Source organism: Pleurodeles waltl, chromosome 3_2, assembly GCF_031143425.1.
Source record: "Pleurodeles waltl isolate 20211129_DDA chromosome 3_2, aPleWal1.hap1.20221129, whole genome shotgun sequence".
Lineage (NCBI taxonomy): Eukaryota > Metazoa > Chordata > Amphibia > Caudata > Salamandridae > Pleurodeles > Pleurodeles waltl.
In genome coordinates, this window is record NC_090441.1 from 14,052,348 (window position 1) to 14,196,526 (window position 144,179).

The window sequence follows — 144,179 nt, forward strand, 5'->3', positions numbered from 1 at the left end:
TGCGTCATATCTACTAGGTGTGATCTATATCCTTTCTGTGGCTTGACACCATCTTATCGTCCTCAACCCTCCCTATGCATACATTTGCATGGTGAGGTCTCGCAATGGGTGTTGCAGTGCTCAAGCCACAGCACCACACGTCAATATGCCGCTGTCCCAGTCTTACATGTTTCACTTACACCCATGCGGTACTGTAACCTTGCACCACCCCAGGGTTGCCATTGCCAGGGCACTATGCGCTTGCTACCATTGATAGCTCCTTATGTTGATGTATGTGTATGTGTGCTACATTACAGAGCACATATGGGCCTAGCTGAGTTCAATTTCATCTTGTCTGTGCAGGTAGATGCACCTTCCTACACACCTATTATCTCTCCCTCAATGCAGCCATCCGTGCACCATAATCCATAAAATGCAGTATGGTGGAATTACAGCTAATTTTACACAGGCGCAGGGGTGGACCCAGGGATGGCCAGCATGGGTATACGATTTTAGCTGTGTACATCATTATGTATGTGACAGTGCCTGATGGTAAATTAGTTTATCGACATGGTCAGTTAACTGGAGTTGAACTTAGGTCAGGGCCTCAAGCTAGTTTGATGGTAATTCTGCAGGTAGCCATACTGGCCCCTCATTTCAAGTGCGTCAGTCCTATGACCACCGGACGGTCATTGTCTATATGACCACCCCCAACAGTGCAGGTGGTAGTGACAACTCTTGTCAATGGGGAATGCTCCATGGGCCAATGGCCTATCACTGGCAGGTTTCCAGCATCTCGCAGACCGGCAATGGCACCTGTCTTGTGACACCAAACCAGTATTACGTTCAACACTACACACCAGGTCTGTTCCCAAATTTCCACCAGCCTTTGCATGGGGGTTAAACCCCCATGCAAAGGTTGGTGGTGATGTGATGTGCCCCTGCACAGCCCATGCACCTGGCATGGGCAGTGTAAGGGGGTCCAATGCCCTGCCCCTTTGCCCATCCCACTGCCTTATTTGCAGAGATAAGTGCAGCGTGTCCTGTCACACCCAATGCACCCCAAGACTGACTGAATTTGATCCATCAACAATGTTGTGCTAAGTGCCCCAGACAGCTACCATGGGCAGACAGATTTCCACTTGCCATTTCAATGTGTGACTAATCATGCCAAACACAAAGGGTACACTGCACTGGCAGTCTTACCAACACCAGACTTTGCCATGGACCATCCCACGTATCTGTGACAGTTGCATCTCACAGCCCACAATTCATTGCAGCACATATGTTTGGGCAAGAAGGCAAAGCAGTTGCAAGGTGTTACTGCAAAGGACACCACCATGACATGACCCCAGGTATGGCATTGACTAAATACCTAGTCTCTGAAGTCTTGGTCATGTTGGTAGGGTTAATATGACTATATGCAAGGGATGTTGTGATGAGACAACCCGCGGCACAGTCATTATATATATGCCATCCATCCCATGTGCTGCATTTGTACATGTAGGTATTTATGCCTGGTTATTGACCTGTGTCCAGGTTGTGTATGTGTTTTGGTGCCTGGCACTAACAAGGCATAGGTACATGTGTAGCTTACGTCAGCATGGTGCAACTTGCTAAATGTGCAATGTGTCCATCCGCGCTCCTTTGACATACATTGTGTGAGTCCTATGTGCCTCCCCCTTCTAGCACTTGAAAATGCAGCATTCATTTCCCCCATGCAACTTACCCGGCATTTGTGGTGTTTCCTGGTAGTCTGCGCTGTCCTGCGATTCCAGTGACCAGTTCCTCCGGGATGACCGCTGCAACCATCTCCTCCATGTCCTCCAAGTCCTCTTGTGGTACTGGACTCCCACCTCCAGTTTGCAGTGCTGCCTTACTGTTCCTTGCCATTTTTTCCTTTGTCCTCCGCTTACAATCATGCCAGCGTTTCTTGCACTCTGTTACAGTTCTCCTGACCTCTGCCACACTGTTAATCTTGTCTGCTATCTGCTGCCAAATTGCCTCTCTCCTGCCAATCGGCAATTTGGAGGTGACGAAGAGGTGATGTTGTTGCTCTGTCACCTCTCTCACCAGTATCTCATGCTCCTCCACACTGAAACAACACTTTCTTTTTTTCTTCTCCCTCTCCTGGGTCTTGTCTGTGTCCTCCTAACTTGTTCCTGGTTGACTGGGGTCCCCCTGGGGTCTCTCCTGGCTTTCTGGGTCCATTTTGCCTCTCCTTTGCACTGTTTTCGCCGTTAGCGTCTGTATTTGCTGCTAATGTGGGTAAAAAATGGTGCATTTCCGTTTTGTAACATGTTTACGTGTCATAAGATGGGTTAGAGTCATTTTTCCGGCATTAACATCATTTTGCCTTACGACAAGGCGCAATAGTTAACGTCAATAGTTAACGTCTAACCTATTTTTAGCACCACCCAGCATCATAGTATAAATATGACGCCCGGGTGACGTTAAAAAATGGCACTATTCAGTGCTGAACTTTTTGATGCAAAACTGCTTCAAAAAGTATAAATCTGGGTCTTAGTTTGGGTGAAAGAGGGCAGGCGTCCTCCCAGAAGCACGTAAGTCAATTTACCTTCCTGTATATTAGGTATTGTAAGTCCTGCTTCCTCTATATATCTGCCCTCTGCCCAACTTGTTGCCCAATGAATTTATGCAGTAAGGCAATAAAGCTCAAAATTAAGGGCACATAAGCACCCTTCTTCTTTGGGTAGGTTCCTTAATTTACTTCTGTCTGAGCTCCATATTAATTGTGCCAAGTGTGCGTCTAATTCCCGGAAATAAGCTTTTGGGATCCAGATTGGGTGTACACTAAAATAATAGAGAAAGCGGGGGAGAGTTGTCAATTTGGCTAGAGCAATTCGACCCATTATTGGGATACGTACCGTCCTACCGAAGTCAATACAGCTCCTGACTGATGCAAGTGACCTATCCACGTTACCTTCCTTCATGTTGAAATCACAGTGGTAAATGTGTACTCTAAATGTATAAACAATCTACATTTCTAGGTCATCCCCCTTATTGCTATTGTAGGCGCAGCTGGTAGATTCAGCGCACTGACTGGGAATACACATCATTTATCTCACCCTCAGCCCAGATAAGTGTCAAAAGTGTCTATTGCTTGAGCTAGAGTGTCTATTTTGTGGCCTCTGTCTTGTACAAAAAATCATAATTAAACTGCATAAAGTGAGATTTTGTGTACTCTATCAGCAGAAGTAATGGCTGATATATTCATATTCTGTTATTTGCTCAGCTAGTGACTCTATTGCAAGAGCAAAAATCATGGAAGACAGTGGACATCCTTTTTTAGTACATCTCTGCACTTAAGGAGTATTTAATGTTAAATGTCCTGTGCATATCCTAGCTGTAGGGGAGGTATATAGGAGGTGGACCCACGGCATTATGTACTAGCCCAGTGCCAGTCTATTTAAGACCGCTAGGTAGGGTGTCGATGGCCTTGTCTAGGTGTATTGGTATAATCATGGGATTATATGGAGTGCAATAAGAATTCTACATAGACGTCGTATATTGAGGGCAATATTTCATCCTGGGATAATCCTGTTTTGGTCAGAAAGGCCATAGTTGGTAACAGGCCACACAGTGTTCTAGCTAACAGCCTACTAAACATTTTGCAATCCGAGTTTAGCATAGAAAACGGCTTTAATGACCTGTCGGGTCATGACCAGGCTTGGTGATGGGAACGAATAGAACTTCTGCAGTCGAATTGGGTAAATGTTTTTCTCCTAGGCACATTGTGTACATCTTCAGTAAGCTGGTGGCTAACCAGTCTTCATGTCTAAAACCGCGTCTTTTATTTCAGCCTCTGTTATGACGAAATTTAGAGAGTATAACTGCTCTTATCTAAGTGTGGGTAAGGTGATATTATCTAAGTAATCATTTGTGTTTTTTTGTGACTTGTGCTAGGGTTTTCATAAAGTTCTTTGTAGTATGTTGTGAATGTCTCATTTATTTCTTTTTGGATATGTATAGGTTGTTTCAGGTCATTCTTCAATTCTCAATGGGCAAACCTCTTAGTTCGGGTCTAGATGTTTGGACTCAAAACCGATCTGTCTTGTGCTCTTCTGTGTTGGCTTTCCTCTAATTATGGCAGCACAGTTGTTCCTGTTCCAGAAACGTTACTTATTTCTCTTTCTCCACTAGTATTTGTTCTGTTTCTATCAGTAACCAGTTTCCACTCTAGTTTCTTAGTGCTAGTGTCAAATGTATTCAGTTCTCTGTCAAGCACTTTTCTTACCCCGGCTGTTGTCCTGATGCAGAACCCCACACTGTAACCTTAAAAGCTTCCCACTCTATGAGTGGGTTGGATGCAGTATTTTTGTTGTCTTTGAAATTATGTTGAATTGCTTCTCTAATTGTTTCACTGAATACTCTGTTTGTTAACATGCTGCCTTCAAGTCGCCACGTAGCTATAACGGTGTGTAGCTTGATCGCCTCAGCGTTTGTCCTAGGGGTTTAAGAACGGAGATAGTCCTTCCTAAGTACTCTGTACCTATGATGATCGAACGCTATAAGTGCGTGTTCGGCCAAAGATGGAGAAAGGACTAATGTCGCAGGGGCTAATGAAAAATTGAAAAATTGGAAAGAGAAAAGTGGAGCGTGCCATATAGTAGTGGAACCAGTAAGCGGAAGCTACTGGCGCCCCAAACTGAAAAATTACGCTGCTTTGATTACCGAGAATAGCTCACCAATGTACATGCGGAGTGTGATTAATGTGGAAACATTATTAGCATGGCTTACTAACCCCACAGCTAAGACCTCCATGACCCTAGAAGTGGCATGGGAGACTGGGACTCCCCTATAGCCAATCTTGTTATCAACGCCAGATTCCAGGAGTACTACATGACTATTTATGTCCCATTGCTGGCAGTACCGCAGAGTGCATTCGAGGACTTCCTCAATCCTGTTACCTTCCTGGTGCTTGCCCAGAACATTACAAATAACGTGGGTGGCACCATTACAATTCAAGAAATTAGAGCGGCTATCAAGACCATGGTGCCTGGCTCAGATGGGCTGCCAGTAGATTTTTTTGCAGCATATGGGGATCTTCTGCCGCCAAGATTGGAGAAACTTTATGCAGCAGCACTGAATGCAGGCCACCTACTGACATCTACTTGTGAAGCATTGGCTGTACCTCTTCTAAAAATTAGGCACCCCCCCAGCGATATCTGTGCTTACAGTTCTCTATCCATGCTTAAAAGAGACTATAAAATACTCATTCGCATCCTGGCGTCTCGCTTCCTTCCACATATGGCCACACTGATCCATATCGATCAAACTGGTTTTATCCTAGGACGTAACACAGCAACTAATATTCAAAGGACTCTCACTGTCCTGACAGAGGATGGTGCTGATAAGCGAACTGCAGCTGACATGGCTCTGGACATAAGAAAGTTTTCATCATTCTAAGCTGGGATTTCCTCTATCTGGTCATACAAAAAGCCGCCCAGGGCCCTGGGTTTACTAAGTGGACCAAACTCCTCTATGCTGGTCTCATTGCTAGTTGCAATAGCGGTGGAATTGCTGGCCTGCAGAGCGCGTATGGGTAGACACTATAATGGCCAGAATGTAAGGGGGCGAACGCACCACATAGCATTATATGCCGATGATATGTTATTTTTCCTCTGCAGTGCTGAATTAGACATCTCAGGGGCGATAGAAATGTTGAAGAGCTTTGGAGAGGTATCCGCTCTTTTATCAAATGGCAAAGTCCTTGTTTCTGATTGATAGGGACGCCATCCCACCACGAGATCTTCATGGCCTCTTCTGGAATAATACCTGTCTGAGATATCTAGGAGTGAAAATATCTCCCAATCCCCAGGATCTATTGGATGGCAGTATATGAGCGGCGATTAGAACACTCCGTTTGAATATGACCTTCTGGAACTCGTTGCCTCTCTCCATTGCGGGCAAAATTGCAGTGGCCAAATGGTGGCGCTCTCATGTTTACTTTACTTTTTTGCTACACTACCACTAATCATCCCTCGCCGCATGTTCTGATAAATGGACACCCTACTAATTGAACTGTTCTGGGAAACGGGTAGACATAGCATAGCCCTGACAAAGTTGCAAAGAAGGGGGGTTGGCGGTGCCAGAACTTGAGGCATACTACCTTGCTGCACAGTTGCAATGACTCAGTTTGTGGATCTATGATAATCTACATCCGGTGGAAGGTGCTGCTATTACTATTCCCAACAGTCAGGAACTCGCCTCCATCCTCCTGCTCCACAAACAACAACTCCTTGACGCATCCCTTGAGGTACAGGTGATCCAGAAATGCTGGCGCCGTTGCCTTCAGAAGACCCACATGCCTATTCCCTATTTGCCCGACGTGCACTTGAGATAGCTAGAGCAGTTGACTCCTGGTGGCGGGTCAGGTGGACTGGTAGGATGGACGGCTTATGGGATCACCTGTGTTGGAGATCAGTACAGAGATGGGGTATTTCTCCCATTTGAGGACATAGTGGAATTTTATATACTGGAAGGTCATTTTCTCTTACACCGCTCCCTGGTTGTGTGGTGCATACTCACTGGAAAATGGGGAATCAGAACCTGCATCACACCAGAGCAGCCAGCACCTATGGACGGCAACAGGTCGCTCCAAGGCAGTAACAGGTATATACAGGGCCATAAAAGTAGATGTTTTCATACCGTTACACGAATTAAAAACAAAATGGGAAGCTGACATGACTCACAAAATCACGGATACCAACTGGGATGAAATCCTAGCGAACACCTCCACTTTATCTCGCAATGCCAGCTTTAAACTAATTCACGTTTACTTTCTTGACAGGGCTTCCCTGACCTCACAGGGTAAATAGATTTTACCCCTAACCTGTTGCGACCTGCACTGGATATGGTGAACTAGGGACGAGATTTACCATATGATCTGGGCGTGCCCTTCCATAGCTGGGTTTTGGGAATCAATAATGCGCTGTATCAATGCTGTAACTCTCTGGGTGATACCATGTAACCCTATTAACTGCCTCTAGGGAGGATTTCCATGGTTCACAGTACGCTATTGCGTAAGGAGCTGACGAAAGGGAGGGGAATGATAGACAGTGAACGTGCTTGGGATAACCTTGTTGACACTCTGAAAGCCCCGGACATGGGCTCTGACTCAGACGCAGACTCAACCTCGGATACCCTTTTTTCAGCAGAAGAATTGGGAGACAACAGTAAATGACGGACAGCATCTCAGACAGATTGCATAGACCATATCTACTACAATAAAGGATAAGCATATCTGAAGAGACTAGCAAATTGAGTTGTGATATATAATACTAGGAAGCATGAGTAGTCAGGGATGGGGAGGGTATTTACCAGTTTGTTGGATGAATGTTGCCAAAATGGTTAATGTTATTTACTATACGAAATGTCCTGCTGAAATCTTCTTAAACGTGCTTGCACATTAAATAAAGTGGTATTCTCATAAATGGTTGACATGATGACTGGGAAACAGTCAGCTCCGATAACGAATTGCCATTGTATCATGTGGTGTTATTATAAAATGTCAATAAAATGTGTTTTAAAAAACAGTCTGGCGATCCCTATGTATGTGTTTCACACCAGCTATGGCTTCTGTGCCCCTGCTCAGGGTCCCCCTGACCCTATGTTTATGACCCTTGATCTTCTCCCCTGTAGGCCTGTTACTTGTGCTCTGTTTTGTTTAGTTGTTACTCTTTTAGGGCAGCGATGCAAAAAATTCCTGCCCAATAATCAATAAACAACATGTGTTATGGATGTTCATTGCACCTGTGCTGCAAGGTTGTGAGAATGCAAGGAGGCTTCTTTGTGCATGTCATGTCCGTATTCCCTCTCCACCTAGTTTGAGCATTTTTTGCAGCAACTTAGTTACCACCAAAAAACATTCAAGTTAATCCATTCAAGTTCATCCAGTCTCTATAAGTAGGATTCCATTTTTATCATCCTCTGAGATGCAGAGCCATTGGTTACTTTTAATGCATTAAGGGTTCTCATAGGTTGTCTGCCATTCTCTGCACGAGTATTGGTAGGTCCTCTCCTTTGCTCTGCAAATGTTTCATGCTCATGTCAGTTCCAGAGGTTTCGGATACCAGGACTTCAGTAATTCAGTGTTGCTGCTCTCGGGCATGGGTGAAGCAATTGATGTCTCTTTTGCTCTCACTCGTTAATGCCTGTAGGGGTGGGTAAACCATGGCCAATGTTGCTTTTGTTGTTTCCTTTGTAGTACAACAGTAGAATCTTCAATTTTTCTCTTTTTAGAATCCTGACCGGTTTTGTCTAATCAGTCTCTTACTTCTGCCAGCTCCAGAAGGAATAAAAATTAGCTGTCTTTGATTACCTTCAGTTTTGCTGGAAAGAGGAATATGTCCTGCAAATTCTGAGCTCTGAGACGCCTTTTGATTTCAATGAAGGATGCCTTTCTGCAGTATGGCTGTGGTGTGAAGTCTGGATATACACTAACAGTTCTGTGTTCAGTCTTAAAAGGTTGTGTGTTTTTTGGAGGAAAAGTACATTGTGCTTGGAGTGCAGTAGTTTTACTACTGGCCTAGATGGAGCTCCAGACCCACTCCTTGCTGGGACTTTATGCACCCTGAGTAACAGGTAACACATTTTCAGTGCTGGTGGCACCACCTCTCTTTCTTGCCAAGAATCCAAGACATCCGCCATGTCTCTGCCCTCCACCCCACCAGGATACCAATTATTTTGATATTAATACTCCAAAATCTCCCTTCAGTATCCTCTGCTTGGCCCTCCAGGTATCTCACATGATGAGATCTTCTATTATGCTTTACAGTTTTGTGGCACTTGGTTGAAGTTGAGTTTGGGTAGATTTGGTGTTTTTAACCCTGTCTGCAAGTTTTCTACGTTTATCTCTTAATAAATCATGTCTATAATTGTTGCATCAATGTACATTTCAAGTGCCTCTCAGGTGGATGATATTGCCTCTAATATAATATCCAGTTTGCTGTTTTGTGTATCCCTCACAGCATTTTCAGAGCAGTTATTCTTGCACTATGGCAGGCTTCATCCTTGTCAATCTGTCCTCTATGCTCAATGGCATTGTCCACCTAATCCGTCTTTGTTAGGTTTCTGTCTCCCTGTGAGTTAGGGGAGGTTGGGATATACTGAGGATCTTTGTTAGCAGCTATGTGTCTTGAAGAGTCCCCCCAGTTAGACACTAATGTTCTTGGCCAGTTGTCTATGGTAGGTGCCTTACCTTTCCTGGTTGTCCAAGGTGTAAGGAGTGTGATTCCCTCATGCTGTATGTGAGGCACTTCTTGAGGATTACCAAACTGTGTTGTATTATGAAGCCTTGCAAGGAGCACGTGTGTAGTTGTTTTCAGCAGGACTGTCTATGTTCAGTGATTGCTTTTCCACCATGTGTGAGGCTATCCGGGGGCTCACCTGACCCACTTGCCACCCTGCCCCCAACAGAAGTCTCTATTACTTAAACTGTGAGTCTACTGAATTGGTCTCGACAGGACCATTGCTTTATGCCCCCCCTATCAAGTTGAAAGTCCCCATCTACCTATTGTTAGCAGCTACAGGGAAAAGCAGGATCCCTGGGCTCACCAGGAATAGAGAGGGATCAGCCCCCTCATTCACCCTCAGAAGGCTTGATCCTTCCAGGTGCCTGGCCGTCTAGCTCCTTCTGTTCCCAGCCTCATGGCCTTCGCTATACTTCACCCCTCATTAGTGCTCGCCGTTTCTCTGTGTTAGGTTCTCTAACCCGCTGCCTGCAATGAGAGTTTACGATATGACTCCATTTTCATGCACCCTTGAAAGGCGTTCTGCACTCTGTGTTCAATGGAAAGTTTGGTTCCTGCATACCGATGAAGGTTTGCATCCGGTGCCACAAGCCTCCAAAGATGCCAGGGGGCAGATCCTCTCCCAGGGTCATAGTACCGCAGTGGCCATGCAGGTGGGTCTCATGCGCTGGCCATGTCTTTCTTTCCTTTGCTCCCTCCGGGCCCTGTTCTACCATACATAGTACTGCACCTTGATCCTCTGCCACCCTTTGCAGTTCTTCCAGACAGGACCCTTTCAGCAGTTACTCTGCCCGCTACATCCCTGTTTTTGGCCCTCCATCACTGCTGCTGCTGTGCATCAGTGGGCGCCATCTTGTATTCCTACCCAGTCAGAGCAGCCCACCTCTATCTGCTGAAATCTTGCTCCAGGCTGTGATCAGGGTGGCTTTTCTCCTCCTTTTGTACATATGGTTGGCTTAGTGATACCTGTAGCTCCCTTCTGTACTGAAACTAATCAGGAATAAAATGTTTTAAGGGCCAGGGGCTGGTGTCCTCCCTGGGGTTACTGCTCATGATATATTCCACCAATCCACGTCAAGTTTGTATTTTAGGTTTGCACCAGAACACTCAGCCTGCAATGGCAGTGCTGGGTGTATCTGGATGCATGGCCCTCGAGGGTGGCACAATCAGTGCTGCTGCCCTCAGGGGCCTACCCATAATACCCCATGCCCTGAGCACATAGGTGCCCTCTTACTAGGGACTTATAGTGGTAGCTAAGGGTGCATCTAATTGTGCCAGTGCATCACAACAGATTTAGGGAAAGAGCTCTGGCCTAGGGAGCCTGGTTAGCAGGGGCCCTCGGCACTACAATTTCTAGGACACCTCAACACCATGTCAAAAAGAAGCCCTCTCTTACAGGGGTGCAAGGGAATAAAGCATCCTGCCACCCACCATCCTAGCGAGTTTCCTGTAGGCCAAACTAGTGGTGGATAAGGGCTGGATATTATTCCATTCAAGGGGAGGCCCGCCATTAGCAGGGCCTGCAGCGGCGCCAGGCCACCATGTCTTGTTCGTGTTGGCATAAGGGAGGCGGGTATCAGGGTGGTACGAATGTTGAGGGTACTGACATTACACTGCCAGATAATATCATTGAAAATGTGGAACTCCAAACCCCCATGGTCATATGGGAGTGTCAAAGTGTCTCAGCCAATTCTGGGTTGTTTTCCCGCCAGATGAGTCTCCGCTTTATACTTCTCAAGGAAGCAAAAATGGAATTGGTGAGTGGGATAGGGATATTCTGAAAAAGGTATAAGAAATGGGGCAGTATCACCATTTTTATAATGGTGATGCAACCAGCCACTGACAGCGGCTGTTGGATCCACTGATTTACCTGCACATTCAGCTTATCCATCGCTTGCACATAATTGAGGTGTATAACTTGTTACTTATCCCGATGTATATGAATGCCTAGATAGTGGACGTAGTCAGAGGGAACTCACAGTGTACCAAGACAGTTGCATCTGTAAGCTGAAATAGTTCGGATTTGGCCCAATTAATGTGTAAACCTGAGAAGGTACTGGAACAGGCTACTTTGTTGAGGATCGGTACCAAATTATCCTCAGGGTGGCATTAGAATAACAATATGTCATCTGCATATAAACAGATTAGAAGCGGGCCTGGTTTAAACTGCAGACCCCTGTGTAGATGTCTCTCCTGTAAGTGACAGACTAGGGGTTCCATTACAATTATAAAAAGCAACGGCGATAGAGGGCACCCTGCCGCATTCCCCTAGAAATTACAAAGTGGGGAGACAGTGCACCATTCACTCTGAGCCGGGCTGCCAGTTGCATGTTGAGGAATTTAATCAGAGATGTGAAGTTATGTCGAATGCCCAATTTGTTAAACGTAGCATGGAGAAGCGGCCATTCTAGTGAATCAAATGCATTCCCTGCATCTAACAAGGCCACAGTAGCTGGTAGCGATGGGGAGATTCTATTGAGAACCGCAAACACCATGCGCAAGTTAAGTGATATCGATCTGTGTGGGACTATGCCCGCCTAAGCTGGGGAGATAATTTGGTCCACAGTTTGCTTCAGGTTGTCTACATGCACCCCTATCTCAGAGACATCACTATTAATGTCCTGAATGCAGGTTTTGAAGTCTGGCTCAAGCAATCAGATTTCGGAGTGGATCTCTTGCAAGAAGTGGTCCATATAGTCCTGTAAGATAGGCATCGTATTTGGGTTTCCCACTGCTGGTGCCTGAGAGGAATTCATCTTCTCAGAGCCTGCAGGGGGAGAGCTTGCTCCATGGGGAGGTCACCAGTGCTTCCTTAGTAAATTTAGGCCACAGCATGGCAGCTGAGAGCACCAGGCCAAGTACAAGGAAGTCAGGTCTGCCCAGTGCCCTACCCCTGCCCCACCACCAGCGAGACCTGGTACCAGTCCGGCAAAACGTCAATCTCCTCAATGGAGCCCAGTTGGAGCAGTAAGTTGGAATACGGTGTGTGTCCCCAAACTAGGAGTGACTTTCCCACTATTGTGCGTCAGGAGTGATGGGGGGCAGTTGGGAGGACCACATTTTGGCCTGCATTTTATTGTTGAAATTCAGCAATAATGGTGGTCAATGTGACCCACATTGCTGGGGGGTCCTTGCCTGCTTTAAAAAGTACTATAATTACCTCTTCGCACACTGTGGGTGGGAGTATGCCTGTTTCAAAGACTTCTGAATACATAGCCAGTAAATGGGGAGCTAGGAGGTGCTTAAATGTTTTGTTGAACATACTGGTGTAGCCATCAAGGCCTGGTGCTAATGGAGCCATTCATAGACTCAATGGCCAGTATAATTTCCTCAGTGATAAAGGATTCACTTAAGAACTGCTGATGTGCAGTACCAAGCCACACCATGGCAACTTCTTGGTATGCCACCAACTTAGTGTTGCCAGCGCCCAGGTGGGATGTTCAAAGTTGGGCATAGTATTGGAGCAGGACGCTCTGTACACCTACGGCATCTGTGACATGGGTACCATCTGAGCGCTGCAATTCCAAGATATAGGATGTGTCTCTGGGGGGTCTCAACAATCTGGCCAGTGTCCTGTCATGCCTCTCCCCTTCTCCATACCTGTATGACTTGGCATACTTTTCCAAATGGTGTTTCACGGTCTGCTAAGTCTTGGATATCGGCCAGTAGAGTAGCGCATTTATGTAAAGAGATCTCATCTGGCAATTGTGCATACCTCTGCTCTGATTCCTTTAGTTTAGTCTCTAACCATGCTAAACGTCTGTGCTGGTCTCGCAGTACCCCGGACAGTTTGTCTATGCATATGCCTCTAATGTGAGCATTAAAGGCCTCCCACAGGATGAGCTGATATTGAACCGAATCCTTATTGAGCTAAAAATATTCAAGGATTGGAGAGCGGATTTCGGTGTGGTACAGTTTATCATGCAGTGCCATATTGGGGCAGCACCGTTGGCATTTTAGACCCCTCTTATAGGGATATGCAGTGTAACTACTACAGGCAAGTGGTGAGAAAATGTGAGTGAGAGGTGCTTTATGGACTTAATCCATTAGGTAAGTGTGACTGATAGGAGCCAATAATCGATACGTGTCCAAATGTTGTGACAAGCAGAATGGAGTAGGTAGGCTGGAGCTGCCTCATGTCAGAAGGGCCACAGGTCCTTGAGTGTATGTTCTGCGCAGATGCTCTACAGGATTCTGAGCGAGTGGGGCTTTCCCACTGGGGTCTGGGCCGTGGTGTCTAGGATAGGATCCCTGGGCATGTTAAAATCACCTCCCATATGAATATGGTCTGCCTCCAAACAGTCAATTAAGAATGGTAGTGTTTGGAAAAACTCTGGTATGTCCGAATTATATTGATCAGCAGCACACACTGCCCCGCTATGGGTCCAGTTACCAAGACATATCTGCTCTCATCATCGGCGCAGGTGGTATGGTGATGGAAGGGTAGGTTTTTATTAATCATCGTGCACACTCCCCGAGAATAAGTGCTATAACTGGAAAAGTAGCGATGGGGACCCCAGAAAGCTGCACATATGTGTGTATGTGGTGGAGGAAGATGAGTCTCCTGCAAGAAGGCTATTACGTGGGTTATTAAGACTGCAGATGTTCCAGTGTTGTAATATCAGCAGTTGGGCTTGAGGCGTTTCGTACTATTGTCATCCGAGAGTTGAGGTTAATGGTGGTGCATCATAAATGGAATGACAGTAGTGGTTTGTACAAATGTGGCATAATAAGACATTTCAACAAACATAATCCCCCTCCTCCCCACAAGAGCATACCAAGCAAATCCCATTATACCAAAAGATAAAGCAACAACAAAAAAAACCACTAGGATGATGTGGTGTACACCGCAAGGTAATGGCAATGGCTGGTGGCCCTATATAAGGAGTATGTAACGTTGCTCAAAGATCATAGATGGGCCCGTCGATCATTGCATCAACCAAGATAATGGTTAGGCAATAAGGAGGCATCTAGTAGCAATGTAAAGTAGAACATAGTCTCTGGGCATTATCAACACAATAGGACAGGGAGACTTTTCAATCTGGTGGAAAATGTTCCATACTGGCAGCGAGTTGGGAGCCTTGTGGGGAGTGGGCTGATGTTTCATGCTCTGGGGAAGTACGGTGTTTGGCCCGTTGCTTACAGAACGTCAATGTGTCAGCTGGGGTGTCAAAATAGCGGGGCTTGCAATCCACATCTACTCTAAGATGGGTGGGATAGAGCATGCCGTATCAAAGCCCCAATTTGACAGAGAAAACTTAGTGTTGGCAAATTTGCGTCAGGCCTCCTGAACTGTGACAGTGAAGTCATTGAAGAGCGATACGGTAGTCCCTTGGTACTGCAGAGGGCCCAATTTGCCCGCCAGGCATAGTGCCGTGTCTGGGTCATTGAGGAGCCGCTGGGCGATGATAGGCCACTGCAGCACGCCTGGGACAGGGTGTGGGCTGAGGGATCTGTGGGTGCGTTCAACTACAAAGGTAGAGGTAAACTTCTGGGGCCCCAGCAGTTCAGGAAGTAGATGCTCCACGAGTAGGTCAAGGCTGTCTGTATCTGTTGATTCTGCATTACAGTGTATACGAAGATTATTGCGTTGCCCTCTGCCTTCCAATTCTTCTTTTATGGCCACTGTTCTGAGTCATGACTCCAGCTTGTCTAGCTGTTTTACTGCTATGGTTGTGGCATCTTCCAGCGCAGAGATTCGTTCTTCCGCACCTTCCATTATGCTCTCCCATGTGGTCCAGTCGAGATGTGAGGGTGTTGAATCGCGCATATATGGCTCGAAAGCCTGCACGTAGTTTAGCCATAATTGCATCCATTCCAGGGGTTGGTTCAGGCTCAGGCCCCCTGTCGTGCCTCCTTCCATATCTGGCCCTGCTCCCGGGTCGTCAGTCACCTTGTGTCTTTCAAACTGCAGTTTCCGTTGTTTTGGGTCACTTTGGACCATTGTGGATGCAAGTGCAACTTAGTGACTCGAGCAGTCGCTGAATGCTTACGTTGGTCGTGTGGTACCATTGAGCCCCACTGTCCTAAATTGTGACGAGGTAGTAGGGTCTCAGAATGTGATATTCCAAGTGATTGACCTTCAAGCAATGGCAGGGTGATGCAGGCTATTTGGTTTTGAGTTGCCCCCATCCCGACCAGTTAGAAAGTACACCACGGTCCCTCTCGATGATCGCAGGGAGGCCACAATCTACCTCGGGGGCTACCGAATAATGCACACTGATCTCATCCTGAAGTCCACTCTTCCCCCGGGAGGGGTGCCCCCCCCAGTAATCTGTAGGAAGGGGGTCAATCATAACAGTAGTTTCAAGGACCTTTTAAAGGTGAGCCCTGCCATTGTAGCCTCAGAAGTTTGAAGCAGGATTTACAGTGCTACATGTGGTGCCCAGTAAATAAATGTGTCCTACAGGTTCTTCAGTTTTTGCGCCCAGGCCGCAGTTCGCAGCTCCTCCAACATCCAAGTCAACGTGGGCTTCCGACCATGCAGCAGAAGGGTGTAGACTGTGGATGACGCGTGTGCAGGCAGCGGGGGTATTGCATCGGCGAGCCACCCACTGCCTCTCCTCCAGGTACGGTGCTGCAGGAAACAAGGCGCACAGGCACACCGCACAAAGCATGGGCCACATCATGCGGCCTACCTGCCTCATGTTTCAGGTGCGTCCATGGCCCCTGATGCCACATGGCCTCTGATGCATGAGGCAGTTGTTACGCACGTGCCCACACCGGGGCCGAGGCAGCTTTAGGATCAAGTTTTGGCATAGCCCCTGCTGCCCCTCGACATCCCCAGGTCAAGTCCGTTTCCCATGGGCACTATCGGCATTTCAGGGACCCATCTGATTGAAAACTAGGGCCGTGTCCATCGGGCCTTCATCACAACGTGGCCATTTTGGTTGCCAGTGTGGCCACACCTTCAAAAGGGTGATTTTTTCAGTATTAACTCCAATAAAGGATTACTTAAGTGCCAGATGTCAGGTTTTTAAGATGTCCGCATAAGGTAATTTACATGCAATATGTCTAATTTATGTCAGTGGCTGTGCAGAATATCTGGAATGTATTAGGCCCTAATGGACACATTGACCCAGACTATGAGTTGGTTGGAGGGAAGGTGCAACTTATCAAACAGCCCTAAAATCCAACTCCCAGTGTTCAGAATTTATTACGTGTGATAGAGCACACCTTTCCGAGTTTTTAGGAATAATATGCTTGTCATGGTAAATACAGTACACTTTCTCATTTTAAATCCTAGCAAGTTTGACCTGCTAAAATTTAATGAAGGCTGAGGACTTAATGGCACCCAGTAATTACCGTGTGTGCTAAATTTAACAGAACTCAGAATTCCAACCCGCGCTGGTGGTCATGCGCTGAATTTTGGTGGGTCACCAAAGTCCAGGGAATAAATAAAGGTAACTTAAAATTTTGTATTTATCATGCCACAGGTCAAATGTCAGTCTAAGTCTTCTGCGGCTTATTTTTAACATGGAGACTGGTGTTTACGAACTCTCACTTTGCAGTCAGAGAAAGAAAAATAAAGTGAATTATGTGACAATCTTGCTAGGGTACATGAAGTGTAAAAGGAAAGCTAAAGGATTTCATCTTTTTCTAACACACAGGAAGATGTAAATACCTGTAAATTAACTGTACACATTCAGCAGCTCGGAAAGCAAAGTGAAGCACTTTTTTTTGTAATTCTGAAGTGTGATGGAAACAAAGATTTTAGTAGGATCAGAACAAATCAAGCGATGCACAAATAAATATTCCTTGAAACCTTATTTTCACACATTATGATTTGTGTGCAATGCAGTTATATCTATAAAACTGTATGTCTTTGCAAACTTAGTGACCATTTCAACTGAAAATGTGCTGTCTGCAAATACCAATGTGCTACCACACAATGATTTATTACATTACAACATAGCCCACCTCGTGTCCATTAAAGCTAGGCGGGTTGTGAAAGTTTGGGGTACAAAGTGGGTTGCAGTTCTAAAGAGTGTATCCCGCAGTATCCAATGCAGCATCTTTCAGCTAGTACACAGAATGTTAGTTCCTTGGTTCCAAAATATTTCTGTCCAGACAGGTGACTTTGTTTAAGGGCTATCTTCTTCTCAGATCCTGTAATTGCCGCCTTTCTGAAGTTCCTAGAAGACTATCTCTAGTCACTTACATTTAGATCCATCATCTCTAATACACGCCAACCCCCGCCAGCTTTATCATTCTTGGGTCACCTCCAAGTGGAAGCGGCTTCTGATCTTGTGGTTTGCTCGGCAGAGGGAGGAATACAACATTTTTTATCCAAGTCTTTCATATGGAAATGCTTGCTGTCTCTGGCGCGTGCACACACCTTGCACAGGGCAATGGAGTACTTTTCCACCTCTTGGAGGCTGTGGTCTGTGAGCTAAGTGCCATAATGAATGTGTTGCTATTTATGTGTGGATTAAGCATTTTACCAGAATCCTTGGATATAATACCAGGGCATCACACTAGGTCACTGACAGCAGATCGGTTACATGGGGACCAACTTAACCATAATGCATAAACTCATTGCAAACATACCTCCAAATTATATATGAATGTATGCAAAGGAGCATGCCGTCGTAATCTTGCGGATCATAGATTTCCAGGATAACTTTTGCTCCACTATGTGTACTATATGCATTGTCTGCTTGGGACTTTCTGCTGGTGTATGTATGGCACAACCATGCAGAGGTATTTTTTTTTTCGTCTTGAGAGAAAAATATTTCCTCTGTGAAGAAACCTCTTTCCCTATACTCCTTTGAAATATGTGGCTTTATATATCCATTTATGGGTGTATGGGGCCAGTCGCGAAACCACTCAAGCTACCCTGCAATTCCATGGCTCCTGGAAGTGGACATATTTTAATGATTCCCCTCAAAACCAGGGGAGAGGCATAGAAAGAGCTGTAACACCCTAAGCTATAATGGGAGCTCATCAGATTGGCCATTCACTCCCTAAAGCATTATCTTTCGGACCGGTGCTTTACCCCGACCATGCAGTATTGCACCGGCTTTGGCTCTTCTGACCCTTGTGCTTGCTGTCAAGCAACAAAGACGCTTTATTAGGACATTAGGAGCTTTGCTGGAACACTTGCTGCAGCTGGTTGGTTTCTGTCCAGAGGCAGGGAATGCTACTTCGGGAAAGCGTATGAGAGCTATTAGATGCTGTTGTCTGTACCACAGCGACATGCAGTTCCCCTGGGTTCTCACTGAAGGTAGGCTGTGATGCTCTCTCCCAGAATCCTCCACTCCTGCAGCTTCCAGCTGTTCTGTAGCACACTGGAGACTCCTGGGTCCTGGCAACAACTTACCAAGACATCCAGGTACCCTGACTATTCGCCCCATATATGCTCTTCATCGTCAAGCACAGTCTCCTGCAGCAGCCATTGCCTGTAGCTTGGCTGGTTCCTCCTATGTGTCTCCTGTATCTTCAGGATCCAGCTAGTACCTTCCTGCCCAGTGACGTGGTACCCCTGGGTTACGAGCTCCGTAACTCCTCTGCAGGTGATAGGGACTCTAGCCTAGTAGGTAGGTAAAGGCAGTAGAGGTAGGTAGGAAGGGTGCCTAGCTAAACAGTGTGAGGGACCCATAGTAAAAAAAAACTCCAGACATGAAAGATTTGAATTCAGAGAAGGTCAGAAAAGGGGGTAAAAGACCAATCACATCTCCCCATACAAGTAAGGCAGTTTCAGGGCATAAAATGTGGAGGGGCACTAATGGTTTGGTCTTCTCGATGTACACATATCAGTGGCCAACTCAGATAGACACCAAGGGGGAATATAAAGAAGTCTGACATAGAAGCCCTAAACTAATGTGAAGTACCAACCCCAGAGGTACTAAGTACTGGTTGCAAAAAACTGGTCGCAATATGTGACCAGTATTTTTGTCACTAGTATTGAATTTCATGAATAGACATAGGTACTAATAAGTCAATTCTTAAAATCCTGATTCAAAGTGGGTCATAATGTTACCTACCTCATGAATAATAGTGAGGTAGGTGGAAAATTACAACTCACTGTTGTGATCTTCACAAGGATGACCTGCTGGGGTAAAAACGGTCACCATGTGTGTGATCACCTTTAAATGAAGTAAACATTTTTTTAATGCAGCCTGTTTCTCTTAAGTAGCTAGTGCTGTGTTGAAAATGTTTGTAACTTTTTTAAAAATTTGTTTGAGAGTTGGTAGTGGCCATCTGGACAACTGCCTAGTGTCCTACCAAAAATTTTTGTACATTCACAATGGGGAAAGGGCCCCAAAGGGCCCCCTTCCCTTTTGAGAATGGGTTAATACCCTAGTTTTGGAGAGGGTATGATTTCAATGTTTTGCAACTGGTTTTTGGTTGCAATACAATGATACATCTCATACTGATTCACGATTACGGATGCCTACAACAAGCCCTTCCAAACACTGAATCTGTACGGGGTTGCAGTACCACTTTACAAGTCAGTATAAGTTTAGTGACTCCTAAAATTGGATTGGCATTTTAGAAATAATTTTTTTGATGTTGCAAGCTGGAGTGTTTGTGACCATAAAAATGCTTTGCACATCTGGCACTACGATAAACATCTGGTCTGACCGGTTTTGTGCCTGTGGCCCGAACTCCCCGAGTTAGTTAATCCTAGAAAGACCAAGTATTGATTCCTGGTTTGTGAGTCAGTGGCTACAAGGCATTTTAATCCAATTCATAGTGCTGCAACTAAAGTTTTTACATTTGTCAAAACGTCTACATCACCTAAATGGAATGTGCAACAATCGCCAAAACCCCCACAAAATATGTGGATTGCGAACAAAAGGCTTTTGAATTTTGATTCAGCATGTTTATATCTGGTGGCCTTGTGACAGCACAAGAACCCTACGAAACACCTAAAATAAATTAAGGTTAATCATATATTTCAGGAGGAGCCAAAATGGCGTCCAGGACGGTCGCTTGATCTGAGCGCTCCGTCCCGGGCTACATCAAATCATCCTGAAGGGCGCCCCCCGGGACCCTGCGGCCGCGCTCGGGGCGGGGGTCCGCCCAGGGCGGTCTGGCGCACTCGTTGGGGGCCAGAGTCGGGGCGCGCAGAGGGAGCGGAGCCGGGAACCGGCCAGGAGGGACTCGCCCCGACCAAGGCGATCGCGTGGAGCTGCTACGGCAGCTCTACCCGCGCCTTCATCCGGCGCGGCCAGTGCCGACTTGCCCCTGGTGCGGTCGGGGGTGCCGGAGCGCCGCGGGCGCGCCTATTGACTCCGGGCCGCCGACCAGGCCGGTTCATTGCTGGCCGGGACCTGGGGGCGGTGCCCTGGGCCCTCGCGGCGCGTCAGGCGGCCGGCGCGAGGTCCGCGCAGGGACCCGAGACTGGACCGGGGCAGCAGGACATCGAGGTGCCATTTTGGATATTGCCGCGGCGGCCCAGGAGGGGCTCATCTTGCTGGGCAGTAAGGGCACTCCTGCCCTGGATTAAAAAACACTACGGCTGGAGGACTGCAGGGAAGCTAAGGAGCACATCTACAGGCCAGTACGTTGCGGTAAGGGGGGTGATCCGGAGGGGGTAGCTGCACCTACGTGGCCGGGACATTACTTTCCTCTGGGGCCCCCCCCCTCCCCCCACTGCCTCATCAGTCCCACAACAGTCCTGTGCCCCTCATTGTGGAGGCAAGCTGCGCTGGAGGGCTCATGCCCAGAGCGTGCCGCAGACCCATGCAGACCTCGCCTAAGTAGCTCGCACGGTGCCGTCGGCTGGCGCGCGCCGTGGGGGCTTGGACCGCGCCTGGGCCCCACGGACTGTACATGAACAGCAAGCATCTAACTTCCCGGCGCCTGCGCAGTGACTGCCTGTGACCCCGGGCATCGGCTCCCCTTCTCGAACTCTCCGGGCTGCGCTGCCAGCCTCGGTCGTCGACTGCACCCCCCCTCTTCATCGGGGACGCCCCCGACACCGGGCCCCCTGCCACCCCTGAGGGTGAGTGCACTTTATTCCAACTGACACTCTACATTCCCCCCTCCAGGGGCACCACGTATAGTCACATGGGGTCTCAATGTTGGACGGACGCGGGGCTCGCCGGCAGTAGCATCTACCACTGACCACGCCACCACAGACACTGGTCACGCAACGACAGGAATAACTTTTCCTCGCTCCTGTCGGACAATCTCACACTCCTAGCGCCAACGCGCACACCATATTGGGGACACAAAGCAAACGGCTAAGTTGCCGAATCGAAAGCGCCAAACAGTGTGAAAAAATTGCACGCAAGGTAACCCCGAGTCAGCCATAATGGCCGGCAGAGCCAAGTCAGCCAAGAACCAGGACCGTAGTACCAATGGATCAACACCTATAGACCAGCAGCCCAGCCCAGCCCATCCCTACAGTCACTGGAAAACACTCTCATGTCGCACTCTGCTCAGTTCGAGAAAGTATTACAGGCGATTATGGACACTAAATCATCGCTGGAAAACAGAATCAACGCAGTTGCACAAGACTTAAATCTCCTGCGCGTAGACTATCGGAATTTAGCTGAGCGAGTGAAAACGACTGAGGACGAAATATCGGAATTAACTCCAATGGCCCAAGGTAACCAAAAACAGATTCAGCGCATGGACGCGTAGCTGAAAGTGCTCTGGAGGAGATCGGAAGAAATGGAGAGCAGGGCGCGCCGCAATAACGTACGATTCCTGGGTTTCCCAGAAAGCATGCGGCAAACAGAATCGGAAATTCCCCTGGAGCAGTGGCTAATCAAGAATGTGTTAAATGGGGCTCCATCCAAGTTTTTCTCTGTGGAAAGGGCATATAGAATTCCGGGCAGACCCCCGGCTCCTGGTCAGCCACCCAGACCGCTGATCGCCAGATTCCTGAATCATAGAGACCGGGATGCAATACTACAACAATTTCGCAATAAAGGCCCATTCAAGTACGAAGACTCGACTATTAACGCATACCCAGACTACACACAGGAGGTGCAGAACCAACGCAACTCCTACGTTAAAATCAAACAACGCTTGCGAGAACACAACATAAAATATGCCTTGCTCTTCCCGGCGAAACTAAGGGTAGTAGCGGAGGACCGCATTCACATATTCACCAATCCTGAAGATGCTTGGACATGGCTGCATGCCAAGGGCCTAGCTCGCCCGCGGGAAGAGGCAGAAGTGGATGAGGAATGGCAAACTTCTGCCTCAAGGAAGCGATCCAAGAGACGCGCTAGGGGCCAGCCCAATGACTGGCAGGCGGCAGAAGAAAGAGCAAGAGTGCTGAAGGAGACGCCTCTACACATGCAAAGCAACTTTGCAACTGTCAGGACACCCCCAGAGCAGGGCTCGGAATCCGACACCGCCAGTTCCACATCTACAATAACTGGAGAGCTGGACGGGCCAAGGGTCACCCCCAGGTCCGCAGATGAACTTTAAGTCGCATATACCTTCTCCGCTGGCCCGCCGGCTTCAAAGATGCTCGAAGTTCCAAGACCTCCAGGGACTTTGGGGCGCTGTTGTGGACCGGAGCGATCGCTCCCCCGGCATTGTGTATCTTTGATATAATAGCAAAGCTTAGTTATAGGGGTTGCACGGGGGATAGATTGCGGGCGGCGGGGCGGCGTTGGAGGGAGTGGTCTCGCATCCCGGGGGGTGCCCAATGGCATTAGCAGACTAAGGTGGTCATTCTGACCCTGGCGGTCTTTGACCGCCAGGGCGGAGGACCGCGGGAGCACCGCCGACAGGCCGGCGGTGCTCCAATGGGGATTCCGACCGCGGCGGTAAAGCCGCGGTCGGACCGGCACCACTGGCGGGGTCCCGCCAGTGTACCGCGGCCCCATTGAATCCTCCGCGGCGGCGCAGCTTGCTGCACCGCCGCGGGGATTCCGACCCCCCCTACCGCCATCCAGATCCCGGCGGTCGGACCGCCGAGATCCGGATGGCGGTAGGGGGGGGTCGCGGGGCCCCTGGGGGCCCCTGCAGTGCCCATGCCACTGGCATGGGCATTGCAGGGGCCCCCGTAAGAGGGCCCCTACATGTATTTCACTGTCTGCTGTGCAGACAGTGAAATACGCGACGGGTGCAACTGCACCCGTCGCACAGCTTCCACTCCGCCGGCTCGATTCCGAGCCGGCTTCATCGTGGAAGCCTCTTTCCGCTGGGCTGGCTGGCGGTCTGAAGGCGACCGCCCGCCAGCCCAGCGGGAAAGTCAGAATCACCGCCGCGGTCTTTCGACCGCGGAACGGTAACCTGACGGCGGGACTTTGGCGGGCGGCCTCCGCCGCCCGCCAAGGTCAGAATGAGGGCCTAAGTCTGCGGAAAGATGTGAGCCCCTTGTAAGAGCCACATCTGGAAGATATGAGAATCCCAATATGCAAATCCAACCGGATATGGGTTAGTTCATGTGTGTTTAGGTTTTGTAGTTTTATGCTAGTTGTAGGTGGCAACGGGGATCCATCGTGGAGAGTTGGGGTTTGTAGTTTAGCAGTAATGCATGTATCGAAATCACTCAAAACACAAAATAAACAGCTGCACTTGCTATATCTAACAAATAGCAGCTGCAGAAGGGTAGTGACCAGGTGGGCCAACACCAAAGCTCAGATCTTAAGCGCAGAGACTTATCCCCCAAACGATGTATGATGCCTCCCGGTATAAACAACAAAAAACAGTATATTATAGTGACATGGAATGTTAGGGGCCTGGGGGCACTGAGCAAGCGGACCAGAGTACATGCACGGCTAAAGCGACTAGGAGTGCACATTGCCATATTACAAGAGACACATATGCTAGAAGGGGACTTACGTGACCTGCGCACGAAATGGGGAGGCCTACTGATAGGCACAACGTACTCAGCCTACGCGAGAGGGGTGCTGGTTTGGATAGCGGCGGGAGTCCCATTCCTATTAACGGCACATAAAATAGACCAAGTAGGAAGGTACGTAGTAGCGGAGGGCAGATTAGATGGCAGGCAAATAGCAGTGGTTGGCATATACGCTCCAAACAGTGGTACTACGGGATTTCTCAGCACCCTCACTCCAACATTATTGTCTCACCCCATGGCCCTGGCCCCCTGGGGCGGCGACTTCAACAGCACACCATCTGCAACATTGGATAGATCCCGTACCCAAGCGAGCTCACCAGTAAATAGGAAACCCACAGGCCCCTTACAGGACTGGGCAAACGTAATGAGTCTACACAACATATGGCGACTAGGTCACCCAAAGCAAAGGGAATACTCATTCTACTCAGCACCACATAACACCCACACCAGAATAGATATAATATGGGGCACCCGAGATATAGGGGGACTGGTCAGCGAGTCGGAATATTTAGCAAAAACTCTGTCAGATCACGCACCACTGAGAGTAACACTGAACTGGGGCAGATCACGCCAGGCGATTCCCACCTGGCGGTTCCAAGCAGAAGCACTTCAGGACCAGGCATTCGCCGAAACATTGAAAGAATCTATAAGTCAATGCTGGGATATAAATGCCATGTCTGCAACAACACGCGCGACAGAGTGGGACGCCCATAAAGTAGTAGTACGAGGAGTATGCATATCCTCCACGTGGGGAGTGAGACGCTCTTTGCAGGCGGAGATCGGCAAACTAGAGAAGGAACTCAGAGCAGCAGAAATAGCGGTAGCACTAGGGGAAGTCCCTCACACTGTCCTAAAAGAGAGGCGCTCAAAATATAATGACGCCGACAGCAAACTCCGTTGTCATGACTATAACTATCACCTAATAAGGCTGCAAACAGAAGGGGACAGATCAAGTAGAATGTTAGCTTGGCTGCTCCGCGAGGGCAGACAGCAATCTCCAATAGGGGCCATACGCGTGGGTGCTCACGCTATGGCCACCACGCAGGCAGAGATAAACGAGGCATTTAGGAAATATTATTCAAACTTATACACCAAACGCACCTCTTGCACTGCTCCACAACTTGAGGCTTTTCTCGCAGACTCCCTACTGCTGCAATTATCACAAATAGATAGAGAAAAAATAGAAGCCCCCATGACAATGGATGAAATAGAATTAGCCCTTGCACAGCTGCCTAGAAATAAAGCGCCTGGCGCAGATGGCCTCCCGTCGGAATACTATAAAGCCCACCTATCTTGCCTGAAACCTCATCTTTTAAGGGTGTTTGTAGAGGCGTGGACTAATGAATGCCTGCCCACATCCCAAAGAGAAGCTATGATAGTGGTATTCCCTAAACAAGGTCGTGATCCCACAGATGTCAAATCCTATAGACCACTATCACTTCTAAACGTAGACTGTAAAATACTAGGCAAAATACTAGCTAACAGATTAGCCCCCCTCATGCACTCATTGATACACACAGACCAAAATGGCTTCATTCCAAGGCGCAACACCTTTCTAAATATTCGCAGACTACTGAGCATAATGGGGGATACTCCCCGTGACCCACAAGAGGAAATAGTGCTTTCATTAGATATTGAAAAAGCATTTGATACGCTCGAGTGGGATTACCTCTTGGCTACAATGGCCCGCATGGGATTAGGACCCAACTATATCCGCTGGGTCCGGACACTGTATTCCAGCCCAAGTGCAAGGGTGAAGACGGGTGGGGTGATTTCCGACAGCTTTTCGATTTTCCGGGGCACTAGGCAGGGCTGCCCCTTATCCCTGTTACTGTTTGCTATAGCAATGGAACCTCTAGCGGCAAGAGTACGCCTCATGGAACACGAATGGGGGAATAACCAGGAACGGGCTCTATCACACGATCTCGCTATATGCAGACGATGCCTTAATATATATCCGAAATGGCAGTGCACTCGTTCCCTTAGTGATATCCTTATTGGCTGAGTTTGGAGACCTGTCAGGCCTAGTGGTAAATTGGGAAAAGTCGTGCGCGTTTCCTCTGGCAAAGCGGTCACCCGTGAATCAGGATGCTCCTCAGATAGGGCGTCTAAAGTGGTGTCCGGAAACGTTCAAATACCTTGGGATAAACATATACCACAACACAGAAGACCTGAGAGATGGAAACTTGGGGAGGACGCTGACCTCCATAAAAGGCTCACTGCAGTTCTGGAACAAGCTCCTGCTCTCGCCGCCTGGCAAGGTGGCGATCGCAAACATGTTGATCCTACCCAGACTGCTATATTACTTCGCGGCCCTACCGATAACCATTCCCAAAAGCTTTTTCCAAAACTTGAACACAGCGCTGCTGCAGCTCATTTGGGGAGGAGGCAGAGCACGTGTGGCCCTAGCCACGCTACAACGGCCGGTAGATGTGGGTGGGCTGGGAGCCCCCAACTTTGAACGCTATTATGCAGCGGCACAGCTGCAGTGGGTTCAAAATTGGATCCACAGGCCAGCGCAGGTAGAATTCACGTGCTTGGAGTCCTGGTTGAAGGGGACTCCCCGATAGGGTGGCTGACATCTAAACACCCTAAGTCGGAACACGTTAGCCCACTGCTTGCGGTGGCACACACGTGTTGGGCTAAATTTGTGCAAAGTGGAGCGGACAAGCTCCCCTATTCCCCACATATACCATTGGACTACCTAATGGGGGGGATTACAGCTGGAATGCGGGCGTCGCGGGCATGGATGGAGGCGGGAATACAGACAGTGGGCGACTGCTTCGAAGATGGCAAGCTTATGTCATTTGAGGCTCTTCAGGCCCTCACAGAGATAAGCCCCGGCCAGTTTCTGACATACCACGCCATATGCCACGCAATAAAAAAGATGTGGGGGGCAGGCACCTCGGAACCAGTGGTCTCTCCTGTGATACATCATCTCTTACAATACAATGACCAAATAAAAATAGTATCCAATTTGTACAAAATCCTAAACAAATCTCCCGAGCCACAAGCGGAGAAAGCCCGGGAGAGATGGAACGCTGTACTTCCCGCCCCAATCCTACAGGCGGACTGGCCAAAAGCCTTGTATCACGCCCGTGGCGTCTCAAGAAATCCAAGATTCAGGTACACTCAATTTAACTACACGCACCAAACATACTTATCCCCTGCCAGGATAAAGCAAATGTTCCCTGGCTCTGAGCCAGTATGCCCCAGATGCAAAGCAGCGTCAGCATCCTTCTACCACATGGTATGGGACTGCCCCAACGTACAAACAGCCTGGTTGGAGGTGGTACGGGAGATTTCCGAGTTAACAGGGCTTGAGCTGATAGCAGACCCCGGGTCTTGTTTATTGGGATTAAGGGAGAGACCTAAAAAGCAAAAACACCTGCATAAATTCGTAGATCTTGCCTGTTTAATGTATAAAAGATTGATAGCGATGCATTGGAAAGCCTCCAGTGCTCCTGATCATAAATCTTGGTACACTCTAATACTGCGGTGGACCCGCACTGAACACCAGGTACTAAAGAAACTGATGCGTGAGGGGCGGTACCATACAGGTTGTACCACCTGGGACACCCTGGTAACTAAACTTGAAGCCAAAAACGATGATATGCCCCCATGAATCAGTGAATACATACCTGTAACAAGCGCGATATAAATCTCCCCACATCTCCCACAATAGAGGCACAGCCCGCAGGGTGGCCAGCCACAACAGCACCAATATCTCCCTTCCCCCCCCCCTTCCTCCTGTATTTATGCCCCACCAGCTCTCTAACGCAGGATCACCAACAATGCACAGGGCGTGGTACCACTTCGGGAGCCTCCCACGCCCACTAGCCTAAACGGGGCCCCTGGCAGAAGGCAAAGCACACAGGCCCGGTAGCATATGGTCGACGCTGGTCACGTGCAAACACCCCCAAAGATAGTCTACACACGTTAAGCTTCAGGCAATTGCAGCAAGAAATGATACTGTAGGATTGGTAATGTTCTGAGATGTGTCCAAAAGGGGGGGGTTTGTGGTTGTTAAATGGTTTTAATACTGGATAATGCTTTAAGTGATCCTGCTGCTGGTAATTGAACAGTTTGTATCTCATACTTGAAACATAAAACCAATAAAAATATATTTTTTTTAAAAATCATATATTTCAATTTGCACCGTTCTGCAACCTGAGACACAGACAGCCCGTATTGCCATATCTCTGCAGTTGTCTCGGGTTATGTACATATCTCTGACTCCCACTACCGCCATCAGATCTCTAATAATGGTAAAAAGCTGAAATTGCTCTTGCTCAATTCTGTTGCATGTAGGAAATGAACAGCTCCATCCTTTGCATTATTGTAGCTTGTGAGTGACCACCCTTGAGTATTTTATCAGCAGACCACCTCGAGCGCTTTATATGTCCTACAGATGCTCTGGAAGCATCTGGATTTACAAAAGCCTGCACTGCTGCCCCATGCGGCAATGGGTTGTATAAGAAATACCTCTTCTATATTTTTACTTTAGTTTACCTTCCTCCAGGAGGGCTCAAGCATCCTGAAAGTTCATGATGGATTTATCTGAAGGACCAGCTGCTATCACCTGCCTCTTCCAGGGCCATTCCTGGTATGCAGTCGGTCGTTCTGATTCCATTGACATACTTCTACCATGATCAGTCAAACAGAGCTTGCAAGCATGTTGTCATCAAGTCATTATTATTCGTGTGCATGTTATTGACCAGGCATTATTAATAAGTGCATTATTAGCGAGACATCAATTGAGATCAACCAGGCTTCATCCAAGAGCATGCTGTCATCCAGTCATAGTTGTTTGTTAGCATTTTATGAGCCAGGCATTATTCTCATTCACTTTACCAGCTAGGTATCATTTGTACGTTATCAGCTAGGCATTGTCGTTCATTGGTATTTTATCGACCAGGCATTCTTCACAAGCACAGGTATTCATTCGAAAGCATGCCATAAAAATCCTTCATGAGCACCATATCAACTAGACATCATTATTCCAATCATGTTATCCACCAGCCATTAATCACAAGCACATTATCAATGAGGCATCACTGATGACACATGATCAACCAGGCATTCTTGAACACATTATCCACCAGGCATTATTTACCAGTACATTATCTACCAGGCATCACTCGTGGGCGTGCTATCAATCAGTTATTAACCAGAAGCATGGAACTGTCATTGCAGCATCATTCGCAGGTACAAATACCAAGCAGGTAATAGCATTGTTCCCAAGTACTAAAGTATCAACCACGCATGCTGTTGGGGTGCAATGCTGCAAACTAGGCATGTTCCAGAAACCCAAGATGATCAGTTTGCCATCACTGCCAAGCACAGTAGCATAAGCACAATGTTATCAGCTTTGTCTTAATTTCGGAGTACAGTACAATCAACCAGAGAGCATCATGAGATGCTTTGATGCTGGTAATCATCCATTTATCCTTTCGGGGGGCCATGAATGAACGAGAGTATTCTGGGCTTGGATAGCACACGGTTACTCAGAGGCTTTCATCAGCTCATTAATGACAAATCGAATTACAAAACGAAAGGAAGCCGCTTTCTGTAATGTCATGTTTATATTTACTCAAATGTCAACTTTACAAGTATAAATATGATTTAAAAAGATCGATTTAAATTTTATACAAAATAATACATGAGGACAAATCAGGTTTGAGTGAATTTTTCCCTTTTCTAAGAAGGCTGACGGCGAGATCTCTGGCAGTACAAAGGGTGACAGTGAGAAAAGAGACGAAAGGCCTGGTCTGACCATCGCACCGCACGCCTGGAGTGAGCATGCGCACTGAAGATCCGGCCCTCGCAGGCAAAGGCTTGCACTGGTCCAAACTGATTTTTGTAGCGGAGCAAAATGGGGATGTTTGGTCTAGGGAAACACAGTGCTCCAGATTCTGACCAAGTATTTATATGCCATAAAAAATAGCGAAAACTACTGCAGAGTTCCTCCTCCGCCATAAAAATCAATTTCCCACCTTCATCCTCCTGCAAGTGCAAAATCTTAAGGAGCAACTCTGTGGCGTGTCTGCAGCCAGGATTTCACCAGCAATGATTTGTTCCTAAGCAGGGAAAGTTAGGGAAGGTCACGCCTGCGTCACAGATTCATATATAAAATATATATTTACATTGCATTTATAATATCAGAGCATCGGGAGACGTGCATGAAAGTTCATTTGAAAATAACAATTAATACTGTTTGTACATCGGGCATCACAAAATGAGGCACTCAAGTGAAAATGACTCTGCCTTCACTTTGGTTTCTCAGAAAGTGAACACATACAAATCTTTTAGTGGGGGGGGTTTCAATTTTTTTTAAAAATACGATTTGAAATGAGTCCTGTAAGTACAGTCATTCACTCGTGGAATGTCTGAAAACTGTACAGAGTGGTATCTGTTAGTGGACTTGGGTGAGGGAATGCTATATCTGCTAAAGGACTGGAGCAAGGAATGTCATCTGCGCTGAATGTCTGGAGCATGGGATGTCGTGCACCAAAGGCTTGTGCAAGGAATGTCTTTTTCTGCTATGGGACTGGAGCGGGGAATGCCACAGCCACTGAAGCTTTGGATCAGGGGACCCCAGATCTGTTAAAGGAGGAAAGACGGGAAAAGATCATGTAATATCTAACAAAATAATACAGCAGGGAATGTTATATTTGCTACAGCACTGAAGCCAAGAATGCCTATCTGTTAAAGGATTGCAGTAGGAAATGTCCTATTTATAAAGGATTGAAGAAGAGGGGTTGTACTATTTAATAAAGAATCGGAGCATGAAATATCATGTCTGTTAAGTAGTTCAAAGTCCAATAAATATAGGGGTTTGTAAAAGGCATCCACAATAGAGAAAGGGGTGACCTGCACCCTCAAGTTAACCGAAGGAAAACGTGGTGTCAGCATGTTTTTTCCCAGTAAAACTAGAAAGCACAATATCACACCTGGGTAAAGGGGAAAGTAGTCTTTCTGAGTCTCACTCTCTCCCCGCCTCTCCCTTGCTCTCGTTTCTGGTGGTGGTGGGGGTGGAACCGGTTATTCATTTTTATACCAGGGTTTCCATGTTTATACTTGGGTAACCTAGTTTTATGTTAATTTGATGCCATCCCGGGATATTGACAGACCTCCTGTTTAAAAACCTGACAACGTTTGTTTTAATCATTGTAGGACCAAGATAATCCCAGCAGAGAGGGGAGGAGTTGTGATATGTGCAGTACTGGAGTAGATGAAACATAAACCACTCCTACAGAAGTCGTGCGTGAGTTGCTAAGCACAGTCCCGGCTGGTGTGGAGGTGTCATTTACAAGGCTCCCATCTTCTCCATATCTCGTACACCTGCTAGAGGGTCAAACTTGATTCTGGTATTTACAACTGAATACTACAATTTGTATAGCATGTACATTCAAAGAATTGCACTTGGTCTTCCGATGAATAGCAGTCATTGTGTGGATATACATATCCATGTATAGTTTATTTGCTTTGTGGCCTTCTCTTCCCCACCCATGTGTACGTTCTGGCTCAGTTCAACCGCACATGCTCCTTATGCTTTCCAGCATCCCGTAACAGAATAAAAGTTCTCAACTGCCCGGTTGGTGAAGATGTCCAACTTAAATAAAATTGATTGTGCCTTCTTTTATAGTGTCTTCTGGTATTTTTATCTTGTTTCCTCTGTTGCCAGCAATTTGGCCAAGAAAGGCACACACTGGACACCTTTGGAAATACTGAGAGAAGGGAATTCAAATTGAACTCCTGTGCGGATCAGATCAGCAGCGGGCATTGAACCTGTTGGATGTGCACCTCTCCGCCACTGCGCCTGATCCCTGGTTGATGCGCTGGAGGTATTTGTTCAAATGCATCTCCTCCCGACACTTCGCCATGGGCCTGAGAGCTGCAGGCTCGAAGCCTGAGACCTCCAGCCTCGTTTCAGCTGGATAGACCCATCCACAGGGCACAGGTCAGCTCTGTCGGCTTCCTTCGGCACCCCCCACATAGTCTTGGTGGTAACCAGCATGGTGTTGTGGAAAATAAGTTCTTGTTGCTATGCGCAAGACAAACGAAGTGTGGAATATCACCAGGCCTGCAGAGGACACTGCAAAGAGAGGAGAGAAGGCAGAATGTATCACTTGCTCTGTGTAGGAAAAGGGAACGCTTTTATGGCATTTCACATTGTCATAAAACCACGAGGCAGACCCACTTTGTCATTTCATTTTCTTTCCGGATGAACCCACAAGAGGTATACTTGTTAAATGATTCTCTAATTTTTAAACTGAAACAATGCAAGATATGAGAATGCAAGGGGTAATATCTGAAGTAAAACAATGTAAACAATAACAGAGGGAAATGGAAAATGAAGCAAGAAAACAAGGAAGAAGGAAAAGAAAACAGAAGAGACAGCAAGAGAAGGAAGAGAACAAGTCAGAAGAGCACACTGCAAATACAGTATATATTTTAGGCCTTCTCATATAATTTTGCCATTGCATAGCTAAAGTTCGTAAGGTGCAGCCTAAGCCCCAGAAAGCATCTACCACTCTTTAAGCTGCAAGCTGAACAAGAGGTACGTCTTCAGTTTCATTGTTCTAGTTGTCCTCAGTCTTCCAGCTAACACAAAAATGTAGCAATTCTTGGAACTAGTGGTCTGCTAAGGGAGGCCTCTGTTCCTTCCATACCTGTGCAATCATAGGCTTAGCAAACATAAAAACCATAGCAACTGAAACCCCATATGAAGGCAGAAGTGACAGATGAATCTAGTGACATTGCCCAAATGGGTAAATATGAAATCCTACTAGAGTAAGAGTTTTACAACCGGTAAACATATGTTTCAAGCCTGAGAGACAAGTTTCTTGTGGGTGTGATTATTTTAAGGTTTTTTAATCATTCTCTATGTTGCTTTCTCTGTCTCCCCTCTGACTCGGGATACAATTACCATACGTCTGTGTCCATGTTGGGCTTAGAGAGACAAGCGGGTCCTGGCCTTGCAAGGAGAGGCTTGCTCCAAGCAAACATGGCAGGAGATAAGGAAACGTGAGTTGGACTCTAGGGCACGTCACTTGAGATGGCACTTACAAACATCAAATCTTATCTAACGTAAGAAAATGGAATGGGAACCTCTCTTTCCAAGTCTGGCTCAAGGAACTCAAATACTTTTACTGTGTTTAGCCTTACTCCATCCTGGAGACAAAACTAATACTACTAGGAAGAAAATATAATGTTCTTTGTAACTGCGAGTTCCCACTATCCCACTTCTGAATAGCTTTTGTTCACAGGTTCTCACCCAACATATGAATTTATTCCTTTGTTCTTGAGACTGTGAGCCAAAAGAACACTCGCGCTGACTGCATCAATGCATTACGTCTATCTATCAAGGTCCCTGCCTGTACTGACATTTAATCTACAGCTCCTATCTATACCATTGGCCTGCGTAACTTGCCACCTTCTTTTTATCTGTCTGTACTCTCATCCTTTCTAAATGCCTCCCCTCTAGTATCCTTCGTCTAAAGTGTATCTGGTCTGTAATGAGGCTATGTCAAAGGAAACCCCCCTTCCTAGCTTATTCCTGTCTCTAAAGTACCACTGTCTACATAGCATCCTTCATTCTCTTGCATCTATGTGGCTGTCTTTCTGCATGTTGCTTGGATTTTTTTACCTTTGAAAGTTTATCTTTGAACAGAAGTTCTTTCTCATTTTATCCATCTCTTAGTCTATACATCAATCTATATATCTACCCATTAGCTTGTGTGCTTAGCTATTGGTCCATCGGTCTTTATGTCTTTGAGTCTGCCGTCTGTCTACTGCCTATTGTCTGTTGGCATCTGGCTACATAGTAATCCCTCTACCTATCAGTTTGCATATCTATTATTCTTTCTGTCTATCTGATGTTTCCAACTATTGGTCGGTCTGTATGGCTGTGAATCACTCTATCTGACTGTATAGATTTATTCACCAATCTGGTCCTGTTTCTCTTCCTCACTGTCAGTCCTTGCACATATGTGTCTACCTGTGTTCTTTCACCCTGCATATATGTTTCGGTCATATAGAGGTATTTTCACTTTAAAAAGACCTATCTTGGTTCTTGTGTTTCTTGGTAGGTGTTATTTGACACTTGTAAAGGGAAGCAAAATCACATCTGAACGTTTCTGAGGGTTTCCATTGTAGTCCTGTGTTATTTCATTCATTTAGATTATTATTTTGAGAAAATGTGATTGTGTCCTCCCAGAAATACACTTAATTCATGAAGATCAGAGATGGAAAACTAGGGTAAAAAAATCTGTAAGCATATAGTACCAATGGAAAAAAGTGCGATATTGACACCTTTAGCCTTTGAATGATTGTAGGAACAAAGGGGTCTGACGTCTAGAAATCGACCTTAATATTTGGGAATGGAACACAATGATCGCGCTCAGATAATTAAATGTATTCGTCCTCAGGCACTACTTGTACAGTAGCAAAGCTCAGTAAATGGTAAACAGGTGCAATTTCTCTTTGCATAAAATGTAATACTTCCTGTATTATTTGCTGTGACCCTGTAGCCTACCCATTCTACTTGTTCATTCTAAATATTAATATGTTGTAAAAGGCAAAATAAAAGAACACAAGAACCAGGGTAAAGTAGGTCTATAAACAATATTGGACCAGTGGGGATTTTGTGGAAAAAAGCTATATAGATGAAAATCCGGAGAAACCTTAAAATATCATAAACACAGGGAAACATTATTCAAAAAGGCTCCTAGCTTTCTGTTTTTTTCCGATTTTTTTTTGTACTTATGAACAGGCAAGGAATAATGCGTTGCCCTGTCTGTATTTATTTTAAGAAGCAAAAAAGTAAAAAAAAAAAATCCTCCTTCAAGCAATTTTCCACTTAGTCGAAAATCCGTGCCAGGTGAATATCCGTGCAGAATCACAGCGCTGGGAGGTAACAACAGGGATTACATTTCCTTAAACAGCTGCAGTGCCCACGAGTGTTACTACAATGGTAATATCTTCAGATTACTATATTACACGGCTGGTTCTAGGGCTAAAACAGGAAAGTCATCAAGCGCAAGTGTTCATTTTATTAGTTAATTTGATAAGGAAGTGCACTAACTGCAACTTCATTTTTTTATACAACACAAAATAAACATGAAAAAATATTGAAAATTTGGCTAAAAACGGATATGCACAGGTGCAGGCAGAAATGTTAAAAAATACCAGAAAAAAACGGCTGCCCTAATAATTTATTATGCAAATAAAAAATGAGCCTGGTAAGGTCCTCTAGTCCTGCCGTGCTAGAGAGGTGGGCGAAGAGAAGCGTTTCATTGGCAGGCTTGGGCGCGGAAGGCTTCAAGGTAGGGTGCCCACTCTGGCCACTGAAGGGTGCAGCAATTATTGGCCTCTGAGCGGCATCCCTCGCGGGCAGCATCTCGCCCTATTTTGATTAAAGCAGAAAAACATTTCCTGGATTCGGAGGGCTTGTTTCAACAAGCAAGCATCAAAGTCAACTGGGGTGAGATGGGAGACTTCATCAGGCCCAGTCAAGGCCCAGCGCCCCGCAGATGGATGGATAAGGAGGCTTTCAAAGGAAATGATATTCTGGGGAGGGCCCGACGTGCCTGGCCGCCTGGCTGATTGAGATTTGTGGGCTCCCAGAGAGACGGTTTTCTCAGCACTACAAAGAGTGGGAAATTCAACAGGAGTAGCCGGGAAGAAAAATTTAGAATTACACTCTCACCTTTAAAGAGAGGAGGCCATCAAATAAGGCATGTGGTGGACTCTTGCCAACTTTGTATGCTTTTCTAAGCTGAAATCAGAGTCGAACCGCCTTAAAAATGTGCCCTGGTACGAAGAAATGTTGTTTATATTTTGACTGGGTATTATTTCACATTTTATTTCACCCCGTTGCCACATGCAATAAAAGAATTATGTCTGCTGACCAAGCAGAGAACCATTCAGGGCGTCCACATTAAAGGAGCCACCCGGTGACTGACGTCACAATGCACCTAACAAGCTGAGTAGACGTCATAAAACTAAGCAGCATTCTAGAATGTTTTTTTCTGATGACTGCGAGAGGGTCAGGTCTGAGTAAACAGAGCAGCATTCCCGTCTGCAATTGATGGCCTCAGAGGCATCAGGACTCATGGAAACTAGCATTTGTAATGCAATGGGTCTCACATTTGCTCCAGTTAGAGCTATTGGCGTTGTAAATTCCTAACTGGACTTTTCTTGTCACATAAATTGAAAATTGAAAGTAAAACATTAGTTAACATAAGCGAGCTGATTCAAAGTGCCATGGCCGCCATGAGCGCGATGGAGAGACACAAAAGAAAAAAGAAATTCAGTCACAGTCAAACATATCGTCAGTCATGCAATTACCCATGTAACAGGGTCAGTCTGCAAGGCGGTAACAAAACCTCCCAAAGGAGGGACAAACATAAAGCATTTACCAATGATAACAAGGGATTTTTGAAAGGCAAGCCCACGAATGGGTGAGTGTGATGGGCGTGCGGTGGGCGTGGTTAAAAGCCCACAATACTTAGAACAGGTCAAAGTGCTTGCGCGCTCGACCTAAAAATTATGTTTATGTCCATCTCGTACAGCCTGACTTGTGCAAAAAGTGCAGGGGCCTTGTGAGCTCACACTTTCCAATGCGGGTTCGAGACAATGTATTTGAAGTTTATGGTCAAAACGAACACAGAGGAGTTGCTTTAAAAGCTTGTCTGCACTAAAGCCCAGGCTACACTATGCATGTGATGCACTTTAATTTAGGAGGAAATTCCGTTACAAAGTTACTATGACTCCTCATCAGGAGACATATCTAAAGGTCAGGGGCCTTTAGTGTTGAACCATGGGAGCTCTACTACTGCTTTCTACTTTCAATGCAAGGGGGTAGGTTCTGGCTACAATAACGTAAAAAATATACATGTACTTTGGTATGGAGTAAGGTTACTTTCATTTTAATGCCTCAATAGCCATCTTAACACCAGCACATACATGGTAATGTACATGCCAGGGTTCATATGCAAAAATGAGACATTTATGGCAATCTAATGTTTAGAGTTTGCCTATGAAGAGGTAATTCATTTATAGTGCAATATACAAATCAGCGTTTTTCTATACGTATCAGCATATCTATAGATCAGAGTTCACATCTGAACACGGACATCCATAGTGACCTATAAATCTATATTTATAAAGAAATGCAAACAGCCATCTTTAGTTACATATCAAGGTATTCCACCAGAACATTGTTTTAATATTATTGCATACTCATTTTACAGTGAGCAAAATATTGAGGACCAAAACATCACCAAGGTAAGAAGTATATGTCGGTAAGTATAGTTTTACCTTACTTAACTCAACATATATGTACCTTGACAATATATATCTATCTATCTTGAAGATACATAGATGTGGAGTTAAGAATAGTTAGTCTAAACTTACCTATATGCACTTATCTTCTCAATATTTTGCCCATGATATTCTGGTAGCATAGTATTATTGAGATAATGTTATGACATACGACCGTAGATCAACATTAATCTAGTAACAGGACGTCCACGATATCCTATTGTTCAATGCGCATATATGAGTGGGGCATCCATGGAAAACTATAGATCAATGGTTATGAGAAAGGCATCTATGGTAAACTACAGGTCAGTGCTCATCTTTAAAGAAGTTAAGAAATGGTAAGCAATAGATCAAATTTCATTATGAAGAGGGATAAGAATTGCATCCTAGATACACAAACAATATTCACCAATTAAGTTCCTAACAACTGGTAGACTGATTTGAGGTGAAATATCATACAAGGTCAATGTTATACTCATCCTATCTTATTGGTATTATCTGTCAGTAACATCAGACCTGTGGGGTCGATCATGTACGTGGGATTTGTATTTTCACCTACCTGCATCCTTGCCTCAATGGCCCATATACAGTACATAATGATCCAAAGATTAAACAATAGGGCACTCACCGGCACTGTAGCCTCTGTGCAGCTTTGAGAGGAACAAAAGAGTGTATCTTAAAGATCACAGTTTTGTAGAAGCAAAGACTGGATAGAACAGCAAATGTAAGAAGCTTCCAAATGATTGGCAAGAGCATTCACAAATCATCGGGTTTTAATTAGGACTGATGTCCCTCATTTCCAAACGAAACACAGCCCCAAAAGCACCACCATTACACAGCCTTCACCCTTGGGACAAACCATCTTAGCACCAAATTGTTTGTGGGACGCCTTGACTCATCACAAAACTCAACACTCAAAATGAATCAATGGCTGGTATATCCCACCCCTTCCTCACTCTCTTCTGAAACCTTCCCAAGAAAGACAAATCCGCAGGATCATAACTTTCATGGAATCTAAACCTTACTATGCTAAACTTCTTCCATTTCCGTCTACCAACATACCATCGTCCACCATCAAGTCATCCAGAGAGCTAAAGCTTGCTTGGTAACGGGGCAAAAACCATGTGAACCAATAAAAAACGTCCTTTTAAACTCTTATCGAGCACATTAAATAAAAAGGTTCCCCCATAGACTTGTTGCAACATAATCTCCCCGGAGCTGAACTCTCCTGTAGCCCCTTCTATCGCTTCGTTACCCCTCTTGCCCCTTTCTGATAATTGTAGGTTATTCATTCACCAGGAGCTTACTAGAACCCCGATTCACGGTACTACCTGCTCCTGACCTCCAACTCCTGCATTGAGCCCTGCAATCCTACACCAGGGCTCTCTGTTGCAAGTTCTCACAATACAAGTCTCAACTGCACTTCTGAGTTTATAAGCATCCTATTAAATGCATTGGAAGGCAGGAGCTACTCCTAACAGGAAAAGGAATTTACACATCCTAACATAAAAATAAATACTGCAAATTAAACACCCACAGAATAAGAAAGAGACTTTTTTTCAACCTATTTCTCAGAAAATATTCTAACAGGCTGTCTCCCTCCAGATAAATTTTGGTAAAATTCACATGGAGCGGTCTGATATAGCTACCTTTCCTGAAACTTTGTTATCAGGATCGCAAGAGCAATGTCAATACGCGCCCAAAAACTTATCGCATTTAAAGTTCAAGGCTGCCTTATCTCCAATCGATACATGCCACACATTTCCCGACATGTCGGAGCGAGCATTTCAAATGGGGATGTTTTCTTAAGCTAATGCACTGCTATTGGATCAGCAATACATTTTGGAATCCATCCACAGGAAAATTGTCTTTGGTGTGTGTAAATTACATTTTTCCAAATAAATGCGAATGTCACAAGGTAGCCACAGACTTGCCACTAATTTATCAGACTAACAGAATCTCATGTGTTAACTAGAAATAAGATAACATACCCGAGCCCACTACATGTTATCATTAATATTATGTTGCTTCAGTTTCTAGATTAGCAAACATCTATACAAACTAGTGCAGTCTACAAAGAGACATTCGTCATGTGAAAGCCACTTTATGTAAATTGTGCACAGTAAATTTCACACTTTTAAACAGGTCTCTGAAAAGTCTTAAAAACACAGAATCGCACACTGTGACCTACAGAATGCCACCAACCATTGTAGACGTTTAAGAATAGCACAGGAATTGGTTTCATTGCATTACACTATTTCCCCGCGTACCACAATTAATGCACAATAGACAAAGGTGGACTTCTGCCGAGAGACCAATCATTTACATCCTTAGAGGTCCATGCAAAGGCACCAAGTATGGACCTCCTTAGGTCTTCCTGCAGCGTTGCCAAGTATGGAAGTCTATGTAACAATGAAAAGAGGTCAAATATGGAAAACCTTAAAATTTCATATGGGGAGGCTAGTCAAGGAAATCTTTAGAATTTCATTGAGCAAAACCAAGCATGGAAATCCTTGGAATCAAATGTAGATAGAGCCATCATAGAAATCTTGAGTATTTCATGGTCAGAAATCAACCTATGGCATACTTTAATGGAACTCCAAAAAAGACCAATCATGGTGAGGCAATCAAATCCATAGACCAAGCTTGGATATTTGTGGACACACCAAGTATGAAATCCCATGGAAAAGTACCAAGCATGGGATTGCATCAAAAGTAACCCAACACATTTCATGGTCAGCAGCCTAGCATGAAAATCCATGTCTTTCAATGGGAAAAAGAGTGTGTATGTAAGCCTATGAAATGAAATGGTAATCCATAGTAATAAATCTAGAAATCCACAGACTGGCCTGGAGACTAAACATAAAGATCCTTGGAATTCCATTGAAAGACAGACTGCAAAATAATCTACCAGTTTGCTGGACAGAGACCAATCATTTTATTACAGTAAACAAAAAACAGGTTCTCTCTACTACCCTATGTCTCCCTACCATTATTTCCCCCTCTTCAGCACTTCACCATTTACTCTTTCTTCCTAATCCTCATTACCCTTTTATCCCTGCAAGATGTTGCTCATGTTTATTGCATGATTTTCCTAACAGCCAGTGGTTCCCTATCCATTGGCATTTAAGAAATAAAGAGTATAGAGTTAATCGACTTAAGCCAGATGCTGATATGCTACAGACATATTACCAGCCGATACTCACCTCTGAGTAGATAACAACACGTGAAAGTCACAGTAACAAATACATACAAACACAGCATTGTATGGCCTCTGCTCACCTGTTTATTAGAAGACATGTTTGTTAGCGTACTGATGCTGCTGGTATCCGTAACAACCATGGCCGAGGGGAAGCGGGTATGGGTATACTGGGGCGGTTCCTGCTTGTGTGCGTACACTGCAAATATCAAGAGAAAACCAAAAACAATTTGACTAAAGTTACTAAGGCCACACGGGCATAATAAGGAAACCATGCAGCCCCCTTTTACTTGGTGGGCTAAGCTAAAAATCACTCTGCAAACAGCTCCATGTGGCATTACAAAAAGCTAAGACATAGAAAGTACCATGGAATAGCAATTATCCAAAATTATTTAAAAAATATGAGGTTATATATAAAAACAGTATAAGACAGCGGAAAGCTGGTCACACCAGAGCAGGGCTAAATCACCAACTCCTAATGCACATTCTGAAAGGTATATAACTTCCTGCATCATCCCCATGGCTGGAAACATGTTGAGTTACTCCATCTTTCTACTGCCTTATTGTAATCATTTTGTGTCTTTCCCTTCTGTAAAAATCTCTGTGTGATTATTTTGCACGATCAATGTCTCTTTCTGCCAATATGCTGCCTTTTTTGGTGTGGGAGTGAGCACAATTGTGAGGTGAGGCTCGGGCAGTGCGGTGTCCAGGATGAGGGCAGAAGATCCATCAGGGGGAGATGAACAGTCTGCATAGGATGGAGATTCTGCCCAGGCAACCTTGTTAGTGTAGATTTTCTTGCTGAGGCGGATACAAACTGGCAGTGAGGGTGTTGCTTGGGGACAGGGATAGGTTGTGTGGCACAAGCGGACAATATGACCAAGCGCTCACCAACATGCATTTTATCTATGAGATTTTTTGTGTCAAGGGTTCATTTTTTAAATGTTTATGTCATCGATTAAATACTGTCCGTCAGCACTTGCACCAAGTGACAGGAGGTGTCACAACAGTCTCTGATCCTACACAAACAGTAGGATACATAAAGATGACAGAAGCACAGAATTCCACGCACTTACTCGCATCTTATTTAAATATGGGATTATGTCAGTGGCTTAGCTGGAAAGTCACTTAACAGCTTAAAAGACTGATATTGCTCCAGGTGAAGGAGCTAGAATTTTTTGTATTAAACTGTAGGGAATTGTTTCACATCACTGCTGCTCAAATAGATCACAGAACACAGATTAATACACGAAATCTCCACAAATGTGAATTTAATCTGCCAGATAACATCCAGTTGGCTGAATTCAAGCAAAGTCCATTATGCAGACATCGCGGCTGATGAAAGGTTATTGTTATGATGTCATCCATCACCTTATACCTCTGCTCACGTGTACACCATCCCATACCTGCCATATCTGCTAAAAGCCAAGCATGGAAGGAGGTCTCAAAATGGCTGATTATTTACATTGACCATTCACTGCCAAAATGCTGTATTCTCCCTCTCGTCTTCCCATCTCTTTGCAAGTACAATAGAAACTTCCTACAACTCAGCACTCCACAGTTCTTGGCGACAATGTCCTACAGGTACCATACTAGATACATCATGTATTGTCATTTTCAACTGCGTGCTTGGCAACGCCATCAAGGCGGGCACTCATTTATGAAAACATCCTCACTGTGCTTTAATGGACCAGACTTCATACCTTTAACTCAGTTTGAGTGACAGGTTGAGCACTGTGCAGCAGAACTTGAATGGAAAGGTTACATTCATATCTGATCCTTACAGTGCTGACCAGGTACGTCCGTTACTTTTTACCCTTCAACGCTTCACCATCACCTCATTCCCACCACTGAAAATCCTTCTGCTCTCCCTTGTCCTGCATCTTTCCATAGAGCTTCTACACTCTGAATAGGTCCCTTGGTTGTATATAGAGCATTAAAAATGTTCAGTAAATGAATAAGCTGATATTAGCCAGACATTGCTGGAGGCCCTGATGTACAGAGATACCGACAAAAAGTTATATTTGCAAATCTCTTCCCTGGCATGGGGAGAACATTTGCTGCATTTTAAGGGAAATTGCCATCCCTCCTCCGCTAGAGGCAGCATAGGCATTCTCCCTTTGCCCTAGAACTGTCCTTGTATGTGACCGGCTAGTTACAGTCATCTCATAATTGAGGTTCAAATGCTTAGATGGAGTTTCACGCAAGTTATGCTCTATACGGCAGAATGTGTTGGCCGGCTACATTTCTATCATCTTATGCTGCAGAGTGTAGTGGCACCACCGTTTAGTAACACTGCTATATAATAACATATGCATTTGTCATGAGTATAATCTCACTTCTGACACAGAGATATTTGGTAAAACTCAAGCCCTGCCCCACTTCCAGGAAACACAAAATGGAAGCCGAGAAGATCCTTACTGTGGGAATTCTGCAGCTGTGCTACCGTGGCCATGAAGGGCTGCTGAGACATGTGGCCTGCCGACTGCTGCATCATCTGCTGCTGGTGTGGGCTGTGTAACTGCTGTGAAAACTGCACCGATTGCAACGCTGCCAGGCTCCCCGCCACGCTATTGATGACAGGGACACTCTGCGCTTGGGAGGTGTTGAGATCTAAGAAAGAAAGAAAGGACAAAACATTCTGTCAGTCTCTTTTGAGCCCATGTCGTCCATCCACTGACACTTACCCACTTTGCTGCCTTACCAGCTGCTACAGTCTAAGACAAGTAAGGTTTAATGGCCAACAGAAAGCCTGTAAGTAACTGAAAAAAGTTCTCAACATGCCAGTGCTCATAAAAGTCCATCAAACCTTGGGCACAGGTAGCTCTTTATCGCTAACTCTGCACCTGGGCTGCTTGGAACTCTCCCGATTTCCTTTTAGGTTTGTCTGATCAATAACTAGTCGCCAAAGACAACATCAGACAAACTTCCCAAACATGTTTTGGGACAACTACACAAATAAATAAACACATCAAACTCAGATGATGCAAAGGAGTGAATGTATTAGTGCTACTTATACTTTTTTGCTACTGTTGTTAACATTATTGTTATTATTAATAATAATAATAATATTATATTAGTAGTAGCAGTAGTAGTGATGGTAGTAGAATTATTATTATTAGTAGTAATAGCAGTAGTAGACATTATTATTATTATTATTATTATTACTTTTCTTGCTCTTACTTTGTGCAATGGCCATAACTCCGGTCAGCGGCGTCATGATGAGGTTCTGCGACTGTTGCTGGTTGTGATGGGACAAGTTGTGGATATTCGTCAGTGTGCTGACAGGGGGTAGGCCACCTCCGGAAACTGAAATCTGAAATTAAACAGATGAAAAGGGTCCATGAGCTACATACAGTTACCAGCGCAGCCAGGCTCTAGCAAGGATTCTGCAAACAGTGCCATGTTTCAAGTGTGTGTCCGGATGTGTTAGGCACATTATTCAAAGTATGCAGTGGTTACAGCCTGCTTATATTTCAGTCAGGTTACACTATGACAATGACACAAAAGTGCAGCGTTTACAATACATCTTTGTGTCCGTGTGTGGTAAGTGCATTATACAAATGGTGTCCTCGTTACGGTCTGTCTCTGAGCAGGCATAAACCAGACACATGCTACAAACATGGCGGTGATGTATCACGCAGTGCTGGCAGTGACTGCTTGTGTGTGTGTGTGCTGCCAGGGATTGTGTATGCCGAGGGTAGTTTGTTGGTAATCTATTCCAAGCACTTAACTCGTGGATGCACTAATCCAGGCTTTAAATGTCTCAGCGTTTATCTTAGTTTTGCACACATACCATATTACTTTTAGTACCTATAGATTTGTGCAAAGTCTAACTGTGCAGCCTGGGATGGTTTGCATCAGTTTCTGAGCCTGAGAGTTCAAGCAGTAGCATAGATACAGTCTGAGCTACCAAAGGCAATGGAACGGTCCTAGCCTCAGCCCACCTAAGCCACTTACTGTTACCTGCACAAAAAAGTTCAGACTGCGGATTCCAGTGGCCAGACGACAAATTCAAGCTTGTGCAGTAAGCAAAGCCACAAAATAAGGGGAAGGCACTTTTAAGAACAGGTCGAGGTGACCTTTACAAATTTCTTAAAATCACTTTCACTTGCACAGTCTCACCAGCATCTTACAACAATTTTTAATCAAAAGCAAATTTACTCATTTTCTGCTGCAAACCTTCAAAACATCCCTCTAGGCCAAAGTCTTTCAGCGTAAAGGCCAATCTGGACCAGCAATTCGGAGTCAGGAGACTCTTGTTTCAGCACAAAGTTGAAGCTACGCATCCCCGAAACAGATGTGGTCTAGCAGCCAGCTTACCGACCATGGGGGATGAGTTATAATATTGGCTTCATGATTCTGAGCAAAGAACTTGATCCCTTCCTGCCTCAAATTATACCTAAACTTAACATAAACATGTGGAGCTGTACAAAACTTATACTGCATTATTCCCCATCGCACCTTGGGTTCTTCAATCTAGCCTTAACGTGGCCTAACACAACCATCTACACGCAACACTACATAATCGAGATGGTCCTGCTACAAAAATTTCCCCGGTCTGTGCTATATAAAATATTTAAAACAAAAAGAAATTAAATGTCAAAAGAACACTGAGTACAAACTAAAGTAAAAAATAAACATAATCTTTCTTTCTTGGCTGAGCACATAAGCTAGAAGAAGGCTACAACTGAACGTTCATTTTATCAACATGAATTTCTTCGGCAGCCAAGTGCAAACATAGTCCCACCCATTCCGCTGCTTTACAAAGCATTTAATCAATGAAGCCCGAAGGTTTCTTTGTCAGGTTTATTGGACGGGTTCAAAACGTACACCTCCAGCACAGGCGAAAGCGTGGGGTCACAGCACTGCCTTTCACTCACAGAAGGCTGCGCACTGCAGGTCCTCCCATCCCCGGCCCACAATGCTTCATTGTTTACAGTAGGCCTTGTGAGAAACTGAAAAAGTCCCTGTTTGTTTTGCCTGCTCGGGGCCCTCTTATCTAATCAGCTCTACAATGGACCAGGTGTACTCACCAATTTACCATCAGGTGTGAGCATGCTGTGTCCCTGGTCCATGCCGACGGGAGAAACCTGCTGCAAGACCGACTGGCTGGTCACCATCGAGTTGTTGCTGTGGTGACTCATCGCCGAGGAGGAAGTGACCTCATTGTTCCCCTGATGGCTGTACCGTATTCCTGTAGGTAGCAGAGCGAGGAAACGTTTCAGAAGACGACAAGAAACATCTCAGAGTGCAACAAGGCTACAAATTGGCCTATCTTTCCAACTAACACCAGGAGTTATCATAATATAACACGTGTCTCGGAAAGGGAAAGGTATGTTTTCCCACCAGGACTTGAACCTCTGTTAATTCGGATGGCATGGACATTTCTGCTGCAAGTGCATCCACCTACTGATCAGTTGTACATGCTTGGGAAGTCCAAGTAAGCGTGGGAAGTCCAAGTAAGCGTGGTTACAGAGCCTGACCTTTAAATAAACATTCTTCCCCAGAAGATGCTCTTCTGTGGTGTGTGTTTTTCATACAGCGCAGCATTGACCCTTTTCCTGTTTTTTTGTGCTGGTGGATGTCTCTGTATGCAGTTGTCTGCATGTCATCGGTATGCAGAGCGGTTATCTCAGTGGAGGGGGCCCCATAGGTGGACTGGCCCTTGCGACCTTCCACCAAATCTATTTAACTGTGATCTGTGTGTGTTCATGCCTCAGAGTTTGAGGCACGAGCCTTCCCTGTATCAGTATTGGCATCTTCCTCGTCCCAGAGGTGGCTGTCACTTAGCCCGAGAAGACTGCAAGGACAGGGTCTTCTTGCTACCTTTCTAAGAGACACATTTAGCAGCAGAGCCCACTTGAGAGAGGAAGGGAGGGTTAACCCCTGTAATCACACATCTGTGATGGAAAAGTTTGATACGTCATACCCTGTACTGCAAACCCTTAATAACGGCACGCAGTGTGTTATGCAAGTGCTATTTAACAGTTATGTGTGTATTTCATAACATTTATTCCAAGCAAAGATAGAAAGATGGGACAGTTGAAATGGCAGATGAGGAGAATTTAAGGCAGAATTAACACAATAATGGGATATACTCTTTCCCTATAAACACCCTTTGCTTATGTAATGGGGCTTCAGAGACACTGACATTTCTCTGGTGTCCTAGCATTTGGCGGAACTCCTAATACAACTAGACATTTCCGATATACGGGATGGACACATTTATGAACAGGGCTCTCCTTTTTTACCTAGACAGTCTTCCCAGAAAAGGCAAAAGGCATCATAATATGGATCAAATATCTATACCATGTATCATCCAGAGACCATGTCTCCCAAGCCACAAAGACAGACTGGAAGTATTTTACGGATGGGTAATCAAAATGGTACATGGATTGATTTGAACAGCAAGACTTCAGGAGAAGGTTAGGAATGTAAACAGACGACCAATCACAAGTTATTGTTCCAGAGCCTTTGAACACGCTTTAGCACGAAGCGCTCATTCTGTGAGTTGGTTTACAGTTTCCATGGATCTGGGCACAATAAAACAACATTTTTCTTTGGCAAAGCTATGGTGAAATGTATTATCAGCTTGGATTTCTCACTATCCCTCTTCTTATTTAATACCTATCTTCGCCTCTGGGTAGCATCATCTAACATATACCTTTGAGTGCAACTAAGGACAACGACCAGCTTTAAGTCAGTTTGTAAGTAAGAGAGAAATTATTGGTCAAGTTCAGCAATATGTGTCTTAACTCAAGTCCCTGCCTGGGTGGAAGATAGTGAATATGAGGAAGGAACAGGAAGCAATACAGAATCCATGCCATAAGTTTTGGATATTCATATGAGATAAATGTACATATAATTCTAAACATGCTTCGTTCAGAGAGCCTGAATCTGTGCTGATATCCCTGGACTCAGTAGTTCATAAATGAGATGATCTGCTTTGGAAAAAATGAAAGTATTCGTCATCAAAGACTATATGGAGAGTCCTAAGGATGGGCATAAGTAATTAATATGGTGTATGTTCATTGGCGCTGATGGCTCGGCTAGTGGCCCAATCAGTGTGCCTGATGGGAATTAATGTTATTCATTCTATCTTTTGGACCACAGGTCAGACAAGGACATCTGTTAAGTCCATCTGCAGGGGGGGTGGATTAGTTTTGTGCCAAATTACACAATGCATTTTGTGTGTGAGATGAATTCTGCAAGGACTGTGCTGGCAAACTGTGCCCAACAAATTGTAAAATTTCTGTCATCCCAAATAAATTGTACATGAATGTCAGACTCAATTGGCTCATTCAGCTAAGACTGGTGTATCTATCGAACTGGTGTTGCCAAATGGAGAAATATACAGACATGCCTGTGACCCTCAGGCACGAATCTTACTATTCAGCAACTCTTCTACCAATTTCCTGAGGCCTGCAGAGAACTTGTCAGGTTTACAGAAATGACACCAAGAGGTTTGGGCAACACCAGGTCTAACTTTGAATGTACAGGGACCACACTTGAGGTGCCCATTATCTTGGTTTCAAGAGATGATTAGCCAGACTTTTCCACTTTGCTTTTGTGACCTGTACATAGAAGAATATTTGATCTAACCGGTTGGGTGACTGAATGTTCCATTTGACATGCAACCTCTTCAGGAACTCTATTTACGGGCACATCATAGGTACTTCCATGGTATGTGGTCCATTCTGAAAGGAGGGTACCCTTCGAGCAAAAGAGGCTTCTGAATAAGTTTAAATAATAGCATAACCCAAGACCATAGTCTTGTGGTTCGAGGAAAAACACCATATGTCGAATTTGTTTACAAAAAAACAATTATACTTCACAGTTATTAATTACAAAATACCAAAACCAGGATGAGTATAACATATTCAAAGCCTCGTCAGGGGTAATGAAAGCTATATAAATGCAATTACAGTACATACAGTTCAATATTCTAATATTAGCCTTTTGGAACTATTATTCAAAACACTCAGTAGACTCTTTGTTGACCTTTGAACGTGTCTTCTCCTCAGCCCAAATCCTAGCACCTTGGCAATCCAACTGCCCGCCAACACCAAGGCCAATAAGACTTGCCCCTCAGCTGGCCTTGGCCCGTAAGCCCCTGCAGCATGTCAGCCTCCATTGGAAGTAAGTTCTGTGGACTCCGGAGCCACTGCCGTACTGCAGCTCTCGTCACCAGGCCCACTCCGATCTTGAGTGACCCTTAGGTTGGCATGCGCTTTGCAAACGGCCAGCAGGTGAACGCTACAGTGCCCTTGCCACTCAGTGGGTTTCCAATCACACAAACCTAGCGAAATTGACCAATTTGGCAATTCTCACAAGAAAATTTGAAGTTGGACTTTGGCGGTAAATGTAGGCACAGTTTATGACACAGGGCACAGATGCATTGCCTTTGAAATTGGTCTTTTAAGCTGTAAATACCTTCAACGTGGGGGTGTGTCCCAACCCACTTGTGACCTATTTACAGTCTACTGTTATCTCCTGCATGGCCTGTAAAACCGTGAATGGTGTTTAAAGAGCAAGAACCCAGTAAGTTCTTACAACACAGCATTGTATGAACAATCAGCCTGCTTCCACCTAACCAAATAAACCTACCCTATCATTATTCTTTAGTGATTTTTACTCTGTCGGTCAATGGCATATGCTTTTACAGAGAAATTATAAATTTCCCTATAATGGTGCAGACAAATGTTCCACAGACTTGTCACTGTGTGCATCATACAGTTATGTGTTGACTCCCGAGGTCTATGTTCAAAACTGGATTGCAGAATAAGAGGTAAAACACCAATTATAACACTACTAGAAGGAAGACTGGAGGAGATCAGTTCACAAACATTAGGTTGGAAACAAACATTGGCCACACGTGGGGTCATAGATGAAAACTGGAAATAGGCTGGAGAAGGGTCAAGAAGATAGTAAGTTATTATTATTGCATCTTATAAAGCGCTCAGTTACCCCACAGGGTTTCCCGGCGCTAGACTCAGGTAAAGTGAAATCCGCCCCCTTGAGGAACTCCATAAAGAAGGAGCAGCCATTCCGGAAGGTTGTTCCAGAGTTTTGGGCCAAGGTATGAGAACCGCTAAACATATTCTAGTCACTTTACAGAGGGGCTGGTTTGATGACCGGAGCATACGTGCGGGCTGATAAGATGCCACCAGACCCTGAATGTATTGTGGAGCTGTGCCAAATCTAGACTTGTGCATATAGCACAAGGCTTTGAACTGTATTCTTTTGTCCGTGGTCAGCCAGTGAAGCTCTCAAAGCAGATTATGTTGAGCCTGCCTCCAAGGGTTTCCAAGATTGGAATATGAGGGAACTCAAAGAAAGCAGGAAATAGAGCTTCAGTCTGCTAGCGCTACCGACAACAGATCAGACACTAGCCAGGTTCTTGTCATTCTTCATGTGAAGCTGAACTTTTCCAGCTTCCAGGGGGGCATTTTGAACACTGTGGAAGGGTACAACCTGGCTTTGAAGATCTCAGCACTTCTTATGGAAGCCGCCATGATTGTTAAGGCCAGATTTTCTGTTGTCAGAAGTGTGAGTTGTGATCATGGTCCTGATGTTGCAATTCTGATTTGCAGAAGACTAAACCACATTAGATTTTCAGGGTCCTTCCCTAAACCCTAGGGTGACACCAAGATATATTATTATCTTTAGTGAAAGGTGTTACCGAAGGTTTTGGAGTGTGCAAAAAATGAGGAATAATGCCTAGCACACTGTGAGACGGGTGGTTTGCTATATTTTGTTAACATTAGTAATCACTTGGCTTTTTCGAGAAGTACTAGTCACAGATTTGGTGTGTTTTGGTGCAGAGTACCTATAGCCCTCATAATTTGCGGTTATGGCAAAAACTGTGTTCTTAACCTGTTAAACTGTGCTAACCTGGCACATTTCAGCCACTACCAGTGTGCTCTAAATCAGGGCCTCTGTGTGATGTCTGGCTGGCTGGGTGCCATTCTGCCCTGCCCCATTCTGCTAGGAAGACCTAAAACCCAACATTGTACCATGACTCCTTTCAATCGTGCGGGTGGTTTAAGACTAGATGAAAGAAGAGATTGATAACTCAATTGACTGGAGAAATGGAACTGTTTTGTTTGCAGCTCGGTATCTGAAAGGGAAATGTGCCTGGTAAATTATCAAGATGTGCTGACACTAGGAAGGCCTTGAACGGTTTTGATGGCCACGTTTCAGGCTCTGATAGGCCACGGAAGGATGTATGCACACAGTGCAAAGTGTACAGTAAAAACAAGCACCTCGGTCCCAGACACGGGTGGGCGAGTGTTGACCCCCCTCCCCAATCTCAGGGCACCTGGGGGGGGGGGTCAGATCGTGCTGGGCACATATTGTTGTTCAGATTAATTACTTTATCACCCCTTCAATAAATGAGTTCTACCTACTGCCAACAGCCCTATGCTGGTTGTGTGGGATGCTGACACTGCCCGTCTGTACATCATCCCTCCGAATCTAAATTTGCAATAAAGAGTTAAAAAGCTCGTATTTTCCTTGGGGATGCCATTACCTCCTCCTCACCCGAAAACAAACCTCCCCTCGCTGATAGTAAAAGAATTTTAAAGCGTGTGTGTCCCAGCCAGGCACTGTGTACACATTACCCAACTGCAGCGCGGGCACAGGCATTCTTGGGCTGTGTTCTTAACCTCATGCAAAGTGTTTTCCAATTGCTCGCTTGTTAAACAATGAAACAAGGATGACAGGGAGGCATTTTATAGACAAAATCACATCTCAAGAAGGGCATGTTAAAACCCCGAGACTTCCTTTGCATCCGTCTCTGGCCGTGTGGAGCTAAGATGCCTGTGAGACCGAGGTGTTAGCAGTGCTTAATTTGTGCCGGTTGTTTCAGCTGGGGGGCACTGGCACTTATTTTTGGGAACGGGTACTCTTTTTCTCTTTTGCTCAAGCTAGACCGAGAGGAAGAACATGGGGAAAGAAGAAGGCAAAGAAATATAGGAAAACATTGACCCGGGGAGAATGCAGGGAATAAAAAGAACCTAAAAGGAAAGAGAGAAAGAGTAAAATAGACAGAGAGTGACTAAAGAGACATCAGGTGGAGGCAAGACTAGTGGGCAGACTCCGGATTCGGCAGCCCTTGCATCCGGTGGTGTTCTCAAGAAGCGATTTGGGCTCCTACACGTATTTCTATTTTCACAAATTAAGCCCTGGTTAAGCATCTGGCGTCAGAAAGTGTGACTCAAGACAAGAAGCAACGCCTGATAATAATCTGATGCTGACAAGCAAAGTCCAAATGTAAGGATCTTGTGAGCTTGGAATTCTTCTCAGTTGGGACTGGGGCAGGAATTAGAAGGTGATGAAAATTGACTAGGACAAACATTTATTAACAATATTAAAAGTTTTGACATGCTATGTGGTGGCTTAAATAGAGGCACTGATACACAAATGTAATAGGTGTATATTTGCAAAAGACTCTGCCACAGTAACTGCATGCCAACCCATTGTTTATTTACTCACTATGCCACTCCAGACTAGGACCAACCTTGTGCAAATCAGACTCTGACATACTCCAATAAGAACTGTCCATCCTGAACTTCCAAGCCGGGTCCCCTCTAGATGGAAACACAAGCAACCCCAGACCAGTTTCTGCCTCGTTGAACCTCATCAATGATGTGCAGCTTGAGCCCCTGGCAAGACATCCCACTAACCATACACCCCAGATAGGTCCCCTGCTGTATCCCATGGTGAATGAAGCATGCACAGCTAGCTTGTGCTTAGAAACACAACTATCTTGCTATATTGCGGAAACGAATGACACTTATTATTCCAAGAATCACAGTGATAGTATATGTAATTCTCCCAGCAACCAATGCAACAAGTGACATTTGCGCTGTGTGTAGATATGAACCGTCTTGTTTGCAGATGCTGTAAACATAGTGCTTGCCATGAGGGGGGCAGGTGCAGGTCTGTGTCCAGGGACAGCTAACTTGCATGCCTTTCACAATTGTCTACAGTCTCACCACACCAAGAGACTTCAAAAAGAACAAAACAGAGCAGTATCACTCTTCAGCAGTCTCTGCGAAAATCAAAAATCACCCAGCACAGCAAACACTGCCACTAAGAAACAGTGAAAGCCAGAATCACCTTTAAAATACTCTGCCTCACCTTTAGATGCATTGTAGGCTCAAACCAACGTGTCCATAGCAACATCATGACACACCTGCATCCCAGAAACCTCTGCTCAAATGGCCTCAATCTCCCAGTGGCCCCCCAAAACAGTACAAGAGTACATGATTCTCATTGGCTGGCGCTTGCCTGTGGAACAACATTGTGCTCCCTATCCACCGCTCCAACAATCTCTCGGCTTTAGAAAAATTATAATCCCGCCTCCTTCCCTCGTTATTTCTAAAGCATATTATCACAAGTGGTTAGAAGCGATTACGTTATGCACTGTGCTCTTTTCTAAAAAGAGATATAATTGGCGACTGAGATGGAGAATGCATTGGTCAGGTTACTGGAGAGCATCGGACAGACAGTGAAGAGGAGGACATTGGTGGCAGTAAATATTGACTTTACCCATGGAGCTTCTGGTGTTGGCTGATATCGCAGCTCTCACAGTGTTGGGGATAAGTGAACTGAGGCACAAGTGGGCTGACCATGATCTCGCTGGGTGGATTTGATTACATGGCTTTGCACTGAAAATTTTAAGTCAATGCCTCTCTTCATTGGATATGTTCAGTTTCCTGCCTTGAATTCTACTGTACATTTTCCACCCATGTTCCTTCCACCATGGCATACATTCTGTCGAACGATTGAAGATTCATTGCTAGCACTTCATTGCACTCACACCTGGTATTCTTTTGCACGCTTGAAGGTCCATACCTGGTTTTCCATTACACAAATGGTTGAGGTTCACATCTGGTATTGCATTGCACAAATGGCTGAGGTCCATATCTGGTATTCCATTACACAAATGGTTGAGGTTCATATCTGGTATTGCATTAGTCAAATGGTGAAGGGCCATATCTGGCACATGGGCGTCCATTTAAAAGTAAAACTAAGATTGTCTGGTGTTCCAGGACACATTTGAATTTTTGTGCCTAGCACTTATGCCTGGTATTCCCTTTTCACATTTAAAGGTTCATGACTGTTATTCCATTAAACAAATGGCAGGCATTTATTCTTTCTTGCAGATTGGCATTTGATTGCTCATTTTAAAGTAAATCTCATATTGCCCAGTGTTCCATTGCACATTTGAAGTGTCTTGCCTGGGTTTTCACAAGTGTCTGCTATTCCTCTGCACATATGAAGGTTCACATTGCACATTTTATTGCCCATTAGAAAACCAACCATCAATTGCCTGGTGTTCCTTTGCACATTTTAATTTTCATGTCTGGTATTGTACTCTTGCCTGGTATTCCATTGCACATTTGAAGGTTTACGTCACATTCCTTTGCACAAATGTTTCATATTCCTGTGTGCATTTGAAGGTGCATTCCTGACATTCCATTGCACAAATGCCTGATATTCCTTTGCACATGTGAAGACCAGAATCTGACATTTCATTGGCCAAGTGAACGTCAATTCTGCCTGACATTCCTTTGCACATTCTACTACACCTTTAGGGGCCTATGAATCATAGTCCATCACTATGTGAAACTTTATCTTTATCACCCTGTTCCTCATGTGTGCCTGATACTGAATTACATGTTTCAATAGTCAATGCCTGACATTCATTTTCACAACTGAAGGCCTGGTTCTCACAATAGTTTGCTCATGTGAAGGTTCATGCCTGGCACTCCTTTGTCCATTTCAAAGACATGACTGAATTTCTTGACACATCTATACAAACATATTGCAGAAGAATCCCATATTTATCCAAAAATCACCTGAACACAAACAAACAACGCAGGGCCTTATGCTCAAAGCTATTTTTGGTCACAAAGTCTCTGCCTCACAAAACGTAAATTAGCTTTTGGGTATATTCAAAACCGAAATCGCAATTTGGGAACTTGTACCAAACTTCAAAATAGGTTTGTGACGACATACCAAATCATAAACTGAAAGGGGAGTGTTTAGGGTGTCCCTTCCAGCTTACGATTTTTTATGGTATGTATCAATGGTTTGCAACTGCAATTGCGGTCACAAATCGTTGATAGTTTACCGACTCCTCAGAAGAGATGGTAACCCACATGCAAACTGGAAAAGGGGTTCCTTAGGGACCCTTTCCTCTTTGTCAATGTTGTAAAAACATTTTTAGGAGTAGACAGTGGTCCACTGGATCCTCGTAAAAAAAGTTTTTGAAACTTTTCTTTTTAAACACATCCCAGACTGTGTGAAAAAAAGATTGCTTTATTTAAAAGTAATCACAGACATGGTGGATTGCTGACCTCAGTAAGGCCACCATCCCTGTGATGGCAGTGATTCTTAGTGGGTCACAAATTATGACCAACTTCATGCATATTAATGAAGTAGGTTAAGTTGCAATTCCCTATGAATCGAATTTTGCGAATCAACGTGTTTAAACATATGTCGGTTGAAAAAACATCCCATAACAATGCATTCAGTAAAGGTCAGTGCACAAAAACGAACCACTTTTACAGAATGCATTGCGTGCATCCAGCTACTCAAAGGGATGAGCACTGGGGAGGCTGACTCCTCCTTTTATCCTTTCTGACGTAGATACAATGAGGACTATTGAGCTGGGCAACAGTGACACCTGTAATTTATAGTTCAACGATGTAGCAAGGCTGCAAGCGCTACACGACCATCATGTTATTAATACAGACTGTCTGCATCTTGCCCTCCTACGGAGGCCCTCCCTCGGCTCCGCTGTTTCTCACGAGACCACAGCTCTGGGGTCACCCCGCCCCCCACACACAGGATCAGAGAGGGCCCTGGCGGAGGTGTGCGACCTCAGGTGGGGGAGGAAGGCGCTGGAGGCAGGCAGCGTGGCCGGGAGAAGGCCTGCCAGCTTTTATTCCCAAAAGCGCAGGAAAACAAAGCAGGCTATGGAAGAACAAATAACGGGAACCGAGGCCAAAGCTGCAGAGTAGGGAAAGGCTCCCAGGAGTTCACGGGGACCAGGGGTGCGTGAAACAATAAGAACACTCCGCCCCGTTTGTGCAGGTGTCTTTCCCCATTCTGTGGGGGTTAAAGGAGCATGACACAGGCAAAGTCCATCTTCCAAAAACACAAGCACCTCTCGCCAGCCCCGATGGCTAGCTGTCCACTGAAACGGGGTTGCCCAATGGCATTCTTGGGTGCCACTGATTGGCCTTGCAGTGTGACATAACTATGAAGATAGGCTGCACCCTATGGACTAAAGTGGTCACCACTGAGATAAAACTTTGAACTACCGTCTGCACTTGTGTGGTTTACAACCATACCCTTCCAAAGACCTCCCCTTGTTCTTCACGGTCCCCCCAGATCTGTCTTCACGCCCCCTTCTCTTCTAGACGTGTGTGTGGCACCTCTCCTCAGCACCTTTCGTCAGAGTAAGCGTGCTCAGTTGCACAGCACACAGGTGGTACGTGTGGTTTTGGCTAGTCTAGAACTCAGCCACTTAGCTAGCGGAAGACCAGAGGTCCTTGCATCATATTTTGGCTAAGCTCTAGTAGAAGATTAATTACCTTTAAGGACAGTTCAAAAGATTTGCAAGCGTTTCAGTGCCATCTGCAGAAAAAAAACATTGTTTTTGGCCAACAAACTACCATGTTTGATGAAAATTCCAACTCAACCCTCCTTGTTAGTGCTTCTACCGGTCCCCAAACCAGCTAGGAAGGTTGTTTGCCCAAAGTAGCTGGCTACCTACCCTCACAGCTCAGACCCTGTTGTCTTTACAGAACAGTTCAATAAACCTCCTCTTGGCCCTTTCGTTCAACTACCCACCATCACTTCCAAATGCTATGATACTCCGATCGACAACTGCAGAACCGTAAGCTGTTCCTTGCGCTGCCTAACACAGTTGAACACCTTGTGGCTAAACAGCACAAATTATTTTATTCACCGCAGTACCTCTGACTCGGTAGCTCCACAATGAGCCCAATATACAAGGTTTCACCACCAGCATAGAAAACGTGCAGTTCATTATGCAAATAAATATATTACTGAAAATATGACCTGGAGAGGAACTGCAGCTAAAAAAGTGGGTGCCCTTTTAAAGTCCAGGGTTACACATCAGTGTGGCCCCCCCCCCCCCAACACCTTTATACGTACCAAGGTACTGAGGTAACTACCAGCATAGTCTTCCTCTCAGGGGTCTCACACATCCGTTGACAGAGAACACATAACCAAGTTTTGGTCAGGACTCTGGCGTCTCCATTGAAACCCATTCTGATACACATGCAATATACAGTACACAATGCAAATGAAGCGCATGCCTGAAGCATCACTGAGAAAACCAGTTCTAAATGTTGGCATTTTTGGGCAGAGTGAAAACTATTCATGGACCCCCAAAATATATTTGAGTAAACAATTTCTTGTACAAAAATAAGTACTTAGAAGTTAAAAGGTGGTTTCAGTTCTTTCTCCGAAACAGATTTGCACATCGCACTCCTGCCAACCTCCAGAAGATCCATGGTACCAATAGTCACTGAAAGGAGCAAGAGAATGAAAAACCCTCACCGGACACCATAACCACTAATTTCCCAGGTGTGAAAGTAAATCAGTTACAATTAGCGACACTACAAATAGAGTTTCTTTTAAAAACAAATTAATAGTCAGCTACATAATATGTTAAGGATTATAACACAGTTATCTCAATAGTACATATTTAAATAATGTATTTTTGATTAAAAACTGGTCCAGCAAGGCATTTAACACATTTTTGTTAAATTAAAGTTTTTCACCACTTAATTTTCAGTACTTGAGTTTTAGGTAATTTAGTATTAGCTACACAAGCTCAATACTGGTGGCTTGCTTAGAAGATTGCAAGATCATTTACTACTGGGACCTCAAAGAATTTCACCAACAGGTTGCAGAGGCTGCAGAACCAGAAGGCCATAATGTGCCTGCACCTTCCAAAGCATGACCACACTAAAGCAGCACTAAAAGCCTCCACAAACTTCCAGTGGATGTGGCTTTCAGTGGATGTAAGGGACAACTTCAAGGTCTTCTGAGGTAGTTGAATGAGCTTCCAGCAGAAACTAGCACACTTCGAAGCTCAGTACTGTAACCTATGATCAGTGAATGCGCACTTGACCAACTAATGAGTCTTCACACTGTTGAAACATTGAGGCAGATCCTTGGGGGTTAATGGTCTTAGTCTGTGGATCACGAACAATTTAACTATCTAAATTTGCCTTCGAATGATATCCATATGATATCCACATGACTTAAGAAAATCAGACAGTGGTTTCACTTACTAGGTAGGACTCTTAACTCCTCTATTACCTGCCTTCAAACAGACTTCTGTCACATATCTTTAGAGATGTTAAGGTAACACGTGGTGCTTAATAAAATGACCAAATAAATAGTAAACACTTCACTTAGGGACATAAAACAGAAGGTCGACAGCCTATAGTTTCACGGGCAGATGATTTGGGCACCACCACCCTCACACTCATGGACTTCCTCAGGGTCAGGAGGTTTATAATCTGATTATTCGAATGATTCTGACCTGCTCATCTACTTGTTATGGATCAAGGGCTGGTCCTACACTGGTGCCTGCCTTGACCATTGACCTTTGGCAGACTCAACACTCAAGATGTAGGCTGGGGGCATCATTCGCCCACGCCACCATTCTGCCCTTCTTTCATAGCGTGCTCCTTCCGGCTTGCTGAGCTGATAGCTCATCTATCATGGTAGCTCTTATGTCTGGGCTCTTAAAGGCCTAATGTGCGATGCGCCACACCACATGGACATGCGCTGCCTGGATGGAGTTGCCAGTCAATGAGCAAATGATGATGATGATGCTAGGCTAGTTTGTCCAGAAAACATGAGAGAGCCAATAAAAGCTTTCATGGGCTGTGCAGTTTGTTATCCAAACAATACAGCGGGCCTAATAAACCGCTTTTACATCACGGCTGCAGTTCTAGTAAAACCTCTTCTGAAGGGCACCCACTGAGGCAACGCCATTTCCAATAACTCAACAGTACCCTATTTCAGGCCCAGAATGGTCCGCGTCTTTGCACGCCACTGATTACCAAATACAGTGCAGAACAGGGAAACTCTTTGCTCTTGAGTAAGGCCCAAGTTGTGAAAAAGGTAACAGGAAAGGGCAGTACTTTTAAAACATCGTTCCCACTACATTCAAGAAGAAATAGTTTTATTTACAGATATGAAAATCAAAAAGTTTAAAAGAAGAGGTACAAAAAAGCTGATCATTTGATTATGTTCTGTTGCGTGCCTGCCCCTCTCCAATTCAAAATGTGTCTCATTTTAAGGCATGGGAAATGGATTTTACAAAATATCACATATTTATTGTTTCAAAAAACTGCGAAAAAAAGGAAGGACAGAGAAAGGAAAGGGAAAGAAAAGGAAGGAAGAAAAGAAAGTGAGAAATTATGCATTCACCTCTTCAACAGTCACAGATTTTACGGTGAGAACATTCTTGATAATATGAGAAATGTGTACGAGTGCCCCAAACCCATGGTACTTCCAGCTTGAACCCACAGACCTAGAAAAAGAGTGCCTTCGCAGGTGCTGTGAAAGGTTACCTTCGCTCCCAGAACGGGCTCAGCGACAATGAGGGTCTAACCCGTGAGACTTGCCCGAGATAAAGAACCAGAGGCTCCATGTTTCCATGTCACCGGGACACCTGGCTTCCAGACCCTGGGTCTCCGGTAAGACCCCTTATTAATATGAACATCAGCTGCATAACGGGAGACTCCCAGGGTGGCGGACCCTCCCACTATGTATTATTTTATTATGACACCCCGGGACGTGGTACACTAGGCATTGCCCCAACCCCACAGATTTGAGCAGAGCATTACATAGAAAATAAGGATCTCTGTTAGTAAGTCCTGTTAAAAGGACAGGACGCACTTTTATTTGAGTCCGTCATGGGACGTCCACCAGACACGACCAGACCCAACTTCGCTCTGTTTACAAAGAGTCCTTAAGTATATTTTTTATTTCTCTTCTCTAGCAGTACACCCAGGAAGTGAACCGGTCTCCTGACAGCTGCTGTGCCGTACATACGGACTGTTTACTCCACGACGTGCATTACCACCATGTGTATGCGCTACTGTGATGTCAGACGTAGCATCATTCGCTTGCAGCGCCAGGCCCGTGGCGGCGTGGTGCGCGCGAGGCCACGTCCTGTGCCTGCCTTCACTGCGCAGATAGTGACCAGGGGGCCACTGGTCAAGCAAGTGGGGCAGGACTTGTCTGTACACCAAATTGTAAGCTCCAGTCTGGTTTGTGAACGTCCAAGAAATATGCAAATAATCACCAGTGAAATTCATGATATGTAAATTTATCTCGTGCATATACATGGAAGATGTTCTGAAAATCTGATTGAAATAATTATTTGTTGACTATATTAGCCACGTGGTCTAGTTTTCACTGGTAAGGCACTTTGGGGCCTGAAGCGTCTGCAGGTTACAGGTTCAAGTCTACAAGGTCAGCTGAGCCTTTTGGTCTCGCGCCTAGAGTCACTTTCAATGCCTGTTTTCTCAGTGTTTTAATTAATGAACTAACTAAATAAGTAGCGCCGCGTTAGCAAGAATAACAGCTCCCGTTTTAGGCGCCGAGAGACTTTGTAGTTGGAGGTGTGCGCTACATAAATAGTCAATATTATTATTTGAGCGCCTCTCTACACAGCGTGGGACAGCTGGGCCCGAGAGAGGGAAAACTTCAAACATTTACCCCAAATACACACCACAAAGGTAGCAGTGAGGTCACAATACCCCTTCTCCCCCCGCCCTTTGCCCCCATGGTGTCCCCAGCTCCTTCACGAACAGCAAGGGACCCGTGTAATATCAGAGGCCTGAGCACCAGGAGTGCAGCAGCCGCGGCGAGCGGGGGGCGCGGGCCCTTTACATATCACAGGGCCGCTGCCCCTTTCAGGATGTTGTTTTTCCCCCTCAGCTCCAGGGACAGGATCAGAGAAATGGCCCTCCAGTTTGTCCTGTCAGGCTAATCCCCTTGTTCGGCTGTGCACATGCCGGCCCGGGGGCATTGTCCCAGTGTATGCCACAGCGGGGTGTCACAACCACCTTTCTTCACCTTCCACGGTGAACTAAAGCCAGGGGTCACGCATGCCTCTGATGGCCCAGTTTATTTTGTGCGTCTGTGCGCATGTCTGTACCTGTGATCGAGTTGCGCAACAATAAACAACTGTTTCTAGCGCCCATTTTCCAAGGGCGAACGTGCACTTGACCTATGCATGTGTTATGCTAGGAACCTGTGTGTGTGTGTGTGTGAATGAAAAAAAATACAGCGTGACACACGACACACATAAAAATAATTACTGCGATACATTAGACTTGTTAAACAAAAATAAACTCACGATTGCACCTTCCCAAAAATTCAGGGTCACCTTGAATAATAATGTATTATGCCAGATTTTGATGGTTTTGTTTTATATCTCCATACAATTCACAGAGTTAGAAACCACAGACTACTAGGTTGTGAACCACTGAAGTACACGAGATACAGTTAGGTTCGCAAATGATAACTCTCACAGCCGCCAGGCAAACCCTAACTCACACTCCAAATGCAGTGTTCATGACGTCACTCTTCATGTGACAGATTCAAATTCTAAAGTCATAAAAAATCTTACATCTTATGTATAATTGAGGCTACACATAATATTGGGCAAAAGATGACTATAGTGTTGGTTTGAGTGTGCGCTGTTATTTTATGACATAGTGCTTTTAGGAGATGTGAATTACTGGTGTAAGTATTCTGCGGGCATAAGCATTATAATTCGTGTGCAAGTTATGGTTTGCATGCCTGCTGTGCTAGTTATCACTTGAGGAACCAACCCTTATTGCTCCCCTTACTCTGTGCTTGAAGTCATTCCAACTAAAAGTAGGCATTCTTCTAACAGAATGTATGTACTTAAGTTACTGGTTGTGCATTAATCTGGCGCTCAAATAATAATCTCTTGAAATGTCATCACAGCTGAGCAGATGGTCATAGGACATTTTCCTTTCTACTAAAAAAACACTGAGTGATGATTTTTCCGGTGTGTTAGCCTGTTTGCTATTGCAGAGACAATCCGGAATACATTTACAAAGAGATACTTTCAAAGTCTTTGAAAAATAATGCAAAATGATCTGCTAAAAGTATCTCATGATCATAGATCCCAAAAATAATGATTTGTGTGGCTTGTTCCGCAGTCTCATTAACACTCCTATGAATCCCTAATCTCTTTTTTTTTAAGTACAGCGACTAAGAACATTAAGCAGATTACTTCTGTAGACACTACTTCTGAAGATCTTTCTACGACACAACCAAAGGGAAGACTAGAAATTATATAATCAATTCTGTATAAAATCTGGTTTTCCACTAAACAATATATTTCAGTTCCACAGCTCTAATTCGAAAAGTCAGTAGGAGTAGGTATGATTTACCAACGCTGAAACCAGCACTCAGTGCATACACCGATGTGACTATTTTTGTATTCACCGAATGCTATTTAAAGAACTGTCAACCTTTCTTTGAATGTTAGTTTTCTTTGTGGAAACTTTGGGATAAAGATTGACAGCTAAAATGTATCCTGAGAATTAGTGGTAGCTGCCACTGAATGGGTGTGGCGGGGGGATAAAAAAAAACAAAATAAAAAAACACCTCTTTCCTCTAGAGACGGGTTCATCTCCTCCATCCTCCTCATCTGGGAAACGTACAGGTTCCCAGACTCACCTCAGCCAATCACAAAGCTGCTGTCACCAGCGTGACTGCAGTGTCGCGATTGGTGTGAGCAGCCAGCTTCGGCCCTCACAGATGGAGTGAAGGCAGTGCTTAATTTGAGCTCGTTGTTTCCGGTGCTGAGAACCGGCACTTACTTTTGAGGGCCAGGGTTTATTCTTCTGCCTCAAGCATTTGCTGCGAGCAAAAGTCACATTTGGGAAAGAAGGAGGAAGAGAAAATGGAAAAAGCGTCCCTAAGGTAGAAAGCAGAAAGCTGCAAGAGTGAGCTGAAGGGGCAGGGAGTGGCTTTAGATGTATTGAAGAAGGCAGAGATGGCTTCAGGATTATGCTGCCCCAGTATTTCGTGCTCGCACATTTAAATGCAGCAGCAGCGTGTTCAAGAGGAGGACTTTGGGCACCGGCACGTTTTTATTTACAAATTAAGCACTGGGTGAAGGCCTGTTCACTTGAGGAGAAATGCAAAGTGTGCATGTGTGTTTGGCCAGCCCAACACGGCCGGCCAAACACACTTGCGCAGTTTTGCTGCACGAACCGCTCCTCCATCCAGCTCTCTCCAGCCCCGTCCTAACCTGGCACAGCTGAAAAATAAAATGATAATAACCCTCATTATTAACATTTTATTTTTCCGTCTGCTAAAAGCAGTAGGGCGACGCTCATCTGCCGCATAGCGTAGGAGCGTTCCTGCTAACAATATCAGATATCATAGCTACAAAAACCTCTTACTTTATTTTTTGTCGTGACTCAGCAGATGCCTGAAAGTAAGGCCAGAGATTTCTGAAATTTTATAAAAAGTCTTAGAGAAAGATGTTCGATTTCCATAGGGTTCACTGATGGATATATCTGTGCAAGGCGAGGCAGCAGAAGACATGCTGAAATGTTATTGACAGCAGTTTTTCCTAGAAATATAAATGCATGCATCAAAAATATGTGTTTTCTTTAGACTGGATTAGAAAGTAGGTGGCTGTGAAATCAAGAGACAGATACTCTAATCCTGCTTCCCTGCCTATTGTCTGAAAAATAATTACAAAGGAAGTCATGCAGTTGCTTTGTTGACTGAAAAGAGGAGCCTGATTTTCACAATTGCAACAAAATTGAGAGTGTTTAGAAAGAGAATTGTTGCCTTTGTTAGGCTGTTCACAAGTAAAACCAGAGATTTGCTTGTAAATCTGAGGGAGAGGAATTTCCATGTTATCTTTTTGGGCCTCCTGAAAAATGATGAAAGGCCATATAAAGGGGTATGGCCACCGAGGCCTTATTCGGGGGGACCACCAAAGGGACCGCCCATAGGTCAAACAGTAAAAAAAAATCAAACACTCAGAGGGATTTGTAGACTCCGACAGGCACAGACCACGAGTCCAAGGTCAACAGTACACAGTCCATGGTCCACTGTACACCCATAAAAAAGCAGAAAAACGCCAAAGTACACCATCGCCAGAAAAAACTAAAATCCCAAACCACGCAAGAACTTGAGAACCACCAACAAAAAAAACACAGAAACAAAGAGACTGCCTCTGTAAGCTCCTGTGCCCTACACAGATGCCCATGGCAGAGGGTCAAGTCCCGCAGCCAATTCCTGCTGTCTGCATCCAAAAGCTGTGCGCAGTGGAGGTTGGCTGGCCACAGATGGATGGGCACATGCTAGGGCATGAGACCAACGCCCACTGTACATGGATGTAGGCTTGTGCAGTGAGGATTGGCTGCATGTAACTAGTAGCGCATAGTGCCTGGGAAAGGCCAATCCTTGGGGGCCATGTCCACTCGTAGTAGGAAGGGAACTAACTTCAAAGAAGCTGGAAGTAGAATATCATAGGATAGGAAATTCAATAACAAAATTCAGTTAAAATGAAGTTATGGTTAATGTATGTTTAAAAAATTCAGTTATTAAACCGTAGTTAAAGTTAACTTATGGTTACAAAACAAAACCAAAAAACACTGAAATAGGGAGAATAGAATATTGTCTGTTTAACCCTGTTTAGGTCAGCAAAAGACAGACTTCTGTCAAAGATATTCAACAATCTCAGAGATATTTTGTTCTGCTAAGAGTTTATTGTTGTGCAATTACAAGCTTTACATCTAACCAAGCTTGAGGGCTACAATCAACCAACATCATTTTTTTATTTTACCAGTGTCTCCTGTGATTTTGTGACATTGACAAACAACGCACAATCTTCCATGCATATTTAAATGTAGTTCATACCTGAGGTCAGTTTCAATAGAGTGTTATTGATGCAAACTAAAAACATGCTCTTTGAAAAACATCATTAAATATTCACTTGTATGTATCCGCCATCTTGATGAAGTCATGGCCGAACGCTGGTAGATCTCATGTGTCCCTCAAAGTCCCTTGTCATATTCGCCATCTTGGTAAAGCCAGGTTTGATAATTGGTGTAGCCCACACTCCTCTAAAATTTCTATGTATTGTCCACCATCTTTGTAAGGCTAGTACTGGTGCATCCCATGCACTGCATATGTCTCTCGTGATAATCACCATCTTGGTAAAGTAATGGCCGAGTACATGTGCATTGCATGCCTTTCTTAAGATCTTATGTGCTACCACCATCTATCTGGTAGTCACAACCAAGAATTGATGCATTTCACGCCATTCTCAAACTCTACTGTGAAATGCACCACTGCGGAATAGCGCTACATCTCATGCCTTTCACAAAATCCCCAGCAATCCTGGGGAAGGCATAGCCAGGTATTGGCACAAACCATGCTTATATCAGACTCCAGCAACAGAGATCTGTACGATGAGGCAGCTTTCAGTGGGCAGTACAGAGAAAGAGGGAACACGCACAGCGGAGATACTGAATAGATGTGTCTTTGTCATGTATGTTTTTAAAGAAAGCAGCATCTTAAAAACAGTGAATTACTTGATTCGATGAATTAATTTAAAAAACTGCATTTAAGAGAGTGCCATTATTTAGAGTTGAAAGAATAGTTGCTAAAATGAGTAGGGAAAAGGCAGTATTTGCTCAGAGTGGCAGTGCTTGGGGTGAAGATGAAATACTCTTTAAAGTCAGACAGTACATGCCCCAGTGGAGTCAGGGCGAAGGTTAAGAAGCGCAGCAGTTGCTACCCCTGTACTTCCCTTTGCTACCCTCAGTACTGTTCTTGCTACCCCTAGTCTTAAGAGTCATGGCGGCAATAGCAGAAAAATAAAGTAGGGCTCTACGCCCTGTTTACTTCCTTCAGTTCGCACTCCAAGGCCTCCTCCTTGACCCCTCAGCAGCAAACAGGAGGCTGCTAGTGGCCTAACGGTGGGGCAAAGGGTCGACCCTGAGAAGTCACAGGGGTCAAAGGATATTTGATGTCCCACCCGCTACTTCTGGCGTCTTGGTGACTCTACATGCACAAATCAGGGCAGGAGCAGCTAGGTCGGGAAAGAGCTAAAGGGACAGACCTGCATGTGTGCGGCGCTTTAAATTGGCCGGTGCTGTCAGGTACTGAGTACCTGCACTTTTTTCTCTTGAGAGGGAGACTACCTGCGTTCTCAGCAGAGGTATAATTAATTGGAGAGTACTGGCACTTCTCAGAAACTAGTAGGTTCTCTGGTGTGGGTTCCGGCTCATCTTTTTGACCATATCAAGCACCGCGTGTATGAAGGACAATGTTAAACTACAACTACCAGAATGCAGAGGGTTGGGCGCGAGAAAGCACCAGTGGACTCGACCGATTCCCCCCTCACTCGGGCCTGCTCCACGTCTCTGGTGCACCTCTCTCTAAGTGGTAGCGCAGGAGCCGGGCAGGGCTGCGGTGCAGTTTATGTCCATTATAAATGTTTTTATTGAGGACAGGCCCTTCCCACTTTGCCAGCGCTGTAAAACTCTAGCCGCAATAAAAGTGGGCGGCCCCGTGCACCGGCGGAGCAACAGTGTCAGCCGAGCCCTTTCAAAGCCAGGGCCCGCTCTGGCTGCAGAACTAATCTTGCAATTTCAAGGCCTCCGAAAGCCATGCGTCAGAGGCATACCTGGCGGAAAAATCAATCACATACTTTTATCTTTTCCCTTATTCCTCCAGTACCAGGCGTTAATGAGATGTAATTTTCCTATGCAGGTAGGTAGCTCGGTGGGTTGAGCGCCTGTTGTGTGGGTCTCCAGCCTTCAGAACTCTCAATATTAGCCCACAAGGGAACTAAACGAGGCTGAGAGCAGATGGGATTTCCTCTGGATCAGGGTTTGGTGACTTGACGTCTCAAATCACTCTAAGTCATAACAGTGGCGAAATGCAAAATGCAGAACGTGATGAGGGGTCCCCGAGTCTCCCATCTGTCACAGATATTAATTGGCCTTGGGCTAAATTGGCTTACAGGGTTAAGGGCCCTGGGGGGTTGCCCCCCACTGTACCACAGGGGCTGTGGGGTCCTGAGTTACACCCCAGAGTCACGAGTGACATCTTCAGCCAGTCCTTGCTTTTTAGGCAACAGTACTTTGCATATTTTGAGCTTTTGGTTGAACTTTTAACAGTGTATGAAGAGACTCACAGGTGGCACCACGAAATATGGTGCAGTGGCTGATGGTGTCACACATGACATGAGGCCACTTGGCACCCATGGCTAGCCTAGACTAGATCGTCAACATCCTGGTCTCTCTGCTGGCCATGTGGCCACTAGGGTCTACAAACTCTGATGCTGGCTAACGTAGGCACTAGGGTCTACAAATTCTGCAGATCTCTCATGTTGCAGAATTCATAGTAGTCCAACGTGTCTTTTTTAAAAGCTATCTTAGTGTACTGGGCCCAATACTACCCACTGGCACCAGAAAATATGTGTCCATCTGATCACCTTCTTCCGACCTCCAAACCGCCTCATGCTTCATCCAGATTAAGTCCTTCAGTCTACGATAGAAGTTGATTCACCAGAGCACCAGCGATATCAGACAACCTTCAGGTGCCAATGATATCACAGTTTGATCCAATGCCCCCCTTTTATTCTTTCAAGAATCTCCCGTTTGCTGCTAATGGGCTAGTGGAAGGGGAGGCAGTACCGGGAAAGCAAGGTTCTGTAGCCAATGATCCCGAGACCCGGAGTATGAAAGGGCAAGCCAGAAGTAGAGCTGCTACCACTGGCTCCCCTGCTTGATATCCGTGGTGCCTGCTTGGGCCCTTTCACAAAAAACTCCCTACAACAATCTTTAAGCCATCGCTTCTCTCCCATCATCAGTTAGAACTTCATCTTTGCATGGACCAAAGCTAAGGCAATTGACGGCCTCTTAACTACATAGCCAGCTCAACTAAGCGGGCAATGGGCAATAGTTCACTGTCGTGAAATGAGTCCTATGGCACCCTTACTATTAGACAAACACACACCTCAAAGACTCTAGTTTGGACCAAACAGTGGTAATTCCTTTAAACCAGTAGGGTATATTGAGCAACACTTTCCTGAACAGATCCGGTACAACACATTCCTCTGACGTTATAATAGCTGACCACATTAACTGTGGGCCATTAGAAATGCCTTTAACCATCCAAGGCCAATACAAATGCAATTATAGTTAAGAGGAACAGATTAAAAACTCAGGTACAAAATAGGGATAAATCAGTTAGTGGCTAAAGTCTGTTGATGGAAAATGCAAAAAAACTATAGGTAAAAAGTTTAAATATTCATTAATCGTTTACAGTGACCACTAACTGTTACTTCCTCTCCAATCCTAACCTTAACCTTTTTTTCCTTATATTTTGGGGGTTTTGTTCATGGGTGACACCCCATCCCTCCTCGCTTGCCATCCTTTTGTTGCACCCCATTCCCCGACTGTTTTCACAATATCTTTTCTATTTTTGCATATTTTATTTTTTTGTAGTCTGATGTATTATTTCTATATCTCAAACTTTCTTTCTTACTCTGCCCTTTTAGTTCAGTTCTTTTTACTGCAGCCCAACATCTCGATTGAATTGGGTAATAATAATGCCAGATGTCAAAAGAATCAATATTATTATTATTATTATTATTCATAGCATTCCACTCACTACATTTATCACACAGTCACTCCTTGTTCTCAAAACCCCTCCGCAGAAGATGAATGAAAAACAAAAGGCAAACACAAATTTGATCCAGCACTGTGGAAGAGGCCAAATCATAAATTCATGTAATGGAAAATCATTTTATACAACTGACTTGAGTAATTAGAACAGTGTGGGGTTGGAGGTATTCTTGAGGGTGTGGGAGGAGGCCCATGGACTATAGAAATGCAAACCTGTGATCTATCCCCAGAAGAATAAAAGTTTGGAATCTCTGGAGAACTGACCTTAGCAGCTGACCCAATCAGAGCCTGCTGCATGGAAGGGTGATTTTTATTATAGAATTGTTTTTGCTCAATTGGACTGTGCTCGCCACAGCGCAGCCGAGCTCTACCACAACGAACATGTGCTCATGACCTTAACACACGCAAAGTGGTCTCTTGGTAATAAGGGGAATTCCTAGTAGACCAGTAACTGTGTAAAACTGGATCTGACAAACCTCCCAAAAGTAGAAGCCCAGAAGATGCCCCTTTTTTCACCAGACCGAGTTGACACAAGATTGTCACAGCCCTGCTACATAATCCAAAAACACTTTTCTATTTTTAAGACTCTTCTTGTTGCATTTTTAAAACAGAGAAAGACAGCAGACACCAGGACATTCAAGAATGTCACATTGTGACACACCATTACAGACAGAGATCAGAGTATACAACAGGGTCATACCCAGTGATCTTGAAACACAACCATGGTTAGATTACGGCAACATATATAGTTTTTTTAATTCCAATCCATTGTTGAGCCATCACACTTGAATAAGTTAAATTAGTCATGTGACTTTAGTTGAAAGTTAATACTAATCAAAGTTTTTGTGTGAAGAGACAGTTTGCTTTGTGGTGTGCACTATATAATACTGCCAATTTCGAATCATTTTCGGGTTAAGTAAGCCACCCTGGACAAAGGAGCCTTGATAGGCCTGAGAATCAGTATATTTCAGTGCCCAACAAAAGCAACAAGGATGAAAAGGGCCGGTAGAAATGAACACACTGAGGAGGTATTGGGCTTCCGAGGAGTCTACTCCGAGAAGAACTTCAATGGTACTATTGTCACCTCTGCCATTCAATATCTGCTCAAGCCTGCTAGGTATATAGACAGTGCCAGGTCCAATTTCAAATGTACACCCAAAATCGCATTGGATTTGAAATTGGACTGGAGAGCCAGAACCCCATACCCAAATACTTAGATCACACTTACAATTGTTTGAAACAGAAATCCACTTTTTTGGAGATAAAAGTGAGATCTTGGCACTGGGATGAGCAACATACAAGAAATTCCTGTGCTGCTGAGAATTTCCTTTGAGAAATAACAAAAGTAAATAAGCGTTGGAAAAGTCAACAGGCATCACCTTTTGGTTTTACCAATGCAGATCTCATGGCTTTGACTTTTTTTTGCTAATGGCAAAAAGCATCAGCAAAATAAGTTTGCTGATGCTCACCAGCATCAGCAAAAAAATACAAAATGATGTGTATGTGTGCTTGCTTTATGATGTTATGACATCAAAAAAAGATATATTCTGACATAAATAATGTAGCTCAAATATAATTTACAAAATCATTGCTCCATTGAGTGTAGATTTTCTATCAATAACTCAAATGTAAATAAACAATATTTATGACACAGTATTTTTGCTAGACAGTATTTAGGCCATAATATTGTGGTACCATACTCGAGTCTAAAAATATAAGGGGAAAACACAGAAGTAGATCCTATAATTGTGCACCATGGCAATAAAAGGAGGTCAGTCCAAGTTTCTGCCAAGCCCACCTTTCAAGTCTGGAAAGTCATGCTAACAGAGTATTTTTCACTGAATTGTCTCATTTTGCAAAAATCTGCTCTTCCCTCCAACTGTTATACCAGCTGTTACACGGTCTGGAAATGTGTCCTCTTGCTAATGATCCAACAATCTCAGAGCAAAATGCACGAGGATTCTTCTCCTTGTATCCATCCACACATTCAGTGCAGCCCCAAACACGTGCTCCAGTCCTCACTGTGCCACAGGTACGATTGCCCTCACTTGTGAAACTCACTTGTGAATCACTTGTAAAACCACTAGAAGCTCAATGTAGACCACACTAACTTAGGGGAGTTTCATCACTCTGCAGATGGCAAGTCCCTAATCCAGATGTCACTGCCCACTCAAAATTCAAGTACGTAGACCATTGTGCAGTCTTTCAAGTTCATAAAACCTGCCAGAAGAGCTACAAAAACATTATGGAGGAATAGGAGGAGCAAGTATTCCCTCCACCTTGTCCCCTTCTTTCCACCGTAGAGCAGGGGCGGTGGCTCCTCCATAAGGGCAGAAGAGCGTCACTCTGTTGCCAGCAGCGGCAGCGGCAGCGGCAAACCTTTTCCCCAAAAACTATAATAACCTATGATTATAATAGTTTTTGGGGAAAAGGGGTGGGGCCACAAGAGTGACGAGCAATGAGGGGGAGTGCTCAGCACTCCCCCTTACTGCGCATGCATTTGGGTCTCTCCAGCCCAGCAACATAGTTGCTGGGCTGGAGAGAGCCTGCACAGGCTCCCAGTCTGCCTGGGAGTGACCTGGCTGGGCGGTCCAAGCCAATCCTGACGCTGCTCTGAGCAGCGTCAGGTTTGGCTGCAGGGCAGGCTGGTAGCCTGTGCTGGAGCGAGATGGCAGGGCAGAGGATCGGAGCATCACGTCACGGGAGCAGAGGTGTTTTTTAAATATATATTTTTAATGTTATGTGTTGTGTCAATGTCCCCGTCCCCAGCGCGCAGCCCCCTCGGCGACCCGCGACTGCCATAGAGGCTCCTCTTTTCAAACTATCCCCCGAAAGCTCTCCTCCCCCCACCTTTCAGCACCCTGAGGTGACCTGATGGTGGCAGTAAGCATCACACAAATAATCAGCTTAAGCTAACATAATATTCCTGGTAGTTTTGGGTCAAAGACTCTTGAGGCCTGAATCATTTCCTGATAAACTTTATACAACACAGAACCAGCCATGTTCCTTCACAAAGCCTGAAACAGAAGGGCTCTCGGTCAGACTGATCATAATGCATAATATGACATGCTGGGTCTAACAAAAACTCAATAAATAAATTAATTGATAAAAACGAAAATATAAGAAAATAAATAAAGCTGGAGAGCATGTCTTTAAGTAAAGACCAACCATACAAAGAGGAGTCTCTTCATTCCATTGTATACATATTTAGTTATCACTGTATGTTTTTACATAGTGTACAAACGAAAAAGACTGGTGTTGAACAAACACCTTTTAACATTTATTATTGTCTTAATACTCCCTCAATTTCTGTTAGTTGTTTCTGTAATACTATAACTTGTGCCCTCACCATGCACTACTTTATAACCTTGCCTATTAAATCATTCATGACCTATTCATTGGCATTATTAATAGCATCACGGATGACATCTGAAATTACATCATTGATGACAACACTGTGCATGCAGGGGCGCGAGTTATAGTTACTTCAGTTAACTATAACTAGTAAATGTAATTGGTTTTTAGAGTTTAAAATGATGCGTTTTAACACGTTCTCATATAACTATAATGCCACTTTATGGGGAAGGGGTGTGTGACGTCATTTCACTATATTATGTATTTTGAAATGTATGCTCTGCGTGTAGTAGGTCCAGCCTAAAATATGCAATTTCGCTATATGTCAGCGCTCTGAAATAAACACACACTCGTGGCGTTGTTGTAACCGCGAGGCGGCGCTTAAACCTATGGCTGGCGATGAGTTTGACAGACGTTTGTTTATTGGTTCCCGACCCTCTCCCGGCACATCCAGCACAGTCAACAGACATCATAAAATAGACCCGCCAATAGGGCCGCTTCCCAAGGCCAGACTAGCTCATAAACTGTGCCAATTTCCTCCTTGTTTCAGAAGCCGATCAATAGCCGCACCAGTCTCCGGCACACACAATCGATTCCCGTCCGACCCCTCTGACCTCTGCAGAGAGGCTTCCCCCAATTGTGGTCACTCCTAGCCGGGCGGCCACCATCACTCCTGTCTGCTGAAAGGGCGGCACAGAAAAGGCTGTCACCTCGGCCTATAGCCCGGACACCCCTGCTGGCCGAGTCTAGTGCTGGGGGAAATAAAGGCGCTGGTATCTGGGGGCCTGCCAGCCAAGATAAATGAACACGGTTACAGTAATTGCAGCCCCCTAATACAAGAAAACAAAGGGTGTCTTGGGGTGACTGAGTGCGGCCTGCAAGGAAGGGGGCACATCAAAGGCGACAAGACCCTCTCAAAGCCCGGGCGTAATTGTCAATTAAGCATGCATATGGAAGGGCATGCCATGACAACGGCAGGCGACATGCTGGCGTATTATTGCAGGGCCCGGGCGCAGCACTACAAACAGCTGATGCTGCGGACAATATGCTCGTAGGACACCTTGTAAGCAATCAGGCCATGGCTGGGAGGCCAGCTTCTGCTCTGCGGCCCCCCACCGGCCACGACATTCCGAGCCCAGGGTCACTCGCTGGTCATCATGTAATTGCTGTATTTGCAGAGCAGGCTGCCCCCGGATTATGGCGATATTATAAGGGCAGGCGGGGCCTACACCTCAGGACGTAGTAACTGTCATGGCGCCGGACTGATGACGTGCAAAGGTCAAGGATGAGGTGCGGCCTAGTGTAAACTGTAGAGGCGAGATACTTGTAACAAGACTGTTTAACTTGTAACGGGACTTCACAAGAGAGACGTAGTAAGTTAAGGAAGAGTATCCACACCATACTTTAAAGAGCGCCTCGAACAAGTTCCAAAATGACGCAGTGTTTTAAAGCGACAGTACTGGCGCTTAAAGGATGAAGACAATAAATTAAAGAAACGGTGCCAACACTTCTTGAAGTGGAAACTGGAGCATCGGCAAACAAAAAACATACCGAAGGCTTGATGATTAGGGTGACCAGATTTTGAAAAGAAAAAAAACCGGGACAGGTTAGATATAAAAGAAGGACTAAAACCTTTAGTCTCACTTTTATATCTAGCCTGTCCTGTAAAAGAGTGTGTGTGTGTGTATGCACATACACACACACACACACACACACACACCTGCGCAGGCAGCAGAAGTATTTAAGACTCTAGAAGTGCACATGAAAGGAGAGCATACCTTTCACCCCTGATTCGCAGGTTGACCTGACATTTGTCCCAAAAACTGGGTCACTTATTTCAAATTAACAAAAGCGTTCGCAGGTTGACCTGACCTTTGCACCAAAAACCGGGACATTTATGTAAAATGAACAAAAGCGTCGGGACACCGGGACAGTCCTCTGAAAACCGAGACCGTCCGGCCTATCGATGATGCAGCCGCTGTTGCTGGTTACGTCTTTCTGTGAGCGCAGGCAAGTGTCACTACAGAAAGACGTGGGTGCCATTTTCTTTTCTTTACTGCCCAAATTTGAGTGGTACCCCAAAAGTATGAGGTAAATAAAGAAAAATAAATATTACGTAAATAAAAGCGGCTTTTGTTGTAGTGGAGCTCCATGTAGGAAATGGTAGCAGCCGGGCCCACTAAAATTGGAAAAAATGGTAAATGGCCATGACGGATGAGGGAGCAACAGAGTACTGAGTGTTGGCAAGCAACAGAGAGAGGGATATAAAATAAAAATAAAGCCGGTGTGAGGGAAAGAAGGAGAAAAGCAGCACACAAGGAGGTGTGCAACATGGAGCACAGAGGCAAGGGAGAAGCGCATGAGAGAGGAAACAACACAAAGCATAGAGAGATCGGGTGTTTTGGGGATGTAACACAGCACATGAAGGAGAGTGCTGGAAAACCCTTGCACTGTTATGAAGCGCTGAAAGAAAAAAACAAGCATTTGCAATTCAATGGGTCCCGCGCTTGCTCGAGTTAGAGCTAATAGCGTTGTAAATTCCTAGCTGGACTTTTCTTGCCACATAAATTGAAAATGAAAAGTAAAACAGTTGACATAAGTAAGTCAATTCAAAGCGCTAAGGCCGCCATGAGCGTGAGCACGAGAGTTATTGGCTGAGCGCGAGAGTTATTGGCTCCCTGCGTGAATGTCTAGAAAGGTTCACGGCTGGGATGAAAGGCAAGATGAAACCGGAGGAGGGGCCATCACATGCCGTAACAGGAGAAAGCGTGACGTAGTGTGATGGCCAACAAAAATGTTCACTTAGTGAAATCGCCTGGGAGGGAATTCAGCACACAAAGGAGGGAAATTTCTCAAAATGCACCAATAAAAATGAAGCATCTAAGACAAGCACAACAAAGAATGAATAGCAGTGGTGGGAGTGGTTAAAAGCCCACTGAGAGATTACAACAGGCCAGAGCGCTTGCATGCTCGACCCTAAAAAGTAGTTCCCTACAAGTGAGGAGTTGAAGAATACAAGTCAGACAAGCAAAAAGATGGTTAAAAAGACTGAACTTCAGGGCAGGTAAAAATACATGAGGAACAAGGCAAGCCACTGAATAAGAAGCAAGCCCTTGAGCGTGGCAATGAACCCAGCCAATGGGTGCTAGGTGAGACCTAGAAATCATACATTTACCGTGAAATATTCGTACCAAACGCTTTCATTCATACAAAAAGGCTTCCATCTCAAACGTGCTTTGGCCAGTGGTACTATTTCTAATGTACGTTCCTAGGGTCCACTAAGGGAAATGCCTCCATGGGTGAGCTGTATTACGTTGCACAGCCTCAAAAACTGAACCCTGTTTTGAGCTCGGGCGCGCAGACTTCACTGTTGTCGATTTACACTCCCTAGGTGTTATTTTCAACTCAACCATCTACATAAAAAAAGATGCTACTTTCTCTTTCAACTGGGAAACTAATGTCTGCATCAAATGCATTCTTCAATCTAAATTATCCTCATTTTCGGTGATTGGCATCCCTAAATTTGTGGAAACACTATCCACGACATACTCATTCAACCACAAAAATGCAGAAGGAGAGGCCAGCCTGCCTCCTGAGAAGAGGTTATTGATCAGCGCATCTCACCGGGGCACTGCGAGACTGAACAAAGCGCTAGACTTTTCTTAACATATTGGCCCACACTAGTGTTTTGCAAGCCCGGGCACAGGAAGATTGTTCCACCCAGCAAGGGCTGCCCAGTACACCTTTCAGGATCGGGGCCATCCAGAATATAAAGCAACACTAGCTAACGTGATTGGTGAGGATCACACATTGTGGTGAAGTGAGGAAGTGGGAACTGGAACACGGGCAACTGTAGGAAACTGGTTACATCTACTCAAGCAGAGGTGATATAAGCAACTTGAACCACTTCTGTCCAGAGAGAGATAGTGCCTGAAAGGTGGGGGTGGGCCTGTGAGGAGTCAGGTGTCTGTAGGGGAGGGACAGGGGTAGCCCGTGCTCCTATCTGAGAGTCTTTGGAAGAAGTGAAAGATTCTGGGAGCTCGCCTTGCAGGCAGAGAGGAGGCTTCCCTCGGCTGCCCCCCTCCTGACCCCAGTTCTTGTCCGAGGCTGCCTTTCTTTTATTTGCCTCTCCAGTTTGCTGACTTTGGTGTGCAGATTGCAGGTAGAAAGACAATGTGCGCTGCTTATCACACAATGCCTCTCCCCGGCCACTCGCCAGGCACTTCACTGATTATCCGGCACTGTCTCATTGCCCCCCTTTCTCCCGACTCCTTCCCTAACCCGCCTCGCAGCGCTATGCACACATTCGCATCTCTGCTTGCCGGGGCCCGCAAACAGCACTCACCGGCCCCGCACTCCACGGGAGCTCAGCCGGCTCCTGGGTACACGTGCAGGGTCTTGTGTGTGAAACACCCCCTGCCCACGAGCAGTGGTTAGTTTACATTATGAAAATTAGCGTGTACGCAGCAATGTTGCCCTGTATGTACGAATGACGGCTTGTATGTTGAAAAAGAACATTCTCTGTATAAAAAGTAGTTTGTCTGCACGTCTGACTCTCATGAGTAACATGCATGAGAAGTGGCTTGCATGTGCGAATATTAGCACACTGTAAGCACAAATGCATGTATGGGTAGGTGCTTGTATGAAGACATAGTATAGTATATGTAAAAACAGCAATCTGCATGAACAAAAAGAAGTGTGTGTGTGTGAAAAGCAGCTCCCATGTAAATGTAGCAGTTTGCATGTAGTAGTAGTATCTTGTGTGCACCAATAGCCATGTATATGTACAAATAGGTCCATGTAAAAGTAGAAGTTTCTCTGCATATGAAAAGCAGTCACTCCATGGGACTGAGGTTCAGGGGAATCCTGCTGGGATACTGGGTCAGGACATGCCTGGCTCAATTACACACAGTATCAGGAGAAAAAGAAGCAACAACATGTGCACAAATTTGCCTCAATTCAAAGAGACAGAAAAGCAAGAGGTCAGGAGTAAATGGTGTCTGTTAGAAATTAGTTTTGAAACCAAACGTGGTGGAAAGGACACAGGAGTAAAAAACACCACAACATGGAGACTCTGACAAGCACTGAGTGCCACAGAGGCGTGCCAAGTCGTATAGACAGGGACAAGACCCATTGGTTAGACAGATAGCCAGCAGGGCTCCAACACATTAAACACCACTGCCATAGCTGACGTGGGCAGGGTAGAAGGATGAAAAGCTTGACCAGACCTGCGGAACACCAAGCAGGCAACACCAAATTTAGTCGGACGTGGGGAAGATCATTTGACTCATCGCCCCCTCAATGGAAGCCCGCTGTCAGGTAAATCTACAATCGCAGGCATTAACATGCACCCAAAACTTAAGGTACAAAGAGACCAAGTCATTGATGAACGCTGTGATATGCAAAAAATATGTAACATAACATAGCATCATATATGTACAAATAGGAACATACAGAACGTGATCAGTATGTAATGGACATGATGTTTTCCAAAACACCAAGGCCGAGCTCTCACAATGAAGTGTGGTTCAGTGTGTCAAAAAATAATCAATTACTCTCACTGACCAGTGGGATGGTTTGTTCTCACTAATGGAAACAAAGTCATGAAGAGTTGCTAGGTATGAAAATCACAAGCCGTGTCATCGCTTTATCTCCACCATTTTCCCCATCTCATAACACAGCCCTTTCACTGTCTTTATGTAGAGTAATTTTCGATCCTCGTTCCGCTGCACCCAGGGCACTAACATCATTATAATGTTGGTTCTAGTACACTTAAAGAATCTTAACACTGTAAACTGGCTTGAAGAGCTACGGCACAACCGACTTTCATCCTCTCTCTCTGTCCCACAGTGGCGTGTAAGAGGCCCCCGCAGTCCCTGCCGTACGGGTGAGCCCCTGAGCTCCAGGGGTTCACCAAGCTCCAGGGGACCCCTCAGCACAGTATCCTGGCCTGAGAACCCCTGAGTAAGCCCAGAGGAGGGGCCCCTCAATGTACTTTGCTGCTGGGGCTCCCAAGTTTCATTACACCACTGGTGCCCCAGTCTAACATGTCTGGACATGTCTTTTCGAAAGTCACATTCACCACCGCATTAATATTTTTGACCAGTTCCATATTTTTCTAATCCAGAGAGATCAGAAAAGCAGCACCTATCTCAGAGATCTCCCCCAGTCCATCAGATTGACACTTTCTCAGTTTAAACATTTGAAACAACCTGCAGTTCTAGAAATAGTCTCAGAATGCTCACAACGTTTTTCCATCTACTGTAGTCATCCTTTTCAATGAGGGTTGTCCAACACTGGTCCATGAGGGTAGGAACCATGCCAGATGTTTAGGAAAATTGATGCACCTGAGACGGATTACCAATTAGATTTATTGTTTGTAAATTTATATTATGTGGGCATTCAATGAGTCTTCTTGGCACGGTATGACCATCACTTAGCAACCTGATTTGAAATGATCCCCCAGAGAGATGACGTATGCTGGAAGGAGAGAAACCACTAGCTCTTCATCCCAGCCCCGGCAGCAGCTGGCCTGGCATGACCTCCACCGGCCCTCTTGATGTGCAAACACCTGCTATTTGGTCTGTGGATAGCCGACTCTGCGTTTCTTTACGCAGGCTGATACCTGCCACACGGCATACCTACCACTAACAGCCAGTTGCTGAAGCCACTGCTGCAGTGCATGATTCTGGCCTGTACATAGATCATAAAATGGGGGATGTCTATTTTTAGACAGTAAATCTTGGACTTGAGTGAGAGGAAGGGAGGAGGGATAAAAAACCAAATTTTAGAAGAAAACCACTGTGAGAAAATCCAGTATCTCAAGTGATATCTCTTGAAGCAGCTCCTCCCGCCCCTTAACATTTTGCTCAAACTTAGACTATCTACACTGCACAATGAATACGAATGATACAGCTTGTTCCACTTTGGTTTTGGCTAATGCATTGCACATTTTTGTGCATCCGTTCCACATCCTGCCCCCAATCAAGAACCATACCCTAAAAGAGATTGCAAGCCTTTCTCCAGTAGCGGCATAGGAAATACAAAGAGACCCTTACCTGGCAGTTTGTTGGGCGAGGAGGCATTCGGCTGAGGGTGGTGTGGAGAGTTGTGAGAAAGCAGATTGTTCATGCTGAGAGGGTGCGATGACCCTGTAGTGTAAGCGTCCATGGCCAATTTCTGACGGAAAGCCTCCTCTTTCCTCCTGTTTGCAAACCAGTTATATACGCGGACTTCCGTTACCAAGTTAGACCCCAGTCCATGTGCTTTAGAAGGGGAAACTCCTCGCTGAAGGCACTCCGCTCTGAAGATTGAAAAAAGAGCACTGTTTAGAGGATGCGTATAATAATTACTGTAGACATGCACATTTCTGTAGCAGGCACACTGACATACAGAACTATCCCACCAGCTTACCAAGTTTTCTAAGTCAGTTACTGTCAGCCAACAGTCAGGGATGCTAATTTGTCCCATGCAATGTCTGAGTATTTTATTCAGTCTTTTTTTGTCTTGGCATTTTTATTGGTACTTTAGTCTTTTTTAATCTAAAAAAGAACTATAATTTCCAGGATGCATTTAAAAAAATGACAGTAAAAGATGCTCGAAGATGACAGTCAATGGAGCATATTTAAGCATGGTTCGTGTAGTCAACGTCAGTCTTCCAAGGAACATTAGAAACAATGAAAGTTAATGGCGGCTCTTGCTGCCAGTTTCACTCTACCAGGGGCACGAGCGACCACTGAAAGTTAAAAGCCACCTGAAACCCTGCATTATAAATCAGAAAGCAAAGTTATACCTGAGATTCAGCTACTCTAACGTTAGTGTATTCCTTTGTGCATAGGATTCATTAAGGACTTTATTTAGAGTTTGGTGCCACAAGGTGGCAGATGTCCTGCTCACCATATTAAAAGTGCACTGATGTCAATGACACTCTAAATACAGCAGACAGGAACATCTACCACTATTTGGTAGATGTCCCGCTCCGCCAAACTCCAAATAAGGCCCTAAGGGCCATATGTACGAACACATTTTCCCATAGACACAGAATGGGTAAAACCCTTTGCTACATCTGGCCCCAAGTTGCTACCCTTTTGCAGAACCACCACCAGGGCCTGGGAAAGGCAACTAGCCTACCTGGAAATAGATATGAGCCACAGGCAAGCTTGATCGTGCCAGTGGAATACAGAAACCCATGCTTTGGAGTCAGCACCACTGCTGTCTGGAGTCTCCTACTACGGAACTCATTATCAAAATAACTTTGAGCCATCTTTACACTGTCTCTTATATGCAAAAAATAAAAAAACAATAAGGTATATCAAACATTGCAACACCTCACCAAAAGTATTTATCATCCGAGTTCACTGTTTCTGCCCTAACGACCCACCTGATTGACAGAGCGAAAAAGTGACATATTTATACATCATGCTATCCACCTCTTGGCACTATGACTACCTGATACATGAATAATTCTATGCTAGTAGAATAGAAGATGTGACTCCAAGGTCTTGCTGAACCTTTTATTGTTAGCTATTTAAAAAAAAAAAAAAAAAAAAAATCTCCTCCCACCAAGGATAGCAAGCTTTATACAGATCATAAGCTATAGAAGATGTAAACACGAGTGATGGGAACATAAGGGTAATGTTATGAAGTCTACCTCCCTCTCACTACACCATCTCTAGAGGTCCTGCCATGTGGCTTAGATTTATTTCTATGTCAATATATCCTGTGTGGCCCACATATGTGTGACTATGAAGACCAGACATAAGGATCCGTGGTCCACATGCTTAACGCTACAAAAGCACCCCCTTGAGCAAGCGTGCCCTTACCGGTTACACTCCTCCACCAGGGCCTCCCGCTCCTCCTTGCTTGGGTTCTTTTGCCGCTCGTAGGCATGGTACAAGATCTGCTGGGAGGCGGGCCCCCACTTGAAGCGGTTCCGCCTCATCTTCTTGCTGGCTGTCTCGGTACAGGACTCGTCCGGCTGGCCCGGGCACTGGCTTGGCTGGCTGAACTCTGGAAAGAGAAACAGCACCTGATCCTGACTGCTTTTGTCTGTCATATTTCCACAACCCTGGACTGTCTGGTTGAACTCTGAAAGAAAACAAAATGGTAGATTGGACCATTGCAGACATCAAGAACAAATTAGATGAGTTTGAGCTTATGTTAGGGTTTAATCACCACAAACAATCACTAGGCAATCATTACAGGAGACAGCTCCCTGGTAATCAGCTTTGATCACAATGACATCAGGACAGTCAGGCTAATTGAATACTTCCATTTCAAAATAAGGCAAAAGGAAAACAAGAGATTGCTCATTTTCAGGCAGCTAAGTAATTAAACTGCTGTGATTGCATTTGCAGATGTAAAGTCCATTTGCAATGTGTTCAGCAACAATATTAAGAGACAAATGAAACGTGTACCAGAACCAATCATGCTAATCTTCTTGAACCACTGAGCACCCTTCACCTCGACAGACAGATGCTACTTGACAGTGGAAGACCAATGGCTACAAGTCCATATTGTAGTTACATTCTACTGAGAAATGGGGATATTTCCAATCGGGCAAGCAACTTTGAAAGGCCACTGGGAGGGGAAAGAGCCTGAATGGGCGATGGTGTGTTGTGGAGTGGGTCACCTGTGACTTACCCCCTTCCCATCCCATTTGCCTTTCAGAGTCATTTGCCAGTTCCCAATTTTCAGGTCTATGGCAGCCTCCCCGTTAAAATAATTGAACACAAAACAACAATTATGAATAATATGTAATATACAAAAAAATACATCAATTGTTTGACTCATTTGTCACAACCTTTGACCTGCTTTGTAAATAGAAGGTCTTTACACAAGGAGATGCCTGGGTCAACATCTTCTATGAGGACTCAGCAAAAGCAGACAGGTTGTCCCTCCTCAAAAACAAGGCACACCCCCACTGCACCACAGCCTCAAAAGAGTTTCATAAGAGACAACAGAGAAATTGCATTAAAGGTGGAGCCTACGTTTTAAGAACCTAGCGATGGTTTCTGTCATTTAGGACAGCATACCTCGTTTGGTGGCATGGAGCAGAGATTAGCACCATTATTAAAGTATGAGGTCTTAAGTGTGACAGAGGTTATGATGGCATTTCCAGTGTGGAGTGCAGGCCAGACGGCTCCTCTCAGAGCCGCCATGGCCCAACCCTGAATGTGTCCTTGGTCCCATTCCGGTCCCTGCCATCTCTCGCAGAGTGGGATTTTTTGAGTCTTTGTCAGGGCAGATTTTGTTTTTCACTCTAGCCCTGGGTGAGGGTGGGTAGCATGAGGTACAGGGTGAGGCAGAGAGGAAGCACAGGAGTTGTAGAAGAGACATCATTCAAGGGAATCACATCCAGCCCAGGGCCTGCGTCTTTACGTCAGACGCTGGACTATTATCATATTGTGAAGTGTGGCCCATCTTGTTGTGTTACCCCACTGTCGCCGCAAACACGGTTGCACTGGAAAGCTGGGGACTATATTCTGCCTGCTCTGATATCAAAGAGAAACCGGGAAGACTTGGTGCCATGTTGTGGTGATGGTGAGGCCCAGCCTCACCGTGGGAAATCACCATGGCGACGCGCAGCATGCCTAGACTCGTGATTTACCGCCGCCATGATAACCTCTCGGATGCGCCTTTGCTCTTCATTAAAAAGCTCTTGGCTGCACTTGGGAGGCGGAGCGGACATCGGCGATCTGTCCAGCATTTTAAGAGGCAGGATCTTTCCGCACGTGTTTTTCAAGGCCCCAAGCTGTCTTTGCACAAGCAAATACGTTCTTACTAAGGGGCAAATAATAAGGTAGACAACATGCAGCCTATATTGAACAAATGAAATTAGCGCTTGGACTATAAACATTAGTGTGTTATATTACCCTATGTATATTATATTATGCATATGCCGCGATTCACCTCATTGGCGTAGAGCTATGCACAAATAATTAATTCTGTTTTTTCACATCCATCCAGCCATTTGATCACAAAATATTCACATTGTGTCCATTGCTCTGATCATCACATGCATGGAGTGTCACGTCTAGCTTAAATATACCTATAGTGTGATTTTAGCTATGCATCACATATGTACATAGAGTCCTCTTAATAAAAATGTTCAGATACTGTCGACCCTGCTGAGATTATCATCCATGTGCATAAGGTGTGTCTGATAACAGGAGAAAATAAATTCATGTACCAAGTACGCAGTTCTATGAATAATGTATACGTGTCATGCATACAGTTGTCTTATGTTTAGGAGCAGATATACAGTGTTCCCTGCTATCTTTAACGCGTGCATCACTATAGCCTACTGGAATAAATGCACAGAGTTACATCACCCTGCGACTATCAAATCGGTGCATGGAGTCACCATTTCATAAATGGCATCTAAGGATGTAGCCATCTCAGAGTAAAAGATCAATAAACACTAGTCAACAAGTCTATTTTTGCTTTTTGGGCAACATTTTGTGGCGAGGAACCTCTCAGGAGAAATTACTGTTAAAAGAGTATGACAGATAATAATGCCACATCTGCTGGTGGTGAAGAGTTCGCCATAAAAGTAATGTGTTGGCAAGACTGCACGTAAACTACGAGGTGTCTTAAAGTGCCATGTTGTGTTCTGCTGTGGAGTTTTTGATAGTGGTACACCCACAGCAGTGTTTGCGCACCAGTAGCCTGTGGATTGGGTGGTCAAAAAGGGAGCCTGGGTCCTGTGATCCTCAGCTCATGTCTGTGTGTTTGTACCACAGGTCTCTGTTACTCCAGTGCTTACTTCTTGCTCCTGCTGTTGAGATCTCATCAGTGCTTCAGAGTACTTGCCCTCACCCTCCTCTACTCTTTGTCTTCCTGACCGCTGTCTTTACCTTGTTTGTTGGCAGTACAGCAATCTCAGAGCTGGTTTTGTGGCCTACCTCGAGCTTGTCTTGTGTTTGTACTGTGCCAATGGCGCTGTACATGAGATGCTATGTGCATGTCAGGGTTTTCAGGTTGCTTGAATGTTCTCTTACTGATATCGTGTTGTTTTCATTTGTTTGTGTGTGTGTTTATGAAGATAATGTAATTTAGGTAATGTAGTTTAAATAACATTTGACCCATGTAGCCTGCTCCTTTCCTGTGTCGTTTTGACACCCTGGTCAAAAATAATCTCAAGTTTCACCCTTGCATTCCTCATGTAATTAATGGGCCTCCCTTAAAATGTTCCTTATTGTGTCATCTATAATCTTCTTACATAGTTTTTGCAAACACGTAGTCCCTTCTCTTGGGCTGCCATTGATTGTGGATTTGCTCAGCCAAAAGTCGTGGAGAGACTGCACTTCCTGGTCAGTGTAGTGTGAAGACTGTGTCTCTTGAAGATGGGCCGTTTTCCCTATTGTGTAGATCTTAGGACCGTCCAGCCTAACCTGCCTGAGTGATAACTGTGTCAGAAGTTATCCTTAAGGGGTGCTCTGCATTGGTGGTCTCGATGTCTCCCGCCTTCAGTGTGTCAGCTGCGGCAGTGATTGCCTGTCATTTCTCGGCTGATCGCTGCAAGGGCTCCAAGATCCTCTGCAGGTGCCTGTCAGTATTCACAGTGTGTTGTTCAAGGCTCTTTAAAACCGTGTCTGGGGTGTTCACTCATGAGTTTGGTTCTGACAAAACCTACATCATTTTTCGATTGATCGCACAATCGCTTTGACCTGTTGTTAGTATTGTGGGCTTTTAGCCACGCCCACCTCACACCCATCACTTTCACTTGTTCATGAGCTTGCTTTCAGAAATCCTTTTTTATCATTGGTAAATGCTTTACATTTGTCCATCCTTGGGACGGTTTTGTTATTGCCTTGATTACTGCCCCTGTTACATGGCTAATTGCACGATTGCCAATATGTTTGACTGTGAGCGAACTTCTTTTTCCTTTTGTGACTCTCCTTGGCGCTCATGCTCATGGCGCCATGGCACTTTGAATCAGCTCACTTTTGTCAATTTATGTTTTACTTTTCTTTTTCAATTTATGTGGCAAGACAAGTCCAGTTAGGAATGTACAACACCAATAGCTCTAACTGGATCAAATGAGAGACCGATTGCATTGCAAATGCATGTTCTTGTTCCCGCTCTCCTTGTAACGTGGACAGATCTGTCCACTTCCCCCTTTTCACTTGTAGTCTAGGAAATGCCTGTGTGTCCTTTGTCAGTTCCTGACCTGGTGTCATACTGTGTTAGAGATTCCCTGGCCCCAGAGCACCCTCACTGGGCTTGTGAAAGAATGGAGACTTCAGGGGACAAGGGAGAAGCCCTCCTCAGGTTGCATAGGGCAAGCCTTGCCACTCCATAGTGTTTATACCTGGCCTCTATAAAGTTTGCTCCCTTCAGTCATCTTTTCGCATCACATCTCCTGCCCAATGTTGTGGTGTACGAGGAAGAACATTGAAAACCACTGTGGAACAAAAGATAGGTTACAACGAGGCAGGCATAATTGTGTTTACGGAAGAGGGTGAGATGTTTTTGACAAGCCCGCCAGAGTTCGTTAGGAATGCGCTTCGATGTACTTACGTCGGAGGATCTCTCTCTGCTTCCTTACATACCAGGTGTATAAGGCTGCCCGTTTCTGGGTTTTCATAGGTGTGCCTTTGTTGAGGTGCTGGGACAGGTGAGACTGGTTGAGGCCAGTGACGTCCACCACCTCTCGCTGAGGAATATTATGCTGCTGCATGTAGCCTTTGATCATCTTTGCGGCCCGCCACGGGTCCTCACTGGGGTGGAAACAAACAAAGGACAAGTAAGCCTGTGAAACCAACACCAAGACATTTCTATGCAGGAAGCAAAAATGGGAGAGACATCACCGGGGATAGAGGAATGGGAGCCTATCTTAGAATGACACAGTGAGTTTGGAAATATAGCTCTTCAGGGGCACAAGTGGCTTCTCTGTCATATCACTTCATTATGCATGTTCTCCCTAGTAGATGAATAGGGCATTCAGGAGTGAATTACACAGTACACATGAGTGGTTCATTCAAAACACAAGCTGGCTTGCATTATGACAAAGTTTGTTCACGGATGCAAAGTCAGCCTCCCAGACCATACTGCCATTTGCCCATCCAGAGGTAAAACAGTTTGTGAAAGACCTATGTCCAGCTTTTAGACATTCTAAAATGGCCTCCTTATGCACGGGACACTTGAAGTGGACATCATCGAGTCCCCAAAGAAGGAAGACTCATGTAATCTCATGGTCAATCATCCAGGCTCCACCTCTCATATGTCCTTCTAATCCCACCCATACACACACTTTCAGCTCACTCCCTCACCCCATACACTTTCAGCTCACTCTCTCACCCACACATTTTCATATCACTCCCTCACCTCACATACTTTCAACTCGCTCCCTTAGCTTCACACACTTTTACCCCAACCCCATTCTCACACACACTTCCAACTCTCTCCTTCACCCACACACATGGTGGTTCAGAGGAGTAAGACTAGCCAGTGACCCACTAAGATTCTTGGAGTCCCTCCCCTACCAAAGCCACACATTGTCATGGAAACTGTGAAAGGTTGGAACCATCAACCCACTTGGTGTCACGCGTCTTCAGGGGTGACACAGCTGGAAAATGAGGCCAGGCAGGTGAGATAACAAGACACTTGCACCCTCACACAAATGAAGGCTGAAATGAGTGTCCCCCGATATCTTGTTGACATCAGAGACCTAAACATCCACAATACTTTTACCAAATATGGTCTTTCTAGCTTCCCTTGTAGGCTTGTCAGGCACAGAGTAGGGGTTTCTTGACTTAACTCTAGCAGTATCCATGCCCTCACTCTTCTAAAGTCATTACATTCAATTTTATTTTATGATACTGCTTAAATTGATGCAATTTTTGAAAGTTTTGAGTTTTCTGACCTAGGGCTCTGTGTGTGGCGTTTTCTAACCTTTGGGATACACAAGACGGTAGAACCCTATGTGTCCTAAGCACCAAGTTGACCCCAAACTAAGTTTTCTGCCTCAAGCATGGGTCAATGCCATTAACACATTCATAGTAGGACAGAGAAACACACGTTCAGTTCTTGGTTGAAACAGTGGACACCTCTGTGGTCCATCGCTCAGCAGCCTGACCTCTTCTGCAGAGCTGGAGATTTCACACCCCATTGGTGCCCAGTTGTGCTTTCTTGGCTAAAGGAGACCATTTCTTCGGGGATCATTAAAGGGCAGTCTGACATGCAGACTCCCTTCACTGTGGGCTAGAGGTCACCACCAAGATCCCTAGCAGGATCTGACACAAAGATTTACTTCTGTTAACCAACACCTGCCATCACTGAGCAACACACCCAAACAGGCGATCTTCACTGATGACGACCACAGACCACCATGACAACAGTCAATGAGAAAACTCAGAACCTTACAGAATGTGCAGTCATACTCTGAAAGAGCTACGAGGCCTTACACATGTCAAAGTGCGCTATACTGATTCTGATGACATTAACATATTTGGTTCGCTAAGTTGGTTACCCTTGATACTGGTTAGTAAACTGTGGCAGCACAATTCCAATACTCCTGTTCTAGAGACTGCCACAGAAAGAAAATGTCTGTTAAGATATTTCTTGCTTCTTCTCACCATTCTTTGTGTTTCAAACTCGTGACTCTTTTTCATTTTATTAAATTATGTTTTATTTCTTAGCCTTCACATTTTGGGGCAAAAACAAGCAGTGTAATTTAAACAAGAATCTGTAAGACATGGCTGAACTATATAATATAACATCAAGAAGCTGTTACAACTGCTGCACTAATGTGTCTGGACTCTTTCTCACCTGTTGTACTATAGTGCTGAGACTCTGTCACACCAACTGCACTATAGTGCCAAGACGTTGTCACACCTGCTGCATTAAGGTACCAAGTCCCTGTCACACCGGCTGCACTAAAATATCAAAACTTGTTTTACCTGTTGCACTACAGTACCAGGACTCTATCACACTTCTGCATCACAGTACCAACACCCTGTCACAACACATCTGATGCATTATAATGCCATCCCTCCTCAGGGCCACTAGACCTTGATTAACTTTGGAGACTTTTTTTTGCCTCTGCTTCAATAGAAGTCAATGGGGGAAATACATTCTCCCAATTTTTTTTTTTTTTAATTTCCCACTTTCCTCTTCTAAAATGTTGCCAAGTATATACTAAGGTGGGTCAATGCTTAGCTTTTGGGTATACCTACACTACTGACAGCTTACAGGGGTGACACAGTTGAACTGGTTATGGACTATCTGTGTAGCACAACACTGTAAACTAAATTACTGCATGGCACATCCTTTTCTGATTGTTGGGGAGGAGGCTGTGAATAAAGAAAGTTTGTTATGTTCTTCATAAAAGTTAGACAATAAGTCTTGCTAGAGATTGGGGTTGGAAATAAAGGCGATTGGAGAAGCTCCTACACCACAAGCACCTTCAGAAATCACAAAGACCAATCATATCAGTAAGCAAGAGGCAAAATGGCGGATGTCAGTGAGCATGTAGGTGCCAGGAAACACTCAGTAATTGGGGGATGCTGAAGCAGCTCACGTTAGGCCTCACTGAGATCAAGTTTAAGTACCGTTCTTAGTTTAGCCAAAAATCATTTCTGTTGCTGCAAAACAGTTACAGCCCCGACAATTCTTTGTTAAAAGACATGTTTGATGTAACACAGTTTGAGAAAATGGTTTGTAAATTGAATGATAATCTACAACATTTTGATTACATATGGGTGCCCATTTCTTGAAGTATAATTTAAATCTACGTGTGTTACGTTGTCGATTTTTCACTTATTGAAGATACTTTTCAGAATTAACACTGAAGGTTATAATATCCAAATACGTAGACGAAATGCTTTATTATTTTATGTATGCAGAAACAACTCTTTAGTTAAATGTTATTTCTTCTTTTTCCTTTACCTCTGTATAAGATTATTTCATTTTTTGAACACTTTAAGCTCGTGTAATGATATATATACATTTGTTTAAATGTGTATCACTTGTGTTTCTTTTTTACTAGAAAAACTACTAAAGAATTGATATTTAAAAAAAAAAAGATCAAGTTTGGGGCATGGGCAAGAAGGGTAGCGCAACCTTCAGCGTCCTCTGGGGAATGGCCGAATGCTTTGACTCCTGCCCAGATAATTGGCACCGTTTATGACGTCACGACTGCTGCCCGGTGGTACAATGCCTGACCTGGAACACGGAATGTGCTTGAAGAATGAAGTCACTTCCTCTCCCATCGGCCACCGCCGCTTCTGGTCTTTCAGGCACTGTAACCGACCCAGGAACACGGAAGTCAGCCTGAGCTCAAGGGCATCTCGAGGGTTCAGTCTGTGCCCAATTAATGCGCTGACTGCTTTTGTTTTGGTCTCTCGCGGTACGAAGGGAGCAGTCCTGCGTGGCATCCGCAGCTGGAAAATCCAGTCTTGCCCACGTGCCCCCCTTTTCAAGAATCAAATGTACACACCGACTCTCGGGTAAATAAACAGCAGTGCACACTGTCCAGTGAGTGGAATAGGAGTGTGTCTACCTGCCTCGATCACAAAATACACCGCCCTGAGCAGGCATAGCCATTTACCACGTGTACAGGTTCGCAAACCGGCTCTCAGAAGGCGCCACTAGGCGCTAGCATATGCCCCAGCACATAATATGTGCTTTGACTATGCCTCATGCCTGTGAGTGCGGCAAGTAGCAGTTTAAAACCATCCCTCTTGTACAGGAAATCATTGAAACGTGCACCTGCCTCAGACCCGGGTCTCCTACATAAATCCTGACTCTTCCTCGGGGGTGGGGGTTTTCATTGAATGCATTGGAGTGCACAGGCCGTTTAAGCTTTATAGCTTTCTCAGTGGTCAACGGAAGACGTCAATGACCGGTAAAAGCTGCTCATCCATCCCGGCCCTCCAGACTCCATTTTGAAGGTTTTTACCGTTTAGAGAAAAAGCTAAAATTAGGAATAGCAGAATACCTGCCGGTGAAGGGCGTATCGCACAAGCGTTTGAATCCGTCCATCCTGTTTGTGCGTTCATGTCACCAGTCCTTTGCCACGGCTATTCGTGTCCTGACCCTACCTCTGCAGCTGTTAAAAGTCACATCGTGCCGGGAGGTGGCACAAAAAAAATAAAAAATGCATTTACCCTGTGCAACGCACATTAATATGTCCAGCTACCTTTCATAGAAAAGCAGTGATCCCTAATTGTTTAAGGTAATATACGAGCCAACATGTTTGCTTAAAAATGTTTAAATGAGGCTTTGTATGTATGTGTACATCTATCTATCTAGCTATCTACCTATCTATATACACACACTTTAAAAAAACACACTATATATGTTACATACACAAATATGTGCGCACACACACATATATAATGTATACACACACGCAGTGCTTAATTTGTGCTTGTTGTTTCCAGTGCTGAGCACCTTCACTTATTTCTGAGGGCTGGGGCTTAGTTTTGTGTCTCAAGCATTTACTGCGAGCAAAAGACACGTGGGAAAGACGGAGGAAGAGAAAAAAGAAGAAGCGCCAGAAAGGGGAAAAGCAGGAAGCTGCAAGAGTGAGCTGAAGGGGCAGGGAGCGGCTGTTAATGGATTGAAGAGGCCCGAGATGGCTTTAGGATTACTCTGCCTCAGTATTATGTGCTCGCACTTTTAATTGAAACAGCCACGTGTTTACGAGGCGAGCTTTTAGCACCAGCACCTTTTTATTTACAAATTAAGCACTGCACACACACGTATGAAAACACACAGACACCCCTCAGGACTGGCCTTTGCAGGTTGTCCTACTAGACTTGGCTGTGGTCCTTTGCGTCACCCCTCCCCCTCCCAAAAAAAATCACTACTAGAGACGCATCTAATGAACATTCTGAAAGCATGGTTAAATGAGCCAGTTGGTAGTGACATCATGTGGCCACGACAGGACTTTTTGTTTCAATTCATCTGTCACATCATTAGTCACACAAATTCTGAAAAACAGGGTGCTGAAACAAGATATTGTACCCTGGTGACCAGCATTTGTTGTTTCATTTTAACTACACAGCAGTCAACTCTTGTAAATGCCCACGCATGGAGTGTGTACGTTCCACTTCAGTAACTTGAGATTTGTGTATTTTGTTAACCTATGCGCATTTTAGAGCACATTTCTTCCATTGGTATAATTCCACAGTACAGTCAGAATCTGGGAGCTCCTTGGGGTTCTTAGATTCTTGTTGACTGGAGTCTAGGTGTTAGTTGTACTGATATTGTATTTGGTTGTGTTAGTATTTGTGGGGGGGTGAGTTATGTTGGTTAGACAAGACAACTGTATTGTTTATTGATGGATTATCTTGGATTATCTTGGATGGTGACTGATTAGATCCTGTCAGGGATCTGTGTAGAGTATTATGTGTGCAGATATGTGTGCTGAAGGTCTCTGATGTTTGTTTAAATCTGTTGCAGTGAACTGCTCTCCATTCGTGGCTGTTATGTTCTGATGCATTGTTGCTGGTAATATGAAGTGGTTTGTGAATGTGGGTACATTTAACCTCTGGGTGGTTGCTATGTAGAATAATTATACAGATTGTATTTGTCAGTTGGTGGTGTAACACTGCAATATTTTTGAATTCTTTGCAGGATGCGTAGATAAACATGATATTACGTGAAGTGCTGGGGCCATCATGTGTATACCAGTGCTTCCCAAACTTTTTAGAACCACAACCCACTTTTTTAACATAAACTTCTGCGACCCACCTAGCGTTAATAAACATGAGGCTGGCGGTTTTGATAATGTAAATGAAACTTGGTGTGTTAGTGCACTGTCATTTACAGACAGCACATTTTCTATTGAAATGGCCACTAAATTTGCACAGACATGCAGTTTTAGTGATAAAACTATATTCCACACAAATGATAATGTGTGGAAATCAGGTTTCAGTGAATATTTATCTTGTGTGTGTCACCAAGAAAAAGTGTCTCAATTTGTTTTGGTCCTATTAAAAAGCTTTATTCCCATCACACTTCAGAATTAAAGAACAAAATGTGCTTCCCTTGTGCTTTCCAAACTTTTAAATGTGTACAGTTTGTTTACCAATATTTAAATTTTGTTGCTTATTAAAAAAAATTGTATCCTACATCCTTTCCTTTCACACTCTTTGTGCCCCAGCAACATTGTCACATAGCAAAGTGAGAGAAATGTGTAAACACCAATCCCCATGTTAAAAAAACATCTAAATGTGTATAGTTAATTTACCAGTATTTATAGTTTGTTAAAAAACATGACATCCTACATCTTTTCCTTTCACACTCTTTGTACCCCAGCAAGAACGTCACATAACAAAGTGAAATTTGTAAACACCAATCCCCATGTTAAAAAAAATAAGCAGCAATTTGTCAGAAGTCATAGCCTGACATTTGACCTCCGTCATTGAAGCACAGCAAATGCGACAAGATAAATACAGAATTTAAAGGTGTATTTATTTATTTATTATACTTTCGCGACCCACCAAAAATTGGCTCGGGACCTACAAGTGGGTTCGACCCACAGTTTGGGGAAACACTGGTGTATACTGTACTCATGAAAATACGAAATAGGAGTGCAGGAGCTAGTACGGGATGGATGGAAGGAAGGAAGGACTGACTCTGTACGGCCATGTAGTTCACACTATTTAGTGAGTGGTAGCCTGTGATACCATAACCTGGAGTTTGTGTGATTGTTTAATGGAAAAAACTTCATTTGAAATGGTGACTGAATGCCCTTGGGTGTTTGCATTGTCTAAGGAGATATGACATACCCATGCCTCTGCCCCTGTACAACGAGCCTCTTCATACAAATGTGACTCAGCTGCGGCTTAATTTGCAGCTAAAAATGATTAATAATCGGAGCACAGAAGATGCTCTTTTTTTCTGACAGCCGGAAGGCCCCAGGAAAGCAAACACTGCACAGGTTCCTGCCTCACAACTGGGCCCGTCTTGTTTGAACTAATTCACACACTGAAGAACACAAACGTTCCTCAAAAGGCCACCTTTACGCAGGAACAAAGTAAAACTGAGATTTTCAGCCTGAGCTGTTTGTATGGGATATTGGTTTCCTTTTTTTTTTTTAATAAGTGGAAAGAATGTGCAGTGGGACCGGCAGACTGGGACGTGCCGGCTTTACAAACACACACACGCACACACACATACAGACGGTCACACACACACAGGCACATACACACACAATCACACATACACACTGACGGCCACACCCACATACACGCACCGATGGTCACACACACACAAATACTCACACATACACACCGACGGTCACACACACACACACACACACACACATACACACTGACAGTCACACTTACACATGCACACGCACACACACACAAACACACACACACACATACACACTGACGATCACGCACACGCACATACACACACACTCACACATACACACCGATGGTCACACACACATACGGTCACACACCACACACATGGACACACTCTCACACACACACACACCAACCGTCACACACATGCATACGACAGAAACGTTTGAGAAGTCTGCCCTAAGGTGGATAGATGGCTGAAAGCCCAGAAAGACAACACTGCTGGCACCCACCTTGTGTTCGAAAAAAGGAGGGGGGCGTCCAGCCCGAGCACCCGACCTTCGGCAACCAACTGTATGCACAGGGATCATCAGTTAGGAGTAATAACATGGACCTAGCGCTTGCTACCCAACCTTGAAGCTTCCTGGTGCTGGATAGAATAAGTCTTAACCACTCAGTTGTACACATTTTATCGGCTGTACAGTGGTGAAAATAGCAAAAAGAACAGTTGATGGACGGAATGTAGACCAAATCAAACATTCACCCCCAGTCACAGATCTGGGTTTAATCTATCAGTTTTTTTGCTCACCATGCCATTCCAGTTTGGACCCAGCCATATGTACTGTGGTGAAAGGCAGTCAGAATCCTCACTTTTCAGCTGTGCTGTGTGCCATGCTTCTGAGACCCGTGTCCCCAGCCTGAGAGGGCCATATAAGAAGGCGCTACAAGCGCTAGAGCATAACAACCAGGTTGTCATCTTAGACTATTAATTCAAGGGTCGTGCAGGTGGGTTAGACCTGTCAATCAGCTATTCTTTGCCATCAAATAACTGAAGTGGATTCAGGCCTGTAGTAATGCTGACCTCATTTGTTTCAGCCAGATGCAAGTATATATTCCTTATGAAAATAATGTATGGTGATTTCTCAAGTTTTATCTCAATTTTATATTATCTGAGAGGTTAATATTTTAACAAGGATAAAGTGGCTCCGAAAGTTGACATATGTTACTGTAAATAACTAAGGCCAATACTTTCCAATTTTTTTTTATTTGGGTTGCTTGTATCTTCTTGGGGTGAGAGGGAGGCCCACAGCTTGCTAGTTTACAGACCATTACCATACGGTGGCAAGAGCTTGGAACACTTATGGAGCAGGTTTTTATAAAGCTCAGGCCTACCCAGAGAGGTGTGGAGCGCTGTGCGTGTTTACGAGATAGCCGGTGAATGACGTCACAGTGCACCTCAAAGCCCAAAGTGACATCATCAAAGAAAGCCACGTTCTAGAGTGTTCATTGGTGGTGACTGTCAGAGATGCAGGCCAGGACCTTTCTCTACACTGGGCGTCCCTGTACAGTTGTACATTTACGTCAAATGCACTGCAAGGCGCCTGGTCCGAAGGTGCCCTCGCATTAGCAACAAACCGGTCAGATCCACGTGTTCCGGAGACGGTTTACTGCATGGGCCCAGGACCCAGCATTTCATGGGGCTGATAGAGCCAGCTCTGTTCTGCCGAGTGTCTAGGTCTGATGACCTTGAAAAATTCTTAACCAGATTGTTTTACATAACGTTTCCCTGTTAGAGACATTTTGCAGAGAAATGTTTATATTTTTCAGCACCATCCTACATCCATACACAAACTTTCTTTTAGATCAAAACAGTACTTTGTATATGGAAAATGGGCGTGGTCACAAAGATTACTTGCAATAAAATGATTGAGCTTCTGTTGTATTATATTATTGAAAACACACCTCACTGTTCCTGAATATTAAATGTAAACACATTTATAATTTGGACCAGTGGTGCCGTGTCAGTGACATGGCCAAAGAAGCAGGGAAGAGCAGAAATTGGATTATAAATTCAAAGCTTTTCCGAACAGGGTACCCCAAATTACTTTTGGCCCAGGAGCCCTGAAGTCCTTAAGATGTGCCTGGCGTGTTATCCTTACCGCCGGGGACTATGGGGGTGGGGACACTTCAGCGCTGCGCCCCTGCAGACTCCGTTTTACAGCTGGGAGCGCCCTGGACTTCAGAGCCCGCGCCTTACCTTCAGGACAAGGGAGCAATGAAGGCCCAGGCGGAGCATTAACCCCTCTCTCCCCGGACAAGCCTGCCACGCTGCACTCACTCCCCTGCGGATTCCGCAGACGTACGCGCCCTGATGAAAGGAGGCACCCGGCCTCACTCCACTGCTTTCAACATGCGCGAGCATACAGGCTTCTGGGGCGAGAAACAGCACAGCAACACCACGCACCGTGTGAATGCGCGACTATGGCACTACAGATCACACCCCTGACAGGATGAACTTCAGCCAGCCGCCCCATCCCAGGCCAACATTCACAGACGGTTTATTTACTGCCTTCACAATAAATCCGTGTTAGTGTTTATATTCCCCAAAACTCACTGCGTCCCCCACCCCTCCAAAAAAACAACAGAAACAGTGTTTGGGATGCATGCAGTCACCGGTATCTCAGAAATGTACTGTTCAGAATAATCGGACTTGAAAAGCTTGTGGGCACAATTTATTTTAATTTCAGATTCGCTAGTTTTTCGAAAAATCGAATTCGCTGCTGTGATGGCATCACCGACGTTTACGAGAGGTCCAAGCAGAAAGTTTTCAAAGTGCCATACTTTTAAATACAAATACTTAAAAATTACATTTGGAATTGATTTAAAACTCGTTGATGTGCTGTAGTAAAACTCTTAAATACCCCAATAAAAGGTGTAGTTTTAAAAAGACTATACATCACACTGTGTGCTGCAATATCCCTTCTGTATTAAGTACGGCAGGAAACGGATAGCGGGTGACCCGGTAGTGCGGGTCTGTTGCTCCTTCGCCAGAATCTGGTGAAATGTCGACATCTTTAGGGGTCGTATTGTTTCATAGACCGCAGTTCTGTGTTTATTAAACCATCAACTAACGTAGTTCGTGGTTTTTAGAGTGTGTTCGTCTTAAAGTGAATACTGCGAACACCACCTTCGCGTGGATTTCAGTGAGTTTGAAAGTTATTTTTTAAATTATTTTCGCGAATAGAAGTTTTAGGGGTGTACTTCTTTTATGTTTAAAGTTTCTTTACTAAAAAAGTGAACATAAATAGCGGCTTAATTCTTACGTTTTAGAGGTTTTTAGCGTTAGTTTTTTTCAAGGTGTAATTGTTTTTTTAAGCGCCGAAATTTTATTATTTCAGAACTTAATGTCTTTCTTTGCAATGTTCGTAAAGAATCTGAAATAGGTGTTGCTGTTCGTTCGCTTCGACACTGCGGTGGGTGGGGTGGGGTGGGGGTTGAAAGTTCAGAAACCTATGTGCCCCCTGTAAGAAGTGCCCCGACATCGGGGCGCGTCAGTGGTGCCAGAGACGATTCAACTCTCAGGGTCACCTCGCCGAAGCTGCCAGACACATCATTTGTTACTACTGCTGGTTCCTACCTGAGTGTTCGCATCACCAGTGACAATTCCGGGCTGTGGCCTGGCGGGGACAGCCAGCCGCCAGGGTGACCTAACCCCCACGAAAGCGGTCCTCTATTCTCCATTAATACCATCATAGAGAGAAGCATTTGTAGTCCACTAATGGCTGGGCTGGCCAGGCCTCAAACCAGGGACATCTTAAGGATCCGGGGAGCCCTGGACCAAACATATTTGGGGCACCAATCGGAACAGTTTTGAGTTTATGAACCAATTTCAGATCTTTGATGCCCTCTTTGGTCAGGTCACTGAGAGTGCACAGGGGCACTGGTCTAAATGAGTTGATAGCTAATATTCAGGGATAGTGATGTGTGTTTTGCAATATTGAAAAAACAGCAGCAGCTCACTAATATTACTGCAAATAATCCGTGTTACAACCTCCCATTTCTCATAAGTGAGGTCCTGTTAAGAAGCTTCTTTTTTGGATGTTGCATGAACATAAACACATTTCTCTGCAAACTATCTGTAATAGACTGACACGCCAACCACGTTAAAAATAAATCAAAGGAAACGGCATTTAAAACAATCCCTTTAAGAATTATTCAAGGTCATCAGGACAAGAGAATCTGCAGAACAGCGCGGGCTCTTTCAGGGGAGCCCCTAGAAAGGCTGGGGCCCTGGGCCAGAGCCCAGTTTGCCCACGCCTTGAAAGGTCTCTGCCTCTAACCCCCGTTAATGGCCTGGCAGCGGACCTATAGCTCCCGCGGGTGTCCGGGCCCCTGCGCCCCTCGGAGCGGAGCCCGGTTTCCGCACACCCCGCGCCCGGACCCTCGCGCCTCGGCCAGTGAGGTGCTCTCCTCGCCCCGCAGGCTGTCACTTTGGAGGAAGCCAAGAGCGGCTTCTCCGTGTCCCCTCCCGGCAGTCTGGGGTTTTTACAACTTCGCCAATGAGTAACCCGCCTCCCATTCACCCTAATCGGGCCCTTTGTGTGTCTTCCGTTGATGATTTATAGAAATAAATTAATAACGCCGACTCCACGTGCTTCCGGGTATGTTTTGTTTTGGTGTCTGGGCCCATTTCACCAGCTGCTGAAAAACACAAACTTTCAGTTCCTGAAATCGACAGAACTGCAGGAGTTTCTCTCTGTTCCTATTTTCGGGGGAGGGAGGGGGGGGGGGCAATTTATTATGGTATTGATATTTTTTCCGTTGGAATCGTAGAGAAGCCCATTCACAAATTAAAATATCCAGGGGTTTTCTCGTGAAAAGTATTTACCAGCCCCTGAAAACTCGTGGAGCTCCCCCGAGAGCGCCTGTCTGATCCGGGATACAGGAGAGGAGCGCGAGACGGCTCGAGGAAGAGCCCGACCTCAAGGCCCCACCTCCCGGTCTGCTCCTGGAAGGGGCTTGAAATGCAAATTATCCTCATTAACCCCCCTCCCCCCCACAGCCAAGTGCTCAAGCACCACCCCACCGAAATTGTCCCACTACCTCTAGAAATGTGTAATTGTACAATTAGTATATCTATCTATCTATCTATCTATCTATCTATCTATCTATCTATCTATCTATCTATCTATCTATTTATCTATCTAAATATATATATATATATTTCTAGTTTAGGACCATTCACTTAGGGGGGAGGTGATGTTGGAATCAGAAGTAGCAATCATTTAATAATATATATTAATATTTATTATTACCTGCTAGCCTAATCCTATTTCAGTTGGGCTCGTGGTGAAACGTGCAGATGTTATATTATTATTATATACGCTGAGACTCGAATAAATTCCATTTGAAGAGAAGATATTTGAAAAACACCTCCAATTACATTGTTAAGTTAAAACAAATGGATACTTTGGGCCTGAAAGAGAAACAAGTTCTTTCGCTGCTTAAAATGCTTTTTTTTGTTTTTAAGATGACGGACAAAAATAAAAAATAAATAAAAACAACTGTGTGTTCGGTGTTTGTGCCCGTGCATTTCTTTTAATGCAAATACGGTATCTTGTATTTTAACTTTGGGCCAAATATGTATCAGGTGTTGTAAGGTCATTGGTTGACTGCGGTAGTAGGACACAGAATAAATTATTCTAATTAATGTAAAATGAACTAAATATAGCATTGGGTGTGACATTCAAGGGAACAGCCAGCGGGTAAGTAAAAAGCTTTTATTTTTTTTACATAAATAACGAAAAAGCAATTACGAGATAACAGTGGAAAAAATGTTCAATAAAAATAACTTTGTCATGGGCGTTTCTATTATTTACAATTAACTACTGTTTCGAATACAATAACAATAGTAATGCGTGTTTGATAAAGCGCTTCAAACACACTTCTGCCCTTCTTGGCTCTGCAAATAACAGATGTTATTTAACAGATGTGGAAGGGCCCCTGCCAGCTTCTTTTGAAAGATCGGCACAGAAGTGTATTTGACATCCCGACTGTCAAACTTTGACAATCCGCGACTCTGCGCTGTTTTCGGAGTCATCGCATAGTTTATTCGCCTGGTAATCCGGTTTAACAATAGGAGAGCCAAAAGCGCTTTATCCAATCGGTTTTAAAAGTCGGCCGGGCTGTGGGAAGCCGCGCCGGCCCCTCAGACCCTGGGGCGAAGCCCGCACCGTCCGCTTTCGGGGTTTATGACACACTTACACAATGTGCAGATCTGGCAAATATTGTTGTTAAGACGAGAAATAATACCCGGTTTGGATAATTAGTAACCGGCTGCTGAGGGATGGTTACACGGCGGGCCCTTTAACTTTGTTTAAGTGTTATTCTACCCCCAGGGGTCTCGGGGTGCAGTGATCATTCATGGCTCCCACCCCTCTTTTGGGTCTGTACCCCCGGTCGCGGGACAGGGTGGGGAAAGTGAGTTATAAAAAAGCCATTACAAGTCAATAGGAATGTGTGTGTTTAAAGCAGTAACTCGTGCGAGCTTTCCCCTACTTTTAGTTTCTATTATCTCGATATAAAGGCCTAGAAGTCAGGCTTCCAGCACGCTTTAAAAAGCCAGTGACGTGACGTGAGTGTCGCTGTCACTTTTACTTGCGAGCGCCGTCGACAGCCTTGGTGTGGCGCCGGGGATGTCCCTTCCTTTCACCCTTAATTCCGCAGCCATAAAACCCAATTTCAGCCACAATTTTTCTACTAGATTTCAAACCTGAAAGGTGAGTCGTGTGAGTTAAATCTGGCCTGACCCTTACGGATCTCAGGCTCTCTGTTTTTGATTTTTCGTTTATGACGGCGACCGAGTCTGTTGCCACTTACAGGAAGAGTCCCTAACTTCAGAGGGCATTTTAACTTCGACTCTTCTCTGCGCTCGACGTTTGAGGCCCTTGGACCCTCACAGTCGGTTGGCATTTCGGACAAGAAGCACAGAGTGTATCAAGAAAAAGTACCTTCTGCTGTCGCACCCTAGAAAACAAACTCTAAAGTGTAAAAATGTAAAAAGAATGATCTATCTTGCTATCAATCAATCTATATATATATATATATATATTCTTTTTCAGTGCTGACACTAATATGCAATGACGTTGAGCCATGACCAGCCCTACTCTGCAATACACACACACACAAACACATATCTATTCTTATATTTGTGTGCGTTGTATATGTAAGTATGTGAGAGTGCTATGTTTATTTGTGTGCAACGATACGTTCACACACAGAACGCACACCATACAGTAGGCGCCAATATAAAAGACATATGAAATAAAAAGTAACGCGCCTCATTAGTCATCCGAATAATATGGATCACAGTAATGTACGGGGCGTTTTGCCCTAACTCGCTGCTAGTAAAGTGCCCGCCCTGGGGGTTGCTCGGGTGCTAGGGGCCCGGAGGTGGCAGCACCGCCGGTCCAGGCAGCGGCCAGAGAGCGGTGGGAAGCTGGAGACCTTGTCCGCTGTGCAGTGGGACCCCGGGGACTTCAGAGCCCCTCAGGTGTGAAGAAGCCCAAGCGAGCAGCTCACCTGTCCTGAGGGTCTGCAGCGCGCACCCACCTCCCACACCCCGGCCCCTCACCTCAGCATCCTGTCCACCTCGGCCCTCTGCTCCGCCGCCTCCTCCGTGTTGAGGGACTGCAGCTCCCGGAGGATGGGTGGGGTGTCGAAGTCGTCGCCGTCCTCGGAGCCCTCGTCGCCCGAGAGGCGGCCCTTGCCGTGGCCGTTAGTCAGCGTGTGGAAGACGGGCTTGGTGTCGGGGTCCGGCTCCCCAGGGGACATGTGCAGGTTCTCCAGCTTGACCCCAAAGGGGGGCGCGGGCAGTAGCTCCTCGATGGCCTGCAGTAGCGCCTCCTTGGTCACCCCCGAGGCGAGCAGCGCGTGCAGCAGCTCCTGCTGCAGGGAGCTGAGCTTGGACACCATGGTGAGGCGAGAGCCAGGGAAGGGGCAGCTACAGTCCACCACAGTCACCACCACAGTCCACCACAGTCCTCTTGAGTCCGGAGGTCCCACCTGCTCCTCTCCGGCCTCCCAGCGCCTGACACTTCTAGCGGCCCTCCATCCATCCAGGAGCCCATATAACTTATGCAAATGGGCGGGGAGGGCAGGGGACATTCCTACAGGATGCAAATGGAGGGGGAGGCTGCCCTCCGGAGCCCATTGTGTGCGCACCGGCTCCTCAAACTCGCCTCATTGGCGCTGTTTATCAGCCAAACTTTAGGTGAACTTTAGACTTGCGCAGCCAAGTGCAAAAAACACCGCGCGGTGGCTGCCGGCCCTGCAGGCTGGAGCCGGGCGAGGGACAGGTGAGTGCGCACAGGCCCGGGCAGCCCCTGGGCGAGGGACGGCGGAGTCTGTGTCCAGGCCCCGGGGCCGCCACTGTGCCACCTGCCCACGTCTGGACAGATTCCGTCAGGGGCAGCTGCATCGCCGTGAAACCAAGGATGCCAGGGACGGGCACCACCATTTTACCACCTGCCCAGCACTGAACAGATCCTGCCAGGGACAGCTGTAGCCCCATGAAACCAAGGATGCCACCCCGGGCGCCACCTGTCCAGCTCCTACCAGCACTGCCATTGTACCACCTGCCCACCTCCAGCCAAAATCTACCTGGGACAGCTGTATCGTCAGGAGGCCATGGATGCCAGGCACCCTCGGGCACCGGACTGCTGGAGGAAGGGCTTTTCCAGGTGGTATTTCGTACTTTCACTTTAGAGACCTGGCAGCTAGTTATCCACGGATCGGACCCTGCAGTGCCCCTTGCCACCCACCAAACGTCGGGAGAAGGCCATTTAGAAATGGGTTTGACTTGGAGCAGTTTATTTATTCCTTGTCGGTCTGAGTCCCGGAGCACAACCCCTGCTTCGAATAGTTTGTCATTTTAGAATAAGTTTCTACCATCTGTTTTCATTCGATTATGTGGAAATGGTATTTCTGATAGATGATGCACTGTGTAGCAACTATAATAATAATAATAATAATAATAAACAGTGGTAATAGTAACAAGTATTAGCACTAATAATAATAATAATAATAATAAATCAATGAATAGTACTAATAGTAACAATTACTAATAATAAAATAATAATGATAATAATGAATGAATGGTAGTAATAGTAACAATTACCATTAATAATAATAATAATAATAATAATAATAATAATAATAATAATAATAATAATAATATTAAACAGTGGCAATGGTAACAATTAATAATAAATCATAAATAATAATAATAACAACATAGTCATAATAATAACGCACACATATTGCTAATAGTAATTGTTATCATTAATCAATAATACTGCTACTAATCATAATATTAATAACACATGAATAGTGGTAAAAATTATGAACACTAACAATATTAGTAATAATAACAAAATAGTAGTATTAATAATAACAGTAATAATAATAATGTTAACGATTACCAATAATAATATAATTATAATGCATGAATATTGGTAATAAGAAGAAGCAATAAATAATAATAAAACATGAATTGTGGTAATAATTATCAACACAAATAGTAATATTAATAATAACAGAATAATCATATTTTTTGCTATTACTATTATTCTTGAAATCATTCTTTTTATTGCTGTTGCTAATAGTATCAATCTAGTTCTTACTTTTAGTATTACTATTCTTGCACTATATGGTACTGTGTTATTATTATTATTATTATTACAACACTAATATTTTATTGCTATTACAATAGATATTAGTATTAGTCCTGTCGATATTTTAAATTTGCTTTTACTATCTTTGTGCTAATATGGTCCTGCTTTTACTATTGCTCCTACGATTGACATGTATTGCATTGTTTCTACATTTCACGCCCTGCATTAGTTTTTATATTGTTATGAACCTTTATTGTGTTCCTAGACAAGCTTGGGTTATTTCTCTAGTACTATACTGTTGCTGAGGGTGATTGACAAGCTGCTGTTTGCATGCAGCTCGCGCCGGCAGTGCACGTGCAGTGTTCCGCTTCAGGTTCGAGCCGTACGTGCCCGCGAGCTGCAGAGAGGGGTCTCGTCCTTACATCCGGACGTCACCCCCGCTCTCCTGTCGGTGACACCGTTAAGTTGATAACCACCCCCCAAGGAGAGGATGCCACAAAGCACCCTTCAGCTTTAGTTGTGTCCCCCTCCGCGCAGGCCTGGGTTTCCTCTAACAACAGCAGCCATGACAGTGACGTTAGCGCCGGCGCACGTGAGGTGTAGAACAGCGCGTGCCGCGGATGGGCGAGGAGTGTGTACACAGGTTGTCAGCTGCGGGTCCTGCGTTTCTCCTAGTGTGTGTGCATCAATATTGTGTTGATTTCACTACTCCCATGATACCTGGACCAAAGGCCGGCACTTCCGGTCTTGCTTTCCGTGACAGAGTGGCGCTGAAACAATCTTCAGAGCAGGGCAGCTGCATCAATGTCTCATCACCGAAGTCCTAAGGATTATGAAAAATCCAAGCGCCACACTAAGGACAAGTGTAACAAACGAGCCACGTTTATTCAGTAGGAACGTGTACGGCTGTGGTGTTTAGCGGATGACGTATTTTGGAGCACACTGTGACGAATATAGTGTTATAGCATGGTGTGGCAGCGCTATGTTATTTACCAATATCACATAACAATAATGTTTCGAAAAAGGTTTGCAGCAACTATTTATCATTTGCACATCACCAAGTAAAGTAACTTGATCTTTCATAATAAACAGAAGAGGGTGAGATAGTGAGTGAAGTGGCGCTCCTACTTTCTGATCAAATGACCTCTGCCAGGAATAGTGAACACGGTGCTCAAAACTAAGGTTTCACCCCCCTACACCTTACATGATAACCAATAACAGATATCAACAACCAGTCAGTCAGTCAGTCAGTACATGAATTGTCATAAATGTGATGAAAATACAAAATGTATTCAAAAGTCCAGTCTTTTACAAAGTTCAAATGTCCCCGGATGAAACACGTGTTGACCTTTCTATTTGGATGATCTTTTTGAGATTAGAGAATGTTATTGGATAAAGGAGTTATCTGATGGAAATAAAAATAAAACTTTTGGATGGAATATGGTGATTGGACTGCAGAATTTCAATAGTGTGAATTAAATAATTTTTGAACTTTGTAAAAGACTGGACTTTTGAATACATTTTGTATTTTCATCACATTTATGACAATTCATGTACTGACTTAGGGGGTTATTCTAACTTTGGAGGAGTGTTAATCCGTCCCAAAAGTGACGGTAAAGTGACGGATATACCACCAGCCGTATTACGAGTTCCATAGGATATAATGGACTCGTAATACGGCTGGTGGTAAATCCGTCACTTTTCCGTCACTTTTGGGACAGATTAACACCTCCTCCAAAGTTAGAATAACCCCCTTAGTTTGTTGATATACACCTGTGCCAAAACTTGTAGTTTAACTTGATCTTTCTTTGATCCTATTAAAATCTTCCTTTTCATCACAGTTCAGAATTACCAAAATAAATGAGCTTAATTTATGCTTTCTTAATTGTTGATATAGTTTTAAATGTTTCTATGGTTTATTTACAGGTATTACATTTTTGAAGTTAGAAAAAAATGACATCTTAAACGCCTTTCCTTTCACAATCTCTGAATTCTAGCAAGATTCTCACATAATTCACTTTACAAAATCCTCTCACTTAGAAGTCAAAGAGAGAAAAGTACATGTTCTTATTTGTCCATGTTTATAGGATAAGCAGCAGCAAGCAGCATTTTGTCAGGTCAGCTTGATTTGACCTCTGTCTTAGAACAAAATAAAAACATAATTTAAAGGCATCTTTATTGCTCATTCACCTTCTGAACCCCAGAAGAGTTATTTTGGGGGTACTGTAGCACCCCTACCTTCGTGCCTCTGAATCGCAGATTACCTCTTTAAATAGATTCAAAGGGGACGGACAGGAAGGCTGCTCCTGAGTCCACACAGAACCACCCCCTGCCACTAACACCTCTGTGCTTCTGGGTCCCCTGTAGAAGGGGTCCAGGCAGCAGGGAACCTGTGCAGGGCTCAGGAAATGGGCATTGTCGGCAGCAGGGAATCAGAGGAAAAGAGCATGTGTGAGCAAAGAAATGTGCACTTCCGAAACAGCCGTGCACAGAAAAGGCGCACTTTCACAGCACAGTGAAACAGAGGCCAGACCTAGGACTCAGGATAACAGAGCATGCGAGGGCTCAGAAACGTGCCCTTCCCCAGCAGAGTGAAGCAGAGGGAATGCACAGGGCTCAGAAAATGTGCACTTCCACATCACAGTGAGGCAGGGGGCATGTGCAGGACCAAGAAAATGTGCACTTTCACATCACAGTGAAGCAGGGGGCATGTGCTGAGCCCAGAAAGTGAGCACTTCCACATCACAGTGAAGTAGGGGGCAAGTGCGGAGCCCCGAAAATGTGCACTTCCACATCACGGTGAAGCAGGGGGCATGTACAAGGCCCGAAAAATGTGCCCTTCCACATCTTGGTGAAGCAGGGGGAATGTGCAGCAGGAGACATGTTCGGGGCTCATAATGTGCACTTCCACATCATGGTGAAGTAGGGGGCATGTGCAGGGCTCAGAAAATGTGCACTTCCACATCTCGGTGAAGAAGCAGGGGGGATGTGCAGCAGGGGGCATGTGCAGGGCTCAGATAATGTGCACTTCCACATCACAGTGAAGCAGGGTGCATGTGCAGGGCCCAGAAAAGATGAACTTCGGCAGCCGGGAAACAAAGGCCATGCGTAGGGATAATTAAAAACAGCATGTGCAGGTGGCAGGGTAAAGCGGAGTACATGTGCAGTCCTCAGAAGAAGAGGGCATGATGAGGGTTCTGCAGCAGAGGGAAGCAGGGTGCAAGGTAAGTATGCGCCTTCTGCAGCGGTGTGAGGGGGCAGTGTGTGGCGTGGGGGAGACTGGCTCGGAAGATGTGCGCCTTCTGCAGGGGTGAGCCGGGCGCATACAATGTGCCCCTTCTGCAGCAGAGGGAAGCAGGGAGGTGAGTCTGGCTCTGAAGATGTGCGCCTTCTGCAGCAGAGGGAAGCAGGGAGGTGAGTCTGGCTCTGAAGATGTGCGCCTTCTGCAGCAGAGGGAAGCGGAGGTGAGTCTGGCTCTGAAGATGTGCGCCTTCTGCAACAGAGGGAAGCAGGGGTGAGCCGAGTGCATACAATGTGCCCCCTATGCAGCAGAGGGAAGCAGGGAGGTGAGTCTGGCTCTGAAGATGTGCGCGTTCTGCAGCAGAGGGAAGCAGGGGTGAGCCGAGTGCATACAATGTGCCCCTTCTGCAGCAGAGTGAAGCAGGGAGGTGAGTCTGGCTCTGAAGATGTGCCCCTTCTGCAGCAGAGGGAAGCAGGGAGGTGAATCTGGCTCTGAAGATGTGCGCCTCCTGCAGCAGAGGGAAGCAGAGGTGAGCCGAGTGCATACAATCTGCCCCTTCTGCAGCAGAGTGAAGCAGGGAGGTGAGTCTGGCTCTGAAGATGTGCGCCTCCTGCAGCAGAGGGAAGCAGGGAGGTGAGTCTGGCTGTAAAGATGTGCGCCTCCTGCAGCAGAGGGAAGCAGGGGGTGAGTCTGGCTGTGAAGATGTGCGCCTCCTGCAGCAGAGGGAAGCAGGGAGGTGAATCTGGCTCTGAAGATGTGCGCCTCCTGCAGTAGAGGAAAGCAGGGAGGTGAGTCTGGCTCTGAAGATGTGCGCCTTCTGCTGCAGAGGGAAGCAGGGAGGTGAGTCTGGCTGTAAAGATGTGCGCCTTCTGCTGCAGAGGGAAGCAGGGAGGTGAATCTGGCTGTGAAGATGTGCGCCTCCTGCAGCAGAGGGAAGCAGGGGGTGAGTCTGGCTGTGAAGATGTGCTTCTTCTGCTGCAGAGGGAAGCAGGGGGTGAGTCTGGCTGTGAAGATGTGCGCCTCCTGCAGCAGAGGGAAGCAGGGGGTGAGTCTGGCTGTAAAGATGTGCTTCTTCTGCAGCAGAGGGAAGCAAGGGGTGAGTCTGGCTGTGAAGATGTGCTTCTTCTGCAGCAGAGGGAAGCAAGGGGTGAGTCTGGCTGTGAAGATGTGCTTCTTCTGCAGCAGAGGGAAGCAGGGGGTGAGTCTGGCTGTGAAGATGTGCTTCTTCTGCAGCAGAGGGAAGCAGGTGACGAGCTTGGCTCAGAGGATGCGCTACTTCTGCGGAACAGGGAAGCGGGGTGGGGGGAGGGGTGGTAGATGAACATCTGAAGCAGGGGAGCCTGGGCCGGGAGATGTGCTCCTTCTGCAGCAGAGGGCAGCATGGAGCTGAGACTGGCTCAGGAGATGCGCACCTTTCAGCGATCAAAGCCTTGGGGCCTTTGTTACTGCTGTCCCAATCAACAACTTGCGGCTCGTAAAGCTCTGATCACTTCTGAGCTAATCGAGTTAGCCCCCTGTAACGCCCCCACAGCGGTTACAAGTTGAAAAGGTTTGGGAAGACAATGCTGCCTTCCCAGCTCCCCCCCCCCCCCCTGCAGGTTGGTGCCTGGACACCTACTCCATTGTGCCACGCCCTGGAAGGGGAAAGTTAGCGCCATCACAATTTAAGGACAATGATAACATAATTATATTCGCAATGTTTATGATTAATATGCTGTCTCTTTGTTTTTGAGACAGTCGTTTGCCGCAGCCGAGGCCACAAAAAGCAAACAGCCAGGCTCGCTCGCCCACTTGCATAAGATCGCACGTATTTGACGGGGAAGGTAGCTCTCTGGGTTGCAATAGCGGCTGCAGCGCTTAATGTGTGACGTGCTGGTCAAAGGTCCCAGGACCGGTGGGCACTCCCAGCCTTTTAGCCTTTTTTCTAAAAGTGCTTGGATATGCGAAGCGCAGTGTAAAGTAGGCATCCGCGCGTTTCGCTATAATTTTGTACACATAATTTACGTCTGATATTGTCACCTGCAGAACTCGACCTGAAAGGTTTAACTAGAATTTACTCGGTTCTTTGTTGATCCTTATGCTGTGAAGTGCATTATGTTAAATTGTAATACGTTATTTCAGCTTTAGCAGTCAGGGTCGCCATGGCCCTACCCAGTGCGGCGGACGAGAGCTTAGAAGGAGGCCACCTCCCCACCAACGAAGCTTTAACTTAATTCCTTTCTTTCTCATCCCCTCTCTCTCGGCCCATCTTTTCACTTCCTTCGATCGCCGACCGCATAGTGCCTCGAGGAGACTGTATGGTGGATAAAGCGGAACATAAAGCACCAAAAACAATAACAACATACTGCGCACTGCTGCATGGCCTCTTAAAACTGCACCTTAACACCATTTAAAGACAATACAGGACCCGCAGAGCTTACATTTTATTTATATTATGTTTTATTTAGGTTTATTGCTCTTTGCTCCTTCTCTGCGAGCAGCCAGTAGCAGACAAATCCTGCACGCGGTTCTACAGCAGTTCAGGCCATTACTACCACGTTATAGCAATTCTACGCGATCGCATACAGTGACTAACAAAACAACACAGCAACAACAACTAAACTTTAACAATAACAAGGGCAGAGCTAACGACACCAACGCCCACAATAACACACCAAGGGTAACACAAATAATAACAATACACAGAGAACAACAAGAACAACGAGGATGACAGTAATAATTATTACAATAGTAATGGTAACTAGCACAACCACTTCTATCTAAATAATACTACTGCAACCAATAATAAAAATAATAGTCTAACTACAATAACATCCCAATGACAGCAACCTTTTAATCCGCTACCCGCTGGGCCTCCCACCCCTCCCAAACCCCGGGGACCAAGAAAATAGGTAAAATACATATACATTTTGAGTTTTTCGGGAAAAATAGGAAAAACGAGCACAGGATAAAATAGTCTGTTTTCCCAAAAAATGGCGTCAATGAATAGTTTGCTGTGCTGAATTCACTTTCTTAGCTTCCAGGAAAATGCTGAGCTGAATAAAACACCCTATATTTTTTTTTCATAGTTTGGGCATTTTTCATATAGGTAGCTAATTTTTCCTATTTTTTGTGCCCTCAACCTATTTATAGTTTGTGGTGGAAACCAGTGTAACACCCATGGGTGACTCAGGAAAGCTATAGATTACTAAAAAGTACTACAAATTCCATTTTGAGCAATGGGTCATATGTGTGGATCCCTCAAGGGTTTCACAAAGAAACTAAGGGCCATATTTACGAGTCCCTTGCCCTGCAGTTGCATTACTTTTTGTGACACAACTGCGGCGCAAGCCAAACCCTGGTGTCTAGTGGGCTTCCCCCCCCCCCCCAAACCCCCGGGTAAAAAAAACAAAAAACAACACTGTCAACCATAATAGCAAAAAGAGAAGCTGCTGAAGTGCATATTTTCTGATAACAATATCAGAATCATGAACGTAATACTTACAATAATGATGATCATATTAAAAATAATAATATAAATATTAACGCAATAATGAAAATAATGTTAATAATCATAGCCATGTTGATTATGGTATTGGTAAGTCGAATAATAATGATAATAATACCAGTAACACTGATAATAAAAAGAATATGAACAACTATAACACTAGATCTGATTAAATCCCCCTCTTAACATGCCCCAATTTTCCGTTTGTATCCATGCATGTAATCGGTTCTTTCTGTGGCTTCAACTCAGAGACTACACATGCAATTGGATGACCAACAAGAGACAGGTGCAAGATACCAGGAAAGTTACAGCTTATTCCGATTTCTGTACTATATTATTTGAGGGTTTGTACTGGTAACCTAACTACATACCCCAAGTAATGGTTATGCGAAAGGCATTTGTATAGTAATGCTTGTACCACCCACAGGTGAAGTCTTTCTTCTATGGCACAGCGCACAGGTGAAGTCTTTCTTCCATCTCTTTGATGAATTCACCCTCTTGAGATATTTCCATTGTTATGGTCCCGCTGCTTCACCTGCCACAGGGACTAGCATGACAGATGTTTTCACATAATATTGTCGTTTTCTGTTTTGTAGTGAATTTGTTCAAAATGTGCGTTTAAAAAAAAAAAAAGAATGAAACATTTCTAAGCAGACGGAAAGGAAAATTAGTCATAAGATTATCTTAATTAAGATATTTATACCCAACGTGGACCATCCATCTTTGTCTCGTTGGGATGTGTACTGTAGCTAATAAAGGGGGGTAAATCTTCACTTCTTTGTCCTTAATAGAACTGAAATTTCCCTTTATGTCTGCTAGGAATATTTTCATTATGTAACAGCACCAGAGGCTTGATGATGCTTGTTTAAAGCTTACACACCACCAAGAGGACAACTGATTCATTGGTTTAAAATAGAATATCTTAAAAGTGGAATCTGTGAACCAGTCTGTAGTCTATAAAATATCTGCCACTCTAGCACCCAAAATGAAGGCCTTGGATGACGTAGCTCCCTTGGTGTAATGTGCCCTGAACATAGACATAGCAATACCAGCTTCCTGCATCACTCATCTGACCCATCCAGCCATAGTGGGTGTAAATACTGCCTTGTGAGGATTAGTAATAGAGATTAATAACTGGTTGACACTGTTAGGTCAGAGCTCTGTGGACATACTTTCATATTCTCTCGCATAGAGTACCACACACAATCTGGGAGTATATAGGAAGGCCAAGTACAAAAGAGTTCTTGTGTTAGATTTTGTTTGTCTGAGATGTTAAACATTACCCCTCTGGGGTGTATGATGGACCAGGTAAGTCCTAACATCAAACACCTTTTTACAAGAAATGAGACAAAGCAGTATTGTGAGCTTAGCAAAAAAGTTGTTTTTTGAGAAAGTTCGGTATTGTCCGGCCACCCAGTGAGAAGGGGTAACACCTTGTTAATGTCCCAATTGTGGGTGAACCTGATACCCTTCATTAGTCTACATATCAGTGGATGAGACCCCAAGGGGGTTGCCTGCTACTTTTAAGTGACCTGATGAGATCTTTGATCAAAAGGAGTTATTAGTAGAGTATGCTCTACCTACCTCAGCTAGGTGGCATAAGAAATTTAGTATAAACACATCTTCAGCTCTCATGGGATCCATGTTTCCCCCCAGGCACCAACTGCGCCAAGCTGACCAGGCAGACTTGTATTTCTTATGTGTGTCTGCTCCTTGGTAGAAGAAGCTGCTTGAAAAACCCCTTGCACATTTCACCTTTCCCTGATATCCACCAGGCAATAAGAAGCAGAATGCTCTCCCGAATCATCTGAAGGGTTCCCACCATACCTTGGAGTAGTTCTGAAAATATTTGTAACAGCCCTGGGCAATTGCATGGCATCTCCAGAATTAGTGGGAACCATAGTCGCAATCTCCTGACTGGAGTCATCAGAATCAATTCTTCAAACCTGCTGATGCTTCGACCACATTGCCACTCTGGTAATCATGATGAATGGGAGGAAGGCAAAGTTCACATCCTTGCCTGAATCCTGAAGAAAGGCATGAACTCTTGCGGCTCCAGTCTCCAACTGTAAAATAGTGGTACATGAGCATTGAGTTTCGATGCAAATACGTTTGTGAGTGGCATTACCCATATCCGGCACAATAAAATGAACACTCAAGGGTTTAGTCTCCAATTGCTGGAATCCCTCAGGAATCAAGAATCAGAATATGAATCATGAATTCCAGTCTGCTATAGTGTTGGAGCTACCCAGGAGATGTATTGCAGACACTGAAATCTTCTTTTCCAGGCAGAAATGAAGGACGTCATTAGCGATCTCTGCCAATGACTTGGATCACATTCCTCTCAGCTTATTGACAAACTGCACAACTGAGACATTGTCCATCTGAAGCACAAATGCAGCATTTCAATTTGTCCTTTGCCTGCGACTGAAGAATGATCCCGCTAGTAACTCAAGGCAGTTTATATGGAGGTTCATCTCCCTCTGGTGGCTGTATCTCACATCTGGCTCCCCAACCCCAACGGCTGGCATCTGACCCTATACCACTCTGCGGGAGGGAACTGCAAAATCACTAGGCCATTTCATGCCTCCATGTGGTTCAGCCACTACTCAATCTATAAGTTTTGTGTCAGCTCAATCTCTACCTCATATTATCAACCTCTCAGCCTCTGTAATGCCATGTAATGAAGAGGTCTGGGGCGGATCACCTGAAATGAAGATAAATGTAGGCCCACCACTTGGATCAGCTTCCTCAAGGTAATATGTTCTGCTGTTATCAGATGTTTCAACTGTCCAACTTTGTCATGGATATTTTATTGATGGAAGTTTCATAGTTGCTTTAATCAAGTTGATGGTAAGGTTGATAAATTCCATACTGTGTTTGGGAATCAGAACAAAAAGCCAGGGCACACCCCAAGTATAACTTCGTATTGTAGATCCAAGTGGTGCTTCAGGAATTGAATCAACGTCTGGCAAACAGGTGACACTGGATATTTATTTCAGGTGAGCACAAAATGGTCAAAATTCCAGTCAAGTGACCACATAAAGTACAAGTCCAAACAGCAAAAACATCCGACACGTGTTTCGTCTTCAAGACTTTGTCAAGGCTTTAGCTATGCGGATATATGTAAGTAAAAGTAAGATGCAACAGAGTCCCAAGAGTCCATTAGGATGATGTAAGTCTATCGATGAGTCGATCATGTGGAGTACAGTAGCAAAAGGGGCTATAATAAGCCTTGTAGTAAGTAAAGTGTAACTGTGCCGGTCGCGTCGGTGTCAGTCAAGGAAGAATCCGTTCTGATTTGCTTTGGTTGATAATGAAGCCCAGATCCTCCAGAAGACAAATCATCATCTATGCATGGCTCATCAGCATAGTCCTGTCTTGCGACATGATAATCATGTTGTTCAGCGAAATGATCATTTGATGCCACCTCAATCATAACCATGCCACCACTAGCTTCAAGAGTTTTTTGAAGCACCAAGGGGCTGACGTAAGACCGAAGGAAAGTACCTTGAACTCCCAATCTCAATCTCTCTAGAGGAAGCGTCTGGGTGGAGGGAAAACTGGAAACAACTTATGGGCTTGTTTTGCTTGCTTCAGACTGAGAGGAGGCAGAAAAAGGAATGCCAAGAATACAGCAATTTTAGTCAGATTAATAGATTTATTAAGGCACCTCCTATGCTTCGTACAGGGAAAGAATAATGTGAACATTTATGTCAAATGTAGCACTTCTGAAAATAATCACAGCAGTAGAATAATAATGATTACAGAACTCAACAATGATTATTACATGCATATACATAAATATATATATATGTACATGTGTATATATATATATATATATATATATGTATGTATATATATATATATATAGACTATATATAGCATGGGTACTCACAAACATTTTCACAGGGGCCAAAAAGTTTGGTCTGTGATGTGCTGGAGGGCCGCATCAATGCCAGAGGAATGGCGGCCGGGCGAGGGGATTAGGGGGATTGGCTTTTTTGGTATGGGTAGACAAAGTGAAGGATATACGCCTAGTGACTGAATTGAGCAATATGAAACTAGGAAACCTGAGATTAATCTCGGCTTTCCCACTTTTCCAAACTGTGTGATCCTAGACAATTGCTTAATTTCTCTTTCCCTCCTTTTCGTCATTATCACATATGAGGACAGCAAAATTTCAGCATCTGCACTGTAAAATAAACAATTGATTCTCTATTTAAGATATTTTATTTGTAGAGCTGAATCTAGTGAACAGTAGCCCTTTACTCCTGTTGCCCAGGGGGCCGCATGTAAAGGTCAGTAGGGCCGCATGCGCCCCCCGGGCCGTACTTTGAGTATCCATGATATATAGACTACGTATTCATGCATGCCCAACGCAAAGCTAAAAATTTCCAAGACCGAGCTCTTCCTTGCCTTACCATAAACATTCTCCGCCTGGTACATCTTATCATCAGTGCTCTTCACTCCTCCATGTTATGTACCCAGCCTTCAGTGAGAAAAAGCAAAAACATGTTGCACAAGCTGTGTGCGGAAACATACCTGACTGTGTGTGATACTGAGCTAAGCACACAATGGAGTCAGTGGTCAAGATGGAGCTGGTGGTTGTAGGAAAGTACCCTCTTTCTTGGCATGGTTACCCCCTTTTCTGCCTGATGTCAGTGTGTTTGACTGTGATCACTGGGATCCTGCTAACCAGGACCCCAGTGATTATGCTTTCTCTTCCACAACTGGCAAACTGCTGCCCCATTATAAGTCACTAGTATATGGTACCTAGGTACCCAGGGCATTGGAGTTCCAGGGGATCCATATGATTTGCCACCCATAGGGAGCCCAAGCAAAGGATTCTGCAGGACTGCCATTGCAGCCTGCGTGAAAAGGTGAAAGCACCCTTTCACTGCCACTTTTCACTGCACCAGGTCACTTGTAAGTCACCCCTATGGCAGGCCTTCTAGCCCAGAGGGCAGGGTGCAAAGTACCTGTGTGTGAGGGCACCCTTGCACTAGCATAGGTGCCCCCACGAACTCCAGGCCCATTTTCCCACACTTTGTGAGTGCAGGGATGCCATTTTACACGTGTACTGGACATAGGTCAATACCTATGTCCAGCTACACAATGGTAACTCCGAACATAGGCATGTTTGGTATCAAACATGTTGGAATCATACCCCAATTCTTTTGCAAGCATTGGTTGTATGATCCCTTGCAATCTGGGGGCTCCTTAGAGGACCCCCAGTATTGCCATTACAGCCTTCTGACGGTTTCCAGGCAGTCCAAACTGCTGCTACCTCTCAGACAAGTTTCTGCCCTCCTGCTGCTTGAGAAGCTCAAGCCCAGGAAGGCAGAACTAAGGAGTTCCTCTGGGAGAGGGGTGTTACACCCTCTCCCTTTGGAAATAGGTGTTGCAGGCTTGGGAAGGGTAGCCTCCCGAAGCCACTGGCAATGCTTAGAAGGGCGCTTCTGGTGCCCTCCTTGCTTAAAGCAGTCTACACCGGTTCAGGGACCCCTAGGCCCTGCTCTGCCGTGAAACTGGACAAAGTGAAGGGGAGTGACCACTCCCCTGTCCATCACCACCACACGGGTAGTGTTCAGAGCTCCTCCAGAGGATCCCTGGGTTTTGCCATCTTGGATTCAAGGTTGGCAGGGAATTCTGGGTGCATCTGAGTGACCAGTGCCAGCAGGTGAAGTCAGAACCCCCTCCTGATAGGTGGTCACCCAACTAGGTGACCAATCCCCCTTTCAGAGCTATATAGGGTCTCTCTCTTGGGTGGTTCCTCAGATTCGGATTGCAAGACTCCATCAGGAATCCTCTGCAACCTACACTTCAACTTCTGACTGAAGAAACTGCATCTGGATGCTCCTGGACCCGACAAGCTGCAACAAAGAAGCAAGACGCCTCCTGCAACATTGTATCCACGGCTCCTTCCAGCAACTGCAACATTTCCCCAGTTGTGCATCTTTTGAGGACAGGCCGTCTTCACTCTGCATCAGAAGAAAGAATAAATCTCCCTTGCGGTGAAGGAATCACTCCCCTGCTTCGGCAGGCATCAACTGTGATGACAACGGGCTGCGTGGATCCCCTCACCTGCTGAGCTGCGTGGATCCTGCGTCACAGGTGGTGGACTGAAGTGGTCCCGACGGCCCTTTCTTCCAGCTGTCCAACTTGGGTGGAGGTAAGCCCTTGCCTGCCCATGCAGGACAGTACCCCCATGCACCGTGTCCTTTGCAACTGCCAAAGCTTGTTGCACCTTCTCCACGAGATCTACAGGCATCCTGAAGCTCCAGCCCCCGGTACTCCCTGAGTGGTTCTCCGGCGGCGTGGGAGCCTTCATCGTAGTGCTGCGCGGGCCTCTTCCTCGAATTTCGTGTCCCGGTCCTGTGGAATGTTGTAGTATATGGTTTGTGCTCCCCCTAGGGCTATCTCTCTCTATTGTGATTTTCACTAATTGCACTGTTTTCTGACTATTTTCTGACTATTTCTGCCACCTAGTGTATATTATTTGTGAATTACTTACCTCCTAAGGGAATATAGCCTCTATGGTATTTTTCATATTTGTGTCACCTAAATAAAGTACCTTTATTTTTGTAACACTGAGTGTTTTCTTTCATGTGTGTAAGTACTGTGTTTCTACAGTGGTATTGCATGAGCTTTGCATGTCGCCTAGATAAGATTTGGCTGCTCATCCACAGCTATCTCTAGAGAACTTGGATTCTGGACACTGACTACACTACACTAATAAGGGATACCTGGACCTGGTATAAAGTGTAAGTACCATAGGTAACCACCACCCACCAGGGCAGCCTCCTACAGTGGTGGCTAAATAACAATAGCATGCAGGGCGTCCTTCAAGTCTACCTTGATCATCCAGTCTCCTTGATGGAGACGATCTTGTAGAAGATGGATTCCCTTCCTCTTGAACTGTCCGAATACTAACCAGCCATTGAACTCTCTCATATTTGTTATAGGTTGCACCCCTTTGTCCTTCAATTTTACAATAAAAATATTCCTGAGGAATACTTTTAGGTGCAGAAAAGATATTTCTATGGCACTTTTGCTCTCCAACCCCAACACTTTTTGATCTATCATGCCACACATATCTTCAGAGAACGTGAATGGCTTCGGACTTGCTTGTTGGGTAGGGGAACCCACAAACTGTGGTTGAAACCTTTGTATGGTTTGGAGCACCCAAGTATCTGAGGAGCTCCCCTCCCACTTGCTCAGACATTTTGCTGTTCTGGCCCCCAGACTTACTAAGGAAGAAAAGTGAATTCTCTCCTGCAGAATTGTTAGTTACTCTGCTGCCTCTGTTTGTACATCATATCTTAAACTTGTTCTTGAAGTGTCAAAAGAAGGAGGGTCTCTACTGTTCTGAACAATCTGTGCATCTGGGCCCTTGGAAACCTCAACTCCTTTGAAAGGGGAATTGGATGGATGAGCAGCCTCTACCATGTCCGGCCCAGCCAAACACATGGGGCTGAGAGACTTTTTCAGTGATGTATGGGCTTAGCATGTGTCCAAAGCCATATATGCTTCAAATGTAACAAACTTTGGCAGGTCCTTTACGAAGGTCTCCTCAAAGAGAATGTCTTTCGCCACTGTACCAGCTTTGGTGGAGGCCACTTCCTCCAACTTATGGTGTAGCCAGAGATGCATCTGTGCTCTATGGAAAGGGCGCAACTTGCATTGTCCAATAAGATTATGGCCCTCTGCGTCCATCCAAAAAGGACTATAGGGTTGAAGGCGGCACCAGAACATGTTTCCTCCTCCATGAAGTCTATAATCTTTGTAATTTGCCCTGTAAAATCTAATAGTGTATTTTAACAAGATCTGTGAATAACCCTCCTGGGGTCGTCAATAAGTTGACACATAAATATCACCATTGCGGTGTCCAATACTGGTGTAGCTGTGACGTTACCCTCAATGAAGGGTCTCGGACATTTTGCCCGGAGCTTCTTTGTCTAACAGTTGCTGTAGCCTTTGTTTTAAATAAAACGCTGCCTTCTCTGAAGGCTTGCACTCAAAGGGCCAGGCTTGATATAATCGGGATTGAATAAACACAAAGGAATATCCTGGTCTTTTTGGGATCTAGCCGGTGCAGTCATCAGTGTCTTTTTGGACCGACCTGAGGGGTGCCACTCTCTGGAACGCTTAGATCCCTTGTCAGACTCATCAGAGGAAGGCAAATCTGTGTATCTATGGTCCTGGTCTAACCATAGGTCTCGGATTGGGTTTGAATCTGACAAGGACATACTACTAGGACCCTCTCCTTCCTGTGGGAGATCCACCTTGGAAGTTTGTATAAGGCAACACAGTTCCCAAAATGATTCTGCCATCTGCATCGGAATGGTGCATCTGTGGCAAACTCCTGGAAGAACCCTTAGGGGTCTTGGTGGCAACTTCTACAATGTCATGGACACTGCTTTCTCAACAGATTTGGAAGCTACACTGTCAATCATGGAAGCCAAGTCTGGGTCCATATCATATACCTCTGACACCTCCATCTGTCTCACATAACTATGTTCATCAGCCATTGCTCTCTCTCATAAAGGTTTGAAAAGAGAACCAAGAAAACTATCAAGAGATGGTCAATGTTAGCCTGACTAACTATATTCCAATGTACATAAGGGGAAAGAACTCACTTAACTCACTAAAAGGCGTGGAATTAACCCTAGATACCGATGAACCGCTACAGAACCACTACCCAAACCTCACTGGACCACGAACTGAAGATGATTTGAATGTAGACGCTGGCTGCTGATTTTTTAAAGATGGCCGACAGGCCACCTTCAAATTTAAGAAATCGTTTCCCGAGCAGCTCAATCGCTCGGCATCTCCCTCTGCACTCATTCATCAACCCCTTGTGGGGAGCACAGATGTTAAGCCCACTAATGACACTTTGGAAGTGCAAGCCTGCCCCAATGCCTCCACAGTCGCCGAAATCAGCGCTGGGAGCGGGTGAGGTGCACTATTGTTTGTAAGGCTGAAGCAGCAAAGAGAGGGGACTAAAAGAAGATGACACAGATTGTTATACTGTGATGGATATTATGATTGGTTATTGTAGTAACGTGATGTTGATGCCATATAATTGCTATTCATGGGAGATGTCGTTTTTTACCTATTGCTGTGAGTTTTGAATAAAGAAAGTTAGCCATAATCTAGCCTCCAGTACTGACATGATAGAATTACAATGACAGCGAGGTCGCAAAAACAGAGACAAACACAAGACCAGCCAATCTAGAGATGTGTTGATTCCTACCTCCTATCATGAACAATAAACCTTGTGTGATAATTTGAATTACATGTTTATATTTAGTAAAAATGTAATTCATTGCAATTATTTCTGAAGAAATGTCTGCAAATGTCCCACCTTTATCTGTTTTCCTTATCTGTTCTCAATAGTTTCTATAATTTTGTTATGCTTGAAAAATAAAAACAAAAAGCACCCAAGCAGCCCCCATTTCAGCTTTCTTGCCAAGCTGTCTTCTTCCAGAACTGTGCAATTTTATACTGAAATTCATATTGCGTCTAGAAATTTTCAGACTTTTCCTTTTTAGGTCTTTCCTGCAACAGCGCATGTGCTGCACGCTCTTGCGAGAGATATTGTATTCAACAAGGGACTAGCAGTCCGCCCATTGTTTAACATTTGTTGGTTTAATTGTCACTTTTATTTGCTGCCTTCTAATTGGACAGTACATGCTGGCTTCACTTCCTCTTCTTTTGGCTGGAGCACAGACCAAGTACTGATTGCTTTAACTTGATTGCTGTCCTTCCGCTGGTTGCGCTGTGATTGAGGCACTGCTTTTATGTTTTCTTTCTGCGACAGAATCTTTTTCCTAAATGTCATATTTTTTTGTTTTTCACACCTGGGGAGATTAACTGATTCACTCAGAATCACAGGGGTGTTGTGCCGAGACCTAACAAGCACTGTTAAAGCCAATAGGTCTCGCCTTTGAGACTACTGGCTCTGCCATTGCCTTCTGTTCATGATGTGCAGCATGGGCATTGCCGACATTGACTAACATTTGCAGCCATGCAGTATAGCAGCTTAGCTGCTGCACAGCATGGCTAAAAATAATAACAAAAGGACTATGATGCATCCATCACGAATGCACCTTAAAGAAAAAATCCCATTAATCCTGGCTACATCATAGTGCTTTTTTAAGTTAGTTTGAGCCATACTGCAAAGAATCTAGGCTGCTGTTCAGCATGGCTCCAAAACATTGCTAAAGCCAATAGCTTTCATAGGTAAGATCAATGCTTGTTTTAATTTTTAGGTCTCGTCTGCCATGTGCTGCATGCGCTCTCGCGTGCAAGACTTATTGTATACCACAAGGGGCTTGCAGCCCACAGATTGCTTAACATTTATTGGTTTCATTGTCACTCTTATTTGCTGGCTTCACTTCCTCTTCTTTCGCATGGACCAAATACTGATTGTTTCAGCTGGATTGCTATCCTTCCGCTGATCGCCTTATGATTGAGGTACTACTTTTAACCTCTTGCCATTTGTAGCTATGTTTTACTATGCCACATGCACTGCAAAGATGCCCTTTTCTCTTTTGAAATGGATGTTCATTGTGTCAACATGTTATCTGCTTTTATTGTGACAACAGATGTTATCTGCTTCCAAATGTATTTTCAGTAAGCCATGGGCTCAATTTCTTTCTTTCTGTGATAAGATTTTTTGCTAAACGTCATATTTGTTTCTTTTTCCTGCATGGGGAGATTAACTGATTTTCTTAGAATCACTAGGGTGTTGGGCCGAGAACTCACAAGCACTGGCAAAGCCAATAGGCCTCACCTTTGAGACTCTTGACTCTGCTGTTGCCTTTAATTCATGCTGTACAACAACAAGGCAAAAAATAATGATACACAAGTATTGGCAAAGCTACTAGGTCTCGCCTGCGCGTGAGCTATTGGATTTGCCAATATGTTATAACAGTGTTGTACACCAGTGTGACTGCTGTTCAGCACAGCTTAAAGTTAATGGTGTAAAGGAGAGTGGCGTGGAATTGAGTGGAGTGTTGTAAAGTGGAGTGTCATTGAGAAAAGTGGAGTTTTATGGAGTGGTGTAGAGAGTCATGGAAGAGCATAGAGTTGAGTGGAGTAGAGTGTCATAGAGAGGTGTGCAGTGGCCTGGAGTGTTGTGGAAGGAGTAGACTTGCATAGAGTGGAGTGGCATAGAGCATCGTAGAGTGTTGAACAGTGGAGTAGAGTGTCAAGGAGTGGAATGGGGTTTCGTGGGGTGTCATAGAGGGCCATAGAGTGGAGTAGAGTACTGTAGAGCGGAGTGGCATAGATTGTCATGGAGTGGTGTAGAGCAGAGTGGAGTGGTGTAGAGGATGTTGCATAGAGTGGAGTAGAGTACTGGGGTGTTGTAGAGTGGAGAAGTGTAGAGTGGAGTACAGTGTCATAGAGTGGAGTGACATAGAGTGGTGCGGAGTGGAGTGGCATAGAGTAGAGTGGCATAGAATGGAACAGTAGAGTGGAGTAGTGTGCTGTAGAATACTGTAAAGTGGCACTGAGCGGCATATAAGGAGTTGCGTAAAGTGTTGTAGGGTGGGGGTGGAAAAGTGTCATAGAGTGGCACAGAGTGGAGTGGGAGCAAAGTAGAGTTTAATGGAGTAGAGCATGATATAGTGGAGTATCGTGGAGCGGAGTGTCGTACAGTGGAGTGTCATAGATTGGTGTAGAGTGGCCTGGAGTTGAGTGTCGTAAAGTTCAGTGGTGCAGAGTAGATTGACATTGAGTCAAGTGTCGTAGAGCACATTGGTTTTGTGTAAAGTAATGTAAAGTGCATTGGTGTAGAGTGCAGTGACAGAGTATAGTGACATAGACTGCAGTGGTGTAGAGTGGAGTGGTGCAGAGTAGAGTGGAATTGCACACAGTAAAGTGCAATCGTGTAGAGTGGTGTGGTGCAGAGTAGAGTGCCATAGAGTGCAGTAGAGAAGAGTGCAGCAGGGTGGAATAGATTGTTTCAGAGTAGAGTCAAGTGGCATAGAGTGGAGTGGTGCAGGGTAGAGTGCAGAGGTTTACAGTAGAGTGGCACAGAGTGGAGTGACTTATAGTGCAATGGCATAGAGTGGAGTGATGCAGAGTACATTGGCGTAGAGTGCAGGTGAGTGGCATTGAGTGGTGCAGAGAAGAGTGCAGTGGATTGAGTGCAGAGTACAGTGGTGAAGAGTTCAGTGACAGAGAGTGCAGCCTTGTAGAGTATCATAGAATGCAGAGGTGCAGAATAGAGCACATTGACATAGAGTGCAGTGGCATAGAGAACAGTGGTGCAGATTCAAATAGAGTGGGGTAGAGTGCAGTGATGCAGAGTGCAATGGTGTAAAGTGGCATAGCATGCAGTGGCATAGAGTAGAGTGTTGCAGAGTAGAGTATAGTGACATAGAGTGCAGTGGTGCAGAGTAGTTGGCATAGATAGAAGTGACGTAGAGTCCATTAGTTTTGAGTAAATTTGTGTAGTGTGCACTGGCATAGAGTGTAATAGTTTAGAGTAGAGTGGCATAGAATGCAGTGACATAGACTAGAGTGGTGCAGAGCAGAGTAGGCGGGCATAAAGTGGTGCGGAGTAGATTTCAGTGGCATAGAGTGGAGTGGTGCAGAGTGGAGTAGAGTTGCATATCATACAGTGGCATAGAGTGGGGTGATGTAGAGTAGATTGTTTCAGAGTAGAAAGAAGTGGTGTAGAGTGGAGTAGTGCAGGGCAGAGTGGAGTGGTCCAGGTTAGAGTGGAGTGCATAGAGTACTGGCATAGAGCGAACTGGTTTAGAGTGGATGGTACAGAGTTTTGTGCATTGGTGTAGAATGCAGTGGTATAGACTGCAGTGTTGCAGAGTAAAGTGACCAAGAGTGGAGTGGCATTGAGTAGAGTGTTGCAGAGTAGAGTGGAGTGACCTAGACTAGAGTGGTATAGAGTTCAGTGGCGAAGAGTACTGTGGTGCATAATAGAGTGGGGTAAATTGCATTGGCATACAGTAGAGTGGTGCAGAGTAGAATGATGTAGAGTGAAGTGGTGTAGAGTGTACCGTCAGAGTGCAGTGGTACTCAGTAGATTAGAGTGGGGTAGAGTGGATTGGTATATAGGCAGTGACGCAGAGTGCAGTGGCATATAGTGTGGTGGCGTAGAGTGCAGTATTGTAGCATAGAGTAGCATGGTGCAGAGTAAAGTGCAGTGTCATAGAGTGCAGTGGCACAGAGTGGCAGAGAGCAGAGCACTGACAGTTCAGTGCCAGAGAGTGCAGTGTTGCAAAGTAGAGTGCTACAGCGTACAGTGGTGTGCAGTACTGTGGCATAGAGTGCACTGGTGTAGAGTTCAGTGGCATACATAGAGTGGCACAAAGTAAAGTGGCATATAGAGCAGTGGTGTACAGTACAGTGGTGGAGAGTAGAAGAGTGGCATAGAGTTCAGTGACATAGAGTGCTATGGTATTCAGTGCAGTGGCATACAGTGCAGTGGCATAGATTAAAGTGTTGCAGAGTACAGTATAGTGGCATCAAGTGCAGTGGTACAGAATAGATTTGCTTAGAGTGTAGTGGCACAGAGTGTATTAGTTTTGAGTAAAGTGGTGGATAGTGCATTGTCATAGAGTGCAGTGACACAGAGTGCAGCAGTATAGAATAGAGTTGCATAGAGTGCAGTGGCACAGGATAGATTGTAGAGGTGTAGAGTTGAGTGATGTACAGTGACATGTCACAGAGTGGAATAGAGTGGCATAGAGTGCAGAGGGCGTAGAGTAAATTGCTCCAGAGTAGAGTGAAGTGGTGTAGAGTGCATTGGCTTATAGTAGAGTGTTGTACAGTGCAGTGTTGTAGAGTGCAGTGGTGTAGAGTAAATTAGAGTTGCTTGGAATGGATTGGCATAGAATGCAGTGGCATAGGATGGAGCGATGCAGAGTAGAGTGACACAGAGTGAAGTGGCATGCAGTGCATTGGTGTAGAGTGTAGTAGAGTGAGGTAGAGTAGAGTGGAGCAGATTAGAGTGGCACAGGGTATAGTTCAGTGGTAGAGAGTGCACTGTTGCATAGTAGAGTGTCGTAGAGTGCAGTGGTGTGGAGTAGAGTGGTGTAGAGTGCACTTGTGTAGAGTGTGGTGGCATAGAGTAGAGTGGTGCAGAGTAAAGTGGTGTAGAGAGCTGTGGCATATAGTACAGTGTTGCAGAGTAGAGTATAGCACTCTTCAGTGCAGTGGTGCAGAGGAGATTGGCATAGAGTGCAATAGAGTACAGTGTATTGGTTTTGAGTAAAGCAGTGTAGAGTGCATTGGTGTAGAGTGCAATGGCAAAGAGTGCAGCGGTGTAGAAGGGAGTGGCATAGAGTGGAGTGGCGTAGAGTACATTACAGTGGTGTAGAATGAAGTGGCGTAGAGTGGAATGTCATAAAGTAAAAAAGAGTGGTCTTGAGGGCAGTGGCATAGAGTAGATTACAGCAGAGTAGACTGAAGTAGCGTAGAGTGCAAGGACATAGAGTAGAGTGTTGTAGAGACTGGTGTTGTAAAGTGCAGTGGTGCAAAGTAGATTACACTGGCTTGGAGGGGATTTGGCATAGAATGCAATGGCGTAGAGTGGAGGGATGCAGTGGTGAGTGACTTAGAGTGTTGTGATGTACAGTGCATTGGCGTAGATTGGAGTAGAGTGGTGTAGAATAGAGCACTGTGGCATAGATAGCAGAGTAGAGTGGCATAGCATTTAATAGCGGAGAGTGGATTGTTGCAGAGTAGAAGTGACGCAGAGTGGAGTGGTGCAGAGTAGAATGGACTGGTGCAGGATAGGGTGCAGTAGCATAGAGTGGAGTGATACAAAGTGCAGAGGTGTACAGTAGTGCAGTGGCATAGAGTGCAGTGGTGTGGAGTGGCATAGGTTTCAGTGGCAGAGTGGAGTGTTGCAGGGGAGACTGTCGTAGAGAACAGTGGTGTATAGTAAAGTGGTGTAGAGTGCATTGGTGTAGTGTGCAGTGATATAGAGTACAGTGGTGCAGAGTAGAGTGGTGCAGTGCAAAGTGACTTAGAGAGCAGTGGCATAGAGTACACTGGAGAAGAGTAGAATAGAGTGCCATAGAGTGCCGTGACATGGAGTATAATGTTATAGAGTGCAGTGGCGTAGAGCGTTGCAGAGCAGAGCCTAGTGGCAAAGGGTGCAGTGGTGTAGAGTAAAGTGGTGTAGAGTGCATTGGTTTTGAGTACAGTGGTGTAGAGTGCATTGGCACAGAGTGTAGTGGTTAGAGTAGAGTGCAGAGGCCTAGAATAGAGTGGTGCAGAGTAGCTTGAAGTGGCCAGAGTAGAATGGTGCACAGTAGAGTGGAATAGTGCAGGGTAGAGTGCAGTGGCATAGCATGCAGTGGTGTACAGTGCAGCAGTGCAGAGTAGATTATAGTGGTGTAGAGAGGATTGGTATATAATGCACTGGCATAGAGTGGAGTAGTACAGAGTACAGTGCATTGGCATAGAGTGCAGTGGTAAAGAGTGCAGTGGTGTAGAGAAGAGTGAAGTGGTATAGAGTCGAGTGGTGCAGAATAGAGTGCAGTGGTGTGGAGTGGTGCAGAGTACAGTGGAGTGGGGTGAAGTGGAGTATGCATGGTTTAGTAGTATACTGCCATTACAGACACATCTTCAATTGAAATAACCATTACGTTTGCACAGACATACTGTTTTACTGATGAAAGTGTACAGTGCACGCACAATAATGTGTGAAAATGCCATTACCTAGTGTGTTGATTTGTTTTGATTGTATTAAAATAATTGTTCCCACGACACTTCACAGTCTTCCTCCAGCACAACCTTATTAGCTAGCATGGCTGTCACATAAATCCTCTCACTCTGAAGTCAGAGAAAGAAAAGTAAACACCAAGGATCCTGGAAGACAGAGCCTGACATTTGACCTCTGTCTTTGAATGCATAGCAAATGTGACAAGATAAGAACAAGATTTAAAGGCCTGTTTACAGAAATTGACTAGTGGAACAATAAAGTAAATAGGGTTTGGGAAACAGAAAGGATGAGATCAAGCTGGACAGCCTAAAACAAATAAAGTCGGCAAATAGAAAGCAGGCAAATATGATTTACAAACCACAAAGCCAATGGTAAGCAATGGGCGGAATTCATACCCAGGGAAGCTTTATGAATGTTCCCAAGATGTCGTTAGTGAATCAGACAGCTCAACCTAAAAAGGACTTTGATGCATCTAGCTCGAATTCACTTTGTTTTAAAAGCGCATTAGCCCTGGCTGCATCATAGCACTTTTTAAAATTGGTTTAGCCACACTACAAAGCACCTGCGTTTCTGTACAGCATAGCTCTAAACTACTGCTAAAGCCAATAGCTCTCAAAGGCAAGACTTATTGGCTTTGCCAATGTTTGTTTCAATTTAGGTGGGAGAACAAGTCCATTCTCTGCATACTCCTCCTTCTCCTCAGTGGACATTCTAGAACTTTGATTTGTTTTATAATGTCAGCTGGAGGGGTTTAGATATATTGTGACAATAATCAACTGAAGGCCACTGTAAACAGCTGCGCTCAGAACTAGATTTTGTAACTAATTTAGGGCCTCATTATGACTTTTGCAGTCCCACCACGGGACCACCAAACCCGCAGGGAGAATGCTACTGCCATGTTGGTGATGTCCCCCCCCCAAGCGCATTACAATGTTCCCGCCGGGCTGACCGGTTGGATCATTGCAATAATTGTTACCCCTGGACTGACCTGCAGGATCCGTGCTAGGATATTGACCTTGGCTTCTTTAAGGGAGCCGAGGCCAGTATTCTAACACTCCAGCCCCCACGGAATGCAAACTGTGTACAAAGCAGACAGTGCGCATTCTGATGGTGCTAGGCAGGGGGCCCCTGCACTGCCCATGCCATGGGCAAGGTTAGTGCAGGGGGCACCTGTGGCCCCCGACACAGGCTTTCTGCCAGCCCTTTCATGGCGGGGTGCCCGCTATGAAAAGACTGGCAGAAAGTGGGGTTGTAATCAACCAGGCCGCGCAGAGTTCAGCACCGCCTATCTGGTTACAACTCCGACCGCCGTCACCACGTCAGGAATCATGGGCCAGATGTAGTAACTTTGCAAATTGCGACTTGCAATTTGCGAGTCCGAGCGACTCACAAATTGCAACTTGCAATTTTCAATGCAGAACGGTGTCTCAGACACCGTCTGCGAGTCGCTATGGGGTCGCAAAGACCCACCTCATTAATATTAATGAGGTGGGTCGCACATTGCGGCCCCATAGCGACTATGGGCACTCACGGATATGGAGGCCTGCTGTAGTCAGCAGTCCTCCATGTTCGTGACTGCTTTTAAATAAAGCATTTTTTTTTTTTCAAGTGTAGCCCATTTTCCTTAAAGGAAAACGAGCTGCACTTAAAAAAAAAAAAGAAACCTTTTGTTTCGGAATTTTTTCAGGGCCACTTGGACCACTACCTGCCCTGAAAAAATAATTTGGGGTCCAGTCACAAAGGGGAAGGGGTCCCATGGGGACCCCTTCCCGTTTGCGAGTGGGTTACCATCCACTTCAAGTGGATGGTAACTGCGACTCCATTTGCGACCTCGTACGCGGTCGCAAATGGAGTTGCATACCACTCCGACTCGCAAATAGGAAGGGAACACCCCTTCCTATTTGCGACTCTGAAATGCATTTTGCGAGGCGGTCCCGACTCGCAAAATGCATTTCTGCATAGCAAACTCAGGTTTGCGATTCGCAAACAGCGATTTTCTCCGTTTGCGACTCGCTAACCGTTTGCTACATCTGGCCCCATGTTCCCAGCAGGGACAGTAGGGACTCTCTCTCCTACACACACACACACATTACCCATGGTCCTTAAAGGGAGGGGCCATGATGCAGGGATTGTGGCCCTGATGTCCCTCCGCCCGCTCAGTATGGACAATCAGACCCTCACAAACTAGTTGTATGTGATGCCACTGGGATGGCTGCTTGGAGGAAACTAAACATATCTAAAAATAGTGACCACGAGAAATGATCACATAGCAGGACTCCCACCTTGATTTGGTATGCTGAGTGTCATCAGTGATTACATCACATAAACATTCTACAATGACCTATTCAGTGAGGTGCTCGAGCCCATCACACGTCATCAGACATAACCCTTATCACGTGACATTAGTTACGTCTTTGTTCTGTGAGATCGTATGCCATCAGTTGCCTCCTTGGGCGTGCTTTATAACTTTCACAATGATGTAATCTGTGACTTCTCTGATCGCATCACGTATGAAATGATAGTTGATCTCGGCAGTGACTTTGTTGATCCTGCCACATATGACATCATCAGTGACATCCCTGATCGCATTACTTGTTGCTTTCTCGTGGTTCTCGAAGTCTCGGAACCTAAGGCACGTGCCGCACTCACAGGACCAATAACGACTCTCCTGGTGCCTGGTGCCCTACTCTGAAATTTATTTGCACATAGCCCTGCGATTTGTTTTTCACTAAAACGTTTTTCTTTCCTTTTCTTCAATTTCAACCAACAAAACATGACATATACAGTCAGTCACCCCCTCCGGCATTAGCAGGAAGCCCGCCACCCCGCATACACGATTTCACATAAGGCATGATGACCGTTCCACTGCTCACTTCTGTGATATCCCGCCCCCCGCCCCAACTCCCCCACCCACTGAAATCAGTAGTGGTCTGGAGTTCAATCTCTCTATAGTTACATCTTTCCTTCAGGATCTTAAATGCGTCTGAGGACACGTTCCCGTGTCCTGGACAGTAGGATCTCAAAACTCATAATAATCCAAGCCCGACCGCCCCACCTCCAAACATGGGGGAGGGAGGAACAGGACTTTTCCAGTCCTCGGCAATTTCTCATTTTTCAGCTAGCAATCCCACCCGCTGGAACTCCAGTTTATAATGGTCTGAGACCTTGTCGATTGTTCTATACAGTAGTTTCCCGCCTTGGGCCCCCTGGTGGTATTCACCCCACCTCACTCTCCCATTTTCCGTATCTCTCCCCCCTCCGCATGGGGCTGTCGCCAGAATTTAAGGCATGTGGTATAGGCACTTCAGGGGCACTCTAGCTGAATCAGCTAAAACCGAGAGGTAATGGGGGACTCACCAGCTAATTCACCAACATTTCCCTTCTAAGCTTTTCATAGGAGTCTGGGGTGTTGGTCACCAGAGAGCGGTATACTGCGGAAATTTAGCATTTGTTAGGTTCTCCCATTAGCAGATAAAAAATTGGGCAGCTTTGCAATATACTTTGTCAGCGCATGTGGCAATTCGAGAAACCAGAAAAACTTCACTTTTGTGTAATTCATATTCCTCCTGTTCCAGTCATTATGTCCCTCAACTAGGAGCTTCTTGTTTTATCTTGTCCTCCAAAACCCCTCAATCTGGACACCTGACCCAGCAATTCGCCCCACCACACGGAGGTCTCTTTTATGAGTTTGCCTCCGACCCACACAAATATATGAAGAGCATTCCTCCGGTGGTCTACCTGCTTTGAGTATCCTTACTATACCGACCGTAAGAATGTCTCGTGGCAGTTTACCGTCCTCCTATGAGCAGTCCAGCATTTCCTTAATCAGGTCTAAAATTTAGACAGAAACAAATTTGGATGCGGTTTGTAACTGACCTAGGTGGGTTGGTAATTAGTCTCTGGTGATACCCCTTCTAGGATAGCTCTCTACTCTCTGTGTAACCACATAGTTGGAAGGTCCCGAACAAATCCTTCTAGTTAATCAGGGATGACTATGAGGTGATATGCCTCTAGCGTACTGAGGTGCAAGCATTTGTGCAATAGCTGGATTGCATGTTACAGTGTCTCTCCAGTCATTGAGTATCTGAGCTATATGGTTCACATTTTCCCCCTCGCAACTCAACCAGTGGAGTGTTTTGCTGGCCTTGTTGCTCAGTTGGTTTATTTAATTCTGAGCGACTTGCCAAACCTCCCTCGCATCTCCCAGGAGAGTTTGTTTCAACACTGTGCTGGTGTGGTTCATGTTGCGAACCATGTAGGTATTGTAGCATCCTCCCTAGCCTGGGCCAATAACTACACCACACACGGAGCTGAATATTGCATTTCTTTATTCTTCTGCAACTGAAAAGTCAACATTCTAAACCGAGCTTTCATTGCATTCCACTCTAAAACTTATGTCACTATTCTACGGAGTCATTTTTTTTACCAAATCTTTATATATATTCCAAATCCAGAGGTCTTTAAAAGCAACACATTCTAGCTGCTGGTGCAAGCGTAGGGTTAAGACCACAACCCTCATACAATACAAATCCAAAAAAGCGCTGCACTCCCAGAAGCTTCATAAATCACCTTCTATATTAATAAAGACAGAAGTCTCCAGACACCACGATGCGTTTCAACATCTCCTCTCCCACTCCAAACCGTTTGTAGTATGCTAACAATTTGCCTCCATGTCGGGCGCTGTTGCTTATTTAAATTCCAAATCCAGTGGTCTTTAAAAGCAACGCACTCTAGCTGCTGGTGCAAGCGTAGGGTTAAGACCACAACTTTATATGAGGGTTGTGGTCCTAACCCTACGAGTGGGCGAGGAGATACTTATTTCCTGCATGTGTACTATACACTTGAAGACGAAAAGACTGCTTGTCAAGACTTCAAAAGTGCCTGGCGCAACTTTAAACTGGTTAGGACAATCTCAGCAAGGAATACTGGTGAGTATATGTCCTTTAAGAATGCCTTGATGCTGATGCGACCCTGTGAATGGAGTGGGTCCAGTTGCTTTATGTGTTAATTGTGAGTTATGAAAGACATAATCACGCTAATAATGGAAATTAAAGCTGCAAATTTAAATGCACTGTTAAAACATCATGCATTTTGGAATGATATACTGAATCTAGATATTGGATATGAGCGGCGAAATCATGCTGAAGCTTTGCAATTAATGAATGGGGGTCGTAATACTGGCATGGATAGCAATTAACTACCAATTTAAAAATGAAGTATAAAAAATATAAACAGAATTTACTGGGAATGGCAACAATTAAATCTGTTTTTGGTGAGTGACGCTGGCTACAAATTATATAAGCATGAACTGTTTAAACACCATGCATAATGAAATGATACACTGGAACTAGATGTTGGATTACTTATAATATGAGTGGAGAAATCGTGCTGAAGCTTTACAACTAATAAACGAGTTGCAATACAGGTGTGAAAAGTAATTAACTACCAATCACAGAATGCACTATAAAAACTATGATGGTAGTAATGGAGGACCTTAATAAAGAAGGTCATTTATGAAGCTTCCGCGAGTGCAGCGCTGTTTTGGATTTGTAATATATATATCATTTATCTCACCTTTGACCCATCCAAAACCCCTCCTGCTACTATGATCTCCCTAACCCTTTTCACAGACTCTTCCCTCCTCCGTCTGTCCTTTACTCATCCCAAGTCTCATTCTATTACTATAAACTCCCAATTAACACTTCTGGATTCTTCCCTCCTCTATCCCTCCATTACTCTAGTCAATCCAACTAATAAACTCAAATATCCTCTGCTCAAATTAATTTATAAAAATACTAAATCTGAACTAATATTTCCTTATACTAATCCACCACTAATTTCTTTTGGGTTCCGGAGTAGAGTGCTACTCGCCGAAAAGCGCTTCAATGCCTTGTCAGAGGTAGTAAGCGCAATATAAATACTATTACAATACAATATTATATATATATATAAATATATATATAGACACAGACACACATTCTCTCTCTCTCCTACACACACACATTACCCGTGGTCCTTAAAGGGCAGGCCGTGATTCAGGAGATGTGTGTGTTTTGCTCACCTCCAATGTCTGTTTTTATAGCAAAGTTTGGATGGCACTGTGCCTATCCTATGCTTAAAAACTTTCCTAGAAAAACAGACATTTGAGGTGAGCACACCTAGAGTGTCGCTGGTGTTGCAGGGTGTTCCTTACAGGAGCTGCTCTCCACCTAAACTTGGGAACTACACAGAGTTCTCCTTTCTGTTTTGCATAATTTATGAGTCACTCTTACCCTGAAAGGGTATATATATATATATATATATATATATATATATATATATATGTGTGTATATATATACACACACACTCACACACATACTTCTTGGTGCTTTGATCAGTTGACCTGATTTGGTTACTGGAAGCTGGGAGTTGTCATTTTCAGTGTCAGAGATTTTTGAAGACGGTGAAGAGGTAACAGAAGTCACTGAGTTCTAAGGTTCAGTCTTCCTTTCACCATCTCTATCTGAAGACTGATGAATCAAAGGCCTAAAGTGAGAAGAGTAACAGGCTTCCCAGGGTAATGGGAGGTCACCATGTGTCCCTTAGTAGACACTACGTGGGAAGGCTCAACATCATATGGAGCATCAGATTTCCTTCTTTGCATCTATTGGATGATCACTAAAACTCCTCTCTTAAAAGTGATATTCTTTGCATGCTAGCTCTTGTCTGCATAGTCTTTTTATTTTCTGCTTGTTAACCAAGTCTCTTGGACGGATTGTGTTCTCACTTCTTTCTGACTTGTTGGTCCATTGAGGTAGCTTGGTTGTCATTGCTCTCAAAGTCGCAGGACTTTGGCCTGTGATCGAGTGAGGTGTTAAATGATAAGCTGGTAAGGTGAAATTTAATAGAGTTTTCAAACTGAGCTTCTCAAAAGTGGCATGCTGTACTACTTTCTTTAGCATACTCATAAACACTCAATGAGTCCATTGGCCTGCAGCCACAAAGATGTACCCTTTTGATGCTTTATATTCAAATGTTCGAGGAATTCTTCGGATACTCAACTGTCAAAAGGCCGGGCCATTATCAGACTTCAAAATGTCTGGAACCCCCCCCCACATGTTGCAAAGATGCCATCTAGTCTCTCAATGACTCATTTGTGAGTTGTGGATAAGAGATCTTCAGCTAATGGAAAACGTAAGTATTCGTCGACAGTCACCATCAGGTGATATCCATTATTGAGTGGACAGAAAAACCTGATGGCTATTCTCTTCCATGCATGGCTAGGGAGTTCTGACATATTCAGAGTATGGGGAGTAACATTTGTAGAAAGGCAGTTGCATAGATGACAGGCTTTAAGTTCTTTCTCAACCCTCTCATCTAAATATGGAAACCAAATTCGATCACAGAGCTCTATTTTGTGGCAACGATATCATGATATCCTTCATGAGCCACTTTAACTATTTCCTTTTGCGGACTCTCTGGAATCAGGATTCTCGACCCTCGCAGTAAAGCTCCCTACACAGTTAGGGGCTGATTCCTAGTTTGGCGGGCAGCGGTCGCCGCCCGCCAAGCGGGAACCGCCAGAAGACCGTACCGCGGTCAAAAGACCGCGGCGGTCATTCTGGCTTTCCCGCTGGGCGTGCGGGCGACCGCCAAAAGGCCGCCCGCCCGCCCGCCCGCCCAGCGGGAAAGCCACAGCAACGATGAAGCCGGCTCCGAATGGAGCCGGCGGAGTTGCTTTTGTGCGACGGGTGCAGTTGCACCCGTCGCGATTTCCAGTGTCTGCTATGCAGACACTGGAAATCAATGTGGGGCCCTGTTTGGGTGTCCACAGTGCTACGCAAGGATAGCAGCATTTTCAGTGGCTTGTTTGCTTCTCTTGAAGCCTCTTTCACATTCTTCTGACCATTGAAATGAAACATTTTTCTTCGTCAACTCTCATAATGGAGCATTTACAGTAGCAAAGTCCTGTATGTGTCTTGAACAGTAACTGGCCATGCCAAGAAATGAACGTACCATAGAAACATCTTATGTAGGATCAGCATTTGACAAAACTTGTACTTTCACAGGATCGGGTGTCATTCCACATCAGAAAAGATATGGCCAAAGAATTTTAGCTTTGTCTTGTGGAACTCACACTTGTTTGCATCCAAAGTCAAACCTGCATTAGTAAGTAAGTAGCATACTTGTGTGAGAGCTCTATCATGCTCTTTCTGTGAAGCTATGAAAATTATTATGTCATTACTATAATTGAAAACATTTACTACAGGCTGTATGATACCTCGAATGACGTCTTGGAAAAGTTCTGCAGCCGATGACACACCAAAACTAAGGGCCTGATTATGAGTTTGGTGGTCCGTGGACCACCATTGCGGTGGTCCGAACACCATTGGATTTGCACTCAGACCACCATATTATGATGCATGCGGTCCCATAGAGGAAAGACCGCTGTGGTTCTGCCGGCACCGCCAGGCAGCGCAGACCGCTGTGGTGGTGAGACAGGCCAATCAGGCTGATGGAGCCCATGTTTCAGCCGGATACATTATGATGTTGCTTACCACCAATGTTTCTGTGGCGGTCCAACCACCATGTTCCAGCAGGCGGAAACAGAGAGTATAAAGGATAGAACTCACCTGCAGACAGCGTTACACACCCTGTGCTGCCATGGAGCCAATCACACATGTCCCATTAAGCTCAACAACAGATCTTCGCGCGTTATCCACATGATAGGGGGCTCACGCAACGTGCACCAAGTACACTTGTCATTGTGTCCTGTGTCAGAGTCATTCACTAAGAATGACACATTCACAGCTATTAAATGCCCCCTTTGGGCAGGTCACTGTCCTCCACACTCCACATGACACATGTCTGCTTATCTTAGGCACAAGGACAGTGCAGTGTACAGAACATTGTGTCACTAGACAGCAACACCACATCAAAATCACATCTTCCAATTTAACTGACACCCTCACATTGTTCACATGTCATGGACTGTCACCAGACTGAAGACACATATGTATGGCTGAGTCATGGAACACAAATGCCCCTCCGATAAAACATCCCTGTAATGGACCCACACATCATCCACATTGCAACACAATGGAAGGTCCATGAGATGCACACTATTTTGTGAGACAAATATCCAAAGCTCACAGTGTAAGCAATACCTGCACAATAGAGCTCAGGGCACCAGGAACACTCCTGGAAGGATGCTGCCCTGGGACACATTTCACTTTGCACACGCCTTAAGATGCCATTTGCTCAGGAACTGGCCCTACATGTATGTCAGGGGCAAACAATGGTTGAGCCAATTGACATTCCTATGTGCATAATGTGTAAGCGCAAGTCAAAGAAGCAAATACATCAGCAACAGCATGGTCCATACATCTACATGAAGTAGCTGCAAGGTACACACATCAAAATGGACACATGATCTGTCAGATGTAAAGGAAGGTAGCATCATTGAACACCCTCCATGTGTAGACAAACACAACTCAAGCTTCCACACAAGACAAATGTACAGTCCATATCAGGGGGACAAATCTAACTCCATACTGACATTGGCCAACCCAAGATGAAATACATACCATAGCAAACGTAACACAATGCAATGACACCCCAATTGGATTAACACATATCCATACAGTGAACATCTCCCCTTGTCCTGGGTGACACCAGCACTGCCCACAAAATCTAATTTTGTGAACAACAGCAAATGGATCAGCAATCAGGGTGAAACACACACAACTGTAGGCATACAAGATTCTCAGGAACAGCAAAAGGTAGAAAAGTAATGGCAGGACAAATGTGCGCCCCAAAAAACAACAACTTGGGTTCATTAACACCAAATGATGTAGGTCAAAGGCCATTGGCCAGGCCCTATGAGGGCCTCTTGGGCTTGGAAGGGGGGTGGAAGGAATAAGGGAAAGGGCAAGCTCAAAAAGGAAACTCTCCTTGGGAAAATTAGTTGGGTCATCAGAAGGGATTAGGGATTTAGAGGTTTGAGGGAGTGGTGGTCTTGTATGTGGGTGTTGATGCCTTGGGTGTGTGCATGTGTGAGGCAAGCTTGTGTTTGGGTGGTGTCTGTTGCATGTGTGAGTGTGGGCATTTGCGTGTCTTGGGGGCTGTGAGGTGGAGATGCTGTGTGATGTGGGAGTGGTGTGTGTCTGTCAGGGTGGTGTCTGTGGGCATGGTGAATGTCGTGAATGTGTCTCTATGTGTTGGGGTGGTGTCTGTTGGTATGGTGGATGGGGTGGATGTGTCTGTGTGTTGGGGTGGTGTCTGGGGGTATGACTGATGTGGAGGACATGTCTGTGGGTGTTGTGGTGGTGTCTGAGGGTATGGTGTCTGAGGTGTGTGGGTCTGTGAGCTGTGAGGTGTTGTCTGGGTGTATGGTGGGTGTGATGGATGAGTCACTGGCTGTTGTGGTGGTGTCTGTGGGTATGGTGGTTGTGGTGTGTGGGTCGGTGGGGGTGGTGGCAGAGTCTCTGGAAATGGTGGCTATTGTGGTGTCTTTGGATGACTGTTGAGTGCCTGCGTGCCGGTGTGTCTTGTGTCTATGTATGCTTTTTGTGTGTGTTGAGGTGGGTGTGTGTGGATGTGTCTGTGTGTTTGGGACAAGTAGGGGAATAGGGAATTTGGATTGGGAAGCAGGATGTGGTGGGGGAGGATTGTGGGGGTGGATGGCTGCTGCCAGTGAGGAGGCCAGAGCTGAAAAGATCTCTGTAGGCCAGACATGTCGCTATGAATGCATTCCAGGTATGCATTTGTCTGGAAATTCAGAATCTCAAACAACTCCAATTGCATGGATGAAATTGTGCAACACAGTAAACACTGAACAAGTAGGAGACCTCATCACTTTCAATGGTTGTTTCATGGCACATACCTCAGTTACCTGTTTTCATACAATAGTAGGCAATGCCAAGTTCATTCTCACAGATCCCACACAAGGTCATGCATACATCTATTTGACACATACACAATTCCACAACAATAAGAAATGATGGTCCAAAATCCATGGCATGTTGCTGATAGAAGTACAGTAGCCTGTAGAAGGTGACATAGAAATACCCTTGTCACACTCGAAACAAATCAACAATGCACAATTCAACGTGCAAATTGTCCTAATGGAGGCATGTAGGTTGTACTAATGTTGCTCAGATATATTGCAAATTTAGCATGGAAATGTACACTGTAGACAAAATATGCAAATTGTAAGGAAGATATGTCTCTAAAATCCACAGCACAATTAATCAGCTAGCCCCAGGAAATCACCTCTACTGTATGGCACCCCGTGCAATGACATACTCTGTTTGCATCAGTAGAAGCCATTAGTCCTTTGTATGCTGGAGAGGCCCGGGGATTCTCAAATGCTTGTAGAAGGTCCTCAACATATTGGCCAATGGGAAGCTAAATCTCTGTCTCCATTTTGGTCCTGCAAACACAGTTAACTGAGGATGAATGGTTGTACCCAACCACATATGATTCCCACTTAACTGCAAGTCACTCCATGATGCATGCCAACAGTCAGACAACAAACCATCCTCTTTTCACATGTGCGGAGGACTTTGCTACATGGTGCCACATGAATGGCATGGAAATGCACATTGTGTGTAAAAACGGTAGTCCTACCCGTCATGTCCCTCATTGTTACTGCAGTTGTACATGTCAAATGACATGCAATGACAGGTGAGGGTATGTGTGAGCCAAACATCACTGGTGACACACTCCTGTCGGTGGCATGATATGAAATGTAGCAACTTACATATGTCCAATTCCAAACACAGGTTGGTATGCACAAATATCTGTGGGAATATAGAAATTATCCCATGTACACAGATAGACCATGCATGAAACAGCAGTGTAGACATATTGTCAAAAGTGAAAGGAACACGTGCTATCATGTAGGCACAAGGAATGCTGGCAACAGTGATGTCACACAAATCATGTTAAAGGGCATTCCCCACTTATCAAGGAAAGTATTGATCTGTAGCTGCACCTAAAAAACAATGGGCCAGATTTACAAAGCCCTAGCGCCACAGGAGTGTCACTTTTTGTGACCTTCCAGTGGTGCTGTGCAGTGCGCCACATTTACAAGGCGGAGCTAAGCCACTTTTTGTGGCTTAACGCCACCTTGTAAATATGGCCCTTCTGACGCAGTTTTCTGCATCAGAGGGGCGTGCAATGGGTGTTGCTGTGGCCGTTCCAATGCAACATCCATTGCTTTTAACGCTACCCCAGGTTTACATGAAGATGTAAATCTGTGGCAGCGCCAAAAACTAACACCACCCCAGCGGTGGCGTTAGCATGGCACAACGAGGAGGAACACTTTTATTCCTCCTCATTTTTGCTTTTTTCATGTGTGCTCATTCTGCAGCACACATAGAAAGAGCAAAAGGCCATGAATGAATTTTTATGTGCAGGAAGGTGTCCCTTTCTGCACATAATCAATAAAAAATGACAATTTGCTACTTCTATGTGTGCTGCATTGTGTAGACCTTCCTGCAAATAAACAATCTATCCCCTCAATGCAGACACCCTAGAACTATGGGGCAAGGATGCCTGCATTGCCAGCTAAATTTAGCGTGGGCACAGGGGGAAACACAGGGGTGCGCTGTATTTTAGTAAATATGGTGCATCCCTGCATTTCTAAAGTGATGAAATGTGGCCCTGCAAATTTTGGCGTAGCACTGTGCTGCACAACGTTTTAGTAAATCTGGCCCAATGTATGCCCTGTCACATGTAGGATGGCTACCTTCACATGACAGACAGTAGTGAGGCACCAGCACTCATCACACACTAAAAACAAGTGGCCTCTGGGGGACAGATGCCAATTTACACACTTGAGCAGACACATGACTGAGGACATTGATCCATCACTTCTTTTTGTTTGGTCTGTTGCACTGAGGAGTAGTGGTCTGTTGCATAGAATTTGGACTGACTACAACAACAATCATTACTTGATTGATCATTGTACACAGCCGTGTTTTGTCCCTGGAGAGCAAATTTTTTGTGGGGTGTACTCTGTTGTGTCCTAGGACCCTGGGCTAATAGGCAAGGCACATCAGTATGCATCAAATTCCATACCTACACAACCAGTTACTCATCTTGTGTGTCACACCTGTCCCATCCCCATTCACCAGGGGGAGATATCAGAGCCTAACACATCAACCTGGCTATCTGTCAGGCAGGAATTAGCCCTATACCCACCCCCTTGTGGCTGCTGTGCTCCCATGAAACATCCTTCAAGCTCTGGGTAGGCCACTGCCAGAATGTGGGCCTTTAGGTGGGCCATGCTCCGACGTGTGCCCCACCCACACTGGGAGGACATCCCCAGCTGGATCTCCGCGATCTTTCTGGCCCAGCATCTCAGGTCCTGCGATCTCTTCAGACAGTGGGTGCTCTGCCAGCTATGGACCGCCAGGGTCCGCACCTTCTGGACGATGGCTCTCCAACTCTGCTCTTTCTGATGGGCGTTGACGTGTATGCATGTAGGAGACAATCAAAAGATTACAAACACAAGTTTTTGCACAAATGGGTGCGTGACACAATGGCAGAAACACCAAGCACAAAATGGGCAATTTGTCAACACACCATAAGTGTAAAGCACACATGCTGATAAATACAGGGACATGACTACACACTTTTGGAGTACTCTGCAGACTAATCCACTACCCTGCTCATGGCCTACAATGCAATGACTAAGCAAGGCTACTGACATCAGGTCACCCATGCTCCAGCAACATGTACTGTTATGTTAGCCACAATGAAACACTACACACCAATGCGGCCTCTGAAGGGTAAACTCCTTAGGGCTGACTGTACAAACACATTTACACTCTGCAACATTGACTCAATATATACAGTCTCTACAGGCAACTACCATAGTACAGACATCACCCTAAGACTTGAGTGACAATGATGATGGGTAAGGAAAGTCTCTACCCTGTGCATGTGTGGACATGTGGTCTACCAAATGCAGACTCATGTCACTTCAGGGTCGGTTTCTGTGGTATGTACCTGTACCACAGAACACACCTTTGAACATATGTTGCAAACCTACAGAGATGGCATCCAACATACAAATGTATGTTTGGTTCAATTTCTTCTATATAACCAAGCTACTGAATCACATGTCATGGCCTCCCAGGAACCTACACACTGTCATTGTGGGTTTGTATTTTGTGCAATACGCTTGCACTGGACAAATATGGCTTATATGAAGCTAACAACAGAGCTGTGGAAGTAAGGTACCTGTCATGAGTCAAAGACACATATTGACAATGATGCAAAATGCACATATGGACTAGTTTATGGATTTACCTCAATTACCTCATTCTTAAGCTAGGCAATGGACTAAGGCATTCAGGGCAAGTTTTGCCACTAGAGCCTCATATTGGCCACATGGCAGGATCTGCTGGGGTACAGGGAGTGGGCACAGTGCCACAGTCGCATAGCCACAGTGACTGTACCACAGCCTTGACTGTGTTCCATACTGGGAGATGCATTTGACAGGCCCTGGTCTCTGCAGGCTGAGCATACAGAACATATATGACACTCACATTTCCATCACTTCCATGTATGACAGTACATCATGTGGCCATCAGCAATGCGCCTTGAATGGCAACCTGAAGGGCACAGTGAGTCATGATATGCCTTAGAGACAACAGTTTGCATCATGTATGTTGCTGTTGACACAGTGATTAATGTTCCAAATCATGTTTATTCACACATAGGTACCCTGGGAGATGGAAGAGGCAATAACCTCCTGTCTACCGTCCATTGCCAAACCTTCAGACCATGGAGGAATGTCACATCATCCAACTCTACCGTCTGAATATGCAAACAATAGTGGATTTATGAAATCAGTTGTAGCCATATCTGATGCCAGCTAACAGTAATCCATACTGCATACCCCACATTGTTCAAGTCATGACAGTATTGCACTTGCTGGCCACAGGGCCCTTCCAACTAACAGTGGCCTTTTCTGGTGGTATGTCCCAACCTATGTTCAGTCTGGTGTTGAGAGATTTCCTCTCAGCAATGTTGAAACACATTGACAGCTATATCAGGTTCCCCCGCTGTGAGTATTTAGCCAATGTGAAGGCTGACTTCTATGGTTTTGCCCACCTCCCACATGTGGTGGGAGTCAGTAATGGCACACACGTTGCCTTGGTGCCACCCGCAGACCACCAACCAAGTCTATTGCAACATAAAAACTTCCATTCCATTAATGTACAAGTTGTCTGTTTGGTGAATCTCTCTACATTTCAAATGTCTGTGTCCGTTTTCCTGGATCATCCCATGATTCCTTTAAAATGCAGAACAGCAACATACCCCAGCTGATGTCATAACTGCAACCAGAGAGAGCCTGGCTGGTTAGGAAGCCATTTCTGTCCTGATTGTGTGTGAGCAATGTCAGGTGCTATAATCATGAAATCAGTGACTCAGTGTTGCACTTATGTCCCATTCCTTAACAGGAGACTCAGCATAGCCAAACCATCCTTGGTTATTGACGCCGCTGAGGAATCCAACTACACTAGGGGAAGTCCACTTCAATGAGGCCCATGGAAGAACACTGTGGGCAGTGGAGCAGGCTTTTGGGCTCCTGAGGGCCAGATTTCGCTGGCAGGACAGGACTCGGGGAGCCCTCCTCTACTCACCAGGGAAAGTGTGCTAGATCACTGTGGCATGCTGCATGCTCCACAGCATTGTCCTGCAGAGGACTATTCCATATATCCCAGAGGAGGGGGAGCCTGCAGTGCCACCTGATGAGGATCCTGAGAAGTTAACTGAAGATGACAGTGGTAAAGAGGAAGGAGCTGACTTGCAAGAAGATCTCATCCACAGCTACTGCTCTTGAGTGTAAGTAACTGTACAATATACTGTAGTTGTGAGAATGTGTGAAGTTTAGTTTTTTTTTAAACAGTTAGGGCGCTGATAGTCTGCAAAAATCAGACCAAGGCTGATTGATGAGATAGCTTTTGACACATCCACACCTTCATTGTGTTGTTTTGTTTGTGTCAGGTTTCTTGCAATGCACTTTGTTTTCAAGATGCTTGTTGTGTGACTTGTGTCATATGTGTGGTTTCAAGCCTATACTCTTTGTTTTGTTCTTTCTACAGGTACCTTCACCATGACATCTTCATGTGGGCATTTCAGAGTTGTGACATTGGCAGGTATGTGATGCTGTTCTGACATAAGAAGTGGAGATGGATTGATCCAGGTAACGTAGGTCACAGAGTTTGGGTGTAGGAGACCTGTGCCAACAGCTTGCACATTATTTGGATGGAAGTTCAGAAGTGCCCATTGGGCATGTTATGTGTCCTGTGGTGGGCCTAAGGCATCCTGTGTGTCATCATGTGGTCAGAAAATATGTAGCCCTAGGCCACGACCAACTCAGTTCTCCTTCTGATTGGTTAAACATTCTTTTTGTATGACCTGTAAATAGCTGTAGATGTATTTCATCATTATAGGCCACAGTGCATGTGCCAAAACACTGACATATGTTTGTGTCATACCACCAGAAGCATGAGCATTGGATTATAATGACCCTGTGATCAGAAACCCTTTTACTGCCATCTGTCTGAATATTGGATTATGTGATGTTGGAATAATTGTGTGTGTATGTGATAAGGATGACGCTGGTGACATGAACCACTTCAATGTCTGCTTTTTATACAGAACAATGTCTGGAAAATCTCTTATTTCCATGGTCTGAAGGTCTGTACCTGTACATATGTACATTTACTTAGTATGAGTCAATCATTTATGATCTCCAGCATTTCAGGCATATTGACAGCCTATATGCTGAACACTGTAATAAAACTTTTAGTTTGACCAGACACTTGGATGTATATGTTTGTGTTGCATGGTTGTAATACCTGAGGTGGACAATGGGTACATGCAACATATCCCATCTTGAACAAGTACCTTGGATCATCATTGTATGGTTCTTATGTCCTGACATATCTACATGGCTAAATGTGAAATCAAAATCAGCAGACAATGAGTCAGTGATGGGTGATTTTATTGCGAAGCTACAAGTAACAGAAAATATATATGACATGACTAAACAAAAAATGGAAATGTGAAGGGGTCAGTAATGGCGAATGAAATCATTGGAGCAGATGCAACACCATTGGAAGTCCAAAGTTCAGAGTACTCCTCCCATTGGAAATGGAAGGTGGTTCAGGATCAGCACACAGAGTGAATGCGTGACACAAATGAGGACCTTAAGGAAGAGAATTATTGCTGGCAGTGGTGGGTGTTTTGCCATCCACACCTCCTGGATTCTTTGCTGGATGGCCACACTTGCGAGGGGGAGGGAGGGATCAGCTGCTACAGAGGTAGGGGTGTCTGAGGCTGGTTGTTCCTCTGGCAGGGCCTCCCTTCCTGTGGCTGGCTCTGATGTACATGGGCCTGATGTTGATGAGCCAAAGGAAGGGGATGATTGGTTTTGAAAGGCCCTGCTCAGGCTTGTGTGAATGTCCCTCAGCACCCCTGTTAGGGAGGCCATGTTTGAATTGTGGGCCTCCATTTGTTCACAAATGTCCCTATGCATGTTCCTCTGTACCTGCTTGAATTCCGGGAGTTCGTCAACACCGTGCCCATCACGCCTTGGGACTCCTGATAGACCCCCAAGACTTGGCTGATGGTGTCCTAGACGACAGCAGCCCCAGTGGCTTCACTGCGCTGACCCACAGCGTTCCTTTCATGTACCCTACAATGGTGAGCCTGTGCCCTTTGCACTGGGTGCCCTCTCTAGCTGGGTCCTGGAACCTCAGTGTCCGAAGTGTTGAAGCATACCTCAGGATCCAGGAAAGGGGGGCACCAGATGGCGGAAACTGTGCTGGGTACACAGGTTGGGGGCAAATGGTTGCCTGTGATGTAGAAGCCACGGAGCTGGGAGGGGACAATGTGGGCACAGTGAGACTTGCTGTTGCCATCTGACCAGGTTGTCCAGATGTGCCAGGACCTTCCTCCACATCCACAAGTCCAGGAGTGTTGTCATCACTGAGGGCTTAATCTGGAGTGGGGGGGGGGGGGGGTGGTAGTCTGTTCTGTGGCCTCTGTGTGCCCAGTGGCAGATCCACTTGTTTATTTTAAAAAAAGTACAATGCTACTGGTTGAATTGGGACATCTACCGCCAAAGGTTTTGTGTTACAGTAAATAGAGACCTTGGATAGTTAAGTTGTAGGTAATACAACTGTGCCACGTTACCTTGGTACTGGGTGATTTGGCATGACACCTGTGAAGCATGTCAGACCTATTTGACTCAAGCAGCTGATGAGATGTGCAGATCAGTTGCACTTGGTAAGCTGGCCTGAAAATGACATTTTACCACCAGTGCAGCCAATACAGCAGAGAGACAACATACGGCTTTGACCATGTGGAGGCCTAGTTAAGTGGGATGCAGGCAAACCCAGGTCTTGCTTTATATGTGACTGGAGTCAGCATGTGCACAGTGCTGTGTCAATGTGTCTGCGGCCAATACCAAACTGGCAAACTGGTGATGCAACTTGAGGCCTTGGGAATACTTGTACACACTGGGTAAGGTGTCATTCCTGTCCTCAATAGTTTCATCTAGGGTTAGCAGGTCAAGATGAAGCTAGGTAGATAGACACATTTCTGAATTGAGCATGATCTGTATCTTTTTACTCCCAGGAGAGTAAACGTCAATTGAGAGTTAGCAAACACGGGTATTTGGACAAGTGCACATTGTGCTGGAGGTTGGAGTAACTAGAACAAGGCCTCATGGGAGTTGCAGTCAGGTCACTCCCTCTACTTCCCAACACTTGACAAATGGTATAGTCCCTGTGAGTAAACTTTATTTGAGAATTCACAAACAGGTATATTTTGGCAAGTGAATACTGGGCTGGTGGTTGGAGTTAGAGAAACAGAGCCTCCTGTGAGTTGCAGTCAGGTCAGTCCCTCTAATACACACACTATACATATGGTATCCTCCCAGATAAGTAAATTTCAATTGAGAGTGATATGCAGGGGGTAACTGGGCAAGTGTACACTGAGCTGGTGTTTGGAGTTACAGAAACAGGGCCTATTGGACTTTGCAGTCAGGTCACACCCTCCACTTCCCAACACTTGACAAATGATGTGGTCCCAGGTGAGGAAACTTCGTTTGAGAGTTTGCAAACAGGTATATTTGGGCAAGTGAACACTGGGCTGGTGTTTGGAGTTAGAGAAACAGGAATTGGGATTTTCAGTCAGGTCACTCCCTCTACTCCCCAACACTTGACAAATGCTGGGTATTACATACCTGTATGCAGGCTGGATTTAGGTGTGAGCATACATTTACATTTTGGGACATACCATGAATCCTGG

General features: G+C 45.1%; 1 protein-coding gene across 1 annotated transcript; it reads right to left on the bottom strand.

The window, feature by feature from the left end:
* Positions 1-29,615: 29,615 nt before the first annotated feature.
* On the bottom strand, positions 29,616-100,863 carry HNF1B (HNF1 homeobox B). The gene is made up of 9 exons (XM_069226592.1): positions 100,381-100,863; positions 85,222-85,421; positions 80,520-80,784; positions 78,756-79,000; positions 45,598-45,758; positions 43,745-43,877; positions 42,983-43,174; positions 40,645-40,760; positions 29,616-32,131 (listed from the first exon to the last, which is right to left on the bottom strand). Exons 1-9 carry the CDS (start codon positions 100,719-100,721, stop codon positions 32,111-32,113), a joined length of 1,674 nt encoding a protein of 557 aa, XP_069082693.1. The 5' UTR covers positions 100,722-100,863; the 3' UTR covers positions 29,616-32,110.
* Between the last annotated feature and the right edge of the window lie 43,316 nt (positions 100,864-144,179).

What these genes read in the sequence shown, in the direction of transcription:
- HNF1B (XM_069226592.1), bottom strand. Translation starts at nt 100,721, where the DNA reads ATGGTGTCCAAGCTCAGCTCCCTGCAGCAGGAGCTGCTGCACGCGCTG. An exon ending in GCAGAGAGAGATCCTCCGAC is followed by an intron (nt 80,785 to 85,221) that starts GTAAGTACATCG and finishes GTTTTCTTTCAG; the next exon opens with AGTTCAACCAGACAGTCCAG. An exon ending in CTCGCCCAACAAACTGCCAG is followed by an intron (nt 45,759 to 78,755) that starts GTAAGGGTCTCT and finishes TGCTACCTACAG; the next exon opens with GAATACGGTACAGCCATCAG.